This window comes from Oncorhynchus nerka, linkage group LG14, assembly GCF_034236695.1.
Source record: "Oncorhynchus nerka isolate Pitt River linkage group LG14, Oner_Uvic_2.0, whole genome shotgun sequence".
NCBI lineage: Eukaryota > Metazoa > Chordata > Actinopteri > Salmoniformes > Salmonidae > Oncorhynchus > Oncorhynchus nerka.
Genome location: NC_088409.1, coordinates 38,150,599 through 38,294,777, shown reverse-complemented (window position 1 = coordinate 38,294,777; position 144,179 = coordinate 38,150,599). Strand labels below are relative to the sequence as shown.

At 43.3% G+C, this 144,179-nt stretch overlaps 5 protein-coding genes and 1 long non-coding RNA gene across 17 annotated transcripts in view; 3 read left to right on the top strand and 3 right to left on the bottom strand.

Moving 5' to 3' along the window:
* Window positions 1-20,181, bottom strand: part of LOC115140990 (atrial natriuretic peptide receptor 1-like) — a 66,962-nt gene extending 46,781 nt beyond the window's left edge. Inside the window, exons 1-2 of one of the 2 annotated variants that reach the window (XM_029679544.2) lie at window positions 19,234-20,181; window positions 17,419-18,233 (exon numbers count right to left, since the gene is read on the bottom strand). In XM_029679544.2, coding sequence (XP_029535404.1) covers window positions 17,419-18,184 — 766 coding nt within the window. In that variant the 5' untranslated portion in view covers window positions 18,185-18,233; window positions 19,234-20,181. The remainder of the gene's footprint in view (window positions 1-17,418; window positions 18,234-19,233) is intronic. The other variant, XM_029679545.2, reaches the window with a different exon arrangement.
* A 25,043-nt stretch (window positions 20,182-45,224) lies between these two features.
* LOC115140988 (cyclic AMP-responsive element-binding protein 3-like protein 4) lies at window positions 45,225-50,613 on the bottom strand. Of its 2 annotated transcripts, none has more exons than XM_029679540.2 (10): window positions 50,517-50,613; window positions 48,689-48,844; window positions 48,257-48,521; window positions 48,010-48,152; window positions 47,493-47,582; window positions 47,181-47,287; window positions 46,856-46,924; window positions 46,670-46,754; window positions 46,491-46,587; window positions 45,225-46,399 (listed from the first exon to the last, which is right to left on the bottom strand). In XM_029679540.2, the coding sequence occupies exons 2-10, from the start codon at window positions 48,839-48,841 to the stop codon at window positions 46,074-46,076; spliced, it is 1,335 nt and encodes a 444-aa protein (XP_029535400.1). In that variant the 5' UTR covers window positions 48,842-48,844; window positions 50,517-50,613; the 3' UTR covers window positions 45,225-46,073. The 2 variants fall into 2 exon arrangements, with proteins under 2 accessions (XP_029535400.1, XP_029535399.1); XM_029679539.2 differs by lacking the exon at window positions 50,517-50,613 and adding an exon at window positions 49,579-49,909.
* A 37-nt stretch (window positions 50,614-50,650) lies between these two features.
* On the top strand, window positions 50,651-65,787 carry LOC115140989 (zinc transporter ZIP1). Of its 3 annotated transcripts, none has more exons than XM_029679542.2 (4): window positions 50,651-50,739; window positions 61,965-62,256; window positions 63,812-63,942; window positions 64,278-65,787. In XM_029679542.2, the coding sequence occupies exons 2-4, from the start codon at window positions 62,067-62,069 to the stop codon at window positions 64,971-64,973; spliced, it is 1,017 nt and encodes a 338-aa protein (XP_029535402.1). In that variant the 5' UTR covers window positions 50,651-50,739; window positions 61,965-62,066; the 3' UTR covers window positions 64,974-65,787. The 3 variants fall into 3 exon arrangements, with proteins under 3 accessions (XP_029535402.1, XP_064856122.1, XP_029535401.1); XM_065000050.1 differs by lacking the exon at window positions 50,651-50,739 and adding an exon at window positions 60,042-60,140; XM_029679541.2 differs by lacking the exon at window positions 50,651-50,739 and adding an exon at window positions 61,376-61,526.
* On the bottom strand, window positions 61,429-63,815 carry LOC135559646 (uncharacterized). The gene is made up of 2 exons (XR_010458457.1): window positions 63,636-63,815; window positions 61,429-63,491 (listed from the first exon to the last, which is right to left on the bottom strand). It is a non-coding gene; the product is annotated as an uncharacterized LOC135559646 (long non-coding RNA).
* A 478-nt stretch (window positions 65,788-66,265) lies between the features above and the next one.
* On the top strand, window positions 66,266-86,825 carry LOC115140986 (CREB-regulated transcription coactivator 2). Its single transcript, XM_029679536.2, is given in 15 exon segments — window positions 66,266-66,517; window positions 69,549-69,650; window positions 69,856-69,969; window positions 70,187-70,248; window positions 71,341-71,409; window positions 71,820-71,920; window positions 72,115-72,141; window positions 72,281-72,410; window positions 73,247-73,485; window positions 75,423-75,901; window positions 76,600-77,160; window positions 79,880-79,954; window positions 80,086-80,287; window positions 80,562-80,645; window positions 80,648-86,825. Coding segments are annotated over 15 exon segments (2,532 nt in total). The 5' UTR covers window positions 66,266-66,343; the 3' UTR covers window positions 80,761-86,825.
* Window positions 86,826-86,934: 109 nt separating this feature from the next.
* Window positions 86,935-138,175, top strand: LOC115140985 (DENN domain-containing protein 4B-like). 8 transcript variants are annotated; one of them, XM_029679533.2, is made up of 27 exons: window positions 86,935-87,331; window positions 113,018-113,332; window positions 113,837-114,089; window positions 114,207-114,276; window positions 114,489-114,658; window positions 120,111-120,352; window positions 120,499-120,565; window positions 121,291-121,349; window positions 121,547-121,691; window positions 121,817-121,992; window positions 122,117-122,217; window positions 122,501-122,716; window positions 122,891-123,036; window positions 123,238-123,374; window positions 124,113-124,227; window positions 124,717-125,052; window positions 125,168-125,312; window positions 125,447-125,599; window positions 129,197-129,434; window positions 129,551-129,833; window positions 129,993-130,273; window positions 131,028-131,190; window positions 131,290-131,529; window positions 131,638-131,737; window positions 131,823-131,988; window positions 134,782-134,840; window positions 134,948-138,175. In XM_029679533.2, exons 2-27 carry the CDS (start codon window positions 113,034-113,036, stop codon window positions 135,091-135,093), a joined length of 4,506 nt encoding a protein of 1,501 aa, XP_029535393.1. In that variant the 5' UTR covers window positions 86,935-87,331; window positions 113,018-113,033; the 3' UTR covers window positions 135,094-138,175. The 8 variants fall into 8 exon arrangements, with proteins under 8 accessions (XP_029535393.1, XP_029535391.1, XP_029535392.1 ...); XM_029679531.2 differs by having other exon boundaries at window positions 86,936-87,331; window positions 113,015-113,332; XM_029679532.2 differs by lacking the exon at window positions 86,935-87,331 and adding an exon at window positions 103,203-103,554 and having other exon boundaries at window positions 113,015-113,332.
* Window positions 138,176-144,179: the final 6,004 nt, after the last annotated feature.

Genomic DNA, 144,179 nt, shown 5'->3' with positions numbered 1-144,179 from the left:
GTGAATATATTTTATATGACATACTTGATTTTTTATTAACTAGTAAATAATAGCCTACAGTAAAGTGTGTTTAAATTAACATGTTTCCATACATGTTTCATTTTAAAACATTTATCGTACAAAGGAGTTGTTTAATCTAACTGCTTAACTATTTATCTGTACATGGAATTGTATGTTTTTTCAAATCTTTACAGGAAAATGCCACAGGCACTATCTGATGTGTGGAGACATTTCACTGCAGCTAATGTAGAAAGAAAAGCTGTGTACATTTGCACATATTGTGCCAAATCATATGTGAAGAATGCAACAAAGACGCAGAATCATCTGGCCAGGTGCATAAAGTTTCCTCAGCGCTCACAATAAGCAACCTCTGACAAAAGTCCCTCTACTTCTATTTGAGGTGAATATGATGAATCAGACACCTTATCGATAGCAACAGCTCATGGTCCTCCTGGAATCAGAAGTTTTTTTTACTCAATTGAGGAACTTAAGAGAAATGCTGATGAATGTCTTGCTCAAGCTGTGTATGTAACTGGTTCACCTCTGATTCTCACAGGCAATGTGTATTGGAAGAGATTTCTGAATGTTCTTCGCCCAGCATTCACCCCTCCTCCCAGACGTGCTTTAGCTACTAATTTGCTGGATGCAGAGTTCAACAGAGTTTAAGTGAAGGTCAAGCAAATCATAGAGAAAGCAGACTGTATTGCAGTCATCTATGATGGTTGAATGTTTGTGGGCAAGGAATAATTAACTACATCATCTCCACCACTCAACCAGTATTCTACAAGAGCACAGACACAAGGGACAACAGACACATCGGTCTCTACATTGCAGATGAGCTGAAGGCAGTCATCAATGACCTTGGACCACAGAAGGTATTTGCACTGGTGACAGACAATGCTGCGAACATGAAGGCTGCTTGGTCTAAAGTGGAGGAGTCCTACCCTCACATCACACCCATTGGCTGTGCTGCTCAGGCATTGAGTCTGCCCCTCAAGGACATCAGGCACTGAAAACAATGGATACACTCTACAAGAGAGCCAAGGAAATGGTTAGGTATGTGAAGGGTCATCAAGTTATAGCAGCAATCCACCTCACCAAGCAAAGTGAAAAGAATAAGAGCACCACATTGAAGCTGCCCAGCAACACCCATTGGGGTGGTGTTGTCATCATGTTTGACAGTCTCCTGGAGGGGAAGGAGTCTCTCCAAGAAATGGCCATATCACAGTCTGCCGATATGGACAGCCCCATCAAGTGGATCCTCCTGGATGATGTATTTTGGGAGAGAGTGGTAAGCAGCCTGAAACTCCTGAAACCTATAGCAGTAGCCATTGCACGGATTGAAGGAGACAACGCCATCTTATCGGATGTTCAGACTCTGCCCTGCCCACTTCACTGTTGCTCCAAGCAGAGGAAACATCTGTTCTGAAATACATCATAAAGCGTGAAGACTTCTGCCTGAAGCCCAGTATGCTGGCAAGAACATGGTGTCATCAATACCGTGTCTCGCCACCTTGGCATGGATGAGGGCAAGGTTCTTGGCAGTCTGGCAAAGTAGACTTCCAAGCAAGGGCTTTGGGATGGATATGCAATATGGCAGTAGTGCCAACATATCTCAACAGCCACCTGGTGGAAGGGACTTTGTGGATCTGAGGCTCTTTCCTCTGTTGCTTCCATCGTCCTCCAAATCCCACTAACATCAGCCACCTCAGAGCCCAACTGGTCCTTGTTTAGGAACACACACACTAAAGTACACAACAGGCTGACCAATACAAGGGAACATTTGAGCAAATTTGAGGCATTTTGAGCCGTCCTCAACAAGGTTGGAAAGTGACAGTGAAGATGAGGCCTCAGAGTCCTATGTTCAAGAGGTGGACATTAAGGGAGAAAACTTGGAAGCCTGAGAGGAAGACAGCCAAAGCTTTAGCTTCTAGACTATCACTTTCCAGCTGTATGTTGAAAACATTTTTGGGAGATGCGATGGATCATTGGGATTCATTCAATATTCCCTTTTGTTGTTCCGTGAAATCATCCCATGTGAAGAGTCAACTCATTTAAATAAAGTTCCATTCGTAATTAAATCGTTTTTTTTTTTCTATTGGAAGGATTTAATAATTTGCAATTATGTCTACTTATGATAAGGTAAAAGGTTTATGCTTCTTTCTCCATACATGGTAAATATATCCAATGCAAAAAACATCTACATTGAAATGGTATTAATTTTCATACATTTCAGTTACTTCCCATATATTCCCGTTAATTCCCACAGAAAGTTTCCACCTCTGAATATTCCCCAAAATGTGCAACCCTACACATGACGTCTAGACAAACAGACAAACAAATAGACAAACAGACAGACCAACACCTAATAGGCACTTCAAATCATACTTTCTTCAAAGACGCACCAACTTCAGGTTTGTAAAGTCCATCAAGTAAAGAATCATTAAAAAAAAAATGGTTTATGTACCACGGATGTCATATTATACCAATAAGCTCACTGGTCACCATAGCAGCACCCACTCATAGCACGCGCTCCAGCAGGTATATCTCATTGGTCACCCCCAAAGCCAATTCCTCCTTTGGTCGTCTTTCCTTCCAGTTCTCTGCTGCCAATGACTGGAACGAACTGCAAAAATCTCTGAAGCTGGAGACTCATATCTCCCTCACTAGCTTTAAGCACCAGCTGTCAGAGCAGCTCACAGATCACTGCACCTGTACATAGCCCATCTGCAAACAGCCCATCTATCTACCTACCTCATCCCCATACTGTATTTATTTATCTTGCTCCTTTGCACCCCAGTATCTCTACTTGCACATTCATCTTCTGCACATCTACCATTCCAGTGTTTATTTGCTATATTGTAATTACTTCACCATCATGGCCTATTTATTGCCTTAACTCCCTTATCTTACCTCATTTGCACTCACTGTATATAGACTTTTTGTTTTCTTTTGTTCTACTGTATTATTGACTATCCATGTGTAATTCTGTGTTGTTGTATGTGTCGAATTGCTATGCTTTATCTTGAACAGGTCGCAGTTGCAAATGACAACTTGTTCTCAACTAGCCTACCTGGTTAAATAAAGGTGAAATTCAATTTTAAAAAATATAAAATAATAATGAGTCACCAGGCCTTTATGGAGATACAGAATCATCAGAAAGTATTCACACCCCTTTGCTTTTTACAAATTCTGTTGTGTTACAGCCTGAATTGAACCTTTATTAAATGTAGATTTTGTGTCACACACTATACCACATAATGTCAAAGTAGAATTTTGTTTGTAAAAACAAATGTCTTGTGTCAATAAGTATTCAACCCCTTTGTCATGGCAAGCCTAAATAAGGTCAGGAGTCAAAATAACAAACCGCATAATACGTTGCATGGACTCATTCCGTGTTCAATAGTGGTTAACACGATTTAACTACCCCATCTCTATACCCCACACATACAGATAATTGTACGGTCCTTCAATCGAGTAATGAATTTCAAGCACAGATTAAACCACAAACACCAAGGAGGTTTTCAATGCCTCGCAAAGAAGGGCACCGATTGGTAGAAGATGAAAGAAACGGAAGCTGAACATCCCTGTGAGCATGGTGAAGTTATTATTTAGGCTTTGAATGGTGTATCAATACACCCAGTCATTACAAAGATACAGGTGTCCTTCCTAACTCAGAGGACAAAAACCTATGGTGACTTTAAAACAGTTACAGAGTTGAATGGTTGTGATTCGAGAAAACTGAGGATGGATCAACAACACTGGAGTTACTCCACAATACTAACCTAAATGACAGAGTGAAAAGAAGGATGCCTGTACAGAATAAAAAATATTCCAAAACATGCATCCTGTTTGCAACAAGGCACTTAAGTAATACTGCAAAACATGTTTAGGGCAAATCTAACACAACACATCACTGACTACCACTATTCATATTTTCAAGCATGTTATGGGTATGTTTGTCATCTGCAAGGACTAGGAAGTTTTTTTAGGATAAAAAGAAACGGAATACAGCTATAAGCACAGGTAAAATCCTAGAGGAAAACTGGTTCAAGATGCTTACCAACAGACACAGGGAGACAAATTCACCTTTCAGCAGGACAATAACCTAAAACACAAGGCCAAATCTACACTAGAATTGCTTACCAAGGTGACATTGATGTTTCCTGAGTGGCCTGGTTACAGTTTCAACTTAAATTGTCTGGAAAATCTATGGCAAGAAAATGGCTGTCTAGCAAAGATCAACAATCAACTTGACAGAGCTTGAAAAATAAAATCAAGAAAAATCCAGGTATGCAAAGCTCTTAGAGGCTTACCCAAAAAGACTTCAACAAAGTATTGACTCAGGGGTGTGAATACTTACAGTACCAGTCCAAATGTACTCATTCAAGGGTTTTCTATATTTTTACTATTTTCTACATTGTAGAATAATAATGAAGACATCAAAACTATGAAATAACACATGGAATCATGTAGTAACCAAAAAAGGGTTTTGAGATTCTTCAAAGAAGCCACCCGTTGCCTTGATGACAGCTTTGCACACTCTTGGCATTCTCTCAACCAGCTTCACGAGGAATGCTTTTCCAACAGTCTTGAAGGAGTTCCCACATATGCTGAGCACTTGTTGGCTGCTTTTCCTTCACTCTGAAACTCATCCCAAACCATCTCAATTGGGTGAGGTCGGGTGATTGTGGAATCCAGGTCATTTGATGCAGCACTCCATCACTCTCCTTGGTCAAATAGCCCTTACACAGCCTGGAGCTGTGTTGGGTCATTGTCCTGTTGAAAAACAAATTATAGTCCCACTAAGTGCAAACCAGATGGGATGATGTATCGCTGCAGAATGCTGTGGTAACCATGCTGATTAAGTGTGCCTTGAATACTAAATAAATCACAGACAGTGTCACCAACAAAGCACCCCCACACCATCACACCTCCTCTTCCATGCTTGACGGTGGGAACCACACATGCAGAGATAATCCGTTCACCTACTCTGCATCTCACAAAGACACGGCAGTTGGAACCAAAAATCTAAAATTTGCACTCATCAGACCAAAGGACAGATTTCGCCCAAGAAAGTCTCTTCTTGCAATTCGACCATGAAGGCCTGATTCACGCAGTCTCCTCTGAACAGTTGATGTTGAGATGTGTCTGTTACTTGAACTCTGTGAGGTGCAATTTGAGGTGCAGTTAATTGCCGATTTCTGGGGTGCAGTTAACTCTAATGAACTTATCCTCCGCAGCAAATTAAAATTTTCAATAAGTTTGCTTAAATTTAAAAAAAATGTGTTCACTTTGTCATTATGGGGTATTGTGTGTAGATGGGTGAGAGAAAAAATATATTGAATCCATTATAAATTCAGGCTTTAACACAACAAAATGTGAAATAAATCAAGGGGTATGAATACTTTCTGAAGGTACTGTAAATAGGGCTAATGAGAGAAAGGAGGGGGGACACTCAATGTTAGTCCGCAGGCTAATTGTGCTGGGGTATAGTAGTGCCTGTGGCGGTGTGTCAGAGACAGTGATCTGAAACAGGGCTTTATTAGCTCTTTGATCAGCTCTGCTCCCAGCCAGAGGCTAACTACCTCGGTCAGACCCTTCATTAGCCTGGGTAATTACTGCAGGCTGCCAAGTACCTGGCACTGCCACGGCAGCACACATTAAGTGTGTGTGGATGTCAAAGCGTGTTCAGCATTCTCTGTGCGCCATTGTGTTAGTTTTGCCTGGTCCAAAAACAACCCTTAAGCCCTATACTCCATAAGCAGGTTGTGCTGCTGTGATCCTGTGTGGCCTGTTCTAGTACAGGTAGGTCTAGGCTGTTCTAGTCTAGTCTATTCTAACGTGTCAATGTAATAGTGTATTGTGTTCTGGGCTGGTCTAGTCTGATGGGTTATTGTGTTATGGTCTATTTAGGGTCTTATCTAGTTTATTGTGGTCTGGTCTGGCACCATGTGGCTTGGAAGAGTGGCACAGGAAGTCTCCAGGGACGTGATGACATTCCTGTAGCACGGACTTCCTGTCCTGGCGGCTCTATTGTTTCAGGGTTAAATGGCCCTGGTCAGGAAGTGAGCAGTGGAACCAAACCAACAAACCTAAGGAGACTAAAATGGATCTCCCGGGTCGCCCTGGGCTCAGGAGACTTATAAGTAGAAGGAGGGTCTGAGTGCCCTCCTCCTGGTGAGACTCCATCCATATCTGGATCCCCTACAAACAATGGCGCCACCAGTTGTTTGGTGCCACACTCAACTTGTAGTGGCACCAAGATATATAACATTTGGTGTAAGACAAGCTGTTGACACCCTTGATTTTCTTATGAATGCTGACCCAATGTGCAACATGAGTGGATGGAAACAAACCAGGATGGCATCACGGCTAGAGGAGTGTAGAGCGGTACAAGGGGGCAAAGCACAGGCCTGACCCCTGATCCCGGCACCAGGCGGAGCAAACACTGTGACTTTACATACCTTTCATGCCTGATAAGTGCACAGTCACACACACACTTCCACTATCATCTTCAGGCGGTCTGACATTTACTTTGAACTTCGAACCTCAGAAGAGCTGATGATGTAGTGGTTTCACTGTGGATAGCCCAGCTGATACCATAACGATAGGGTGAGAGAGCAAGAGTGAGGCGGAGATAGCGAATAGAATGTGTGTCACACATCACCACACCATCCTGTCTGATTTGTTTACCTTCACACAAGGTTAGCAGAAGGTGACATTGAGAGATAAGGAATAAGAACAGTTCTTACTTTTTCTATTTATTTCTCTCCCTCCACCTTCATTTTTTTTTCTTAACTTAATTCAGAGTCCACAGCCGCAGAGTAGCGACAGGCTGATGGACCATTATTATATATTTACACGTTTTAAAATGTTTTATTTAATAACTTAATTGGCTGTTATCGAGTCACGGATGTATGTTCGCCACGTTGAATTCTGTATCCCTCTTTACTCTGTCTCTCACTACCCCACACAACTTCTTCCTTTCCTATAAATTGGTAAGTGATAACATAATCAATCCCTCTGTGTCAGTGTAATCTCCCAAAACATTCCAGAGAAACAAAGACACTTGATTAAGTCTTTGAATTACTGTGATGTAGGACCTGTCAACTTCCTCCTGAACACACAGACAATTCCGCAGTCAAGTGACAGAGACAGCAGACTTCCATGGTTCTTGATTAAACATTACATTATCTTGTTGCATTACAATTACAAATTGCGATATGCAAACAGTGGAAGTGAATCCCAATTAATATTGTTATGCGGGATATTACTTAGAAACATTGCTGCTAGGCATACCTATTGGGATCTTTGGATGATAGCAAGAAGACCAGTGTATGGGGACCCGAAGCTGGCAAAATAAATGAGAATGATGTAACAGTATGTACCAGTATGTCACTGTGTACTTCACTCCAAACAACCCCTCTATGTGTCCATGCAGTCACCATCTCACTGGGAAAAAACTGGTTGAATCAAATCAAATCAAATGTATTTACATAGCCCTTCGTACATCAGCTGATATCTCAAAGTGCTGTACAGAAACCCAGCCTAAAACCCCAACGTTGTTTTTCATTTCAACAAACAACTTAGAAGTATTTCGGGAATGTTTGTCTTTTTTCACCCAATCTTTTCCCTCCCTGGAAACTAATGGTCCCCACCAATGGTAGAGAAGTCTGTAGATTTGTCCCCAGCATGGAATTACTAGCCATGACTAAACTACAATTCAGTGTCTAGTTTAGAGCTGTGCTCTCTTATCTAAACACCAAAAGGGTTCTTTGGCCGTCCCCGTAGGATAACCTTTTCTTGGTTCCATATAGAAACCTTTCTGGATTCAAAAATATTCTACAAGGAACCAAAAGGGTTCTTCAAAAGGTTATTCTATGGGGACAACAGAAGAACTGTCACGACTTCCGCCGAAGTCGGTGTCTCTTCTTGTTCGGGCGGCGCTCGGCGTCGCTGGTCTACTAGCCATCGCCGATCCACTTCTCTTTTTCCTTTGGTTTGGTCTTTGTTTTCACACACCTGTTTCCATTTCACAATTATTTGTTCCTGTATTTAAACCCTCTGTTTCCCCCACGGTGTTGTGCGGGATTATTACATGTTCAGTTAGGCTTAGTTTGATGGCTGGTTTTTTGACGGGTGCTGTGTTCACCCGTGCGTTACCGTTTTGGTCAAGTGTAATTGTTACCTTGTGCCTTGTTGAGTAAAGTACGTTGCTCACTCAGTCTGCTCTCCTGCGTCTGACTTCATGCACCAGCTACACTCACCATCTGACAAGAACCCTTTTAGGTTCTAGATAGCACCTTTTTTTCTAAGAGTGAAAATCCAACATCATACAGAAAACATCCAATTATACAATGTCTAACTATAAAAAGCTTTGTTAAATGTTAAATTGGCATAGGAGTGTGTTCAAAGCTGAACCATTACGGCAGAAGCAGCCTCCGTCCCTCCCGGGACTCCAGACTCCACCTGTGATGAACAGCAGGCCTAAACTCACCAAGATAACTAAACGTGTGTGTTGACTCATCTGTGTGTATTCATGCAAACCAACAAATCTAAAAACCAACCAAAACCATCATCACTACGATCTCCCCCAGGCTCTAAGGCCTACATGTCTGGCTCCCCTCCTTCTCCTTGCCTCTCCAGGATTCCAGAATATACATTTTTAACTGAAGCCAGATGGACGGGGCCGGGGGGGCTAAGGGGGAGAAAAGGGAAAGGCAAGGCCTTGTGGGTAGTTAGGTTCAGCATGGGCACCTTCTGCCTCGGCAACCATAGCGTTAGGAGGAGGTGAGATGGAAGCTCCAGGGTCTTGCGTCACCCCTTTTGAGAAGTCCAAGCTATGGGGTGAAGGAGTCATGTCGAGGCAAGGGTGATGTCAACAACCCTCTTAACACTGTGTTAACAAGCTCAACTGCCAAAACTCTCTCGCTCATCAACACTTTCTACAAAGATCTGCCACCATGAAAGGTAATTGAAAAATCCCCCCTCCCTTTCACAGGTAGTGTGATGTTCTTGGAACTGTGTATAGACATTTCAAATCAAATCAAAGTTTATTTGTCACGTGCGCTGAATACAACAGGTGTAGACCTTACAGTGAAATGCTTACTTACAGGCTCTAACCAATAGTGCAAAAAGGTAAAAAAGGTATTATGTGAACAATAGGTAGGTAAAGAAATGAAACAACAGTAAAAAGACAGGCTATATAGAGTAGCGAGGCTATAGAAGTAGAGAGGCTACATACAGACACCGGTTAGTCAGGCTGATTGAGGTAGTATGTACATGTAGATATGGTTAAAGTGACTATGCATATATGATGAACAGAGAGTAGCAGTAGCGAAAAAAATACATTTCTTTATAGACAGGAAATCCCATTGGGATGAATTGAGTGCTCCTATCTCGTCAAGCAATTGGATGCTGTATAATTCCTCAACTAATGATTAACAAGCCATGCTTTGCTTTTGGATACGCAGTGCATAGTTTTGCTACTCGCATACTGTACTCTCACTAACCTATAGAAGTTATGTAATCACTGGGCATGTGGGTGTGTGTAGTGAAAAGGAAAATAACTCAGCCTTTCTTTGATTCGGCTTTCTTTGGAAGTGATTATCTTTACTGTATGGCTTTGACAGTAGATAGAGTTTCTCATCAATAAGATGAATGGGACTGATACTGAACCACCCGTGGAGCTACACCGTCCTTGATTAAAACAGCCTGTTCCAAAATAGAACTGATTAGCATACCAAGGTGGGGGTGAGGAGAGCAAAGAGAAGGGCAAGGTAGAGGTGTGGCAGAGAGGGGGTGGCAAGGGGAGAGCTGTGTCCACATGGGGTCCATCATTTAGTGATACATTTCACCTTTGCTCAAATATATTTGCTAATATCAAAGTCCAAATGAAAAGTCACTTTCACACTTTTTCTATGTCACCCCAGAAACTCTAAATTCAGGTCAGGACTGTGTTGATAAACACCCCACTCACATGATTCCATGGCTTGTGTAACTAAACGAGAATCTTTCATAATACCAGGTATTGTGCAAAAAGGTTACAACATTGATAAATGTATGGTTGTGTTCTGTCCAACCATTTCAGCAAAGTAGATAAAAAATTCAGACTTTGCCAAATGTTTTTGGCTGTTGCTCTTTTTTAGCGTAGTCAATTGGGTTGGTTGATAATGGTGGCAGACACACACACACACACACACACACACACACACACACACACACACAATGCGGGGAAGATTACTACTCCAGATGTTAAAAACAGCTAACCAAACAGAGCTGTCCTGAAATAAACTGTGCTCCTTCCACACACAGCATTCATTTATCGATTAGTCTATGTAGGCCAACCTCCTCAGAGGAGAACTACTCCTACTGGAGCGTATGTGAAATGGCGTTCAATTAGTGATGTGGAGCAATAGGTAACAATGCCTCCTGGGTGACAGTTGTCGATGTGTTCATAGAGTCCCTGGTTTGAGGAGATGGACGGAAGCAACACTGTTACACTACCATCACAGAGACAGAGCTTTGTTACTCCCAGAAACACAATTTCTGACAGGAAACAACATTAACAAGCCTACTCCCTAAGTTTGTTTTACTCACTGCTTTAGCACACTCTGCTAACCCGGATGTCTTAGCCGTGTCTGAATCCTTGAATCTGTCAAAAGACAGAACTGCCAAAGGGGGCGGTGTTGCAATCTACTGCAAAGATAGCATGCAGAGTTCTGTATTACTATCTAAGTCTGTACCCAAACAATTCGAGCTTCTACCTCTAAAGATTCACCTTTCCAGAAACAAGACCTCCCTCTGCCCCCAGCTGTGCCCTAGATACCATATGTGAATTGATTGCCCCCCCATCTATCTTCTGAGCCCGTACTACTAGGTGACCTAAACTGGGACATGCTTAACACCCCGGCCATCCTACAATCCAAGCTTGATGCCCTCAATCTCACACAAATTATCAATGAACCTACCAGGTACAACTCCAAATCCTTAAACACGGGCACCCTCATAGATGTCATCCTAACTAAGTCGCCCTCCAAATACACCTCTGCTGTTTTCAATCAAGATCTCAGCGATCACTACCTCATTGCCTGCATCCATAATGGGTCTGCGACCAAACAACCACCCCTCATCACTGTCAAACGCTCCCTAAAACCCTTCTGCAAGCAGGCCTTTCTAATTGACCTGGCCTGGGTATCCTGGAATGACACTGACCTCATCACGTCAGTAGATGATGCCTGGCTATTCTTTAAAAGTGCCTTCCTCACCATCGTAAATAAGCATGCCCCATTCAAAAAAATGTAGAACTAGGAATAGATATAGTCCTTGGTTCACTCCAGACCTGTCTGCCCTTGACCAGCACAAAAACATCCTGATGCATTAGCATCGATCAGCCCCCGTGATATGCAACTTTTCAGGTAATATGGAACAAATATACACAGGAAGTTAGGAAAGCTAAGGCTAGCTTTTTCAAACAGAAATTTGCATCCTGTAGTACCAACTCAAAAAAGTTCTGGGATACTTGTAAAGTCCTCCCAGCTGCCCACTGCTCTCAGGCTAGAAAACACTGTCACCACTGATAAATCCACTATAATTGAGAATTTCAATAAGCATTTCTCTACGGCTGGCCATGCTTTCCAATTGGCTACCCCTAACCCGGTCAACTGCCCGGCACCTTCCACAGCAACCCGCCAAAGCCCCCACCATTTCTCCTTTACCAAAATCCAGATAGCTGATGTTCTGAAAGAGCTGCAAAATCTGGACCCCTACAAATCAGCCGGGCTAGACAATCTGGACCCTCTCTTTCTAAAACTATCTGCCGAAATTGTTGCAACCCCTATTACTAGCCTGTTCAACCTCTGTTTCGTATCATTTGAGATTCCCAAAGATTGGAAATCTGCCACGGTCATCCCCCTCTTCAAAGGGGGAGGCACTCTAGACCCAAACTGCTACAGACCTATATCTATCCTACACTGTCTTTCTAAGGCCTTTGAAAGCCAAGTTAACAAACAGATTACCGACCATTTCGAATCCCACCGTACCTTCTCCGCTATGCAATCTGGTTTCAGAGCTGGTCATGGGTGCACCTCAGCCACGCTCAAGGTCCTAAATGATATCTTAATAGCCATCGATAAGAAACAATACTGTGCAGCAGTATTCATCGACCCGGCCAAGGCTTCATACTCTGTCTATCACCACATTCTTATTGGCAGACTCAACAGCCTTGGTTTCTCAAATGATTACCTCGCCTGGTTTACCAACTACTTACTGTATCTGATAGAGTTCAGTGTGTCAATTCGGAGGGCCTGTTGTCCGGACCTCTGGCAGTCTCTATGGGGGTAATACAGGGTTCAATCCTCGGGCCGACTCTCTTCTCTGTATACATCAATGATGTTGCTCTTGCTGGTGGTGATCCTCTGATACACCTCTACGCAGACGACACACACCATTCTGTATACTTCTGGATACTGTGTTAACTAACCTCCAGACGAGCTTCAATGCCATACAACTCTCCTTCCATGGCCTCCAACTGCTCTTAAACGCAAGTAAAACTAAATGCATGCTATTCAAACGATCACTGCCCGCACCTGCTCGCCCGTCGAGCATCACTACTCTGGACGGCTCTGACTTAGAATACGTGGACAACTACAAATACCTAGGTGTTTGGTTAGACTGTAAACTCTCCTTCCAGACTCAAATTAAGCATCTCCAATCCAAAATTAAATCTAGAATTGGCTTCCTATATCGCAACAAAGCATCCTTCACTCATGCTGCCAAACATATCCTCGTAAAACTGACCATCCTACCGATCCTCGACTTCGGTGATGTCATCTATAAAATTGCCTCCAACACTCTACTCAACAAACTGGATGCAGTCTATCACAGTGCCATCCGTCTTGTCACCAAAGCCCCATACACTACCCACCATTGCGACATGTACGCTCTCGTTGGTTGGCCCTTGCTTCATACTCGTCGCCAAACCCACTGGCTACAGGTTATCTACAAGTCTCTGCTAGGTAAAGCCCCACCTTATCTCAGCTCACTGGTCACCATAGTAGCACCCACTCGTAGCACGCGCTCCAGCAGGTATATCTCATTGGTCACCCGCAAAGCCAATTCCTCCTTTGGTCGTCTTTCCTTCCAGTTCTCTGCTACCAATGACTGGAACGAACTGCAAAAATCTCTGAAGCTGGAGACTCATATCTCCCTCACTAGCTTTATTAAGCACCAGCTGTCAGAGCAGCTCACTGCACCTGTACATAGCCCATCTGTAAACAGCCCATCTACCTACCTTATCCCCATACTGTATTTATTTATCTTGCTCCTTTGCACCCCAGTATCTCTACTTGCACATTCATCTTCTGCACGTCTACCATTCCAGTGTTTTAATTGCTATATTGTAATTACTTCGCCACCATGGCCTATTTATTGCCTTAACTCCCTTATCTTACCTCATTTGCACTCACTGTATATAGACTCTTTGTTTTCTTTTGTTCTACTGTATTATTGACTATGTTTTGTTCATTCCATGTGTAACTCTGGGTTGTTGTATGTGTCGAATTGCTATGATTTATCTTGGCCAGGTCGCAGTTGCAAATGAGAACTTGTTCTCAACTAGCCTACCTGGTGAAATAACAGGTTAATGTTAAGGAATTAACACCAAAATAATTTAAAAGAAGTGCAGTCGACTGTGCAAATCCACTCATAAAATATGCATGACCAGTGGACTGGAGGAAATCCTTCACAAGATTCAACTCTTCCTTTCTGTATAAGATTATCTCATAAAAACATCATGATTAATTATTATATTGGTTGTTATGGTTATAATTATTGCATCTGGTAAATGCTGTGCTCATGAAAGGACTCTTGGGGGAAACAAATGGCTGATTTTCTGTTGTTGTTGTTGACTAAATCTTTTTGACATTTCAGAAAATGGCCCCTTATTAAATTTCACACACCATGTACACCCACCCAGTCCACTGGGCTTAGCTCTTCTACAAGTTATATGATGAGTTACCAACGTTGTGTTATTTAAACCCCTAAACTTGATCAATATTAAATACACCACCATCTCCATCCTGCTCCCTGCAGTGTAGCAGTGGTGGGTTGGTAAGGATCCTATTTTGAAAGGAGCTGGAAGAGGGGGTCAAAGTGCTCAATCAACTAAAGGGCATTTGTAGTGTTCCTATAAAATCTGTTTTATTTCTTGACTAATTCTGTTGAGTGTTTCCCAAATTTATTTTTCTCAGTTTTGTTTTCCCTATTTTTAGGTTTTCGCTCTCAAAATCAGTTTTTTATTATACAAAATCAACAAAACTGGATGTTCTAAGTCAAGGATGGGCAACTTTGATAGGGCTGGGGGCCACAAATATCTGAACTGATCATGAGGGGCCACAGGTTGCTCACGGATCTGCACACCCACATCCATGCTTAACAATTATAAATAGCTGGCAGCTAAACTAATTTAACAATCTAAAATAATTTTAGCTGACATGGGCTAATTGACTGGCTATCGGCGACTGACAAAACAAGAGAAAAACGGCTGATCCACAACCATATTTAGAAATTGCACCTTGTATATTATAGTATTTTAACTCAAGTAAGTTGAGACCTCGACTGAGTTCAAAAAAATATACAATGTTTTTTACATGAGAGACCACACTTTCTGTCTTTTTCTCCTGGATTATTGTTAAGGCACCTGAAGCAAGAATGAAACCAGTCCAAAACAATCCAAGCCATGTTATTTTACATTAAAAGGGGCAATTGAGAGAAGCAACTGTTGGTGAGACAATTAATGCACCCAAACAACAGACTGAGGTCCTTGCAGCACGTAAACCGTCTCTGGCGTCATTTCCTCATCATAATTGTGTGAGTATTTATTTATTGGTCCCTGGGGATGGCGGCAGGGGGTGGTGAGGTGGGGGGACATATTGTGAAAGGCTTCCTCTCTCTTGATGAGTGCTGAGGAAAAGGTCACATTACTGCTGGTGAGTGTGACAGATGTGTGTCTATGTGTTACGGTGGGCTGGGTAGGTTGTTACATTATCTTTTCGCACCACACACACATTATTTTTTTGCACATTGAGTACTCCTGCACCTCACTCTCTCCAACCATAGCATGAGATGAGTGTTGGTGTTGTTGTGGTATTACTTGTCTCTGAGCTGTGAAAATAGTTTCCACACGCGGAGAAAAGCAATGCATGAACTCTGAATATAAAGCAGGTCTGTCTGATCCTCAAACCATCTGCTGTTCTGAAACAAACAGACAACCACCACAACAACATGGAAATTAGCTGCTGATTGTGTGCTCTGACAGAACAGAGTTTACAATCAGGAAGTATTCTTGTACTCTCATATACTGTGTAGGCTAACCCAAATGTTCCACTTGCTACTTTATGACTTAGTCTATTCTTCTTTGAGTCAGTCATATTTCCACTATAACTCTTCCATGGGTATTCTTCTAAATGGAGTTGTACAAATGGCTGTTTCAAGCATACAAGATTTTCTGATAAATACCGTGGGAGTTTAGTTTATTTTGATTCCTAACTGGGCCATGGCGGAGGTTATATTCAGGAAACGGCCTTTTTACTCAGATATTAATTATATTTTACACTGGTCCCAATCTAATGAACCATTGCATCCCTTATGATGGCTTTTTCCCAGGCAGGTGTATGAGCAATAAAAAAACATGTCTACGAAGGTCTTTGGGTTAAACATTTCCTGACTGTTAATGCCAAACAGACACTTTACAGTGGCAATCAGTAGTTAAAACAATAAAGTCATCTCCGGTCCCTGTTTCGGTAAAAAGCTAAGGGATGGGGCTGGAGAAATATAACCACTCTCAAATTCATAGACAGAGCTATGGATGCAAGGACTGACCATCCATGATATCAAAATAATAGATTTAAGCATGTTTTGAGGCTATATCGTTCATATTTACTTTGCTTATATATGAGGCATTTATAAGTAATATTCTTCAAGTATCAATGAGTACATATAATTAATTTATAAGTTCAAACATGGATGTAGCAACTGCAGATTGCCCCTTTAACCTAAATACATAAAACAACTCAGAAATTCTGCGCACACAGGTCAACTGCACTCCATCAAAATGCATGGCTTTACAATTAGCTCTGATCCCATGTCCTTTTTCAAATTAGTGTGGCCATTCTACCAGATCTCAGTCAGACAACCTTAACTAAAAGCCCTAATCAATCACACCCAGTTGACTGTGAATTTGAAATAAACCAAAGACAACAGTATTCTGGCGCTCCATAAAGTACACATTTGGATCCATGTAACCAAAACAACAAAGTTCACAGTGTGAAAACAAAAAGAAACATCTTAAGTCACACATGCTTTCTTGTTGAACAGAAATTCCAGGACATGGATTACCAGTTTTTGAACAAATCCCTAATTTGACTAAGTCCATAATTTGCTCACCTCTGGTTAAATATGATGAACTGCAGACCAACAAAAAGCAAAGGGCCAGGGTAATTAGCCCAATGACGGAGTCTGTTTAGCAGGAAATACCTACAGATCTGATATGTTGACTGCAGCTCCCTTATAAGGTCGGACAGCTCTTGACCTCTGTTAATAAATGTCTTCTCTGGAGACGTTTTTATACCCGTGTGGGAACGGGAGAGGGAAGCTCATAGGGAACCAATCGAGAGGCTTATCTATCTATTTGTTGACTCACTTGACTTTGCAAAGAAAGTGATAGATTGGAGTAGCAATGGATTATATTTGCATTGTACTCACTGTGCCCATTTCCTCAAAGGCAGCAGAAGGGTAAACTGAACCAAAATACAGTGGAATTTCTTTTAATTTTTTAAATAAAAAATATTTCAAAATATATATTTTTATTTTTTCATTCAGTGGACAAAATTTGAGGGGTCCATAAAACTGCTGCAACATCTAATGACGCCGATCTTATTATCTCTGTCTGTCCTGAGGACAGGCCATTTGCAGCAGTGAGTTGTCTGATCTGCACAGCATCGATTGAGCTCATAATTCTTGCTCAGGCTGCCGGTGCATTCATGCCCTGCAGCAATGATCAAAAGCTAATATCCACGCTTAACAAGACATGCTGCTACGAATCATTCAGAGGGCAAGAGACAACAAATATCATAGGTAATAAGTGAGACACACACGCAATCGTAAATGTGAAAACAAGCACATACAGCTTTTTGTACAGCTGTGTCAACAAATTCAAAGAAATCTATGTCATGAGGGCTTCGGCTGAATAAATAACATGCTCCAAGAAGGTTCTTTTTAGGCTGTTCTTAGGCTGACAAGCCTAACCATAATGAAACAAGTTCCACTGTGCCAACCCACTGAACATTAACGGATTTGCTCTCACAATATGTAGAATACAAAGCTGTGAATAATGTGTAGTGAACGTAGGGGACTCACCTCGGCCATCTTGCTTGATGTTGTGGAGCAGGTCAGAGTAGTTGACAGGTCCAGTGTTCTCCTCAAACACCAGGTCCACCGAGGTGATGTTGTTCAAGTGCAGCTCTGTGTAGAGGCCCTCCACAGCGAAGTAGCACGGCCGGTCATCCTTCTTGTTATCACTGAACATGAGCAGCACCTGCTCCTTCCACTCAAAGTGCTTGCAGATATGGAGGCCGAACTTGCCCAGCTTTTTGTGTGTGGGGCCCGTGTTGGTGATGGACGGGTACATGTTGATGCCGTTGAAGCCCACGGCTGGGGCGCCCGCCGTTACCATGGGGATGTCCCAGTGGGTGGTGAAGAGGCCCACTGGGGAGGAAGTGTAGTCGCAGCCCGGCCCAATGAAAGCCCAAGGGTCGTGGGCGAACTTGAGGTCAACAGCCATGAGTGGGGCGATGGACTCAGAGCAGATGCCTTCTTCGTTCTCGCTGTTCTCAAACACGTAACCCAGGTGGTGGCCGCGGAGGAGAGCTGGGTCAGCGTTGATGGTGTTGATGGCTCGGTCCAGAGCCGGACCCACACGGGGCCAGGCCCAGGGGTAGGCAGTGTTTCTCTGTGGTAGGATGATGGCCAGCGTGATGTTCCGGTGCTGCCGATGGTCCCGGTGCTCTCTGGGGCGTCGGTGTGAATCACGGTGCCGGGAGGACATGCCAGACTGGACCCACTGGAGACAGGCACCCAGCAGCAGAAGAAGAACCAGCAACAGTTTCTCTCCCTGCATCCTCATCCTGTTAGGCTGCTGAATAATGTCCTTGTGAATTATTTATCCTGTAGAGCTAAAGAGGGAGACATAGGGAAACATTTGTACACACACAGACACACACACACAGTTTGGAGTCTCTGCATATCTGTTCAACTCTGTTCAAAGAGCTGTTTTGCTTCGTCACAACTGAATTCCCTCAAACTATTTTTCTTCATGTCACGTTTGAGTGGCCTTTGCACTGCCATGTTATAGAACATCTGTGAGAGGGTGACTCCCTTATACCAGACTGGAGTTACTGAGTTACTGGGCAGTTCTGATCCCTCAAATCAGATATATACTCAGGAGTTGAGAATATAAACGGAATAATTAACCATGCATCAAAGAATGTCAACATGTGTGACAAAATACTTGTCACAGCTTCCTTTAGTAAGTTATAGTGAAGGTGAACTTTCTTAGACAATTACATGGTTGTTAATTGCCTCTATCAAACTGGTAGACCCTTGAGCTTGCACCTGACAGGATATGCATTGATTTAACTGTTAAACTGCACTCGTTGAAATTTGTTTAGCATCAAAGCCTGGTACACCACCAAATACCCGAAACAATTTAGCAATAATCGAAGTTGCCTTGCATGCCATTTTCACATGCATGTAGGCTAGATAGAACAGTGTTCAATCTGAGGGCAATTACTTTGATTCATTTGAAGCTATAGGCTACATCTTGTTTATAAAGTATTTTATCAAAAACAATTGAGTAATAGGGCGCATAGGGTTATGATAAACTGATGTCTGAAATCAATAAAGGCTTTTTCTAGGAGATAACACATATTTAAAACTACTAAATGTATACATAGCAAAACCTAAAACGTTATAAGGACGGTATGCCTGGTTTTGTAAAGCTATTAGCTTTATATTAAGCCTAAGTATTTGTTCTCACATCATAGCCTAAACTCAAAAGTCATTTTGGAAAACGTGGTGCACTGTCTGGCTGTAGCCGATATAATTTAACATGGATTCAAATTTGTTGCGGCTACAAAAACATATTTGACATCTGCCTAAATACAATACAATTACCTTAAATGGAGTTTTCTCCCTCCATGTCAAACTCTGGTTTATTACGACGTCTTGGCACATGTGACTGTCAGTGACTGAGGTGAAATATCAGCTGCGAGGCTCGAGTTGTGTGGGCAGAGGTACTACGCGTGGTTCACGAAAGCCGGGGATATCGACCAAAAAAAACGTCAATTGTGTTTTTCCTTTTAGTTGCGCCCAAAGAAATAAGAAACAAATCAAATTGGAAAATCAACCGAATGAATGTACAGCCACAGTCAGTCATTTGAGAGGTACTAGCTCCCACCTCTTATTACCAAAGAAAACAGACTGGACAAAGTTGACGTTGGCTTTCCCGGTTCAATTATTTTAGGCTAAACCATGACAGTCGGTTATTTGCTGTGTCAGACAAAGTAGCCTATCTCTGCAGAAAATGTGCCTGTGGTTTCATAGTTGTAGCATGAGAAGGTGTAATTTTTTGCCTGAATTAGAAAATAGTCCAAGGAAAGGCTAGCAAAGTACCAGCAACTGCTCAGCACCTTTAGCTGTGTTGCAGGTTTCCAACTCAGGGAAGCTGATTCTATGCCTGCGTGGGTCAGCTGTTGAACTCCAGGGACAGGAAATCCCACCGCATCAGGTAGAGAAAGCGAGATGACATAAGTATTGTGCCGTCACACACCAGGAAAATCCTCTACAGCCACGGGTCAAAGAAACACGCGCACACACACTCTGCTTCCCTTCGTCTGGTCTGAGGGTGTGTTCGGCTCCTCACACAGCTGTAGATCCCCTATTGTTTGTGTGTGTATGTCTGGTTTCATGACTGTATTCCTTGTCTGTCTATTTCAGTGTTGCGCTGGATAGCCTGAGGCAGCCTTGGCCAGTCCGAGTAGAGACTGACTGCCTGACGCTGGAACTGTGCTTGTATGAAAGTGTGTGTGTTCATCTCGTGGCGCTGTCTTACTCCGGCACAGGGGTAGGCTTTCGTTTCCACTGGAGCGGGAGGGAGGGAGGAGAGAGATAATGCGAGAGAGGAGGAGTGGATCTATTATACAAATATTTCGATTCAATTAGCTTTATTGGCATGACGTAACAATATACATATTGCCAATTCCATACAAATATTTCTTATCAAGCAATTAGCACAGTGGTAAATAATTCTACCATAGAGGATCTGTTATTTAAAAGCATGTCCAACAGTCTATGTTGAGAGAAATTATACCAGTTGTTGAGTGCATGCATCTTTCTCATAAAATATCGGGGTTGAACATGTATATCAGGTTACACACACACAGTGCGTTTACATGCACAGTAATAATTATAGATTAAACTGATTATGGCAGTAGGCAGATTATGCAATAATCATGTAAAAAAACATACTCTGTTTATCTTCATCGGCGTAAAGTCAAAATCGAAGTAAGCATACGCCAACTAAAACACCAGCAATCTTTCGAATTAGGCAGATCTAAACACCGGCGTTCCAGCTGTGCATTTGATCTGTGGATGTGCTAGCACTAGTCTAGAGAGCCTACCTCTTTGAAGTGAGTTCCGAACAACTGAATGTATGCGTTTAGTAGTTTTAACAAACAAACTTTTTTATGTCCGAACTCAGAATCAAATATGCATCCCAAAAATACCACAGTCGCTGTTGTAGAACGTTTATTTTGATTGCCGATTTTCTGCGTTTATCAGAGTGCCATCAAGCCTGATTACAGATGTGTCCATGTAAACAGGATTATTAGGGAGAATCGTTCTTCTTGCAATACATATAGGTTAACTAACATAACATTTTAGTCGAACTGTTATATTAATCTGACTATCCACAATAATGTCATTATTGTGTGCAGGTAACCATACTCATGATGTGAGCGAATATATTTTCTGAGACCAACTGTTTGTGACATGTGAAGGCCATGATCAGGGCCGCCTGACTACTGCATTTGGGTCCACGGGGCAACGACCTCCAGGGGCCCACTGAGGGGGTCAGGAAATCAGCTAACTTCCTGCATTTCAACACATATTGCCATGGTGCAGAGAGAAAAAATGTAGTTTCAAAGCACATTTCCTGCAATTCTACACTGTTGCCACAGGCCAGGGGGAAAATGTGCTGTTTTACAGCTCATCTCATGCTTTTATTTACATTTTGCCATGAGGCTGAGACAAAATGTTGCAGTTTTAAAGCTAATTTCCTGCAATGCTACACATCTTTCTATCATGTGCTATCTGGGGGCCCCTGACCCTGGAGGTACGTGCTCTGCATCCCCGTTTGGTAAAAAATGAAAAGGCCAAAACAAAATGCACACAGCAGGAACTCAAAATCCAAAAACACCTCACGGCCATCTAAAAAACATTTTAAATGAAGTACTTAATAAAATAGACTAGTATTATACAGCATATACAGAACTCACATTTCATTCATTCATTCTGAGCAGCACATCTGTCCAGTGAGGAGACATCAGTTGAACGGTTTTAAACTAGGCAGTATTTTAGTCCCTGATCTCTGGAGGCATGAGACAGCAGGCACAAACTGTGCTGTATGAGTGCCCAATCTCTTCGTGGTCAAACTGCCACTGAGCTGATTCCCTTACCGCGGGATCATTACAGCTAATAGATTTAAAACGGAAACACTGTCTCTCCGCCTCAGATAGCCTAGTGGTTAAAAGCATTGGGCCAGTCGCTGGTTCCAATCCCCGAGCCAGCAAGGTGGGAAAATGTTGTTCTGTCCTTGAGCAAGGCAGTTAACAACTACTCCCTGGGTGCTGATGACGTGGATGTCCATTAAGGAATCCCCTCGCACCTCTCTGATTCAGAGGGGTTGGGTTAAATGCAGAAGACACATTTCGGTTGAAAGCATTCAGTTGTGCAACTGACTACCTATCCCCCTTTCCCTATTTTGTGCATGTCGTCATAACTCTCACTCGTGTAAAATGTATGATTGTCATATCTTTTCAAAAATATTTTCCACCCATCTTCATTGTGTCAAGACAAAAGTGTTGCTTGGTGACTGACTGACAACCTACTGCCATTTCTTCATCATCAGGCATATGTAATAGCAGAGAGACATTTCTTGAGACCTGGTGTGGGCAGATAACATTTACTGCCTTCCGATATTCAATTTAAAATCAAGCTAGGACCCCGTACATTATAGCTGTGTAGGTGAAGCAAAATGCCGTTTTGAGTGTAAAATGCATTCTGTACATTTCCATGTGAAAGCCATTAACATTGTGGCCGCTCTAATCCTGCCTCTGTTCCCTGAAGAGCTGTTGAATCCTGCAGTCTTTTCCTCACCCCATTGTCTTCCTTCCCCCTCACATTTTTGTGTTATTCTTTCCTCAGCTTATCTTTCCTCTCTTCTATGCCCTCTTATCCAACAGCAGTTTACAGATCAATAAACTCAACAAATCCCTTTGACAAACAAACAAATAATTCTAGGAGAAAAACCAGAAAGGGAGACGCCCCACGTAAATCACATTTGCCAATGAACTGTCTTTCAACCAAGAGGTTTATCTCCCTTGTGGCCAAGATGACACCAGTGCTGTGCCATGTCGGTTTTCCTCGCCTCTGCCCTGCTCACTTATAGACATGCAGAGACAGAGCACATGTAAAATGCAGAGAAAGTACAACTTAACAGGATGCAACAGTTGTAACCTATAAACACACACTTCTCTCCTTTCTATATTTCCCTTTATTTCTCCATATCTATATCTAACACACTCATTATCGAATTCTCCCCCAGAATCACTGTCCCTTTTTCTTCCATCCCTAAATGACTCTCCAAGGCTGTGGTTTGAGAACACATCCCCAATTACAGTGCCTTCAGAAAGTATTCATAACCTCTGAAATATTCCACATTGTGTTATAGCCTGAATTCTAAATTGATAAATAGATTTAGTTTCCCCATCTACATACAATACCCCATAATCACATGACAAAGTGAAAACATGTTTTTAGAAATGTTTGCAAATGTATTGAAAATGAAATACAGAAATATCTAATTTACAAAAGTATTCACACCGAGTCAATACATGTTAGAATCATGTTTGGCAGCGATTACAGCTGTGAGTCTTTCTAGGTAAGTCTCTAAGAGCTTTGCACATCTGGATTGTACAATATTTGCACATTATTATTACAAAAATTATTCAAGGTCTGCCAAGTTGGTTGTTGATCATTGCTAGACAGCCATTTTCAAGTTTTGTCATAGATTATCAAGCCGATTCAAGTCCAAACTGTAACTAGGCCTCTCATGAACAGTCAATGTTGTCTTGGTAAGCAACTCCAGTGTATATTTGGCCTTGTGTTTTAGGTTATTATCCTGCTGAAAGATTCATTTGTCTCCCAATGACTGTTGGAAAGCATACTGAACTAGGTTATCCTATATGATTTTGCCTGTGCGTAGCGCTTTTCCATGTATTTTTATTCTATTACTTTAGTGCCTTGTTGCAAACAGGTATCACGACTCCCACCGAAGGTGGCTCCTCTTCCTGTTCGGGCGGAGCTCGGCGGTTGTCATCACCGGTCTACTAGCTGCCACCGATCCCTTTTCCCTTTTCTGTTGGTTATGTCTTATTGGTTACACCTGTTTCTTGTTTAGGTTTTTAGTTGGGCTATTTAAGCCGGTAAGGCCCGCCTGCTCTTTGTCTGCGGGCTTATTTTTCCCCTGTTGTTTGTGTGTGGTAGTGCGTTTCAGTTTAGTTTTTTCTCCAGACTGGTTAGGTCCTGTTTTTGGGCCGGTCGTTTATGTGTGCCCTGTATTGGCGTGTACTAATTTCTCTATGCCGGAAATTAAAGCATTGTTCTGTACCTTCTGGCTCCTGCGCCAATCTCCGCACCCACTACGCCTAAGTGCGTCACAACAGGAAGCATGTTTTTGTTTTTAGTTTTTATTATTCCTTCTTTTTACTCTTGTCATTTAGGTTAGTATTGTGGAGTAACTACAATGTTGTTGAGCCATCCTCAGTTTTCTATCACAACCATGAAACTCATGTCACCATTAGCCTCATGGTGAAATCCCTGAGCAATTTCTTTCCTCTCCGGCAACTGAGTTAGGAAGGATGCCTGTCTATCTTTCTAGTGACTGGGTGTATTAATACACCATCCAAAGTGTAATTAATAACTTCACCATGCTCAAAGGGATATTCAATGTGTGCTTTTAAAATGTATACTCATCTACCAATAGGTGCCCTTTTTTGCAAGGCATTGGAAAACCTACCTGGTCTTTGTGGTTGAATCTGTGTTTGAAATCCACTGCTCGACTGAGGGACCTTACAGATAATTGTGTGTCTGGGTACAGAGATGAGGTAGTCAATCAAAAATAATGTTAAACACTAATATTGCACACAGTGTGAGTCCATGCAATTTGTGACTTGTGAAGCACATTTTTACTCCTAAACGTATTTAGGCTTGACATAACAAAGAGGTTGAATACTTATTGACTCAAGACATTTCAGCTATATATTTATATTAATTAAAACATTTAAAATCTAAAAACATATACTGAACAAAAATATAAACGCAGCATGTAAGGAGTCGGTCCCATGTTTCATGGGACCGACTGAAATAAAAGATACCAGAAATGTTCCATATGCACAAAAAGCTTATTTCTCTCAAATTTTGTGCACAAATTTGTTTACATCCCTGTTAGTGAACATTTCTCCTTTGCCAAGATAATCCATCCACATGACAGGTGTGGCATATCAAGAAGCGGATTAAACAGCCTGATCGTTACACAGGTGCACCTTGTGCTGGGGACAATAAAAGGCCACTAAAATGTGCAGTTTTGTCAGTCAATACAATGCCACAGATGTCTCAAGTTGAGGGAGTGTGCAATTGGTATGCTGACTGCACAAAGTTAAATGTTAATTTCTCTACCATAAGCCACCTCCAACGTCATTTTAGAGAACTTGGAACTATGTCCAACCGGCCTCACAACCACATACCACGTGTGACCACGCCAGCTCAGGACCTTCAAATGTGGCTTCTTCACCTACGGGATCGACTGAGACCAGCCACCCGGACAGCTGATGAAACTGAGGAGTATTTCTGTCTGTGGTACAGCCCTTTTGTGGGGAAAAACTCATTCTGATTGGCTGGGACTGGCTCCCAAATGGGTGGGCCTATGTATGTTGCATATTGCATATATATTTTTGTTCAGTATAATTCCACTTTGACATTATGGGTTATTGTGTCTAGGCCAGTGACAAACAATCTATATTTAATCCATTTTAATTTCAGGCTGTAACACAAAATGTGGAAAAAGTCAAGGGGTGTGAATACTTTCTGAAGGCACTGTATTTTGTGCTAGCATAGATTAGCAGATGCTGCTATATACCCTTTTCACTTGCTTGATCACTGAATATTTCATATTTAACTATGACCTTCAGATCAAAGCCAAACGGTAACAAGAAAACCTTTTCTTGTTCCACTACAGACGAGGGAAATCATGGAGAGCTCTGGCATTGTGCCACCATAGCATTGAACATTATTTCCTCTGTCTCTGTTAGCACATTTCCATCCACAGTTTTAAGAGTAAAGTCATATCGTACAACAACAAAAAATCACAACAGCTTAGATGGAAACAGGAAGTTTCAGTACAATTTTATAAATGCCGACAGAATTTGTTCGTTTGATATGGTGGGATCATTTTGTGTCTGTAAAATTAAGTATGCGAGAAATAGCGGTAGAATTGCCATTATTCGCAAATATTGATATAATAACCATCATATTGAAGCAAACTTAGAGTCATTCAATATGGCGGTTGGTCCATGACTCAGGAAACTATACCATTTATTATGCTAAAGATTAAATAAGTTATGATGAACTTCATAGGGTTGTGAAAGTGGATGATGATGAGCTTGATGCTCCTTTCCAATAAATATCAAGGGTCTTGACATGATGAACAATGCTTGACTGCCATTTAACAAATAAAACCATTCTTGCTCTTATCCATAATAATCTCAACATGTAGACTAGCCTACCTGACTGTATCTGCAAGCTGTTGGCTAGAGTGCACGTGCCAAAACCAGAGTAGACCAATTTTGACCTATCTGTTCCTGCCTTATATTTCCTTCCTCAGTTTTGCTAAAACAGACAAATCCGTGCAAGGAAGGGGTTAGTGGTGGGGAGGGATGTCCATTAGTGGGTTAACAAAGTGTGAAAGTCTGTCATGTCAGCTTCCTCTCTGGTGCCCTCTAGCCCTGCACCTCTCTGCTTATCAGGGAAAGTGGAGGAGGAGTACCCAAGAACAGATTACTGCACCACACCTCAGGGCTCCATGCTAAGCAAATCTAAGTGCGGCTTTGGTCATTTTTCCATGTACTGTAGTTTCCAGTATTGGGCTATTGTAGGATAAATAGGAGTACCCAATACAGCCAAGATATATATGGTATATACAGTTGAAGTAGGAAGCTTACATACACCTCAGCCAACTACATTTAAACTCAGTTTTTCACAATTCCTGACATTTAATCTTAGTAAAAATTCCCTGTTTTAGGTCAGTTAGGATCACCACTTTTTTTTAAAGAATGTGAAATGTCAGAATAATAGTTGAGAGAATTGTTTATTTCAGCTTTTATTTCTTTCATCACATTCCCAGTGGCTAAAGACGTTTACATACACTCAATTAGCATTTGGTAGCATAGCCTTTAAATTGTTTAACTTGGGTCAAACGTTTTGGGTAGCCTTCCACAAGCTTCCCACAATAAGTTGGGTGAATTTTGCCCATTCCACCTGACAGGCCTGGTGTAACTGAGTCAGGTTTGTAGGCCTCCTTGCTCGCACAAAATTTTTCAGTTCTGACCACAAATTTTCGATAGGATTGAGGTCAGGGCATTGTGATGGCCACTCCAATACCTTGACTTTGCTGTCCTTAAGCCATTTTGCCAGAACTTTGGAAGTATGCTTGATGTCATTGTCCATTTGGAATACCCATTTGTGACCAAGCTTTAACTTCCGACTGTCTTGAGATGTTTCTTCAATATATCCACATCATTTCCCTACCTTATGATGTCATCTATTTTGTGAAGTGCACCAGATCCTCATGCAGCAAAGCACCCCCACAACATGATGCTGCCACTCTCGTGCTTCACGGTTGGGATGGTGTTCTTCGGCTTGCAATTCTCCCCCTTTTTCCTCCAAACATAACGATGGTCATTATGGCCAAACAGTTCTATTTTTGTTTCATCAGACCAGAGGACATTTCTCCAAAAAGTACGATCTTTGTCCCCATGTGCAGTTGCAAACCATAGTCTGTCTTTTTTATGGTGGTTTTGGAGCAGTGGCTTCTTCCTTGCTGAGTGGCCTTTCAGGTTATGTCGATATAGGACTCATTTTACTGTGGATATAGATACTTTTGTACATGTTTCCTGCAGCATCTTCACAAGGTCCTTTGCTGTTTTTCTGGGATTGATTTGCACTTTTCGCACCAAAGTACGTTCATATCTAGGAGACAGAACGCGTCTCCTTCCTGAGCGGTATGACGGCTGCGTGGTCCCATGGTGTTTATACTTGCATACTATTGTTTGTACAGATGAACGTGGTACCTTCAGGCGTTTGGGGGAAAAAAAAACAAATTCTGAGGTCTTGGCTGATTTCTTTTGATTTTCCCATGATGTCAAGCAAAGAGGCACTGAGTTTGAAGGTAGGCCTTAAAATACATCCACAGGTACACCTCCAATTGACTCAAATTATGTCAATTAGCCTATCAGAAGCTTCTAAAGCCATGACATCCTTTTCTGGATTGTTCCAAACTGGTTAAAGGCACAGTCAACTTAGTGTATGTAAACTTCTGACCCACTGGAATTGTGATACAGTGAATTATAAGTGAAATAGTCTGTCTGTAAACAATTGCTGGAAAAATTGTGTCATGCACAAAGTAGATGTCCTAACCGACTTGCCAAAATTATAGTTTGTTAACAAGAAATTTGTGGAGTGGTTGAAAAACAAGTTTTAATGACTCCAACATAAGTGTATGAAAACGTACGACTTCAACTGTATGTAATTAATTTGATCTACATCAATGACCATATCACATTCACCGGGCTGCCAGTAGAAGACTAAACATTTAATTTTACAATAGTTATGTGTGGCCGTTTTCCAGAAGATCACCACAAAAGAAGCTCATATAAGGTGCATTTTGTGCAGCATGAACAGATCACTTGGTTGGCAAAATGAACATGGCACTGGGACAGCAGTATACCCCAAATTAGGTTTCTGTTACGTCTCACTGTTGTTCCCATGGGATGCCGACTGGGAGGGAAGAAGAGAGTTCTTGAGTGAAAGAACGACTCAGTTCACTCCATCTGTCAGCAGATTATGTGCAAAATTCACATTCTATACCTTCCCCATCGGCTCAGGGCAAGATGCTCATCAGTGTCCCTGAACGTCAACAAAACATATTAATGCTTGCTGTTGAGCGAATTTGACATTCTCTCATCTTCTTTCTGTGCTTCATAATTTTAGATGTTTCTATGAGAATATACATTTGACACTATACTCAATAACACGAGTAACTCTTGTATTAGATTGGAAAGAAATCCTACTTTTTGAAATAAAAAGACAAGTCAGTTTTCTAAGTTTAAAAACGAGTTTAGGGTCACAAAGCCAGCACTCACTAAAAATAAATAGTAGAATAATCAACTATGTTAAAATGTTTTACTTGAACCAAAGCATGAATTTTTAATTCCATTACAGAATGTGAGACCTAACCTGGTGGAAACGGCGATGTAGGCTAGTATGTACCAGAGGAAAAGTCACGGCTCCATGATGATAGCAGACAGCCATGTTCAAAAGCTTGGGATGAGATGTCAGGTTGTTTTTTTGTTGAAAAGGATCAGATCTTTTTTTATTTACAGGCTGACACAATTACTGTATAAATTGTATAATTAAGGATGAAGACCGTCATGAAAATAAAATAGCTGCCATAACCGTAAAGAAACAACAGCTGACTGAAGACGGGACGGCCGGACATTCATGCGGTTGAGTCAGTTTCCGCAGTAACATGGACCCTTTGCAACATGAAACTTTGTTGGTCATTGCTGAAATCAACATGGTGTTGTAGCGAACAAGTCTAGTTGCCTAGGTAACACCCCCTCCCTGCAGCAGCACAGCACATACAGTCAGTCAGTAGCGGACAAGATAATGTGTGTATTAAATATATATTTTGCTATTCACCATTATAATTTTGACCACGGTCATTTGGCTGACCAATAACCGTCATCCAAAATTCCATGACAGTCACAGCCCTAGGCATGCATATATATACAATGGGGAGAACAAGTATTTGATACACTGCCGATTTTGCAGGTTTTCCTACTTACAAAGCATGTAGGTCTGTCATTTTTATCATAGGTACACTTCAACTGTGAGAGACTGAATTTAAAACAAAAATCCACAAAATCACATTGTATGATTTTTAAGTAATTAATTTGCATTTTATAAGTATTTGATCACCTACCATCAAAGTAAGAATTCCGGCTCTCACAGACCTGTTGGACTTCTTAAAGAAAAACTTCCTGTTCTCCACTCATTACCTGTATTAACTGCACCTGTTTGAACTCATTACCTATATAAAAGACACCTGTCCACACACTCAATCAAACAGACTCCAACCTCTCCACAATGGCCAAGACCAGAGAGCTGTGTAAGGACATCAGGGATAAAATTGTAGACCTGCACAAGGCTGCGATGGGCTACAGGACAATAGGCAAGCAGCTTGGTGAGAAGGCAACAACTGTTGGCGCAATTATTAGAAAATGGAAGAAGTTCAAGATGACGGTCAATCACCCTCGGTCTGGGGCTCCATGCAAGATCTCACCTCGTGGGGCATCAATGATCATGAGGAAGGTGAGGGATCAGCCCAGAACTACAAGGCAGGACCTGGTCAATGACCTAAAGAGAGCTGGGACCACAGTCTCAAAGAAAACCATTAGTAACACACTACGCCGTCATCCTACCATGCCTTTCTAAGGTCTTCGAAAGCCAAGTCAACAAACAGATTTACCGACCATTTCGAATCTCACCATACCTTCTCTGCTATGTAATCTGGTTTCAGAGCTGGTCATGGGTGCACCTCAGCCACGCTCAAGGTCCTAAACGATATCTTAATCGCCATCGATAAGAAACATTACTGTGCAGCCGTATTCATTGATCTGGCCAAGGCTTTCAACTCTGTCAATCACCACATCCTCATCGGCAGACTCGACAGCCTTGGTTTCTCAAATGATTGCCTCGCCTGGTTCACCAACTACTTCTCTGATAGAGTTCAGTGTGTCAAATCGGAGGGTCTGCTGTCCGGACCTCTGGCAGTCTCTTCTCTGTATACATCAATGAGGTCGCTCTTGCTGCTGGTGAGTCTCTGATCCACCTCTACACAGACGACACCATTCTGTATACTTCCGGCCCTTCTTTGGACACTGTGTTAACAACCCTCCAGGCAAGCTTCAATGCCATACAACTCTCCTTCCGTGGCCTCCAATTGCTCTTAAATACAAGTAAAACTAAATACATGCTCTTCAACCGATCGCTACCTGCACCTACCCGCCTGTCCAACATCACTAGTCTGGACGGCTCTGACTTAGAATACGTGGACAACTACAAATATTTAGGTGTCTGGTTAGACTGTAAACTCTCCTTCCAGACCCATATCAAACATCTCAAATCCAAAGTTAAATCTAGAATTGGCTTCCTATTTCGCAACAAAGCATCCTTCACTCATGCTGCCAAACATACCCTTGTAAAACTGACCATCCTACCAATCCTCGACTTTGGCGATGGCATTTACAAAATAGCCTCCAATACCCTACTCAACAAATTGGATGCAGTCTATCACAGTGCAATCCGTTTTGTCACCAAAGCCCCATATACTACCCACCACTGCAACCTGTACGCTCTCATTGGCTGGCCCTCGCTTCATACTCGTCGCCAAACCCACTGGCTCCATGTCATCTACAAGACCCTGCTAGGTAAAGTCCCCCCTTATCTCAGCTCGCTGGTCACCATTGCATCTCCCACCTGTAGCACACGCTCCAGCAGGTATATCTCTCTAGTCACCCGCAAAACCAACACTTATCTCCCTCACTAGCTTAAAGCACCAACTGTCAGAGCAGCTCACAGATTACTGCACCTGTACATAGCCCACCTATAATTTAGCCCAAACAACTACCTCTTTCAATACTGTATTTAATTAATTTATTTATTTTATCCCTGCTGCAGTGTGTGCAAACCTGGTCAAGAACTACAGGAAACGTATGATCTCTGTAATTTCAAACAGAGGTTTCTGTACCAAATATTAAGTTCTGCTTTTCTGATGTATCAAATACTTATGTCATGCAATAAAATGCTAATTAATTACTTAAAAATCATACAATGTGATTTTCTGGATTTTTGTTTTAGATTCCGTCTCTCACAGTTGAAGTGTACCTATGATAAAATTACAGACCTCTACATGCTTTGTAAGTAGGAAAACCTGCAAAATCGTCAGTGTATCAAATACTTGTTCTCCCCACTGTAAATATTTGATACATCAGAAAAGCAGAACCTAATATTTGGTACAGAAACCTTTGTTTGCAATTACTGCCTTGTTCAGGGGCAGAAAGACGATGTTTTACCTTGTCAGCTCTAGGATTCGATCTAGCAACCTTTCAGTAACTGGCCCAACACTCTGACCACTAGGCTACCTGCCCAATTAGCAGGAGGGATGGGGGCAACATCTTGCCCTACCCGGTGCTCAAGTTCAGAACGGCTGTCTGTCAAAACCAATATAGAGCTGTGAAGCGCAGAGCCAGAGCTCTGATTTCACGTATAGCATGATACTGTACAGCGTTCCAATTTAGAAGCTTATTAGTGTCCAAATCTGCCATTTTCAAACTGCATACAGGTACGAGTGGACGAATACTGCAAATAAACAACCCATTGAAATGCTAACCATAGTCAAGGTCCGAGAGTAAAACACCAGCATCACTTTTGTTATTTTGACACAAAAGTAGTCTATCCAGCTATGTTTTTTCTCGGAATGGTTGGAACCCTCAGAAGGATGCAAAAGTTTAAACCTCTGCCGTCTGAGGACAAGTACTCCAATACCACAGTTGCAACATTCCATTTGAAGAGGATGTGGTTAGTCAGCTGGAGTATCAACAATAACTACGGCATGTTTTTTCAGCTTAATTGTTCAAGAAAAAGTTTAAATATTGAAAAAGCTCTGTTCAATGTGTGGGGCAGAATAAATCCTTGAGTTTAATGGCTTACGAAAGCACTGAAACAGATACTTTAAAGATTTCATACCAATAGCATAGTATTTTGTGCACTCATATCAAACAAAATAGATGATATACTATCAGCCATGGCTGGATCTCTGTCTAGCCAGAGAAAAGCTCAATAAGCCAGCCTTGGGTTTAATTGCTGGGTGCTAGCAGCTTACTGCCTCCCCCTCCCTTCACAGCTCCTCTAACTGATTATGACATTTTGCAGTTCTTCTGTCAAAGGACTCCGTAATTGGGTTCATTGATTAAAGCCCCGTTATTACTGACAACACCACCGCTGTATGTAATAGTCCAGATAGCATAAACAGAGACGTCTGGTCTCCACTGGCTGCTCAGTATCTTCAGACACAACTGACATGATCTATCCATTGTTGACAGCCAGCTCAGTGAGAAACTGTACACTGGAGCACCATCAATTGGGAGGGACCATAGAAATAAGATTTTCCAATTAAACATTTTTGAAATCAAATTTTTTGACATACAATAAGCCAAGTGAAAATAGTTCAATTTCTGTTAACAAGACTTGATATGAAATTAAACATAGGAAGCCACACCTTGTGTTCCTAGTATCAGGTTTGTCTAAAAACAAAACAAGCCCTTAAACTGGGCGCGGGTAGGAGACGGTACAAAAATAAAATATAAATCCCCATCCCTCCTCAGAAGGGGATCATGCAACACAGTCGAATGACAAACTGAATAAAGCCCTTTACCACAATCACTCTTTAGCGTCCATGCCCTCTTTAGCGTCTGTGCCCTCTTTATAGCGTCCATGCCCTCTTTATAGCGTCCATGCCCTCTTTAGCGTCCGTGCCCTCTTTAGCGTCCGTGCCCTCTTTAGCGTCCGTGCCCTCTTTAGTGTCCGTGCCCTCTTTAGCGTCCATGCCCTCTTTAGCGTCCATGCCCTCTTTAGCTTCCATGCCCTCTTTAGCGTCCATGCCCTCTTTATAGTGTCCATGCCCTCTTTAGCGTCCATGCCCTCTTTAGCTTCCATGCCCTCTTTAGCGTCCATGCCCTCTTTATAGTGTCCATGCCCTCTTTAGCGTCCATGCCCTCTTTATAGTGTCCATGCCCTCTTTAGCGTCCATGCCCTCTTTAGCGTCCATGCCCTCTTTAGCGTCCATGCCCTCCATTTCTACATCACCATCAACATCATCCACCTCCAATTCCAACTCCGGCATCTTCTCATAAGCCTTCTCAGAAGGCTTCACTGTCACTCCATCCCACGTGGATGTCTCCACCACCAGATCTGACCAGAGAGGACAGAACAGGTAAATGTGCGTGGGGAAGAAAGTTCAATCACTAATAAAAGTGCTGCAAATGCCTCGTGTTCAGGTGAGTTGACTTACGGCTAGCGTCTCCATCCAGACCCAGAATCTTCATGTAGCCGCCATGAGACAGCAACCTCACCAGGGTCTGAGCAGTGAGGCACACCATGTCCTGGATAGAGCAAATAATATGTCAGTATCTTGGTATAATGTGGAGAACACACTGAAAATGTATTGTTTGATACCTTAGTATTACAAATTAGGCCACGATTACTGTCTTGCAGACTACCGTTTAGACCAGCAAAAAAAACAGAAATCAAACAATAATTCAAGATTGCATTCAGAAAGTGCAGGTTTACACTCTTACAAGATAGGATAAGAGACGGGCTGGCGGGTATCATAGTGCTGAGCCAGTAACCGAAAGGTTGCTGGTTTGAATCCCAGAGCCGACTAGGTGAAACATCTGTGGATGTGCCCCTGAGCAAGGCACTCAACCCTAATTGCTCCTGTTAAATCGCTCTGGATAAGATGACAAAAAATGTAAATGTAATGGAGAGGCCGGCAGGTTGCTCCAGGTTCATGACAGTGAATACACGGCAGTGTCCATTCTCACCGGGGTCTGCGATCCCAGCTGAACCAGGCAAGAAAAGCCCTGATGACAGCATCTCCAGGCTCCGCCTGAAGGTCACATTGAGGGCTAGTGGCTGTCTGCTGGGGTTGTTCATGACTGCAGAGTGACCCTGGACAGAGAGAGAGAAACTGATAATTTTCACCATGGAAAAACAGACTAAGCTGGCAGGCAGCATCTTGTGCCAGTACGCATATATATAGTACGCATAAGGCCATTTCTTTGGCCTTGTAAAGTGCAGTTTGGTTGGGTAATGAATGACACCCAGAGACTCTTGAGTGCGTATTCAACTGCTGAGCAAATCAAAACCTCTCCTCCAAATGAAGCTTGTCAGGAGCAGGCCCACTACATGAGGTCCAGGAAATCCACATTTTATGCCCACACTGAAGTCTAATGAGGACACTCTTCAGGTTCAACACGCAAACTCTCCAACGAAGACAACCAGTTTGCTAAAATAGGGTCAGGACAGACATACAACATAAAATCGATAAATTGAGTGTATGCAGACAGCTGTGCATGGGGCTCACCAGTAAGTCCAACATCCAGGGGGTAAGGGGTTCAAACCCTGGGAAGCGGGTCCTCAGGTCAATGACGTTGGTGATTTTGATGACCAGTGACAAGATGGATGGCTAGAAGAGAGAGAGAAAAGGTTTTAAAACTACTGTCTGATGGCAGTTCCAATGTGCTAGTTTAATTGGTGTCATCCTGGATACTGGTTCAAAATGGGTTAAGAAACACGGGTCTATGAAGCACACAGCTGGAGTGAAGTAACACATCGGGCACCACTAAACTATGGAGTAGGCTGCCACCAAGTGTCTGAAATCAAACTGCCATAAACACACAACTTCTTGAGCACTTGAAATCCACAACAGTTCTTGCCCGTAAACATTGCAGACACATGCCAGATCTTACAACAATTAGGTATTTGTAATGGGAAATTATAGTAAATATTTTCCTGTATTTGAGTTACTGTGGATATGGATTGATGGATAATAAACATTTATTTAAATAAGCAAGCCAGTTATGAACAAATTCTTAACACAATTACAGCCTACCAAATGGCCTCCTGCGGGGACAGGAGCTGGGATAAAAAATATAAGACAAAACACATCACGACAAGAGAGACAACACTACATAAAGAGAGACCTAAGACAACATAGCATGGTAGCAACAACACGGTAGAAGCACAACACGGCAGAAGCACAAAACAGGGTAAATATTATTGGGCAGACAACAGCACAAAGGGCAAGAAGGCAGACTACAAATACATCACACAAAGCAGCCACAACTGTCAGTAAGAGCGTCCATGATTGAGTCTTTGAATGAAGCGATTGAGATAAAAAAAAACTGTCCAGTTTAAGTGTTTGTTGCAGCTCGTTCCAGTCGCTAGCTGCAGCGAACTGAACATTTGAGCGATACAGGGACGTGTGTGCTTTGGGGACCTTTAACAGAATGTGACTGGCAGAACGGGAGTTGTATGTGGAGGATGAGGACTGCAGTAGATTGTATGTGGAGGATGAGGGCTGCAGTAGATTGTATCTGTGGGGAGATGCAGACAGAAGCATTCTCTTGGGGAAGGGAAAAAGGAGTTAACCATGAATGTTTAAGTACCATATTTAATGAAGCCGTTTGGCGCCTGTTACTCTATCATTATCTGATGTAACTATGTACTGATGATCTTACCTTCGACCTGTATCAAATGTCTGCCAAGTGTTGAATGTTGTGCATTTAGTTTTTACTGACAGTAGTTAGGCTTCCATCCAATTGGCAACAGATGTTCATGTGAATATTCTAAAATCTGCATACAAACTAAATCCATTTTCTCAGCAGAGATGTGTTTCCATCCAAAACCCTCACTCTGACCAAAAAAATATCAGAACTAGGCTTGGATTTACTATCTTCTACTACCACTTTACTTTTCTTTCTAAAAAATTATCTGCTGAAATTGTTGCAACCCCTATTTACTAGCCTGTTCAACCTCTCTTTCGTATCGTCTGAGAAGATTGGAAAGCTGCCGCGGTCATCCCCCTCTTCAAAGGGGGAGACACTCTAGACCCAAACTGTTATAGACCTATATCTATCCTACCCAGCCTTTCTACGGTCTTCGAAAGCCAAGTCAACAAACAGATACCGACCATTTCGAATCCCACCGTACCTTCTCCGCTATGCAATCTGGTTTCAGAGCTGGGCATGGGTGCACCTCAGCCACGCTTAAAGTCCTAAACGATATCATAACCGCCATCGATAAGAGACAATACTGTGCAGCCGTATTCATCGACCTGGCCAAGGCTTTCGACTCTGTCAATCACCACATTCTTATTGGCAGACAACAGTGTTGAGGATGATTGCCTCGCCTGGTGTCTTGTTTTGCACGCTTTGTACAAAATAATAAAATGCAGTACTACAGGATATTTCTTAACGTAGCTCTTTATTAGCTAGCTATAACTTCCATGTTCACGTATCTCCAACCATGATCAACTGACCATGACCTAACCATCTGGGTGGTCTTAACCAATCATAGCATACGGCGGTAAAATGCATCCAATTATAATTCAGTATGTTGACACATGAATATTACATCCCCCTTCTTTTAAAACAAAATGTTTACATATTCTAAGCGTTTCTTTTGAATACATGCTCTGCAGTTTGAACTCAAGGTAAGTAACCATTTATATTGCACACTACACCAACTGAATCAACATAGACTCTGAAACAATGATCCAACATACTGTTACGTTCGAACAAGGGATTCTGAAGCAACTCAGCTTTCACAGAAGAAATGACATCTTAACATTTCAAACAAATACAATAGCAAAGCATTTCAAGTGAACTTTCTATAACAATTTACAGTCTGGAACTCTTAGGGCAGCGATCCACCTACACCCTTTGACATTTCACAGGTCTGGGACAGACCTGGGCTTGACCTCTCTTCCTGACCTTCTGCGATATGATGCTGAGCATGCTTCTGTGTCAGTCAACAGCTCTTGTGGTGTTGCAGGTAAGTATGGTGTATGTTGTGCTGTGTGTAGTCCACCACGTTCTCTTTCAGGGGAACAGTTCATCTCATCAGTGTATTGTTTTTTTATGTTCAGTAGATGACTACGATTTTGGCGGTACACCGCTCCTTCTGCGGTGCGGACGTGATATGAACGTTCAGTGTCAGCTGGCTGGATGACGACTGCTGGCTTCCAGAGGCCATGCTCCTGGATTCTAACTGACTCTCCGTCGATCAGTGGTGGCAGTGGTCTAGCTGACCTGTCGTAGTATCGCTTTTGTTGCTGTTGTCTCGGTGCACATTTTTCATGCATTTCCTTGTAGCTGCTGGTTAGTGCTGGGAAGGATTGAGCGAAGTCTACGGCTCATCAACAGCTGGGCTGGTGATTTGAAGATGTCAACTGGAGTGTTGCGGTATTCAAGGAGACTGGTGTAGGGGTCTCTCTTGTCTGCTTTTGCTTTGTCCATGAGTGATTTAGCAATTTATCAGCAAGGCCATTACTTTGACATTAATGTGGGCTTGTGGTGACATGTGTAAACTCCCATGCTTTTGTGAAGGATTCAAACTCATTTGATTTGTAACAGGGCCCATTGTCAGATATTAAAGTCTCAACAATACCATGCCTGGCAAAGGCTGCTTTCAGCTTGTGTATCACAGCAGCAGATGTGGTGCTGTGAAGCTTGTCGAGTTCGAAGTATCTGCTGTAGTGGTCCACTGTTACAATGTAGTCCTCGTTGTTCCAGGTGAACAGAACGGTTGCCACGACCTGCCAAGGTCTGTCTGGGATACAGTGATGTAACATTGGCTCTTTGGTGTTTGAGGGGCGTCGTTCAAGACATATGGCGCATTTACCAACAATGTCCTCTATTTGTTTGCACATGCCGGGCCAAAACAAAATGTACCGTGCTCTCCGTTTGCACTTTTCCATGCCCGTGTGTCCAGCATGGATCTTTGTCAAAATTTCTTCTCTGAGACTGGTAGGAATAATGATTTTCTCTCCTTTGAAAATTATTCCGTTGATCTGTGATAGTTCATCACGATGGTTCCAGAATTCTGAGACGCTCTGAGGGCATTTTCTCCTCTCCTCAGGCCATCCATCCTGTATGACTTTACTCACATGTGCGAGTTGTGAGTCATTTTCTGTTTCTGCTTGGATCTCCTTCAGTTTTGTGTCACTAACTGGTAAGTTGCTGTACACAGTGTGCACTTGCATGTCCATGCCTTCACTGAGGCTGCTGTCCTTATAGGTAAGAAACTTCCTGGAGAGTGTCTTCGTACACTTCGTCGAGCTTGGTTAGTGTTCATCTTATTTAATAATAATCAAAACTGACCACTGAATAACAAAAACAACAAAGAAACAACCGAACCAGTTCTGTCTGGTGCAGACACACAAAGACTGAAAATAATCACCCACAAAACACAAAGGAAAACAGGCTACCTAAATATGGTTCTCAATCAGGGACAACGATTGACAGCTGCCTCTGATTTCAGGCCAAACACAGAAATAGAAAATCATAGAAAAACTAACTTAGACAACCTCCCAACTCACGCCCTGACCATACAAAAACAAAAGACAAAACAAAGGAACTAAGGTCAGAACGTGACACTCTCACTGTTCAAATAAACCTACCATTAAAATTATAGACTGATCATTTCTTTGTCAGTGGGCAAACGCACAAAATCAGCAGGGGATCAAATACTTTTTCCCTCACTGTACATCAATGATGTCTCTCTCGCTGCTGGTGATTTTCTGATCCACCTCTATGGAGACGACACCATTCGGTATACATCTGGCCCATCTTTGGACACAGTCTTAACTAACCTCCAGACGAGCTTCAATGCCATACAACTCTTCTTCCGTGGCCTCCAACTGCTCTTAAATGCAAGTAAAACTAAGTGCATGCTCTTCAACCGATCACTGCCCCCACCTACACGCCCGTCCAGCATCACGACTTAGAATATGTGGACAACTACAAATACCTAGGTGTATGGCTAGACTGTAAACTCTCCTTGCAGACTCACATTTAGCATCTCCAATCCAAAATTAAATCTAGAATCGGCTTCCTATTTCGCAACAAAGCATCCTTCACTCATGCAGCCAAACATACCCTCGTGAAACTGACCATCCTGCCGATCCTCGACTTCGGTGATGTCCTCTATAAAATAGCCTCCAAAACTCTACTCAACAAATTGGAGGCAGTTTATCACGGTGCCATCCGTTTTGTCAGCAAAGCCTCATACTCGTCACCAAACCCACTGGCTCCAGGTAATCTACATGTCTCTGCTAGGTAAAGCCCCGCCTTATTTCAGCTCACTGGTCACCATAGCAGCACCCACCCATAGCACGCGCTCCAGCAGGTATATCTCACTGTTCACCCCAAAAGCCAATTCTTCCTTTGGCCGCCTCTCCTTCCAGTTCTCTGCTGCCAATGATTGGAACGAACTGCAAAAATCTCTAAAGCTGTAGACTCCTACCTCCCTCACTAGCTTTAAGCACCAACTGTCAGAGCAGCTCACTGCACATAGTTCATCTGTAATTAGCCCATCCAATCTACTTCATTCCCATACTGTATTTATTTATTTATCTTGCTCTTTTGCACCCCAGTACCTCTACTTGCACATTCATTTTTACCTTTATTTAACTAGGCAAGTAAGAACATATTCTTATTTTCAATGATGGCCTAGGAACAGTGGGTTAACTGCCTGTTCAGGGGCAGAACAACAGATTTGTACCTTGTCCGCTTGGGGGTTTGAACTTGCAACCTTCCGGTTACTAGTCCAACGCTCTAACCATTAGGCTACCCTGCCTTACCTCTCTTATCCTACCTCATTTGCACATGCTGTATATAGATTTTTCTACTGCATTTTTGATTGTATGTTTGTTTTATTCCATGTGTAACTCTTGTGTTGTTGTATGTGTCGAACTGCTTTGCTTTATCTGGGCCAGGTCGCAGTTGCAAATGAGAACTTGTTCTCAACTAGCCTACCTGGTTAAATAAAGGTGAGAAAAAAAAATCTCCCCTCGACACACCATCTGATTCAAACAGAACATCCAGTTCCACCATCTTCTCACTTGTGTTTTCCTGTTGACAGCGGCTTCTTCTTCTTTGGATTTTGATGGCAGACTACATCCTATAAGGTGTACAGAAAGTACATGGGGGAATATAAATATATCTAAATAACACACAAAGAATAATTGGGCTAGGGGGTACAATATCACATTACACAAGGACCTGATGGGACATACATACACTTATAATTCTAACAGATTTTTTTGTTAGTAGTGTTTAATTGTCTTAAAATACAGTTCAATTTATTTTTGTAAGGTAAGAAAATGTGGTGTTTTGTTTGTAAATGTACATTTGCGAGTAGAAATTTGGCCAAAAGAATAATGAAATTAATTACATAAAATTGTTTCAACTTATTTCTATCGTAGGTAAACAATCCAAGCAGTACATCTCTCCACAATAGTGTAAAATCTTCATAAATGTGTTCAATTATAAATCTAATGATGTCTTGCCACAGTTTCCTTACATGAATACAATGCCAAAAAGATGCAACACCGTTTCTGGATGGTCATTACAAAAGGTACAATTGGAGATTATGTTTTTCTTAAACTTCTTCATATAGTGGTTGGCAAGATAATATTTATGAATAATTTTAAACGAAACTTCTTTCATTTTGTTAACGAGTAGGTATGTGTATGGCATCATCCAAACTTTTTCCAACAGATACTATCAACAAAACCGTTCCAATAAGGCATGACATAAGGTCAACATCCTGCTGACACAAGATTCGTATCACTCTGTTGTTGAATGGACCAAAAGAGAAACAAATACTAGTTGGCTCACCAATAAGATATTTATTATTTCGGAACCAATATTCTAAAAACAAATAATTATTTTTATACAATATATCCCGATTATTCCATATATAATATCTGTGTGGAGAAAAATGATGCTTATAAATTTAGGACCATGACAAGAAAACCTGCCGATGAAAAGCAGAGAGTTTCACTGGAACTTTGTCAATATTATAATTGCAAACCAACATGAAGTTAAGGCCACCAAAAGTAGAGAAGACATGATGAGGAATAAAATTCCACATAGAAGTGGGTCTTCTTAGGAATTGTTCTTTCCAATTGAACTTAAAAGTATTATTTAAGGTGGTAAAGTCCAGAAAATTCATTCCACCATACTCATAAGTGTTCATTACAACAGTTTAACAGTTTTCCTAATGTATTGGGTACGGTTTCTCCACAGAAAGTTGAAAAGCATCTGCTCTATCTCTTTGCTGATTTTACCATCAAGAGATAAAGATAGAGCGCCATATGTTAGCCTAGAGATACTTTAATGCTCGTCGAAATGGGTAGACCAAGGCGCAGCGTGATTTGGGTTCATCATAATTTATTAGAATGTGAACCAGCAACAAAAACAATAAAGAGGATAAAACAAACAAACGAATGTACAGCCTTGTAGGGCTCAAAAGCAACAATGGGAAATGGCTACCTAAATATGATCCCCAATCAGAGACAATAAACAGCTGCCTCTGATTGGGAACCATATCAGGCCACCATAGAAATACAATTCCCCTAGATAACCCACCCTAAATCACACCCGACCCAACCAACATAGAGAATAAACCGCTATCTATGGTCAGAGTGTGACAGATACCTTCAGCCTTAGTTATTAGGACTCTTCCTTTTAAAGTTAAGTCACTCTGTAGCCATTGATTTAGCTTCTGGGGGTTTTTAATAAGAGGGTTAAAATTTAGTAAGCCTCTAGACTTCTGATCCTTAGTAATGGTTATGTCTAAATATGTAAGTTCTTCTTTCACTGGAATACCATAATATGAAGGTGTCACAATCTTTGACAGCCATGAGTTCACGTGTATTCATGTTAAGATATAAACCAGACGCTTTGGAAAAGGATAGTATCACATTGATCGATATGGGAATTTCGTTAGCGTCTTTCAGAAAAAGTGTAGTATTGCCAGCCAGCTGGCTTTTAATCATTTCTTTACCAGCTATGGAAATACCTTGTACAGGACTATTAGTTAAAGAATTTGTAAGAAGTTGGGTGATTAATAAAAACAGATACGGAGAGATAGGACAACCTTGCCTAATTCCTTTCTTTAACTCAAATCTTTTTCACACTCTCTCTCCAGATGAAATCTCGCGTCTTGTGACGGCCGGCCGCCCAACAACCTGCCCGCTTGACCCTATCCCCTCCTCTCTTCTCCAGACCATTTCCGGAGACCTTCTCCCTTACCTTACCTCACCTCGCTCATCAACTCATCCCTGACTGCTGGCTACGTCCCTTCCGTCTTCAAGAGAGCGAGAGTTGCACCCCTTCTGAAAAAACCTACACTCGATCCCTCCGATGTCAACAACTACAGACCAGTATCCCTTCTTTCTTTTCTCTCCAAAACTCTTGAACGTGCCGTCCTTGGCCAGCTCTCCCGCTATCTCTCTCAGAATGACCTTCTTGATCCAAATCAGTCAGGTTTCAAGACTAGTCATTCAACTGAGACTGCTCTTCTCTGTATCACGGAGGCGCTCCGCACTGCTAAAGCTAACTCTCTCTCCTCTGCTCTCATCCTTCTAGACCTATCGGCTGCCTTCGATACTGTGAACCATCAGATCCTCCTCTCCACCCTCTCCGAGTTGGGCATCTCCGGCGCGGCCCACGCTTGGATTGCGTCCTACCTGACAGGTCGCTCCTACCAGGTGGCGTGGCGAGAATCTGTCTCCTCACCACGCGCTCTCACCACTGGCGTCCCCCAGGGCTCTGTTCTAGGCCCTCTCCTATTCTCGCTATACACCAAGTCACTTGGCTCTGTCATAACCTCACATGGTCTCTCCTATCATTGCTATGCAGACGACACACAATTAATATTCTCCTTTCCCCCTTCTGATGACCAGGTGGCGAATCGCATCTCTGAATGTCTGGCAGACATATCAGTGTGGATGACGGATCACCACCTCAAGCTGAACCTCGGCAAGACGGAGCTGCTCTCCCTCCCGGGGAAAGACTGCCCGTTCCATGATCTCGCCATCACGGTTGACAACTCCATTGTGTCCTCCTCCCAGAGCGCTAAGAACCTTGGCGTGATCCTGGACAACACCCTGTCGTTCTCAACTAACATCAAGGCGGTGGCCCGTTCCTGTAGGTTCATGCTCTACAACATCCGCAGAGTACGACCCTGCCTCACACAGGAAGCGGCGCAGGTCCTAATCCAGGCACTTGTCATCTCCCGTCTGGATTACTGCAACTCGCTGTTGGCTGGGCTCCCTGCCTGTGCCATTAAACCCCTACAACTCATCCAGAACGCAGCAGCCCGTCTGGTGTTCAACCTTCCCAAGTTCTCTCACGTCACCCCGCTCCTCCGTTCCCTCCACTGGCTTCCAGTTGAAGCTCGCATCCGCTACAAGACCATGGTGCTTGCCTACGGAGCTGTGAGGGGAACGGCACCTCAGTACCTCCAGGCTCTGATCAGGCCCTACACCCAAACAAGGGCACTGCGTTCATCCACCTCTGGCCTGCTCGCCTCCCTACCACTGAGGAAGTACAGTTCCCGCTCAGCCCAGTCAAAACTGTTCGCTGCTCTGGCCCCCCAATGGTGGAACAAACTCCCTCACGACGCCAGGACAGCGGAGTCAATCACCACCTTCCGGAGACACCTGAAACCCCACGAAGTACAGTTCCCGCTCAGCCCAGTCAAAACTGTTCGCTGCTCTGGCCCCCCAATGGTGGAACAAACTCCCTCACGACGCCAGGACAGCGGAGTCAATCACCACCTTCCGGAGACACCTGAAACCCCACCTCTTTAAGGAATACCTAGGATAGGATAAAGTAATCCTTCTAACCCCCTTAAAAGATTTAGATGCACTATTGTAAAGTGGCTGTTCCACTGGATGTCATAAGGTGAACGCACCAATTTGTAAGTCGCTCTGGATAAGAGCGTCTGCTAAATGACTTAAATGTAAATGTAATGTAATGTAGGTGCCATGTTTCCGTTTGACAGAGCTGTTACCATTTCTATAGAGTCTTAATAGCCGTACAGAAATAATCCCCAAAGACAAATTTCTCAAGGGAGTGGAAGAGGAACTGATGGTCTACTGTGTCAAATGCTTTATAAAAATCAAAAAATAATATGAAGCTATCCTCAGTTATTAGGTCTGAGTAGTCAAGTGTGTCTAATACTAGGCTGATTTTGTTAGAAATATGACTGTTCTTCATAAAGCCAGACCGTGTTTCATCAATGATTGCATCCAGGACTTATTTAATTATTTTTGCAAGTAGTAAGGCTTATATCTTAAAGTCATTATTGAGAAGTCAAATTGGACGCCAGTTATCGATGAGCAGCATTTCTTTTTTAGGCTTAGGTATCAGTGTTATTAACCTCTGGCTCGTTGTAGGAGGGAGAACATTGTTTTTAATACTCGTTAAAAAGACTTCAAGTAGGAAGGGAGCTACTTGTTCAGAAAATAATTTGTCAAATTCTGATGTAATTCCATCAACATCTGGGGATTTATTGTTCTTTCTATGTTTGAAAGCTCCAGTCTTTTTCAAGCCTTTGATAACCACGGTGTTTGCGCCTACCATTTTCTCAATGGTGTCAGACCTGGAGTTGATGAGTAAGGAGAGGGTAGCCACAATGTCAGAGTCCATGTTTTTTTTTTTTGGAGGGTGGAGGTTTGCACGGAGTAACCGGTAAAGAGGGGAACTCGTCATCTTCAACAGCATTCAAAAGCATGAGATTATCCTTAGGGCAAGCATAGTTATGGCAGTTGTCAATACATTTTTTAATGGATTTCTTCAATGCTCTGAATACTCAAACTTCAGGTAGACTATATAATTACGATAAAGCAAAACCAGTATTGTTCCCATTTAATAAATATAAAAAGTAAAGTAAAGCACATAAAATAGGACACCAGCAACCACTAAAATTAGGATAGCAAGTTCTGTGAAGAGTATACATTTGGACCACAATTCCATGCTTAAGATAAGGACATGTTTGGATTGTACACACTGTTTACCTCTTAACTGAATGAGGGCCAAAGGACATTTTTAAGTGCATGGAAAAGACATGACAGTTTGCTTACAGTGCCAAATGAGTCTCTCAGCATTCAGTTATGGGAGCTGCAAACTACATTAAGCACAGATGCCAGTCAGAAACTAGCTAGGCAGTTTCACAAACAGTTTGTACACGAGTAGTTAGTTAGTCCAAAACATAATCCATCGGTGTAGGCTCACTTTCAAGGAGTGTGTGTGTGGTGTACACTAAGACTTGCTTAAAGAATGCTTAGCCAAAACAATATATTCATATCTGTGGTGTTTTTGAGGCTACAATCTAACAACCTTCATCCTTCCCACAGGATGTACTAACTAACTCCTCGGAGTTCAAAGTTAGAAATGTACTGAAATCTTTATCATACAAACATTAAGTGATGCTTAAATAGAAAAATCAAAACAGTCAAAAATGTTTAACCCATTTTGAGGACCATTCCACCGAATCCCAGATTAAACTTTGTTTGCACCACAGCACCAAAAAAGAGTAAGGCAATGGTTAGGCATTGAAGGCACCCAAAGGGGTCTTGTTGAAAACCAATGTGGTAATGGGGCAGCATATTGGACTTGTCCTTTGTTCATAATGAATTCAAGGAGCTTTGAAGAGCTCTATAAAGCAAATGGAATGTAGTCAAACTAGTTCATCAACAATGTCTACATCTCATCAGTGTGGGCTGGTTTGGTGGGGTCAAGGCTTGCACTCCCTTTTCCTGTTGCTGACACCAGGGCCAGAGGTTCAGTCTGCCCTTCATCCAGAGTCGAGCTGTTCCCTGGTTGGCTCTCCTCCAGGGCCACATCCTCAATGTCAGTGATTTTGGGACTTTCTATTGGTTGCTTTAGTATGATGGAAGCAACCGGGGGATCTGATTGGCTGAGGTCACGGGAAACGGGTAGGGAATCGGGCTGAATGATACGGTTGTCCACATCCTCAGCAGCTTGCAAGGATGAAGCAGGATCTGTGAGGATGCTTCTGGAGATAACTGAAATGGTAAAGAAGAGGGAAGGCTATTTAACTTTCAACGCTTTCAGAAGAAAAATGATCCATTATTAATTCCTAAATGGATAACTAACCTCCTTTTGGTGTATAGTCCTCTTCTATGGATGAGGAGCCCCAGTTGAAGGGGCTGTAACTTGGGAAGATGATGAGGCCCAGAGAGAAGAGGATAATCTGATGGGAAACAACAGACACACGTTCAATTCACTTTTTTTTAAGATCACCCTGAAAGTACACAAAGGCATGGAGGTCTCACCATGACGCAGGTGCTGGTCTGTGCTGCTTTAGTGACCGTCTGCTTGATCAGCGACTGTAGTCTGCGCAGCTGAGCCAGGAGAGACCTGTGCATGGAGATATTATAAAAACACCAGAACTAACAAGACACAAACATCTTCATTGGGCATCATCAGTGCAAAAAGGTGATGTTAGCCAATTAACTTACATGTTGTGTTTCTCCAGCTGTTCCACGGTCCTCTGCAGCTCTTTGTTTTGCACTGAGCAAGCTGCTGCCCTGAGACACAGAAAATACCTAGGGTCACTGACAGAAAAGTATTCCTACTGTCCGACTGTGTCACACCATTGGGGAGAGTCAACAGAATAGAACAGAAGGACCCATTGTCAGGACTTCCTACTGCACATGCCTCACTGTTGTAACACAAATGAAAATGCTAAGGAAATGCAAGTGACTTGTTTATAGAGGTTATCCACCATGTGACTACAAAGTGGGTCCACTTTTCATGGAGCCTAATTGAAGCCTCAGGCCTCACCTGCTCTCAAGCCCATCCACATAGTCCTTCTTCCTGCGACGGCTGTCTTGGGCTGACTGTTTGTTGCGTATTTTGCGTCTCACTTTTTTCAGTATCCGTTCCTCAGCCTAGAAGGGAATTCAGTCCAGTACATTTAGATGCAATTAAACTCAGAGATAAACAATTTCAGTCAATTTCAGTCAAATCATATAAAATATACAGCAAAGTCATTTGTTATGTCAAAGTTGTTATGCAAAAGTAATGTAAACCAAGTGCAAGCAGGGAAGTAATGGATTGGGGTAGTGTACCATCTACTGTGCGTGTGTGTCTGACCTTGGTGAGGGGCAGGTTGTTGGGCAGAGATATCCCCTCTTGGTTCAGCAGTTTCTGCTCCTCCTCAGTCAGTGTGAGGTCAGGGTAAAGCTGATCAGGAGAAGAGGATATTGTGTTTATAATCCTCACCGCCATAATCCCATAGAGAGACACTTGAACAACCACCGGGGTCTCAGACTAACAATCCCCCTCCCCCACTATCTTCTTATTGTGCCTATTTATCCATTCATTAGGGACTGGGGCCTATGGATTTCACCACATCTTTACAATACATTTGCAGGCCTCCTGTATAAATCAGCGGGAAAGATTGTCACTATGTAATTACATCTAATTAGATGGTAAAAACATTCCCTATTCATTTGGGATTGAGCCCTGCAGCTTTGTCCTAATGAATACGGTGGGATCTTCACAACAGATGCCATTGAATATGGACTTATCTTGGCATAAGACCACTTTTGTGGTGTGAAAATATCAAAAACTCTTATTTTGGAGTCAACTTGCCCCTTTTAAGTCTCACCAGTGGGCTGTCTGGACTGGTGGGGCCTGAGGTGGTACCAGAGTGGGTAGAAAGATGACCATGGTCAAATCTACCAGCGGATACTAGGGGTAACTCGTTGACGATACAGGACTCCGAGATCAACATCTGAGAACTCCAATCATCTGTAGCAGAAGACATAGGAAAAGAGAGTAAACTCCCACCCAACACACATGGACTCACACACACAGATGTGTGTGCGCTAGCGTACACACACACACACACTCACCCAGTTCTATGGAAATGACATCAACACTATGCTGCTCTGGCTCCGTCTTGATGTTGGCCAGGGTGCTGATGTCATAGACCACCTGATAGATAGTTGTGGGGACCTGAGAGGGGTCCACCATGGCAGTTAGGGGGCTCTTGGAGCAGGGTTCCTCAGAGATGCCACTGTCGCTCTCTGAGGAGGTCTCCACTGGGTCTCTGGTAGGGAAGACGTCATTTGGATTGATGGCATAAAGCACATCCTCTGACTCGCTGTCGTTTAGACCCTGTAACATATGGAGAGGAATTAGGTAATACTTTAAGCAAATGGGTATAATACATTATTACATGTTAATAATGTTTTAATAAATAAAGTTGAGTAAATATTGCCCCAGGTCTTTACAACTTGGCTCACTATATTGTACAACTAGTCATAATGGGAAACCATCCTTACACTTTGGGGGTCTACCGTGCATTCATCCAGGGGTTTTTCAGAGCCAGCATAGATAACATCAGAGCAAGAAAATGGCCCTTCCAGTCCCCAACTCTCCTCTGTCATACTGTCCTCTTTGTGACAGAAAAACAGCTCTCCATTCTCTATATCCATGTCCTAGAAGAAACAAAACAGCAGTTAGAAGTATTACAAAATATTGATCAATTCAGTTCACTTTTGTGTACTTCTCTTATTGCACTGTCAATCTTACAACTCTTTGTTATTAAAGTGTTTGAAACTCATATCTATGTTGTTGTAAGTGGAGATTTATAAAGCATGAAGAAGGTGTGGCAACTGCTCAGAGAGCTGTTTAAAGGGTGGAGCTATATCTATTATTACTGTTTGATCAGTGGGAGTCCTTTCGCAAGAGGATATCAGCATCCTGGTGTGCACGCACGCACAAACACACACAGTTGTATTAAAAACTGATAGGCTTTCTCAATAGCAATTGTACCCCCTCATAAAATCTGTTACCCTTTTTTGGCCTCATATTTAATATGTAGGCCTACTAGTTAGGCTAGCAGAAATGATAATATCACGTGACCCACACCAGTAGTCTTTAATAAACTATAGTCTGTCTATACGTATATTTTCTATATCGTAGGCTATTGCCTGAATATTTCAGCCAAGTGTTCAGATAATGATCTCACGCTATTAAATGACGGAACTTAAATAAAGTTTATCCATTAAAATTCAACATTGGCAAACGAATGCCTTCTTGGTTCGTATTAGATGTTGAGTTTGACACGACACCTCGGTCATGTATAGGATTCCGTTCCCTGTCAAGCAGGATAAACAAGTGTTACATTGTACTCTCCAACTATAGCTTCACGACACCACAAACAACTTACTTGTCTGCTGCTGTTTTCAGAAGCGATGATTCTTCCGAATATAGTATATATATAGGTCTACTTCAAGAGCATTAGAACAATAGAAGGCCCAACGTGAGTAGAAAAATGCAGACGAGTAGTGTTTAAAGATCAACCAGTGTAAAACGCATTTCTCCCAAAAATCCAGCTGGCAATTCTCATGTCAATCATCCCGGAGGGCGAATAACCATACTGACACGGCGGATGTGCGTCGCCTGTACGCAACAGTTGGCTCTAAAATCACTAACTAATAGAGTATGTGGATTTCTCTCTGTGTCTTACTTATTCCATAATGCAAAAACATGTCCCTTTCATAAATCAGTACATTTACACCAACCTTGTACAGTTCATAAACGTAAAAAACAAACGAAGTCCCTCCCACTTTACCCCTTTGATTCGGCAGGGCAATTTATGTGTGAATACTTCGTGGGCACAATGTAGCAGTGAATTAGATATTGTACTGGACATACTGGAAAAGAACAGTTACAGTATCGTATTGAACTCAAAAGACCTTGACTTTTGCCAACATTCTCTATTGAGACGTTTTTGCAGTAGGAAAGTCAGAGCAAAATCAAAGGATCATGGCAAAATCTAAAAGTGTGTCACACCATCTGGAGTTCTGACTTTAAACAGGTTATGGATATCTCAAAGCAGTGTTTATGGTTTGTAATACATGGCTGGCACATCAATGATGGCTGGAAGAGCCTGGTCGGTTGGTGTTCCTTGCAAAAATGGATAGCAGGGTGGTGAGTCAATCTTTGTATGTGTTCACTGCTCTCTTTGCACTTATCTATTTACAATAGACACTTATCTTTTTGTCTCACCATTCTTTGTAGTTGATTGACTGATCAAGAATGGAAAAGGCAGCCAAATGTTGCGATCTTGAATGTAACTTTGTGAAATTGTATCATTCCCTTTACCCTGTAGGTGGCGTTAGTCTGTCCTGCTGATGGATGGTGGGGAGACCATTGTGGTGCAAGGGCTGTGGGTGGCTCCTAGTGTGAGTGGCCAGGGGATTACTGGTGCCATCCAGAGATATGTGACAGTGTATTCCTGCAGTCACTTTCCACAGGTCACTTGCCCGAAGACTGTGCCGACCCCACACCTGAAAAACTGTATAGATGTCACCTGTTGGCCAAAGAGGTAGGCCTACATAGCTTGCATGCCAGTGTGGTTTGTATTGAGCATGGACGTGCACAACTGTAGTCCTTGATGGCCACAGTTCTGAGGCCCAGTCATTTGACATATAACATTCTCTAGTTGTGTAATTTACAATTATACACTACCATTCAAAAGTTTAGGGTCACTTAGAAATGTCCTTGTTTTTGAAAGAAAAGCATATTTTTTGTCCATTAAAATAACATCAAATTGATCAGAAATACAGTGTAGACATTGTTAATGTTGCAAATGACTATTGTAACAGGAAACAGCAGCTTTTTTTATGGAATATCTACATAGGTGTATAGAGGCCCATTATCAGCAACCATCACTCCTGTGTTCTAATTTGAACTTGTACTTTTAAAAATCCAACTCTCTAAAAACAAGTCCCTCACCGTTGCCACCTGCTATAGACCACCCTCTGCCCCCAGCTGTGCTCTGGACACCATATGTGAACTGATTGCCCCCCATCTATCTTCAGAGCTCGTGCTGCTAGGTGACCTAAACTGGAACATGCTTAACACCCCAGCCATCCTACAATCTAAGCATGATGCCTTCAATCTCACACAAATTATCAATGAACCTACCAGGTACCACCCCAAAGCCGTTAACACTGGAACCCTCATAGATATCATCCTAACCATCTTGCCCTCTAAATACACCTTTGCTGTTTTCAACCAAGATCTCAGCGATCACTGCCTCATTGCCTGCATCCGTAATGGGTCAGCGGTCAAGCGACCTCCACTCATCACTGTCAAGCGCTCCCTGAAACACTTCAGCGAGCAGGCCTTTCTAATCGACCTGGCCCGGGTATCCTGGAAGGATATTGACCTCATCCCGTCAGTAGAGGATGCCTGGTTATTTTTTTAAATGCCTTACTCAACATCTTAAATAAGCATGCCCCATTCAAGAAATTTAGAACCAGGAACAGATATAGCCCTTGGTTCTCTCCAGACCTGACTGCCCTTAACCAACACAAAAACATCCTATGGCGTTCTGCATTAGCATCGAACAGCCCCCGTGATATGCAACTTTTCAGGGAAGTTAGAAACCAATATACACAGGCAGTTAGAAAAGCCAAGGCTAGCTTTTTCAAGCAGAAATTTGCTTCCTGCAACACAAACTCAAAAAAGTTCTGGGACACTGTAAAGTCCATGGAGAATAAAAACACCTCCTCCCAGCTGCCCACTGCACTGAGGATAGGAAACTCTGTCACCACCGATAAATCCACTATAATTGAGAATTACAATAAGCATTTTTCTACGGCTGGCCATGCTTTCCACCTGGCTACCCCTACCCCGGTCAACTGCACTGTACTCTCTTCTCTGTATGTATACATCAATGATGTCGCTCTTGCTGCTGGTGAGTCACTGATCCACCTCTACGCAGACGACACCATTCTGTATACTTCTGGCCCTTCTTTAGATATTGTGTTAACAACCCTCCAGACGAGCTTCAATTTTTAAATTTTACCTTTATTTAACTAGTTAAAAGTCAGTTAAAAACAAACTCTTATTTTCAATGACGGCCTAGGGACAGTGGGTTAACTGCCTGTTCAGGGGTTGAACGACAGATTTGTACCTTGTCAGCACAGGGGTTTGAACTTGCAACCTTGTGGTTACTAGTCCAACGCTCTAACCAATAGGCTACCCTGCCGCCCCATTCAATGCCATAAAACTCTCCTTCCGTGGCCTCCAACTGCTCTTAATGCAAGTAAAACTAAATGCATGCTTTTCAACCAATCGCTGCCCGCACCCACCTGCCCGTCTAGCATTACTACTCTGGACGGTTCTGACTTAGAAAATGTGGACAACTACAAATACCTAGGTGTCTGGTTAGACTGTAAACTCTCCTTCCAGACTCGCTTCAAACATCTCCAATCCAAAGTTAAATCTAGAATTGGCTTCCTATTTCGCAACAAAGCATCCTTCACTCATGCTGCCAAACATACCCTCGTAAAACTGACCATCCTACCGATCCTCGACTTCGGCGATGTCATTTACAAAATAGCCTCCAATACCCTACTCAATAAATGGGATGCAGTCTGTCACAGTGCCATCCGTTTTGTCACCAAAGCCCCATATACTACCCACCACTGCAACCTGTACGCTCTCATTGGTTGGCCCTCGCTTCATACTCGTCGCCAAACCCACTGGCTCCATGTCATCCACAAGACCCTGCTAGGTAAAGTCCCCCCTTATCTCAGCTCGCTGGTCACCATGGCAGCACCCACCTGTAGCACGCGCTCCAGCAGGTTTATCTCTCTGGTCACCCCCAAAACCAATTCTTCCTTTGGCCGCCTTTCCTTCCAGTTCTCTCTGGGACAATGACTGGAACAAACTACAAAAATCTCTGAAACTGGAAACACTTATCTCCCTCACTAGCTTTAAGCACCAGCTGTCAGAGCAGCTCACAGATTACTGCACCTGTACATAGCCCATCTATAATTTAGACCAAACAACTACCTTTTCCCCTACTGTATCTACTTTTCACATTCTTCCACTGCAAATCTACCATTCCAGTGTTTTACTTGCTATATTGTATTTACTTTGCCACCATTGCCTTTTTTTGCCTTTACCTCCCTTATCTCACCTCATTTGCTCACATCGTATATAGACTTATTTTTCTACTGTATTATTGACCGTATGTTTGTTTTACTCCATGTGTAACTCTGTGTTGTTGTATGTGTCGAACTGCTTTGCTTTATCTTGGCCAGGTCGCAATTGTAAATGAGAACTTGTTCTCAACTTGCCTACCTGGTTAAATAAAGGTGAAATATATATTTTTTTTAAATGGCACATTGTGTTAGGTAATCCAAGTTTATCATTTTAAAAGGCTAATTGATCATTAGAAAACCCTTTTGTAATTATGTTAGCACAGCTGAAAACTGTTGTTCTGATTAAAGAAGCAATAAAACTGTCATTCTTTCGACTAGTTGAGTATCTGTAGCATCAGCATTTGTGGGTTCGATTAAAGTCTCAAAATGGCCAGAGACAAAGCACTTTCTTCTGAAACTCGTCAGTCTATTATTTTTCTAAGAAATGAAGGCTGGCTCTAAACTGGCTCTAACCAGAATAGAAAGAGGAGTGGGAAGCCCCAGTGCACAACTGAGCAAGAGGACAAGTACATTAGAGTGTCTAGTTTGAGAAACAGATGCCTCACAAGTCCTCAACTGGCAGCTTTATTAAATAGTACCCGCAAAACACCAGTCTCAATGTCAACAGTGAAGAGGCCAATAAAAATAAAATATTAAGATGGGCAAAAGAACACAGACACTGGACAGAGGAACTCTGTCTAGAAGGCCAGCATCCCCAAAGTGAAATATACCTGCTGGAGCGCGTTCTATGGGTGGGTGCTGCTATGGTGACCAGTGAGCTGAGAAAAGGCGAGGCTTTACCAAGCAAAGACTTATAGATGACCTGGCGCCAGTGGGTTTGCAACAAATATGAAGCAAGGGCCAGCCAACGAAAGCATACAGGTCGCAGAGGTGGGTAGTATATGGGGCTTTGGTGACAAAACGGATGGCACTGTGATAGCAAATTGGATGTAGTCTATGTAGAGTGTTGGAGGCTATTTTGTAAATTACATCGCCGAAGTCAAGGATCGGTAGGATAGTCAGTTTTCGAGGGTATGTGTGGCAGCATGAGTGAAGGACCCATTGTTGCAAAATAGGAAGCCGATTCTAGATTTAATTTTGGATTGGAGATGCTTAATTTTGGATTGGAGATGTGAGTCTGGAAGGAGAGTTTACAGTCTAACCAGACACCTAGGTATTTGTAGTTGTCCACATTTTATAAGTCAGAACTATCCAGAGTAGTAATGCTAGACGGGCAGGAGGGTGCGGGCAGCGATTGGTTGAGAACAGTTGGAGGCCATGGAAGGAGAGTTGTATGGCATTGAAGCTCGTCTGGAGGTTAGTTAACACAGTGTCAAAAGAAGGGCTAGAAGTATACAGAATGGTGTCATCTGCGTAGAGTTGGATCAGAGAATCACCAGTAGCAAGAACAACATCATTGATGTATACAAAGAAGAGAGTCTGCCCGATAATTGAACCCTGTGGCACCCCCATAGAGACTTCCAGAGGTCCGGACAACAGGCACTCAGATTTGACACACTGAACTCTCAGAGAAGTAGTTGGTGAACCAGGCGAGGCAGTCATTTGAGAAACCAAGGCTGTTGAGTCTGCCGATAAGAATGCAGTGATTGACAGTGTCAAAAGCCTTGGCCCGGCCGATGAAGACGGCTGCACTGTATTGTCTTTTATCGATGGCGGTTATGATATAATTTAGGATCTTGAGCGTGGCTGAGGTGCACCCATGACCAGCTCGGAAACGAGATTGCATTGCGGAGAAGGCATGGTGGGATTCGAAATGGTCGGTGATCTGTTTGTTAACTTGGCTTTTGAAGACTTTAGAAAAGGCAGGGTAGGATAGATATAGGTCTATAACAGTTTGGGTCTAGAGTGTCAGACACTGCAAGGACATCAGGGTTGGCGGAGTGTGCTAAAGCAGTGAATAAAACAAACTTCGGGAGGAGGCTTCTGATGTTAACATGCACGAAACCAAGGCTTTTACAGAAGTCATCAAATGAAAGTGCCTGGGGAATAGGAGTGGAACTGGGGGCTACAGGGCCTGGGTTAACCACTACATCACCAGAGGAACAGAGGAGGAGTATGATGAGGGTATGGCTAAAGGCTATAAGAACTAGTCGTCTAGTACGTTGGGGACAGAGAATAAAAGGAGCAGATTTCTGGCGGTGTTAGAATATATTCGGGGCATAATGTACAGACAATGGTATGGTAGGATGTGAGTACAGTGGAGGTAAACCTAGGCGTTGAGTGGTGATGGGAGAGGTTTCGCCTCTGGAGGCACCAGTTAAGCTAGGTGAGGTCTCCACATGTGTTTGGGGTTGGACAAAAGAGCTATCTAAGGCATTTTGAGTGGGACTGAGGGCTCTACAGTGAAATAAAACAATCAGAACTAGCCAAAACAGCCGAGTGATCATAGGGGCAAAAGAGAAGTAATAGGTGAGCCAGGGTGCCGTTCTGTAGTCACTTACTACGCTAGGTGAGCAGGGGACACAGCGTTCAGAAAAGCTAGGGGGCCGGGGCTTGTAGATGGTTCTTCCGGAACATCGTAACAGAATAGCGGAGGTATTGTATCCCTAGAATTAGCTGCTATATGGGCCTAGCTCGAGGCTAGCTCAAGGCTAGATGGTGCTTGCTTCGGGACAGAGGTGTTAGCTAACAGTAGCCACTCGTTTGCAGCTAGCTAGCTGCGATGATCCGGTGTAATGATCCAGAGCGGCAGGAATCCGGTGTTGTGGTAGAGAGAAGCAGTCCATATGTTCTGGGTTGATATCGCGCTGTGCAGACTGACAGGTGTTGTCCGAGCTAAGGCTGACTGAAGACTGCTAGCCATGGCTAACAAGGACTAGTAGCTAGTTAGTTGGCTAGCTCCTGATGGAAGTTCCAGTTATAAGGAATAAAAAATAGCAGAGCCGTACCACATTGAGTGAGGCGGGTTGCAAGAAAGTATATTTAGTTCGTAGATAGAAAGTGAGATTAAGATATATACGAAATAGACCGGCTATTTACACAGGATAAGATACGGGATAAAACAAAGACAAACATCCTACTGCTACGCCATCTTGGATCCGGTGTGTCGGATTGTGTTGTTGAGCATTCATGTACATATAATAACACCGTAAATTCAAAAGCTGTATCTTCATACTGAATTCCAAACCAGGCCTTTAGCCAAAATGTCAGACAATATGTTTAATATATTAATGTCCTTCATACTGTATTTCGTGGTTTATTCGTATTATGGAAAATATAAATTGGATAGGATATCCTGTATACTATGGCAAAATAGGACAGTTATGGCTTCAGGGGCAGAACGACAGATTTGTGCCTTGTCAGGTAGGGGGGTTTGAACTTGCAAGCTTCCAGTTACTAGTCCAACACTCTAACCACTAGGCTACCCATGGAACTCTGTTTTTCTTTTTTTTATACAAGGCAAGGTTTGCCTCTTTATGATCTCACATGATCTCACCTCATAAGAACTGGGTTGTGGCATCAGCAATTTCTGCCTCAATAAATACATAAAGAAATTGTGTTGGTGATCTTTTGAAAAACACAGAACAATATACTATGCAATCAAGATATTTTTATTCTATACAGGAAGTAATAAAATACATTACCCAGTGAGCAAAATTGCTTTGAAAATACTTTTCGATACGTTGACATCACGTGCATTTCAGGTGCCGAATGAAAGGTTAGAAGACGTCTTATACGGACATCAAAAATACGTCTGTAATGGATGTCAAAAAGACAATTTACAGACGTGAAAAATATGTATTTTTCTGTCATTGATTCTATGGACAAATTTCAACTGCACATACATTCTCAATTAAGTAAGCATTCTATCACAAGAATATAGGAAAGACTGCAACTGAAGTATTTGATCACCTACCAACCAGTAGTTCTGCTTTTCTGATGTATCAAATACTTATGTCATGCAATAAAATTCAAATGAATTACTTAAAAATCATACAATGTGATTTTCTGGATTTTTGTTTTAGATTTTGTCTATCACAGTTGACCTATGATAAAAAATTACAGACCTCTACATGCTTTGTAAGTAGGAAAACCTGCAAAATCGGCAGTGTATCAAATACTTGTTCTCCCCACTGTATGAGTGTCTGCTGAATGACCAAAAAAAAAAAAACGTGGATTGATGGCAGCCTTGTGAGGAAACTGAAAGAGAGAGATGCTGCTTTAACACGGCAAGGTGACCGGGCACAATTGTATGGTTAAACAGTATAAATATGATCAATACAGATAGATTAAGATGACAATACACTAGTATAGGGACAAAGTGGAGGGGCAATTCAGCGGGTCTGACAAAAGACGTATCTGGCAGGGGCTTCTAACATCCATGGATTTCAAAAAGAAAGCCAATTACGTCACAGACACCAACGCCGCTCTACCGGATGAGCTGTTTTGTTGCCTTACAACCTGGAATTAAAATGTATTTTTTGGAGGTTTGTATCATTTGATTTACCCAACATGCCTACCACTTTTAAGATGCAAAATATGTTTTATTGTGAAACAAACAAGAAATAAGACAAAAAAACTGTCAACTTGAAAGTGCATATCTATTCATCCCCCCAAAGTCAATAATTTGTAGAGCCACCTTTTGCAGCAATTACAACAGTTTCCCAGTCCCTGCTGATGAAAAACATCCCCACCTGCTGCCACCGCCATGATTCACGGTGGGGATGGTGTTCTCCGAATGATGAGAGGTGTTGGGTTTGCGCCAGACATAGCGTTTTCCTTGATGGCCCAAAAGCTCAATTTTAGTCTCATCTACCTTCTTCCATTTATTTAACTAGGCAAGTCAGTTAAGAACAAACTCTTATTTTTAATGACAGCCTAGGAACAGTGGGTTAACTACCTTGTTCAGGAGCAGAACAACAGATTTTTACCTTGTCAGCTCCTTCCGGTTACTAGTCCAACGCTCTAACCACTAGGCTACCTGCCGGCTACTTTCCATTTGGTTGGGGAGTCTCCCACATGCCTTTTGGCGAACACCAAAGGTGTTTGCTTATTTTTTTCCTTAAGCAATGGCTTTTTTTCTGGCCACTCTTCTATAAAGCCCAGCTCTGTGAAGTGTACAGCTTAAAGTGGTCCTATGGACAGATACTCCAATCTCCGCTGTGGAGCTTTGCAGCTCCTTCAGGGTTATCTTTGGTCTTTTTTTGCCTCTGATTAACGCCCTCCTTGCCTGGTCCGTGAGTTTTGGTGGGCGGCCCTCTCTTGGCAGGTATGTTTTGGTGCCATATTCTTTCCATTTTTTAATAATGGATTTAATGGTGCTCTGTGGGATGTTCAAAGTTTCGGATATTTTTTATAACCCAACCCTGATCAGTACTTCACAACTTTGTTCCTGACCTGTTTGGAGAGCTCCTTGATCTTAATGGTACCGCTTGCTTGTTTGTGCCTCTTGCTTAGTGGTGTTACAGACTCTGGGGCCTTTCAGAACAGGTGTATATCTACTGAGTTCAATGCAAATAGTCCGGGTAACCATTTGGTTACCTGTTCAGGAGTCTTATGGCTTGGGGGTTTAAACTGTTGAGAACCTTTTTGTCCTAGACTTGGCACTCCGGTACCTCTTGCCATGCGGTAGTAGAGAGAACAGTCTATGACTGGGGTGGCTGGGATCTTTGACAATTTTTAGGGCCTTCCTCTGACACCGCCTGGTGTAGAGGTCCTGGATGGCAGGCAGCTTTTCCCCAGTGATGTACTGGGCCGTACGCACTACCCTCTGAAGTGCCTTGCGGTCGGAGGCCGAGCAATTGCCGTACCAGGCAGTGATGCAACCGGTCAGGATGCTCTCGATGTTGCAGAACCTTTTGAGGATCTCAGGACCCATGCCAAATCTTTTTAGTTTCTTAGTTTCATGAGGAGGAATAGGCTTTGTCGTGCCCTCTTCACGACTTGGTGTGTTTGGACAAATCTAGTTTGTTGTTGATGTGGACACCAAGGAATTTGAAGCTCTCAACCTGCTCCACTACAGCCCCGTCGATTGAGAATGGGGACGTGCTCGGTGCTCTTTTTCCTGTAGTCCACAATCATCTCCTTAGTCTTGGTTATGTTGAGGGATAGGTTGTTATTCTGGCACCACCCGGCCAGGTCTCTGACCTCATCCCTATAGGCTGTCTTGTCGTTGTCGGTGATCAGGCCTACCACTGTTGTGTCATCAGCAAACTTAATGATGGTGTTGGAGTTGTGCCTGGCCATGCAGTCGTGGGTGAACAGGGAGTACAGGACGCGAATTTGCACTCACCCCTGGGGAGCTCCAGTGTTGAGGATCAGCGGGGAAGATGTGTTGCTACCTACCCTCACCACATGGGGGCGGTCTGTCAGGAAGTCCAGGATCCAGTTGCAGAGGGAGGTGTTTAGTCCCAGGTTCCTTAGCTTTGTGATGAGCTTTGAATAAGGTCCACCTGTGTGCAATCTAACTAATTATGTGACTTCTGAAGGTAATTGGTTGCACCAGATCTTATTTAGGGGCTTCATAGCAAAGTGGGTGAATACATATGCATGCACCACTTTTCCGTAAAAACATTTTTTAAACAAGTTATTTTTTCGTTTCACTTCACCAATGTGGACTATTTTGTGTATGTCCATTATGTGAAATCCAAATTTAAATCCATTTAAATTACAGGATGTAATGCAACAAAATAGGAAAAACGGCAACGGGATGGATACGTTTGCAAGGCACTGTAAACGCCTTTTTCTCACACTTCGAGTGTTAACGACTCTGATCTGCCAAGGAGAGCCCCAAGGAGGCTACGTGCTTAGGTCTCCACAGAGGACATATGTAAGTCATTCAAACGTGTTAACCCTCGCAAGGCTGCCGGCCCAGACGGCATCCCGAGCCGCAACCTCAGAGCTGATGTGTTTTCAGACATTTTCACCTCTCTAGCTTAGGCCGTTATCCCCTCCTGCTTTAAAATGTCCACTATCATCCCAATCCGTAGTACTCACGCTTTGAGAGGCTAGTCAAAGACCATATCACCTCCTCCGTCCCTGACACACTCGACCCTGCACCACAGCCTGGTATGGCTACTTCACAGTCGCTGACCTCAAGGCTCTACCGAGGGTGGTACGCTCGGCCAGTATGTTTAACAAGTTTAAACATCACAATAGAGTATGGCAGTTTAGCACAGTACGGTATGGCCCGGTACAGGACAGTCACGTTTTATTCAATAGAGTACAGGTAGAGTAGATTAGAGTAAAGCAGGGTACAATACAGAGCACTATTAAAAAATGTTTTTGTTTTTAAAGACCTCAACGTCTGTAAATGCTTGGTTGGGAAGTGTAGGCCTATACTCGTTCACTACAGTACTTCCCACAAATCTAAAAGCAGGATCAGTGGAATTTTGGGATAGTAGAAAGAGATTCCAAAATTTTTCTTAGGCTACTCGTCATGTTTCATGGTCATGGCTGTCATCCCATTTCTGACACCAGTGTAGCAAACAACAAACTCGGTTCTTGGTCCTATCGGACCAATCATAGAACTCTGTATGTAGCCAAATCAATGCCAGCCTGGACCAGATCAAATCTAAACCGATCATAGCCGTCTGTTGACGTTGAAATCAAGGCCAGTCCGGACCGCAACAAAAAATATAAATACCACAGGACCAGAAAAAACTACGTCCTTTATTACATTGCCTGACGGTAAATGCTTAGCTAGTATGTAGCCTACTAGGTTAGGGAACGCATGCGATTGTCATATTTAGCACATTTACTGGAATGATACAAAGTCTAGAGATGGCACATGATGTCCCCTCAATCCTTCATCTGTTGCAATTGTGTGCGATTTAATAAGTGATACAATGTACATAATCTATTGTATCAAAAGTCCACGAATGAATTAAACCGCGATAGTTCGAAGTTGCTTCGAAACAACTGATAAATGACCTGTTTAGCGGACCCCCAATCTTGAGATGAACTATCGACAGCTAAAACGCAGATCTGACTCGAGATCAGATTTCACTGAGCGTTGATGAATCCGGGATATGCCCCTCCCTCGAGGTCGTCCCAGCCTCATTCTGATCAGTTGAATCATCACTTCCCGTACAGAGTGCATTTTTTTGGCATAGCAGTAATGTAATTTTGCTGCCTTTTTCCCACTTGTTATTAAGTCTGTGCCAATACAAGCTGCTCACCAAGGCTGTCCTTTTATGAGAGAATACGACAGAAGGTAGTACATTATTTATGCTTGCTATTTGTAATGCGAGAGACGCCATATGCAGAAAGCTATACGTTTAGTCATATTGTTTAAAACTTTTTATGGACTAGCGATCGTTTTTAACTTTCTAAACGGCTGTACAGGATATTATAACAGTCCCGGTAAAGCAATTCAATATTATCTGATGTTAGATCAGTCACATGCTTTCTATGCCACCCCTTTCCTTCACAAACTGTATGTTTTCTATCCTTTCACATACTGTATCTGGGAATTCATGTTATTTGTTTGCCAAGATCCCAGAGCAGATGCTACAATGTGACATTGTCACAGAAGTCTCTCACCCTAAACCATGGGCACTATGAAAATGTATGCAATAAATGTCAAACTGCGTTTATTTGTCTTGACTTGATTTGAATGTAGGCAAATGTTACTCAAACTTCTCTGATGCAGGTGGTCTACCCCTCCCCATTCGACTGTAAGCCAATGGAGGGCGTCTGAGAGCTACTCTTTGCTGTTTCACTCAGGAGTGAAAGAGAAGCAGGGAGTGCAGAGATGGCTCTCAGAAAAGGATCTTCTGTTGCCCTCTCCGGGTGGCCATCTGAAGTGCAGATGAACCCAGTTTATGTCCCTGGCCTGGAGGTAAAGCTGGGAGCACTGGTTGTTCTTTTCTCCATCACACTGGTCTGTGGCTTCGCCCCTTTGTGCTTAGTCAGGGGGGCAGGGAGGTGCCATGTAGACCCAGGTAAGTGGTACTTTAGATCAGAATGAATTTTGAGAATGTGATTTAAAGGTAAAACCATTTGCATTAAATACAAATTTGACAGTACCCCTTTTGAATTTAATAGAACCTGCCTTACATTTTTTTTCCCATTGTAGAAGTGCTCAGAAAGTTACTTTTTGGACCTGAATGGCAAAATAGTCAAGAGATAAAAAGTACTCAGTTGACCTATTTTGCATACACACCATCCCATGAGACATCCATCTCTTCATCACTGGAAAATATAAAAACAGTTGAGATTTACATATTTAAAAGCTTATGAACATGTTTTTTTAACATTTTGTTTCTCCCTTAAATGTCAATTACACACAATGTTGACTTGGATGGGAATATCAGTAGTTTTATATTATACTGTCAATCCTCCATAGGAAACCTTTTGAAATATAGATCATAGAATAGACATGACCATTTAAATTGACATTCGACAATGGGTGGACCAGCAGAAATGTTTGTTAGTAATTAGAAGTACAAATGTCATTTAAATTAAAATGCCAATGGCGTACCAGCTAAATTGCAGAGGTCTGAAGGGATAGGTCCATTCTATGAAATATATTTCTATGATTGAAATGACACCCACCCTGTATTCAAGAGCATGTTGCGTCTCAACCGATGACGGGCACAACACACAAACCTCAGATGTAAAAATATGGTCTAAGCTACAACATACAGTACCAGTCAAAAGTTTGGACACACCTACTCATTCCAGGGTTTTATTTTAATTAAAAAATGTTCTACATTGTAGAAAAATAATGAAGACATCAAAACTATGAAATAACACATGGCATCATGTAGTAACCAAAAAAGTGTTAAACAGATCAAAATGTATTTTATGTATGTGAACATGAAGATTATTTTTTAAATAATTGATGTTAAGGTCAATTTTTTTTCAAATTAAAAACATTTTTCAATAAATGATTAAGTAGTTTGATAACCCTGTTTTGTAAGCTTTTAAATGGCATCAAACTGAACCGTTTACTTTTTCCAGTGATGAAGACATTTTGAGCACTTATCTCCTGAATGTTTTGGGATTGAGGTCACTTTCTGACCACTTCTTCCATGGGAAAACATGTAGGAAAGTTTTGTTTAAATCAAAAGGGATGCTGTCAAAAAGTGATTGAATTCAAACGGATTTATCCGAAAAGAGGTCCTGGGTGTAAACTTACTTGTTGACTCCTATGTGTTCCTTCCTTTCACAAACCCTACACGAAACAGAAAGACCCCCAAATCCATGTAAAGACAGTAGCATGTAAGTGGGTTCAACTTCCATGCACATCCGATAACGTTGCACAGGGCTGAATAATAAAGTGCAGGTAAATTAGTAAAAGGAAGACATACCTACTCACTTTTGTGTAATCTGTTGTCAAAATGTAGTCTGTCAAATCTGTATATTTTTTTCCATGGAGACCAGATGAAGACCAACAGGTTAAAACATTGACCGTACTTGTTGTAGAGCCTTTCAATAGACTTGCATGACTGGCTGATACATTTGTGGCTGAGTTGAGTCTATTGTATTCCACAGAAACGCGTCACAAGGTAGTGAGCTTGGTGAGCTGCTTCGCTGGAGGAGTGTTCTTTGCTACTTGCCTTCTGGACCTGGTGCCTGACTACCTATCTGGGATCAATGAAGCATTTAGTAGCCTGGGCATCACAGTAAGAATTTGGGGAAGTCCCCATTAGCGGTATCTTTTTTTGGTTTCTGCCCTTCCGGTTAGTCATTTCACATCTGATTAGTATTTAGGAAGCACAGCGTTATCTTGGTCTGCCCTGTATTACTTGATGTCAGAATTACATTTTTAATCTTTGTCAAATTTGAATGCTGAGAAAAATATAGATGAATGACTTTGTGTAGACTCATTTTTTTTAATAGATTTTTTAAATGTTACACTTGTCAGCTTAATCTGACTGATTAGTCTATCTTTGCGGTAGTTAGTTCTTCCAAGTAACTTATAGTGTGTGTTATCCTCTTGTCTATCTACCCCTTCCAGCTTCAGTTCCCTCTACCTGAGTTTATCATAGCCATGGGATTCTTCTTGGTCCTGGTGCTGGAGCAAATAGTCTTGGCCCTCAGAGACCGATCGGCGGGCCACTCTGAAGAAAGACGCGCACTATTGGTGGACTCCAGCGTCCAATCACATGACAGAGATGGCCGGAGACACTCCCACCACTCCCATGGTAGGGAGGAATTAGGGGGAGAGGATGCCCACTTCCATGTGGACTTTAACTCCACCTCGGCCATCCGGGCCTTCATTCTAGTATTTTCCTTATCTCTGCACTCAGTGTTCGAGGGCCTGGCTGTGGGGTTACAGGAGGACAGTCAAGAGGTGATGGAGATCTGTGTTGCTCTACTCCTCCACAAGAGCATCATCTCTTTCAGTCTAGCCCTAAAGCTGGCCCAGGGCAAGTTGCGGCGGGCAGCCGTGGTAGGTTGCCTCCTGCTCTTTGCCCTCATGTCCCCAATGGGCATTGGGCTGGGCATTGCCCTCACCGAGACCAAGTCATCCCCCCAGCACCAGCTGGCCAGGTCCACCTTAGAAGGCCTTGCGTCTGGCACCTTTATGTATATCACCTTCATGGAGATCCTGCCCCATGAGCTAAGCTCCCCGCAGAACCGCATCCCCAAGGTGGCCATGATTCTCACTGGGTTCGCAGTGGTCACTGGGATGCTGTTCATCAAAATGTAAATATTCTGTAGATCAATTCTTTGGGTCTGATTCGATCAAAAACAAATTTCCTCTTGCGCCGTGAGAATGCAATTTGGACTGATAAGCATTAAACAATGTTTACAGCATGAGACCAAAATATACTCAAGCGTGTCATTAATTCAAACAAGTTTTCTTAAGGTGCAGGGTGAATGCTGGTTTGCCTTACACTGGAAACTTGATTCTTTTAGTTTTAATATGTAGATGAATGTTATTCATTCAGATTTAAAAAAGGATATATGCTAATCCTGCCATGCTTTGAAATTAACATCATATAACGTTTTCTATTTTAGATATGAGAATTTGAATGTATCTATTTTTTATATAAACAATGACATGCTTCACAAGCTTTCTGTATACCGTGATGTCAAAATGACCTGATTTTAAAAAAGGTAATATGAGCATTATAAAACTCCTGGTTTGATATTATAGCATACCTAATGTTTTGCTGACTGTGAAATCTGACTAGCTGTGTCCTGAATTGTACACACATTTGTTTGTTCAGTATTATGACTGCCTAGCCCCTAAAAAAACATAAGAGCATATACAGCTGGCTACTACTTTAAATGCTTAAAAAGATACATGGAGTGGTTGCTCTTTGTCAGAGCCTTACATTGAGATCTAAATAGGCCCTTATTTCACTGCCATGTGGTGAGAGCTTTGAATTAGTCCTCTATTCTCTTGTAAAACTTGAGTTTGAATAATTGAAATGGCTGCTCTTGTTTTTATGTTCACTTTTATATCAGCACTTGTTTATCTGTACCTGGTTTACTGATTTAAAAGTAATCTGAAATTATTTAACATGTTTCCTAGTTCTTTTTCACCTGGAGAGCAATAGGATTAGTGATGAGTATGATAGTGATCAGACAACCAGTCTGGCAGTGTATTTTCCTACTGAATAATCTGGTTTATATGCAGCCTTTTTATTTTGAGAAAACCAACCAATACAATAGTTGTATTTTGGAACAATTTAACGTTTTAAAAAAAAATCAATATCCATTACACAGTACTGTAATTTCTGTGTTGACCTAGCCTTACATAAAAAATAAAAAATAAACTACATGCCCCAGATTGGTTTGGGCGCTCACTTTCTCCTCCCCCCCACCAAGTCAGATGGTTTCGACTAGCTAGTTACCACAGCTACAAAGTCCAAATTGTCTGTCGTACAAATTCATGAAAACAAAAATAACTTTTTGGTCTTCATTTATGGTTAACTGTGTTGATGTTATGTTTAAAATCACATTTTAAGAAGATAAATTGTAGAAATAGGCGGCCCGTATCACTTTGTGGCTATAGTAACTAACCTTAGTGACAAGCCAGATCATCCCACTGCGTGAAGTCGTTCGGCAAATATGTCTGCTACGGATGTAGGCGGTTGTGGACCCGGAGCAGGACCCAGTTCGGGTGCTGGGTCCGGGGCATCAAACCCTCGAAAATTTAGCGAGAAAATAGCTCTACATACCCAACGTCAGGCTGAAGAGACTGCTGCTTTTCAGGAGGTTATGATGGATATCACCTCTACCAGGGTAAGTCGGAGGGGGAGGCAGGAGAGGAAAGCTGGAGTAAGTACAGGCCCGGGGCTTGTCAGGAGGGTAAACAAAAAATACGAAAATGATAAACCAATAGAAGTTTAGCGAAATAACTCTAGGCAAGAATGAACGTTATCCACGATTTTCCTTTATCTGTTGGAGTTTGAATGTCTTTCTAGTTATTTCACCTATCTAACGTTAACTACGATGTTGATCGCTATCTTATCTAACTTGTCAAAAGTGTAATGCGAACCAGCTAGTTAGTTAACTAAAGTTAGGGCTAGCTAACTAGTTTATTTACGCTAAGTTATCCATATGTGGCTAAGTAGTATTTCAAATTCAGTAGCTAATGTTAACTAGTTCGTTACGTTACTTAACGTTGGCTTGCTAACTACTTAGCAAGCTAATGTTAACGAGACATTGTAACGTTAGTTATAACTAACTGTTTTAATACATCTTCAAACCTGCTGAACTGTGTGACTGGTTGATAATGTTAGTTAACAGCCATGTTTTGGCTTAACGTTAGTTTTTCAGTGTTTAGCGAACTAGTTGGCCAGACAGACGGTGCATCAAGTGAAGTGGCACATAGTGGTTGCTGTCAACCACCACAGCAGAACAGATTGCAAACTCTTGGCATAACTGCAACCCACTCCATTATTTTTCAACCGAGTTTAACATTCACAAAATGGTATGTTTATAGGAACTCCACGGCTGTATTAAGTACGCCGATTCTGTTCCAAAACGGTTAGCAACGTTAACCGTTTACTCCAAATATACATTTTTGTTCAACGAAAACTAGTTTCTATTGGACAAATTCAGGTAGGTCCCGCCCCGTTTTTCATCGTTTGCGCTGTTCGTGTACGTTTGATTCTTTAACGTGTTTCCGTTGCAAGACATAATAAATACACCCCAGGGTTCATTCTAAGGATCTGTCAATTTGAAGTGAATAAAGTTTGAACTGCTTTTCAAACAGATACTAATTAATCATTTGGTTATTAATGAATTCAACATATATTTGTTTGAACATTCAATCTTTTAGAAGCATGATAATGGCCAGAATATCCCCCCTCTATGAATATCCTATATATTTTGAGGTGACTGTGATACAGACTGAGTGGGAGGAATAGAAAGGAGAAGAGTGGGCAAATCAAATTCAGTGATGACTCACCCTCCTAAATTGCATTGTTGGGCAGCACATTCAAGGGCTCAAGTCTTACACTGACTCATCCAAACCCCTCATACCACCCCACTTTCTTCATTCATGGTAATTCCCCTTTGCCATCTCAACCACTGTTGTTTCTGGGAATTCCTTTGAGTCCTGTCCTTTACAACCTCCCCATCTAATATACTTTTTGTCAGGGTGGTCAGCCTAATAGCAAGGCAGGCATGCGGTTACTGGTAAATGGAGACGGAGCATGCTGTGAAACTGATGTGCTATGTGTGTGCGAGAGAGAAGGCACAAACTATGGAGTAGAGTAATGCAGAATTACGCTGAGACTTCACTTTAAAATGTATGCCAAACAAAAACCATTGATTTAAAAGTTTAACAAACCATACAATTCTATGCACAATGACTACTTTGAACAATTTTCACAGTAAATAAAAAAACGTTTTATTTTAAAAACTGTACAGGCGCAAAGTTTCGTAACAGAATTATGGTAAATTCTCACTCAGTTTTATTTGTTTCCAGACTTTGGACCCCCATCCTGTAAATGTGCTTTTGTAAAATGTTCAGTGGAAATTGTTAAAAGTCAGTGTAAATCCGTTACCATGGATTTACCCACTTTCATTCATTCATTGTATTTATGAATCAATTTGGTTGTACAACCTGTATATGTGTGGAGAATTCATATTGTCATCAGTGTAAGGAATACTGAAAGCGCTAGCTACTTAAATCGTCTTCGCCTGCAAAAGAGAAAGGGGATTTAAAGATGGAATCTGCAGTAGGGGAAACAGCGCCACCTTCCGCCCCATGGCCATTGTTATTGCTTTTGTTTTGTTGACGAAGTGAAGGTGAGGAGCGTCACCCATAGAAAAAATTGTATCACATATTCTGCTGTTCTATCGCCTGTGCAGTGATGTCAGAGGGGAAAGAAACTGTGTTAACTTCTTTGTTGTTGTAATATCACAGTTTCACAATGAAGGATTCAAGCTTTAAGGCTTTTGGACATTTTTAGATGGGTTCGTAAAATATGACACAGTCGGCCTATCTTATTTGTATGCTGGAACAGTAGTGGTTCATATGAATCCATTTCAGAAGGGAACTTTGTAAGGGCAGATTTAATCTTAAGTCTTATGAAGACCTTGTCTCATTCTTCTGCTGTCATAATATTTTACACTGACAATGTCACATTTGGGAGGTACACAAAGCAGTATTTTCTCACTGTCACCTCACTGGAAATGTTTTGTCCTACTTGGAATGTATTAGGCAACTCCTGGGTGTTATTAGCAATATCCAATATACTGGTGGGGATATTGTTGCTTTGTGACTGTTTTCAAAGTTCTTATTTTTCTTAGAAATAATAATTTAACAGCTTTTCCTCAATACTTGTGGTTTTCCCTGTGAATGATTTGTCTTTTTATTTTTTTATTTTTTTACAATGATGAACTCACTGCCGTCTGTTTTAAAGGTTGAGAGACTGCATGAAAGATGTCAGAGGCAGGACAGCACATTTTATAAAATGTCAAGCTTTTACTCAAAAGAACAAGGTCTGAAAAGACACCAAGATGTTTGGCTGTCATTAATAAAAATGGCCAGATAGTGTCTTGCTAAAAGAACCGGCCAGCTCATTTCAATTATTCTATCGTGACATAGGACAACCACAGCTTTGCAGCTGATAAAGCACACTACAACAAACTCTTGAGGATCTTGTTACCCACTTGATTATCTCAATCCACTGATGTGGTTTCTGTCTCTGTGTAGGCTATGCAGCAATCCAGCAGTGAAGTATGTCAAGGGCACAAGTATTACAGTTTGTCTTACAAAATACATTATTCGTAAAGTCTTCATCTCCTCTTTGTTCTCCAGATCCAGGCTCAGAAAGTGCGTCTGGCTAGAACCCAGGGCCCCTACTATGGGGGCTCCCTACCCAACGTTAATCAGATCGGCAGGAACCCAGGCGACTTTCAGGTGAGAGAGGTTCACCTTTTTGTATCCTCAGTGTGTGTGTGTGGGTCCACATTAATATATAGCCTAAAAATCGATCCATACAATCACTTGACGCCAATTTAAACACCATGGCGTCTCTCCCTCTTCTCTTGCACCCCTCTTTATCCTCTCTCCCTTTGTTTCTCTGTTCTCCTACTTGTCTCCATCATCGGTCCCCCTCTCTTAGGGTTTGTTCCACTCTAACCTGGACTCCAGTCGCTCCACACGGCACCACGGCCTGGTAGAGCGGGTCCAGAGGGACAGACGCTTCATCTCCCCAGGGCGTCCCTACAGGAAACAAGTATCCTTCACAATACCTCTGAGACCAGAACATCTTCAGACCTTGTTGCACAATCTAGGAGCTAATCCAGAGTTTTGCTGGACTGCTTTGATGATATATTATTTTGTCATTTTCTGTGTTGTGCTGACCAAATCCCTTGTTGTTAATCTCTGATTGTGGATGAGAAGAGTAAAAAGTGTAACAATTTAGTTGTCGCCTTAACTTGTGTGCTCCTCAGGTGGACAGCTCTCCGTACAACTCAGCCTATCTGTCCCCGCCTCCGGACACCAGTTGGAGAAGGTAATGATCTGGAGTGGACCCCAATCTGCAGAGACATGGGTGTCCTCAGGGAGCCTGTTTTATTTTTTATGTATTGTGCTTAGTTGTTTTTCTCTGCAGCATTATAGCTTGGTCTCAGGTAACAATGCATGCTAACGCGATTGGGACTGACTAACAAGACACCTGATTTTAGCTTTCCTTCATAGCCTTGAATTTAGTTGCTTTTCAGAACTTTGTTTTATTTTCTACACTTTCCTCCCTTTTTTCTGGCATCCGAATACACTTACACTCTTTTTTTCCTTCAAGTTTTGGAAAGAAACTCGCACCTCTTCCCTTCTTGCCAATCCTCTTTTTTCTTTCTTTTTCTTTTCTTTCTTTCTCTGCTAAATGGAAAAGGACAAACTCTTTGAGAAAGGGAAACTGGCTTTGACATGGAATTATACGACTCTTACACACCTCCCAACAGTTCAGTTTTATCTTATTCTCTGAAAAAATAAAGGCATGTCGAGATGACTTATAAAGCAGCGTTGATGCATGAATGAAATGAAGGCCGCTCTAAACCAGCGTTTCTCATCCCTGCTTGCTTGGATGCTGCGCTTTGGGAAATAGCCTCCATCAATCAGGTGAATGGAGGGAGCTGCTCCTGAAGTTTGTTTGTGGTGGATTTGGCACAAGTCTGTCCGATTCTTTCCAGATCAGCACTGGGGCTGGAAACACTGATAAACATCTTTGTAAATTCAACTGACGTGAACCGATCGCTGCGAGACCCCAGTTTAGCAGAGAATTTAACAGCCTCTTTCATAATAGCCAGTCTTACATGAGCACACACGCATGAGCGCAAGCTCACTCTTGTGAAAGCATACATTTGTGCAGATGAGCATGCAGTAACACACACCCACAAATGCACTCAATTCACTCAATATTCTCTGTATCCAAAAAACAGCATCTATGGATGGGCCATGTGTTCTGTAGAATGTCAGTATCCCTCTCTTCCTCCCTCTATCTCTGCGCCTCCTATGCTCGCCGTTCGTCCCAAGCCTTCACTCTCTTTTATTTCTCTCTTTTAATCCTTCTCTGGAGAATAACGGCCATTTTTGTTGTTGATCACAAAAGGAACTGTTCGGGCAACTTCCCAGGAGACAAAAGCCAGTTGTTTCGCCTCCCCACCATGGCACTCAACAGGTGAATCCCACCATATCCATCTATCTTCTCTTCTCCCCTTCAACATAGGGCATCAACTCACTGTCCTGGGGCAGACATTAATAGACGATTGTGCCAGTGCAAGATATGACCATTCAAAGATCTTCCAAGAGCTTGTATATTGAATGAGTTTTTCCTTTTTATATTGAATGAATTTATATTTAAGCCTGAGTTCCAATATATCATGGATGGAGTTAGTTTGTGGCTGAGCAGAAACAAAAGTAAGGTAGTGATGTCATGATGTGGTTACCGGAGGACTTTTCTAATGAGTCATGGGTTGACTTGAATAGTTGGTTTCTGTTTGGTGAATGTGTATGTGGGTTGATGTGGCAATGGAAGGAGACCCCCTGGATATATCTTTCTCCTCTCCTGATGCCTTTTTCTATATGCAGGACCAACTCAGACTCTGCCCTCCACACCAGTGTGATGAACCCCCCTGCAGGAGACCCCTTCAACGCTGGACACACACTCACCCTTCAGGGCAGACTCACTGGTGAGGACTCACTAAAGACTAAACCAACAGCATATGTGTTTAGTTAACACATCGGAGTGGAGTTGGGGGTTTGCCACTGAGATAAGTGTCTGCTAAATTACCATATTGTTATAATTGTTTAAGTGTGATTGTGCCTTAAGCCCATTCCCAGTTTGCCTCGGTACTCTGACTTGTATCTCTCTGTGCTCCTCTAGGTCAGAGTGAAGGAGAGGGGAGAAGAAGTGAGTCTAACAGTCACAGTCGCTGTACACTAACAATTCTGTCCTACTTTAAACACACCACAAATAATCTTGACAATGGAAAATAAATCCTTATGACTTGGAGACATTGATTTGTGATCATGTTGTTTGTCATCCACAGTGTTTCCGTACCCAGTTCCCCCCATTGAGGAGAACATTCTGGATCAGGGCAAACTGCTTAAGCCCTGGGACACCAAGAAGTTGCCCCTGTTGTCTTCTCGACCCAAGTCCTGTGAAGTTCCCGGTATCAAGTAAGTCAATCCTTCTGAAACACATCCAAGTCATTTCTACAGATTTTCTCACAGGAGAGAATAACTTATGTGAAAATGTCTGTGGCTCTAGAAGTTTGCACACAATTATCTACAGAATTCTGTTTGTGCAGACACACAGTTATTAAAAACCTGCGATGTTGTGTGTTCATTTAGACCTAATGTAATTTGTTGTTGCTGCTTACATTAATGTGAAGCAGCAATATATGGAGGAGAGTCTGATAGGAGACATAGTATTGTACTATGGCTAGCGTGTGCCCTCAGGTATGACATATGAATGCATGGCTGATTTTCTGTTGAACACTTTCTGCTGATGTAAAAGCCTCAAGCTCAAGCTCCATTTTGTTTTCCATTGAAACATCCATTTGAAATATCTTCCTCTGTTCGTCTATCCTCCTCTTCTACGTCATGTCTAGCATGACTTTCGTTGCGCATTCTTTTATCTTTCTCTCATAGCTGGGGTTTAGATTGGAACGTGTGTGTAGTGGACATTATATTTTTTCCTCATTCGCTTGCGCTCTATCTCTCCATTTTTTTTTTTTTATTTCTCGTTCTCTCTCTGTAATTTATTATCTCGCTCGCTTTCTCCCTCTTGGTCTATTCTGTTATTTTTCTCTGTTGTTCTCTCTCTCTCTCTGTCTGTGTGTGTGTGTGCGTGTGTATGGAGGCTGCTGTTGGGTGTGGATCAGTTTAGCACTGGGACACTGAGGTCATCCTGTCTATAAATCACACGCCCCAGTGTCTAATTCTTGACGAATGTGAGACACCACTGTGGTTTCTCTTGTCTATCTAAATAGTTTCTCCATCTCCTCCTCCAGTATCTTCCCCTCCCCTGACCAGCAGTCCAGCACCCCCCATGCTCCCTCAGCCCTGAACACGGGGGGCTCCCTGCCCGACCTCTCCAGCCTGCACTTCCCGTCACCGCTGCCCACCCCGCTGGACCCAGACGAGCCGGGCTACCCTTCGTCCCTGAGTGGGGGCAGCAGCACGGGCAACCTAGCCTCCACCCTGACCCAGCTGGGCATCAATGCCAGCAACGCCTTCTGCCACTCGCCAGGTACAGGGAGGTACTATGGGACAGAGGCTGAAGCTTGTGTGTGTGTGTGTGCCATGTTGATCTTCAGCACTTCTCTCTTGCGTGTATGTTAGTGTGTGCGCTCATGCAGGCATGCTAGGAACAATACAACCCTTTCCGTCACACTAGTTAAAATGTCTAAGTTGTGACTCAAACGGAGGAAGCTAGTGGGTGTTGGTGCAAGAGGGATACAGGCCAATATTCATTTAGGTGGGCGCGTGCATGTAAGATGTATTTAGAAAGTGGAGGTAAAGTGCAGGGCTGTGCATTCTGAAAAAGTAGCTGCCCTCGGGCCCTATAAAATCCCTGATGCGGACAGAATCAGAGAATCCAGACAAAACGGAATTCAACAATATAAAAAAATGTATTGAACTTAGTAGGGAGTCAACTAAATGTATTGAACATTTATTAATTAGCCCAGGTTTATCATAAGACATGAACAGAATGCATCAGTGATTTGTATTTCCTGCAAATTTCTGAAGAGGCAATGAGAATTCCCCCATCTGTGTATGTGTGGTGCGCGCAGTTACCACTTTGTGTAGCTATTACCGTTGATGCTAATGAAACAGTCTTCTGGGAGATGGAAAAGCTTTCCCAAAAACCTACATTAAATGTTAACAACAAAGCCTATGCCTACCTGGCAGAATATCATGATTATTTGCATCAGTCCAGTGGTTGTTTGTTTTGCAAACTATCATAACAAAAACACAGCTGAACCGCCTCTTGCTAGCTGTGCATTGGAATTAAAGGGTAACTACACCCCAAAATCTAAATTTCAAAAACAATTCCCAGACCTCAAAAGTGGTCTCCTAATGTGGTTTAAGCATTGTTGTGGACTTAAAATCCTATTTAGTTGTTTTTCAATTCAAGTGTCATTTAGAGTATGAAAGCCTGAAAAAATCCCGCAGAAACAGAGACCTGTAAAACTCAGCGGAATGTGTCAAATTAACTAACCGCAATCAGGAAAGAAATTAAACAGATTTTATATGGCCCTACTGACCTTATCTGTGTTGAGGTGATTTGGCTGACCACACACAGGTAATGTTAACTTCAGTCTAGAGGCAAGGCCTAGGGTGCATGTCAATAGTCTGAGGTGGCTTGCTCTTCTCGTCTCTTGAGAAAACAGTATGGTGAATGCTTACCAGATATTTGCTGGTATTATTCTAGTTCTTTCACATCAGTGCAAATTAAGGATAGGAGATGATGAAAGGAAACCTAGTTTGACTCTTGAGATGCACCCTGCAGATCAGGGCCTCTTTAGGGGACTGAGCTAGCGTTGTACCTCCTGATATGATCGCCAGGATACAAACTGTTTGCAGTTTGTCATATTAAATGTTAAAACAATGAAATGTTGCAATACATTTTCATTGAATTTTAGATGTTTGTAGTCTTTTACACTGAACAAAAATATAAATGCAAAATGCAACAATTTCAAAGATTTTAGTTATTTGAAATGTAAGGAAACCAGACAATTGAAATAAATTCCTAATCAATGGATTTCACATGACTGGAAATACAGATATGCTTCTGTTCCTCACAGATAAAGTACCTTAAAACAAGGTAGGGGCGTGGAACAGAAAACCCAGTCAGTATCCGGTGTGACCACCATTTCCCACATCTCCTTTGCATAGAGTTGATCAGGCTGTTGATTGTGGCCTGTACTATTTTTGTCCCACTCCTTTTCAATGGCAAACAAATTTGTGCGCAAATTTGAGAGCTTTTTGTGCAAATGGAATTTTTTGGCTAAGGTTTATTTCAGCTCATGAAACTTGGGACCAACACTTTACATGTTGCGTTTATTTTTTTGTTCAGTCTATGTACTCATTACCACAACTTTTTACACCAGCACTGAAAATGTGTGTATTATTTTATGTAGCTCTATATTCAAATCTGTTTATCGGTCTTGTTTATTTGAACAGGTCTCCTGCTATCTCTTCAGGGGACTCTCAGTAACCCCTCCCTGCAGTCCTCGCTAAGCAACCCCAACATCCAATCATCTCTCAGCAGCCACTCCTTCCCCAACTCCCTCAGCTCCACCTCCTTGCACTCGTCGCTTAGCAACCCGTCCCTGCAGTCCTCCCTTAGCTCCTCCCCCTCCCTCCAGTCTTCCCTGAGCAACCAATCCCTGCACTCCTCCCTCAGCAACTCCTCCCTGAGTGGCCAGTCCCTCCACACCGCATCCAGTAACCCTAGTTACAATAGCGGGGTGGGAGGGTCCGGCTCGTGCTCCTCTTATTCGCCACTGCTAACTAGCCAGGGGCAGTCGCCTCTCAGCACGTTGCCACGGAGACGAGCTCAGCTCTCCCCTCTGATCCTACCCATGGGAGGGGAGTCTCGCCGACACCACTCCAAACAGTTCTCCCCCACCATCTCTCCTAACTTGTCCTCCATAACACAGGTAATGTCTACCTACGTTCTCCTTTTACCATGATTTAATCACAGGCCAGAATAAGCACTGCCCTGGGGTTGGGCGGTATCCAGATGTTCATACCTTCATGCCGTTCCTGTGCTGCACACACAACACAAATAGTAGACGTCAGGGATCTTGATCCAGGAGGGGATTTGTCTCTGCTGTAACCAAGAAGATTGATCTTGCAAGCTAGCCACTTAGTTAGCCTAAAGAACCTGACTAGACGTTAATTACTTCTCTCTCTGGTTGGAACTGTGCTATGCCAGAATGTGGACGCCACAGAGATATGCGAGATATGGCTCGGATAACGTACATCTATCCAGGAATAGGAGATGGCGCTGTACTCCTAATTATGATGAATCGAGTAGATTGAAATACTGCTAGTTTTTAACTAAACTGCCCTTTTCGTCAGCATGCAAGGGTAGTTGATGCTGCTATATTTATTAACCCACAGTACAAGTTGACTGTAGGTATTAAAAAATATATATATTCAAATTGATGAAAAAAAATTGCCCAATTGTTTTGACGGTATTGAAAATCATACTATGAGTATTTCAAAATACCCTGGTGTATATATAATTTATACTGTAAACCGCCCAAGCCTACACGGCACCATAACATTGGCCGACCTGCATGCCGATTGAGTTCGTATTCCATTTCCAATCAATGTGTTTATCTCCTCCCAGGGTGTCCCTCTGGACACCAGCAAACTCCCCATGGACCAGAGGCTCCCTCCCTACCCCTTCAGCCAACCCCAGCAGCAGCTTCATCAGCCAGGTCCTCCAGCATCCCATCAGCCCCAGCAGGCCTCTCAGGTAGGACAACAGCTCTCCCAGCCGTCCGTCGTACTGCAACAACAAAATCAACAACAGCATCAACACCATCAGCTGCATTTGCAACACCAGCTGCACCAGCAGCAATGTGCCCAGTCTCAGCAGGCCCTCCAGCAGCTGCACCTGCAGAACCTGCGCAATGCCCAGAACCAGCAGATGCAGCACCTGCAGCAGCACCATAGGGTGTCGGTCAAAATTGAGAAGCAGGGTGAGCAGGGCCAGAACTCTCAGTGCCTGCAGACGCAAGACCCGCAGTCAACCCAGCAGCAGCAACAACAACAGCAACAACAACAACAACAACAACAGGACCAGCAAGACCAACTGCAGCAGATGGAGCAGCAAAGGCAGCAGGGAAGTCTTCCCCAGCTGCAGCACATCAGCCACTCCCTGGCCACAGACCTGGGCCTCTACAACGTGAGTGGAGTCAGTGCTAGCCCATACACACAACACACTGCCGCCAATTGGCCCAATAAAGCCACAATTTCCTCTATGTCCTCCTACTATCGGTCCGTCACAGTTAACCTACCTCGCCTCTCTGGGGCAGAGGGGCATGACGGCCACCGTGGCTTGATGTTTTTATAAACACATGGTGTTTAAAGCAAGCGCAATGTTGTAGACGTTGGTTATGATAGAAACTGAGGTCAACTAGAATGATCCGGATGATGTAATCATCTGTACAGTTATTATCAAGACAATAACCAGTGACAGCCTGATGGCTTCTGGTTACACCAGGACATATTTTTTTAAAGAGTTTACTCTGTCATCTAGCTAGAATTAGCTCACTATTTTGTATTGCATATTTGTGTAATCAGTTAATTTATTTATACATTTGGCCATGCAAATTGATCACTGTTCAGCCTCTTAGTGTGTGACATCCTCAAGTATCAAATAGTATAATATCATCTCTTTACACTTGACACATTACTCTGCTGTCATGTGATATACAGTACCAGTCAAAAGTTTGGACACCTACTCATTCCAGGGTTTTTCTTTATTTTTACTATTTTCTACATTGTAGCATAATAGTGAATACATCAAAACCATGAAATAACACACATGGAATCATGTAGTAACCAAAAAAGTGTTAAACAGATCAAAATATATTTTATATTTGAGATTCTTCAAAGTAGCCACTCTTTGTCTTGATTACAGCTTTACACACTCTCTCAACTAGCTTCATGAGGTAGTCACCTGGAATGAATTTCAATTTGTTAAAAGTTCATTTGTGGAATTTCTTTCCTTAATGCGTTTGAGCCAATCACTTTTGTTGACAAGGTAGGGGTGGTATACAGAAGCTAGCCCTATTTGGTAAAAGACCAAGTCCAGCTCAAATAAGCAAAGAGAAACGACAGTCCATCATTACTTTAAGACATGAAGGTCAGTCAATCCAGAACTTTGAAAGTTTCTTGAAGTGCAGTAGCAAAAACCATCAAGCGCTATGATGACACTGGCTCTCATGAGGACTGCCACAGGAAAGGACGACCCAGAGTTACCTCTGCTGCAGAGGATAAGTTCATTAGAGTTAACTGCACCTCAGAAATCGGTAATTAACTGCACCTCAGATTGCACCTCAAAGAGTTCAAGTAACAGACACATCTCAACATCAACTGTAAAGAGGAGACTGTGTGAATCAGGCCATCATGGTCGAATTTCTGCAAAGAAACCTCTACTAAAGGACACCAATAAGAAGAGACTTGCTTGGGCCAAGAAACATGAGCAAAGGACATTAGACCGGTAGAAATCTGTCCTTTGGTCTGATGAGTCCAAATTTGAGAATTTTGGTTCCAACTGCCGTGTCTTTGTGAGACGCAGAGTAGGTGAATGGATGATCTCTGCATGTGTGGTTCCCACCGTGAAGTATGGAGGTGTGGGGGTGCTTCAAGGCACACTTAACCAGCATAGCTACCACCGCATTCTGCAGCAATATGCCATCCCATCTGATTTGCGCTTAGGGAAAGGGGGATACCTAGTCAGTTGTACAACTGAATGCATTCAACTGAAATGTATCTAACGCATTTAACCCAACCCCTCTGAATCTGAGAGGTGTGGGAGGCTGCCATAATCGACATCTACTTCTTCGGTGCCCGGGGAACAGTGGGTTAACTGTCTTGCTCGGGCAGAACGACAGATTTTTACCTTGTCAGCTCGGGCTTAGTGGGACAATCATTTGTTTTTCAACAGGACAATGACCCAACACACCTCCAGGCTGTATAAGGGCTATTTGACCAAGAAGGAGAGTGATTGAGTGCTACTTCAGATGACCTGGCCTCCACAATCACCCAACCTCAACCCAAATGAGATGGTTTGGAATGAGTTGGACTATAGAGTGAAGGAAAAGCAGCCAACAAGTTCTCAGCATATGTGGGAACTCCTTCCAGACTGTTGGAAAAGCATTCCAGGTAACTACCTCATGAAGCTGGTTGAAAGAATACAAAGCTGTCAAGGCAGAGTGGCTACTTTGAAGAATCTCAAATATATTTTGATTTGTTTAACACTTTTTTTTTAGTTACTACATGATTCCATATGTGTTATTTCATAGTTTTGATGTCTTCACTATTATCTACAATGCAGAAAATAGTAAAGAAAATAGAGAAAAACCCTTGAATGAGTAGGTGTCCAAACTTTTGACTGGTACTGTATTTAAAACAGAACTTAGGCTATTCAAGAGGCCATCTTGTTATAACTGTGGCTCAATAATTTCCTACTTGATGCTTCACATTTCCTGGACCTGTATAGCTTCTCAATACATTTCCAATGCTCACTCAAGTCTCAACTTGGTTCCATAACTTGCCACTGGAGATTGTTTCACAACATCCTTCTGACTTTGAACATGCTCACAATTTGCGGTGTGCGGTGTGTGAAACTTGAGAGGGAACGCTGATGTCATGCCCAAGTGAGGTGAAATGGATCCTGGGCCCTGTTGTTGAATGTCTCTATTAATAGTAGTCCAGAGAGCTGACTGTCTTAGTGTGCTGAAGGGCTGTGACATTGGGACCACAGTGAAATTGGCCTGTAGCATCAATGAAGCCCCACTTCACTGCTACAGTCATGTTGTAGGTGATGTCACTCAACATAACTTGGTATGACGTATTGTTCTGTCTTTACACTAAAGTACCTGTGTTTTGTGTTGTAGGACACATTACTGTTAAACTCTCTGTTGGATGATCCCTACCTGGGCCTGCAGATCGCCTCCAGACAGAACCAGCAGGTATACCATTTCTGCAGACACTATTTCTCTCAGGCTCATATTTGTATTGACTACTGCACCTCTGCTTTCATTGCTGAGTTCTGTTGTACTGTATTTGTCTGCCTGAGTTCACATTTGGTGTTTTGTCTCAGTTCAACATGGAGACTCCGGGAGACAGCCTGTCGTTCAACCACGGTGGCTTGGGCTGTGGGAGTGGTAGAAAAGGCCAGGAGGAATCCTACCACCCCAACCATGGCTTCCTGGAGCTCCACGACTCAGGGGATAGGCAGCACTTTAACAACCAGAACTTTGGGGGAGAGGGATGCCACAACGTCCCTAACATCATCCTCACAGGTGAGATCTGGGCTACCACTTCAGCTATTACTCCCCTGTAGGAGAGAAATGCTTTCCAAGTACATAATTATAACTACAACTAACACTAACCCTGAGTGGCTCAGTTGGTAGAATATGGCACTTACAATGTAAAGGGTTGTGGATTTGGTTCCCGCTGGGGCCACCCATTCGAAAACGTATGCACTCATGACTGAAAGTCCCTTTGGATAAAAGCGTCTGCTAAATGGCACATTTATTATTATTTATTACTAGCCCTCTTTTCTTTCTTCACCAGGAGACAGTTCGTTGGGCCTTTCCAAGGAGATCGCCAGCGCCCTGTCCCACGTGCCAGGGTTTGAGATGGACTCATTTGCTCTGGACAACCCCTCAGGATGGACCCCCTGGCCCTTGAAGGGCTGGGCATGCTGGACGGGGACTTCATGCTGACCGACCCCGCCGTGGAAGACTCCTTCCGCTCCGACCGCCTCAAGTGACCCTCCCCCAGGAGTGGATACGGAGGAGTGAGGAGGGAAGGGGGTTGGAACGACCCCAGACTGAAGTGGAACAGGTGGGGTTGAGCCCTGCTTTGTTTCCCCCTTCTTGGCGATTGACCCAACCACAGCATCTGCAAATAAAAGGTCAGGTGGGAGGTTTTGGACAGTCTAGTGCAGGGATCTCTGACTGGTCACGGAGAGAAACTGGGAAGCAGGCTGTTGTTCTACCACAGCACTAATACACCTGTCAATCTTAAATCTGGATCTTGATTATTTGAATCGGGTGTGTTAGTGCTGGGCTTGAATAGAATTCTACATGCTCTCCAGGACCAGAGTTGGAGGCACCTGGTCTAGTGGGGACGTCTCCACATGCTTTTTGTGAGGTGATGTGGTGGTGGGGAAGGTTGGAGGACAGGACTGACATGTCAGTGGTGGAGCAAGTTCGTTTATGGTTCTTTCCGCTACATCCAGGCAGTTATCGAAAATGCACTTGTGATGCTTAAGAGAAAAAAAGAAAATATGGGCATTAGCTTGTACGAGTCTTATCTGCATGTAAACAAATGCACTTCGGATAATGCATAAACGCAGGGATCACGCATGAGGTCAGTTACACTTGAAAATGCCGTCTTAAAAAACATACCATATGCATTCTCTGAGACAGGACTTTCCCGACTGGTCTTTCGGCTTTGTCTGTCTGTGTTCCATCATTCCAACGCCAGTATGGGGAGGCTGGAATATCGGCCATGTTCGCCATCTTTCTACTGCAAGAACACACAGTAGATCTGGGTTATTTTCTGGATTACATCAACCCAACCAGAGACTGTTCAACCAATAGTTGCCAATTGACATGTCATTAAGTGTTTCCATTTGATGTAAGTTTGGTGAAGGTAATTCAATGGCGGGCCTTGCTAGCTATAGTTCAGATATGGTTCAGTCTTTCAACGGACAAGAGAAGAGTTTTTGTTTTTGGAGAGGTGACTTTCTCAGTCCCTTGGGACAAGTTGGCACTTATTCATTTTAGTGTCTGGACGGCATATCCGTCTGTAAGATTATCACTGTGTCTGTGTTCAAGACCCAGATAAATTGACCTTTCTCATTTAACGTCTGTTAACTTGAATCGTCTTGATGGTTCCTAATTGAAAAAAATGTACTAAATCAATCGTCTAAGGATATTGTCCTCATATTGAACCAAGTAGTCCACAGAATCCATTATCCAACTCTCCTGTCTATAAAAAAACAACACAGAAAATAACACATTTCATTGCACCTGTCTGGTGTGTGACAAAATATTTTTGTATTTTTTTAAACATTTTTATATGTCCCAACATGACTGCTGTTGCCATTCTGCCAGCCTGCTTCTATACCATTGAGCTTCTCAGTAAGTTTAAGCTGAGGACCTTTTGCTATGTACCACCCCTGTGTGCCTGCTATCTTCCCCTCAGATCTTAGACCTACCCCCTTCTGCACATTTCCTTTAAAGCAACTAGGGACTGTTTGTTTTTAAATGTGCTATTGACAAAGTGTCTGCCTTCCATCAAGAGAATTGGCATTGTTGATATGAAAAAGGCAGAGGAAAAGGAAAAGCCCTCAATACATTTCAATTACATGAATTGGAGTTGTATGTTTTATCATTGAGTAATTGGGAAACGGCAAGGCCAAAACCAAGTAGACTAATGCATAGCAACATTTTTGCCATAGTATATATTTTAACTGCTACTACTATCCTAAGGCCTTGGAGCTTTAGTGTCCGTTTTAGTCAGGTAATCCTAGCCACTGTGATTGACACCTCTAACCCCTCCCACCTGCTGCACCTGTCTTGCCAGAGCCAGATTATAGTAACATATTTTTATGTAACAAAGTAGTTATTACTATGAAGTTTTATTTTTTAATTAAAGGTGGTCTGCCTTTGTATATAAATGGATAAATAATTGAGAGTATATTTAAGAAGAGAAGCCTTTTGGTTGCGCAACACCCTGAAACCGGTTGCATGATTTGAAAAGCATCAGGTTCTGAAAAATGTAGTCCATTTGCTATGCAAAGTGTTCTTGTGCATGTCTCTCGTGTGACTGTCTGGGAGTTGCCAAATACATTTTTTTATTTAGTACATTTGCAAGTAGTACATTTGCATCATACTATTGTAGTGAAAATACATTTTTTTTAAACTAATTTTTGGGGGCTTTTTTATTGGTTTTTAAATGGTCATATTTTGCTTTGGTGACAATGTTTGATATTGGTGTCTGAAGACTACTGTAAGTTTAACATTGTGTGGCAGCAACAGGAAGTTAGTGCTTGAGATAATATCGTTAAACTTTCATAATGACAAAGGTTATGGAAATCAGCCCTTTTTTCCAGTGTGGACTGAAAGAGGCCATGTTTGACAGACTTAATAAACACAAGCATTGCAATTTGGATATAGAAAGCTGTATGCAACTGTTAAATCATAGATTGGTGGTAACATCCATCCTAAAATTAAGTAGTGCTGTTCTGAAGTTGTGCTAACATAGAGTTTAACCCCCTTATTGACAGATATTGAAGTACCTCTAATTACCGGTGTGCTTTATTTCAACCATATCGCTTTTACACTGATCATATGAGCCAAATGCAAATATTTTTTGACAGGAGTGGTGGTTGAAGTGGTTTGACTATCAAACCTATGGTAAAACCCATTCACGACTGCCCCCTATCCAACAGTAATAGTGTGGGTTTGCAAAGTCTCCTTTTACCACTGTGAGCCAATGTTGTGCCTCGATGTAAACTCAGCAAAAAAAGAAACGTCCTCACTGTCAACTGCGTTTATTTTCAGGAAACTTAACATGTGTAAATATTTGTATAAACATAACATTCAACAACTGAGACATAAACTGAACAAGTTCCACAGATATGTGACTAACAGAAATTGAATAATATGTCCCTGAACAAAGGGGGAGAGGGGGAGGGTAAAATCAAAAGTAACAGTCAGTATCTGGTGTGGCCACCAGCTGCATTAAGTACTGCAGTGCATCTCCTCCTCAAGGATTGCACCAGGTTTCCGAGTTCTTGCTGTGAGATTTCTGGGGGGAATGGCCCTAGCCCTCACCCTCCAATCCAACAGGTCCCCAGACATGCTCAATAGGATTGAGATCTGGGCTCTTTGCTGGTCATGGCAGAACACTGACATTCCTTTCCTGCAGGAAATCACTCACAGAATGAGCAGTATGGCTGGTGGCATTGTCATGCTGGAGGGTCATGTCAGGATGAGCCTGCAGGAAGGGTACCACATGAGAGAGGAGGATGTCTTCCCTGTAAGGTACAGGGTTGAGATTGCCTGCAATGACAACAAGCTCAGTCTGATGATGCTGTGACCATGACGGACCCCCCCACCCCCCACAAATCTGTCCAGCTCCAGAGTACAGACCTCGTTGTAACGCTCATTCTTTCAACGATAAACGCGAATGAGACAAAACCGCGACTCGTCAGTGAAGAGCACTTTTTTGCCAGTCCTGTCTGGTCCAGCGACGGTGGGTTTGTGCCCGTAGGTGACGTTGTTGCCGGTGATGTCTGGTGAGGACCTGCCTTACAACAGGCCTACAAGCCCTCAGTCCAGCCTCTCTCAGCCTATTGCGGACAGTCTGAGCACTGATGGAGGGATGATGAGTTCCTGGTGTAACTCGGGCAGTTGTTGTTGCCATCCTGTACCTATCCTGCATGTGTGTTGTTTGGCTGTACCGATCTTGTGCAGGTGTTGTTACACGTGGTCTGCCACTGCGAGGACGATCAGCTGTCCGTCCTGTCTCCCTGTAGCGCTGTCTTAGGCTTCTCATAATACGGACATTGCAATTTATTGCCCTGGCCACATCTGCAGTTCTCATGCCTCCTTGTAGCATGCCTAAGGCACGTTCACGGAGATGAGCAGGGACCCTGGGCATCTTTCTTTTTAATTGCCTACCGTCTGTAAGCTGTTAGTGTCTTAACGACCGTTCCATAGGTGCATGTTCAGTAATTGTTTATGGTTCATTGAACAACATAGGAAACAGTGTTTAAACCCTTTACAATGAAGATCTGTGAAGTTATTTAGATTGCTTCGAATTATCTTTGAAGACGGTGTACTGAAAAAAAGGACGTTTCTTTTTTTGCTGAGTTTATATCTTGCTTCTTACTAGGCTGGTGGTGTTGGTAAGACCACAAGTCATTTTGAAGAGTCATAATCATGCATTTCCAATTTAGCCATTTAATGAGGAGGTATAACAAATATCAAGTTAGCGTGAAAATCATATTTGAAAGTGTTAGAAGTTTTTCTGCATTGCTTAGTCCTGTGTTCCCTATTTTCTGTGGCAGGTTTCCTGTATTTTCAGATTTAGTTTAGTTCTGCACTGTGGACCATTCCCAACCAAAACTGAAAAGATTATTTTGAAATTATATTTGAATTGATAGGCTATATAATGTAGATTTGAATGAGTCCTTTTTTAAGTGGACTGTAGGGTAGAGTGGATGAAATGTCTTGTCTGTTTAGAAGGAATCATGTAAGTGTGGCTAGTATATTTTAGATTGGGTCTGAAGGGTATTCTGATGAAGTACCAGTTAGTTTCAGGGTCAGCGCTGGCAGTTGACTCGAGAGGTGTGAGAACAGACTTGAAATGCAGAGAAAGTAATTTTATTGTTTTCACTGTTATTCTGCACTTTGTCATTTAAAAACCCAAGAGCACGCCCGCCATTGGTTGTCTTGCTTGATTAGTCCATGGTGATGCATGTTTGCTCTACCAGTTGTTTGATTTAGAATCTGTGACAATGTTACGCAATGCCTCCGAGAGATATCACTTTGCCAATATAGTTGGCTTGTTGAAAAAATTTCTAAAGGCAATTATTTAAATGTTTTTTATTTTACTTTTATTTAACTAGGCAAGTCAGTTAAGAACAAATTATTATTTACAATGACGGCCTGCCCCGGCCAAAGCCTAACCCGGACGACGCTGGGCCAATTGTGTACGGCCCTATGGGACTCCCCATCACGGCTGGTTATGATACAGCCTGGAATCGAACCAGGGTCTGTAGTGACACCTCTAGCACTGTGATGCAGTGCCGTAGACCACAATTATCATGTGTATCCTAAAGTTTGAATGTGTACACTGCAGTTTTTAGTTACTGAGGAAAGGAGAAATATGTGCTCTTATGTTTTCCCCCTCAGTATTAGTTAGTTATACCAAGTTAATTTGTCTAGTCTTGGCAATTCTTCACAGCTGCAATTTGATGTTTCAGCTGTCAAGCTTATAGAGAGCAATAGTAATGTGTTTTTTTTGTAGGCACTAATGGAGCTAGGCTTACTCCACCATGTCTTGCTGGCCAAAGCCTATGGATAAATTATTTTGGAGTTTGTTTTGATAAATACAAAAAACAAGGCCTGTGTGATCTTACGTTTTGTTCTATGAGATCATCTTCATCACCTAAAGTACATTTTTTGTGAATTTTGAAGCATTTATGTAATCAAAATAACCACAAAGGGTTCATAATTCATAAAGGTCATGTTAACAGACACATATCTCATCGAACAAAGCATATACAATCATCAAAGGATGTGTTAATTAACCTCAGACCTTATTTGCGGCGTTTAGCCCCAAACCTCATTAATTTCCACTATAGGAACGGCTGAACGAACCTGAGGTTTCATTTCCGATTTTTAGGACTACATGGAGGCTCTGCGCTCACAACTTCATAGATCTCTCAGCATTATGCAATAACATTGTAGTTGAAGACCATGCACGGCAATAACATTGCCAGTAGGGGTTGCTGTTGAACAGTGAAGTTATGTGTGATAGGGATCAGTCAGATGGCCATGTTAATTGCTGTTATTGTTCAGTGTATTTTACGGTTGTAATAAAAACATTTTTGCTTTATGTTTAGGGTCAAAACCATATGTATTTTGCGTTTTCAGAGGAATACATTTAAATGTTTATTTTAAGTGTTTAATTTGTAATATCCAGGGAACCCATGTATGTTGTAAATACTGTTCCTAAACCACTGTGCATCTTAAACCTAACAAGAAAATTTGTACCTTAACATTATTTTACAAAAAATAAAAAATCCTGTCAAAGGCTGGTTTTATATTGTATTATTATCCGCGTTGTCATAACAGATTCACTGGTCTCCAGTAGAGTGACAGCTGTAAACAAAACCCAACAGCTGCATGCACGCGGGGGTGTCCACCAATTGTTTTTACCCTCGCAATTTCCTTTAGTTTTATACATTAATATTGCCACAGCAAACATGTTTTTAAATGCACAACAATAGACGGCAGGGTGTTGAACAAATTAATAACTAGTTTGTATGTATTAGTAAAATAGTAGCGCACTACCAAGGCGCAATGTTCTGAGAACTCTTTCAGTCTGTAGCACTGGAAGTACGAGAGTGTTTTAGTTTCCCATCTCGACCGAAGGAGCTGTTTGCAGCTAACCTCACAACTAGCAAGAAGCGGGCTTATACGAGAGACATCTGCACGGGCTCTAATTAGAAACCGACTCATGGACGCTAAACGCTAAATATGTCCTAAACAGGATGATATCCAAAGTGAGCAATCGGAACTGCCAGCAAGGATTACAAGGTAAATTATATTGCTAGTTAAATAGTGGTAGTAGCGTTAGTGTCCCCACAATATTTTGTTTGTTAGCTAGCTAGGAAGCTAAGTAACGTCAGCTAGCTAATGCTTGTCTCTGCTCTGGGTTAATGTCACACAATTCAGGTATGGTGACAACTCAAATCCCCCCTGGAGTTTTTTAAATTCGAAACCCACAGTAATAGTTGTTAGCCAAAATACCAAAGTATCTGTGGCCGTAGTGCTGCGCTAACCGGCTAATGTGCGAAACGATAAAACAGTGTGGTGTGTGTAACGTTAGGCTATTTCTCATGCTGGCCCGTGTCGTGATCCAGTGAGTGGTACCAAGCACTGACCAAAATGTATATGGTACAAGCGATTTTAAAGCAATTAAAGGTTGGTAGTAATACTACATCGCCCGGTGCTCCCTGCCCCTAGTCCAAAATGTTATTGATCAAGGATATTTGACGTTGTACTGCGCGTGCATCATGTTTTGCATTGGAACGCATTTCTCTGCATTTGCCATCTCATATACTGTGTTGTCCATTCATGGTACTTTGTGGATTTAGAAAATGCATTGTGCATTTATCGTGTTTCTGCTTGAGTATTAAGCATACCTACATCCTGCAAATGCTTCATTTTCCACAACGATATGGGATTAACAAATCGTGTATCGTAGTTTCGTGGGCCCCTCAAGGTCCGAGCAATATTTATTCAGAATATTGACCAGAAAAAAATTGACTTCAAATATTGACGGAGTTGACGACAGACATTCAAGACAGGCATATTTGTCTAAAAAAAAAGATACATACATTTGTAAAATATAGAAAATTATTCATTTGAAAATACCCTATTAAAAACACCCATTCTGTCTGATCTTTCAGCGTTCTGATGGAGTTGACATTAGACAAGTTTTTTACGGAGTTGAATAATACGTTTTTCGTCTTTTCAAGTGGTATACACAGACCGTATCAATTTTGTTTTTCCACAGTTATTTTATGATTCTAAAACCTAACTAAATGTAGCATATTAGAATAAAAAATACTTATATCAGGCAGATGCAGTTGACAGATTATGGTTGATAACTTTACAGACAATGAGTGGTCTTGTTGCACTACATGTAATGAGGACATGAATAAGGGGTCCTTATGCTGACCCTGCTCATTCCTGATTTAATTTAGAATTTTAGAGAAATCTGGCGAAGTTGACCAAACCCCGGGACACATCTTTTAGGAATAACAGTTTTGAGAGAGCTATTCTTTAAAGTCAGAGGGATATTGCAAGAAACTACATAAGAAAATTTTTCAGTTAATGTCCACTATTGGCAGTTTAAATTTATATTTTGTAACACTTTTTGGACCTTTTGAAATTGGAATCCTATGCACCGGACAAGGGCATTTCTAGGCATAGAGCCGAAATGGAAATTAGTATTAATGAAAGTATTTTGAAACTAATCTTTTCCCAGGTGTCGCAACGTTCTAAGGCACTGCATCTCAGTGCAAGAGACAGTACCTGGTTCGAATCCAGGCTGCGTCACATCCAGCTGTGATTGGGAGTCCCATAGGGTGGTGCACAATTGGCCCAGCGTCGTCCTGGTTTGGCCGGGATAGACTGTCATTGTAAATAAGAATTTGTTTTTAACTGACTTGCCTAGTTAAATAAAGGATGAATAAATATTATGATCCCCCCCCAAAATGTAAATTTTAATCTCAAATAAATATATAAATAAAGCTTCCTTGCCCGGACCAGAATATCTGAGCTATCCTTGCGGGGGTGTGTGCTATGCCAGGATTTCTTTTGGCTAAATATGCAGGTTTAAATATATATACTTCTGTGTATTGATTTTAAGAAAGGCATTGGTGTTTATGGTTAGGTACAGTCGTCCAACGATTGTGCTTTTTTCGCAAATGCGCTTTTGTTAAATCATCCCCCAACGTTGCATCGATTATATGCAACGCAGGATATGCTAGATAAACGAGTAATATCATCAACCATGTGTAGTTAAAACTAGTGATTTATGATTGATTGTTTGTTTTTTTACAAGATAAGTTTAATGCTAGCTAGCAACTTACCTTGGCTTCTACTGCATTCGAGTAACAGGCAGGCTCATCGTGGAGTGCAATGAGAGGCAGGTGGTTAGAGCGTTGGACTAGTTAACTGTAAGGTTGCAAGATTGAATCCCCCGAGCTGACAAGGTGAAAATCTGTCGTTCTGCCCCTGAACAAGGCAGTTAACCCACCGTTCCTAGGCCGTCATTGAAAATAAGAATGTGTTCTTAACTGACTTGCCTAGTTAAATAAAGGTATAAAAAAAATAAAAAAATAAAATCGGCGCACAAAAATACCGATTTCCGATTGTTAGGAAAACTTTAAATCGGCCCCAATTAATCGGCCATTCCGATTAATCGGTCGACCTCTACTCTCAATGCGCAACGTTACTATTTTGACAGCGTCATGCATCTTGCCTCACATCTGTCATTGATTTGATTTATCTTATCATTTTGGCAATACGGTTGTTTGGATATTCTTCCCCATTTACAATGTTTCAAACAAATGTTTCATGTTTCAGCATATGGAATAAAATCATTTGCCAGTAGCAATTTTTGTGCTGATATTGAATAGGGACCAATAATAGAGCTGTTTAAAGTTCATAGGTGATGTTTAGGGTCAAATATCTGTTGGCAGGGAGAATTGTAGGCTAAACACATAAACATGATTTTTGGAATGCTCATGCGATGTTATCTTCTACAACAGTTAGCCTGAACATCTTCCTAATATTGAGTTGCAACCCCCTGCTTTTGCCCTCAGGACAGCCTCAATTCGTCGGGGCATAGACTCTACAAGGTGTCAAGCGTGCCACAGGAATGCTGACCCATTTTGACTCCATTACGTCCCACAGTTGTGTCAAGTTGGCTGGATGTCCTTTGGGTGGAGAACCATTCTTGATACACACAGGAACTGTTGAGTGTGAAAAACCCAGCATCGTTGCAGTTCTTGACACAAACGGTGCGCCTGGCACCTACTACCATATCCTGTTCAAAGGCACTTAAATATTTTGTCTTGCCCATTCACCGTCTGAATGGCACACATACACAATCCATGTCTCAAGGCTTAAAAATCCTTCTTTAAACTGTCTCCTCCCCTTCATCTACACTGATTGAAGTGGGTTTAACAAGTGACATCAACAAGGGATCATAGACTGACCTGGTGAATCCAGGTGAAAGCTATGTCATGGAATGTTTTGTATAGTGTTGGTTTCATGACATGGCCTCGCTATCTGTTCCTGATGTTTAAACATTTCTGTGTTACAAACCCCTGTTGTTAAAATAACAATTTGCACATGTCAATTGAGCTTAACATCGACATGCTGTCAGTAATCCTCAGCATGTATTCTTGCCCATTCATTCCTTACAGATGACTCAATTCCAGACAAAATATAATAAATATGATTTCAACTTGACACACCTAGATTTTCATGTAGGGGAAAATAAGCTGTAGGTTTGTGGGCCTACTTTGGTGTGGTGTACTGAGCTCGCACAGAGAAGCACTCATGCTGCCTAACATACCCTCGTAAAACTGACTATCCTACTGATCCTTGACTTCAGCGATGTCATTTACAGAATAGCCTCCAACACTCTACTCAGCAAACTGGATGTAGTCTATCACAGTGCCATCCGTTTTATCACCAAAGACCCATATACTACCCACCACTGCTACCTCTATGCTCTCGTTGGCTGGCCCTCACTACATATCCATCGCCAAACCCGCTGGCTCCAGGTCATCTATAAGTCTTTGCTAGGTAAAGCCCCGCCTTATTTCAGCTCACTGATCACCATAGCAACACCCACCCGTAGCACGTGCTCCAGCAGGTATATTGTACTGGTTACCCCCAAAGCCAACACTTACTTTGGCCGCCTTTCCTTACAGTTTTCTGCTGCCAATGACTGGAACGAATTGCAAAAATCACTGAAACTGGCGACTTATATCTCCCTCTCTAACTTTAAGCATCAGCTGTCAGAGCAGCTTACCAATCACTGTACCTGTACACAGCCAATCTGTAAATAGCACACTCAACTACCTCATCCCCATATTGTTATTTATTTTATTGTTCTTTTGCACCCCAGTAACTCTACTTGCACATCATCTGCACATCTATCACTCCAGTGTTAATGCTAAATTGTAATTATTTTGTCTCTATGGCCTATTTATTGCCTTTCCTCCCTACTCTTCTACATTTGCACACACTGTACATAGATTTTTCTATTGTTATTGACTGTATGTTTTTTTATGTGTAACTCTGTTGTTTTTGTCGCTCTGCTTTGCTTTAATGAGAAATTGTTCCCAACTGGCCTACCTGGTTAAATACAAAAATAGCACAGTTAGTCTAAATGTATCTGTAGATGTTGTGGGTACAGGTTTGGACAGATGGTTTAGATGATTCATTTCTTTACACTAATTTCTAAAATGAAGAGAAGCTGTTCTAAGTAGAGGAACTGAGCCTACAGCTAGCTACCTGACATGAAATGAGTAATATAATATTACAACTGCTATTCGCTGCTGGCAGTCCTACTTAGCTACTCCTCTGCATAGAGGAGATTGTTGATTGTTCCATATCCTCACCACTTAACACTAGTGGAAAATTAGTGACTAGTTAGGTTAGCCATGCACAACTAAAAGTCCACTGACTGTTTCCACTTATCATCACAACCCATAAAGGCATAGAGGCAACTTTCTCAAAGCCCCTCATGCATCTAAAGCACTCAATGTAGCCTTGTAGTTCAATTTGGGACATAGTTTCCGGAGGGTACTATGTCCTCATTTAGGCTTACTTATCAGCTTTTGCTAACTATACCTCTCTCTGGCTATCCAGTGTTCTTTCACAGCCGCCTCTTCCTCATGTCAGTAGACAATAGTCTGTCTGCATGATACCTGAGATTGCGATCACACTTGGGACCTGTCACCTCTTGTTAGGGGTTTGCTACAGCTGGGGAACGTTTCTTGAAGAAAGGAACCTCAAAGCAACACATTGTCAGTGTTTATAACTCTCTGAGCACTAGGGTTGGGAGTCAATTACATTTAAATTCAGTCAAACTCAAATTCCAGAATTGAAGGTTGCTATTTACTTTGAATTGTGATTTCTCAATAGAAGCCGAATGCTCAAGGTATAGTCTGATCAGTAGTGTTAGAGCCTTCCGTAAAGAATGTTTATCTGAAATCATGTCTAGTCTCCCAACCGTCTGCCTCACTCAGACTATCTCCTCAGTGTAAACACTAAAGGTGGAATGCTATCTCCAGGACTCCCAGTTCCCTTTTCACATCATATCTCATTGCCGAGGTAGACTATGCTTTGTGCATGTATGTTTCTGCTTAACCTTTCACACTAGTGCTACATTTACATAAGCCTGTAAGTTAATGCAAAATATAATGGTCCATGTTGAATGTCATAACAATGAAATGGAAACGGAATGTTTAGAAGGAGGAACCAGGGTTTGTCTTGAGACATCTTCAGTTGGCTAATACAGGGAGGGTGTCAGTATGATGTCATCGTACCAGCCAGCAGTTATATACCATTTAATCTCAATAGTGAAATTTGGCCTCATTCCTCACCAACTTTATCAAACCACTGACCTTTGCTTTATGACCCAGTGTCGCACAGATTCTCCCTCGCCCTCCGTTTGGAAAATCTGACCATAATTCTATCCTCCTGATTCCTGCTTACAAGCTCAAATTAAAGCAGGAAGGACCAGTTACTCACTCAACCCGTAAGTGGTCCGATGTCGCGGATGCTACGCTACAGGACTGTTTTGCTAGCACAGATTGGAATATCTTCTGGGATTCATCCAATAGCATGGAGTATACCACCTCAGTCATCGGCTTCATCAATAAGTGCCTCGATGACGGCGTCCATACAGTGACCGTACTTATATTTCCCAACCAGAAGCCATGGATTACAGGCAACATCTGCACCGAGCTAAAGGCTAGAGCTGCCACTTTCAATGAGCAGGACAATAATCCGGATGCTTATAAGAAATCCCGCTATGACCCCAAATGAACCATCAAACAGGTAAAGCATCAATACAGGACAAAGATTGAATCCTACTACCCCGACTCTGACGCTCATCGGATGTGACAGGGCTTGAAAACTATTATGGACTGCAAAGGGAAACCAAGCCGCGAGCTGCCCAGTGACGCAAGCCTACCAGATGAGCTAAATGCCTTTTATGCTTGCTTCGAGGCAAGCAACACTGAAGCATGCATGAGAGCACCAGATGTTCCAGACGACTGTGTGATCACACTCGCTGTAGCCGATGTGAGCACGATCTTTAAACATGCCAACATTCACAAGGCCGCAGGGTCAGACGGATTACCAGGCCGTGAACTCTGAGCATGCACGGACCAACTGCCAACTGTCTTCACTGACATTTTCAACCTCCCCTGACCAAGTCTGTAATACCTACATGTTTCAAACAGACCACCATAGTCCCTGTGCCCAAGAAAGCAAAGGTAACTCACGTCAGTAGCCATGAAGTGCTTTGAAAGGTTGGTCATGGCTCACATCAACACCATCATGCCGGAATCCCTAGACCCACTCGAATTTGCATACCGCCCCAACAGATCCACAGATGATGCAATCTCTATTGCACTCCACACTGCCCTTTCCCACCTTGACAAAAGGAACACCTATGTGAGAATGCTGTTCATTGATTACAGCTCAGCGTTCAACACCATAGTGCCCTCAAAGCTCATCACTAAGCTAAGGACCCTGGGATTAAACCCCTCCCTCTGGATCCTGAACTTCCTGACGGGCTGCCCACAGGTGGTAAGGGTAGGTTACACCACATCTGCCACGCTGATCCTCAACACTGGGGCCCCTCAGGGGTGCGTGCTTAGTCTCCTCCTGTACTCCCTGTTCACCCACGACTGCATGGCCAAGCATCATTCAAACACCACCATTAAGTTTGCTGACGACAATAGTGGTAGGCCTGACAGCCTATATGGAGGAGGTCAGACACCTGGCAGTGTGGTAACAGGACAACAACCTCTCTCTCAATATGAGCAAGACAAAGGAGCTGATCCTGGACTATAGGAATACGAGGGCCGAACACGCCCCCATTCACATCGATTGGACTGGAGTGGAGCGGGTAGAGAGCTTCAGGTTCCTTGGTATCCACATCACCAACAAACTATCATGGTCCAAACACACCAAGACGGTTGTGAAGAGGGCACACCAACACCTTTTCCCCCTCAGGAGACTGAAAAGATTTGGCATGGGTCCTCAGATCCTCAAAAGGTTTTACAGCTGCACCATCGAGAGCATCCTGACCGGTTGCATCACCTTCTAGTATGGCAACTGCTTGCCACACAGGACCTGTATACTAGACGTGTCAGAGGAAGGCCCAAATAATTGTCAGACTACAGTCATAGACCAAATCATAGACTGTCCTCTCTGCTACTGCATGGCAAGCGGTACCAGAGCGCCAAGTCTTGGACCAAAAGGCTCCTTAACAGCTCCTACCCCCAAGCCATAAGACTGCTGAAGAACTAATCAAATGGCCACCCAGACTGTCTACACTTTGTTTTTACACTGCTGCTACTCTGTTTATTAACTATTCATAGTCACTTTACAAATGACTTTGAGTAACCTGTACCCCCAGTCATTGACTCGGTACCAGTACCCCCTTTATATAGCCTCATTATTATGTACATTTCTTGTTACTTTTTGATTGTTTTTATTTATTTTTACTTTATTTTGTAAATATTTTAACCAACAATGTAGTTCAAGAAATAAGAGTTAAGGGCTTGTAAGTACCATGCATGTGGTGCATTTCACCGTAATGTGACAAATACAATTTGGTTCAGAGGAAAGGCTAGAGAGTCCTTCCCAAATGTGTATGGCCCTCCCCCGTCATCATAAGAGAAGAGGAATGAGGTCTTACATTCATGGGTTGAAAGTGCTTAGGCAGCTGGCAATCTGAGGAAGTGGCACGTCATCCAACTAGTGAATATCGGATTAGGAAGTGGGTGTAGTGTTGGGAGAATATGATGTGAATAGATTTGTGGGATGATGCAGGTTGGGTCTACTTTTCCTGGTGGAGCCCAGGTGCACTGTGATCACTGATAATGCAGATGGAAAGCAAACAGACTTTGATATTCCTCACTCCACAATGAAGTCCGGTTGGGAGGCCATTGAAACTCATTACATTACATTTAAGTCATTTAGCAGACGCTCTTATCCAGAGCGACTTACAAATTGGTGCATTCACCTTATGACATCCAGTGGAGCCGCCACTTTACAATAGTGCATCTAAATCTTTTAAGGGGGGTGAGAAGGATTACTTTATCCTATCCTAGGTATTCCTTAAAGAGGTGGGGTTTCAGGTGTCTCCGGAAGGTGGTGATTGACTCCGCTGTCCTGGCGTCGTGAGGGAGTTTGTTCCACCATTGGGGGGCCAGAGCAGCGAACAGTTTTGACTGGGCTGAGCGGGAACTGTACTTCCTCAGTGGTAGGGAGGCGAGCAGGCCAGAGGTGGATGAACGCAGTGCCCTTGTTTGGGTGTAGGGCCTGATCAGAGCCTGGAGGTACTGAGGTGCCGTTCCCCTCACAGCTCCGTAGGCAAGCACCATGGTCTTGTAGCGGATGCGAGCTTCAACTGGAAGCCAGTGGAGAGAGGAGGAGCGGGGTGACGTGAGAGAACTTGGGAAGGTTGAACACCAGACGGGCTGCGGCGTTCTGGATGAGTTGTAGGGTTTAATGGCACAGGCAGGGAGCCCAGCCAACAGCGAGTTGCAGTAATCCAGACGGGAGATGACAAGTGCCTGGATTAGGACCTGCGCCGCTTCCTGTGTGAGGCAGGGTCGTACTCTGCGGATGTTGTAGAGCATGAACCTACAGGAACGGGCCACCGCCTTGATGTTAGTTGAGAACGACAGGGTGTTGTCCAGGATCACGCCAAGGTTCTTAGCGCTCTGGGAGGAGGACACAGTGGAGTTGTCAACCGTGATGGCGAGATCATGGAACGGGCAGTCCTTCCCGGGAGGAAGAGCAGCTCCGTCTTGCCGAGGTTCAGCTTGAGGTGGTGATCCGTCATCCACACTGATATGTCTGCCAGACATGCAGAGATGCGATTCGCCACCTGGTCATCAGAAGGGGGAAAGGAGAAGATTAATTGTGTGTCGTCTGCATAGCAATGATAGGAGAGACCATGTGAGGTTATGACAGAGCCAAGTGACTTGGTGTATAGCGAGAATAGGAGAGGGCCTAGAACAGAGCCCTGGGGGACACCAGTGGTGAGAGCACGTGGTGAGGAGACGGATTCTCGCCACGCCACCTGGTAGGAGCGACCTGTCAGGTAGGACGCAATCCAAGCGTGGGCCGCGCCGGAGATGCCCAACTCGGAGAGGGTGGAGAGGAGGATCTGATGGTTCACAGTATCGAAGGCAGCCGATAGGTCTAGAAGGATGAGAGCAGTTAGCTTTAGCAGTGCGGAGCGCCTCCGTGATACAGAGAAGAGCAGTCTCAGTTGAATGACTAGTCTTGAAACCTGACTGATTTGGATCAAGAAGGTCATTCTGAGAGAGATAGCGGGAGAGCTGGCCAAGGACGGCACGTTCAAGGGTTTTGGAGAGAAAAGAAAGAAGGGATACTGGTCTGTAGTTGTTGACATCGGAGGGATCGAGTGTAGGTTTTTTCAGAAGGGGTGCAACTCTCGCTCTCTTGAAGACGGAAGGGACGTAGCCAGCGGTCAGGGATGAGTTGATGAGCGAGGTGAGGTAAGGGAGAAGGTCTCCGGAAATGGTCTGGAGAAGAGAGGAGGGGATAGGGTCAAGCGGGCAGGTTGTTGGGCGGCTGGCCGTCACAAGACGCGAGATTTCATCTGGAGAGAGAGGGGAGAAAGAGGTCAGAGCACAGGGTAGGGCAGTGTGAGCAGAACCAGCGGTGTCGTTTGACTTAGCAAACGAGGATCGGATGTCGTCGACCTTCTTTTCAAAATGGTTGACGAAGTCCTCTGCAGAGAGGGAGGAGGGGGGGGAGGGGGATTCAGGAGGGAGGAGAAGGTGGCAAAGAGACTTGGAGGGGAGTTGCAATGAGGTTAGTGGAAGAACAGCATCTAGTAAAGATGAGGTCGAGCGTATTGCCTGCCTTGTGAGTAGGGGGGGAAGGTGAGAGGGAGAGGTCAAAAGAGGAGAGGAGTGGAAAGAAGGAGGCAGAGAGGAATGAGTCAAAGGTAGACATGGGGAGGTTAAAGTCGCCCAGAACTGTGAGAGGTGAGCCGTCCTCAGGAAAGGAGCTTATCAAGGCATCAAGCTCATTGATGAACTCTCCGAGGGAACCTGGAGGGCGATAAATGATAAGGATGTTAAGCTTGAAAGGGCTGGTAACTGTGACAGCATGGAATTCAAAGGAGGCGATAGACAGATTGGTAAGGGGAGAAAGAGAGAATGACCACTTGGGAGAGATGAGGATCCCGGTGCCACCACCCCGCTGACCAGAAGCTCTCGGGGTGTGCGAGAACACGTGGGCGGACGAAGAGAGAGCAGTAGGAGTAGCAGTGTTATCTGTGGTGATCCATGTTTCCGTCAGTGCCAAGAAGTCGAGGGACTGGAGGGAGGCATAGGCTGAGATGAACTCTGCCTTGTTGGCTGCAGATCTGCAGTTCCAGAGGCTACCGGAGACCTGGAACTCCACGTGGGTCGTGCGCGCTGGGACCACCAGATTAGGGTGGCCGCGGTGTGGAGCGTTTGTATGGTCTGTGCAGAGAGGAGAGAACCGGGATAGACAGACACATAGTTGACAGGCTACAGAAGAGGCTACGCTAATGCAAAGGAGATTGGAATGACAAGTGGACTACACGTCTCGAATGTTCAGAAAGTTGAGCTTACGTAGCAAGAATCTTATTGACTAAAATGATTAAAAATGATACAGTACTGCTGAAGTAGGCTAGCTGGCAGTGGCTGCGTTGTTGACTTTGTAGGCTAGCTGGCAGTGGCTGCGTTGTTGATTCGGGGGCTAGCTGGCTAGCTAGCAGTGTTGATTACGTTACGTTGCGTTAAAAGAACGACAATAGCTGGCTAGGTAACCTAGAAAATCGCTCTAGACTACACAATTATCTTTGATACAGAGACGGCTATGTAGCTAGCTACGATCAAACAAATCAAACCGTTGTACTGTAATGAAATGAAATGAAAATGTGATACTACCTGTGGAGCGAGGCGGAATGCGACCGGGTTGTTGAGTTCTAATCGGTAGACGTTGGCTAGCTGTTGGCTAGCTAGCAGTGTCTCCTACGTTAAGGACGACAAATAGCTGGCTGCGTTGTTGATTCAGGGGCTAGCTGGCTAGCTAGCTAGCAGTGTTGATTACGTTGCGTTAAAAGAACGACAATAGCTGGCTAGGTAACCTAGAAAATCGCTCTAGACTACACAATTATCTACACAATTATCTTTGATACAGAGACGGCTATGTAGCTAGCTATGTAGACGGTGGGCGTTAGCTAGCTGGCTAGCTGCTGGGCAGATACGTTAGGACGACGAAATACGATAATTACGCAATTATCTTTGATACAAAGACGGCTATGTAGCTAGCTAAGAAGAAATTGCTAAGATTAGACAAATCAAACCGTTGTACTATAATGAAATGTAATGAAAAGTTATACTACCTGCAGACCGAAGTGCAGACCGAAGTGCGGATGCGACTTCTTCGCTCCAACCCGGAAGTTGTGTAACCCCTCTGTCAGCCTAAATCTGTGTATCGTTGTCAGCCTCTCTAAACGGGTTACTCCTAAAAGCAAACCTGATGCTGTTGTAGAAACAGGCTTAGTAACAGTCAGCCAGTCTGTCACCTGTCCAAGAATCTGTCCTTTGTACTGCTGTAACAGCCGCATTATACACTGTGCTATAGGGCCTTGTTCACAATGCTTAGCCTCGTATTGCTACTGTTGGGTTGTCTGCACTCACATACACTATGATTCGTTTTGAGAACAGCTCTATAGCCTACAGCCCCATTTGGTAAATGGCCAGTGTCAAGATTATGTATCCATCTGTGATGGATGTCTCCTCTTTTCACTTGCATCCTGTATCTTTTCCTCACTAGCTATGGCTAACGCAGTGTAAATTACTGTTCTCAAAACAGCATCACTTAAGCCTCATACCATGTGTAATATGTAGGCCTACTGTATGCTGCATTATGCAACACAGAGGAGAAATTATGTAAAGTTTTAGTAGAGAAATGCATGAATATCAGTTATAGCCACATTTTATAGTCCACCTCGTTCAACGTCAAGGAATATATTTGCCCACTGCAATGTAATGATCATCCCACTTGTGCTGGCTAAATCAAACCTGGCAACTGCTCAAAATAAACCTCTCTCTCTACACTTCCTTTCTCTCCTTTTCTCTTTCTGTCTATCATTCTCTCTGCCTCTTCCCTGTCATCTATCCCTTCAATCCTGTCTTCCTCTGTTGCTTTTACTTTCTGTCAGCCCTAGCTGACTTTGCAACCTTCAGTGTGTCACCTACCTACACACACACACAGACACACACACACACTTTGTCTATCCGGCAGGGTAGCCTAGTGGTTAGAGCGTTGGACTAGTAACTGAAAGGTTGCAAGTTCGAATCCCCGAGCCGACAAGGTACATCTGTCGTTCTGCCCCTGAACAGGCAGTTAACCCACTGTTCCTAGGCCGTCATTGAAAATAAGAATTTGTTCTTAACTGACTTGCCTAGTAAAATAAAGGTTAAATAAAATTAAAATAAAAAATACCCCTTGTCGTACACACACAAATCCAGTTCCCTTGCTACAGTCTGTAGTTCATCCCTCCTTCCTCTACCTTTCTTTCTCTTTCTGAACTCCATCTCTGCCAGATAAAGGCGAAGTCTGTCCCTCTGTCCTATATCCACTAAACTAGCATAAACACTTTAGCCACATTACCATAGGGGTTAGGCCAAAGCCCAGTGCTCCACAACAAGGAATATATGGGCATTCGATCTTGGTAGAACAATCACAGTAATTGGCAATTGCCCCCACCAAAATCTCTAACATTGTCTAGTACCCTACCAACTGGTAAATGTGGATGGATACATCTTGGTTCTAGCATTTAAAAATAAAAAAATTACGGACACTTTTATTTTGATGGATAGTATCCAAGTTCGAGATAATGAGATCGTTGCTTGGTGCATCATATTGTACACTTAAGCCAGCATTGACTGAAGAGCCTTTCATGATGCTCTCATCCTCGCCCAGAAGGCAGTCTTGGATATTTATAACTTTATCTTAATCTCCTTCAAGTGTCTGTCATTATTTTTTTGCTTGCTTCTCATTTCAACAGTTAGGTCTCGTGTCTTTTCCCATGTTGTCTGCCAGTTTGGCAATAGGCTAATCCTTTACATTTTGACAGTTTTCCAGAAATCCTGGGAAGCTGCTGTATGTTGAAGTGCAAGTCAGTTATCACACCAATACCTGGAGACGTTTGAATTTGAATTCTAATACTTCAGCAGCAACAGAGAGAGAGAAGAGTGCTGCTGAAGCCGTTTGAAGCGAGAGGCTTCAGAGAGGGGCAGAACCGACTCTCTGAGCAGGCTTTAAATAGAAGCGTCATTTGAAATAACCATTTCTCAGGAGTGCTGACAGTAAGAGACAGTGCCAGCCACGTGGCTCAATGGACGCTGCCGGAGTGAAATTAACAGCGCTGGTAGCATGAACCCTGGTGTTAGGGCCACCGAGGCCTAGGAATCTGTTTGGCTCTCTGACTTTGGGTGAACCAACCAGAACTGTTATTAGAATCTTCTGTGGTCTTGAGAGTGGTGTGTCTTCCTTGCCCTGAGGTATTACCAGGGTGAATTCAGACACCCTGGACAATGTTGCGTTGTGACGTGGTCAGGGAACCATGCAGCCTGAGAGGCTCTCTGTGTTGGTTTTGTTCTTGACCCCTTTTAGTTTGTTATGGCCTAGGAAAGCGAGTAGGGGGGAGTGACTAACAGAGGAAAACCTTTTGTTTGAATTGAGACTAAGTAGGCCTAGTCGTGTTTTTTTTTTTGGAGTAAGCGAAATGACTAACCTTTCCCACTGTGGTTGCCTGTATCAAGTTTCCTGAATTGAATTGTGGATGGCATTTAGATTGATCAAAGCATTATCAAGGATCAACTCTGGAAGTTATCCACATCGAAGACACTCTTGCTCCCAGATCCTTAAGTTCTGCCAGTCTGTGTTGCAACATCAGCGAGACAATGTTTAAGAACTACTTTGAAAATCCCAGAGTCAAATATTGAACAACACATGGTGCGTGCTGTTTACTATTGACTTGCTGAATACAGGGTGATGAATTAAGAATTAAACACAGTATCCACATGAAGCTTATTAGGTAGGCTTAGGCCTAATCTGTATCAACCTTATACCTGTACCTCAGGTATACCATGGCTCAGTTAGAATATCTCAGCCAGGACATGTTTAGGTTGGATTGTTGACCTAGTTTGTCTACTATCCCCAGCCCGCTATTTATGAATCCCCTCCCCCTTGCCGAGTCATGACTCATGTGTCATCTAGAGAGGTGTCATTAAGTGTTTCTCAACCCCTGGACTGGCACTGGCCCATGAGATGTCACTCGTACATCCGATGATCTAACACCAATTTTAGTCTACCCTCTAGTGCTAGTTTTAGTTAAGTACCACTGACTCCAAGAAGGAGGAGCATAGCTTGTCGAATCCTGATCACTGCCAAAAACACTGGTGTAGGTCATGCCTTCTCTTTGGTGGTCTAATGGGCCAAGATCACCTTCATAACAACATGCTGATTGGACAGAGAAGGATTTGTCCCCCCCCACCACCCTACAATATTTAATCATCATACCCTTCAAGTTAACTTCACACTAATGGAAGGGTCCCCAATCGTGTTGTTCCACTATCGCTCTTCTAGGTCTACACTTTTTTTCTCCAAGGAGCTCTGTTAAGTCAGAGTTGTGGTCTTTGGTAAACAGTGTGTGATAATGGCTTTTTCACACTGTCAACACTTTGGATAATGCTATTTATTGGGGTGAGCTTGTGAAATGAACATTGTGGTAAAGTACTCCCCTCTGGGCCTCACTCTGTTCATGGTGTGTGTGTGTAGGCTATGCACGCGTGTGTGTGAATGTATGTCCCCTCTTAACGTCATCATGTGCTTGCCCCGTGCACACAAAAGGGGCATTGTGGGGCGGCCGGGCCTCCATTTTAGAATGGTATTGTGGCGATGCCCCTGAGTTGGCGTGGGCATGGCTGTACCAGCTACCAGGCATCTCTCCCTGTCGCTGACTTCCAGCATCATCTCGCTGGGAAGAGCGACCCTGAATACCTCCTCTGTCACTAGCTGTGGCTCTGGTTGAAGGCCAGCTATGGGCAGCAGCATTCTGACAAGAGCAAAGGCACTGCCTCTGGACAGCATTCATCGCTAACAACTTTATCTTAAGCATTGTTTTGACAGGCAAATCAATCAAATTGATTTCAATCAATCCAATTTATTTATGAAGCCCTTCTTACATCAGCTGATGTCACAAAGTGCTGTACAGAAACCCAGCCTAAAACCCCAAACAGCAAGCAATGCAGGTGTAGAAGCACGGTGGCTAGGAAAAACTCACCAAATCAGCTGGCAAGCGTATTTTGAGGAAGAATGTATGGCATTAAGTTGCAAGATACAAGTGTTCATAACATCTGTTAGCACTGTACATTCTGCTGTATTTCAAATACATTTTGTGAGTGCTGTGGTGAGTATTGGAAATTATCTGGAAGTTTTTTTTTAAAGATCTCCACTCTTTTGTGCTGTCAAAATGTTCCCCTAGGTATTACATAACACAAAGGAAAAATCTGTTCTTTCGAGGGTGTTATTGACAAAGCTATGAAGAAATGTTGACGTGTGAAATGATGCGTGTAGCACCTCTTCACACACATCATTTCACACATTCTCAAACATGTCAGGAGTTTGAGAACCTGCTGTATAGGAAGAGTGAGTGTCAGTCTGCCAGTTCAGGGGCAGGATTTCTAGCTGCCAAGCCTGAACAGAGCTCTCCTTGTCCGTTTGGGGTGTCCTTATCAGGAGCTCACACCTGTAGAGATGTGGGGGTGCGGGTTGAGTGTTGTCACTGCACAGGCTCAGAAATAACTCTTCTCAATCAGTTGGAGGCAAAGCTACACTGTAATTCACATACACAGTGAGCTATAACTAACTGCTTTATTTGACTGATATGGGGATTTAACCTATGTAAGGTAGAGTAAATTTCTCCTTTCCTAGAAAATGTTCATTGAAATGACTCATTCCTCAGTAGCTTGCATTAGAGGTTTATAATCTTTTGGAAATATATATTCAGGCCTTCCAGCCCGGCTTGTTCTCAATAATAGCAGGTGAATTAAAAGAAGAACCAAACTCATGACCTGTTTTAAATATCTTGTGGCTCTTTTTATTTCCTGCTTGTTTGAAACTACTTTTCTGGGGAGGTTGAGGTATGATGTGAGTCGCTGGAAGGCTTTCAGTTGCAGTTTTGTTTCTGAGCATTAGCTAGCCTATTTTGACAAATTGTTTAAGCCACTGTTTCTCAATGATTTCTTGCTGAACTCTCAGGTTGCACACAAGACTTTGTTTTTGTATGTTTATTTATTCAAATCAAATGTATTTATAAAGCCCTTTGTACATCAGCTGATATCTCAAAGTGCTGTACAGAAGTCCAGCCTAAAACCCCAAACAGCAAGCAATGCAGGTGTAGAAGCACGGTGGCTAGGAAAACTCCCTAGAAAGGCCAAAACCTAGGAAGAAACCTAGAGAGGAACCAGGCTATGAGGTGTGGCCAGTCCTCTTCTGGCTGTGCCGGGTGGAGATTATAACAGAACATGGCCAAGATGTTCAAGTATTGTATCACCTCACTGAATAATAATATAAGTCAATTATTATAATATCTGGAAAAGCAGCCAGAGGGAGAGGCTGGCTGATCTGTTCAAGATGCAATACAGACCCGAATTCATGTGCTCAACTTGTTTTAATCTTATGTCATCTGTGTACGCCTGTGGATGTTTTTCAAGAGTTATGACTCAGTCTGACATTAGTTCAACCAAGCAGGGATGCACAACTCTAGTCCTTGACGGCCGCACTTGTTATCAGTCAGGGAGGAAAGAACTAGCAGAATGACAGACCGAACCCCTGCCCTAAAACAACCCATCTTCTTCAGTAGTAGGCCATGGTCTAATACTTCACATTGATGTCAGCTCGTATGATCATGGTGGTGGTCCACTGCTTCAAGGCTGAAGTGTACTGTCAGACATGTCATAAGTCTGGGGAATAAGACCTTTACTTCTCTCTTGTTGCTTGTCTAAATATGGCGTATTCAATTCTATATCTATGATGCACTGGGTTTCATACGAATGGGACTTCAAAAGCCTCTTGTCAGGATGTGGGCGCTCTAGTTCCAGAGCTCGCTCTCTCTCTCGCTCAAACCACTGACAGTTTTAATGAATTCATTTCTTATTTCAATATGTTTGTCAATATAAATAACTTGCAGTCGCAGGGATTGTGACTAATATTAAGACATGTTTTCATTGGGGCAATCCAGTACTCAAAAGGGGTTTTCCAGTGTGTGTGTGTACATTCGCAAGCGTGTGTGTGAGGGATAGAAAGTGAACGTTACCATGCACGTAGGGTATTATGAAAAAGGGAACCAGCAATTATTAGCCTACATCAGCAATTTCTGAAAAACCCCGAGGTTCAGTGTACTTGACAAGCTCCCAGCAGGGCAACACCCTTTTATTATAGTACCATTGTAGGCCTTAGGGCCTAACAGATCCGTTATACTGGTGTGTTTGTTTTGCATCAAATACTGCACTGAAATATTTATTTTCATAAGACATTAATAATACTCAAAAGCTCAAACTTTTGGGACAGTTACACATTTGTTTTATTGTTTTGGCTCTGTACTCCAGCACATATGATTTGAAATGATACAATGACTATGGAGTTAAAGTGCAGACTGTCCGCTTTAATTTGAGGGTATTTTAATACATATCGGGTGAACTGTTTATGAATTTGATGACATTTTGATTCTACCATTATTACAGATATTCCTGGATGAATCGTGAATAATGATGAGTGAGAAAGTTAGAGATGCACACATCATACCCCGAAGACATGCTAACCTCTCAACATTACAATAACGGGAGGTCAGCATTATGGGGGGGAAGGTATTATATATGTGCGTCTAACTTGCTCACTCATCGTTGTTCACAATTCATTCAGGATTATCTGTAGTCATGCTAGAATCCTCATATAATGCACATATAAGTGAATTTGTCCCAATACTTTTGGTCCCCTAAAATGGGGGAACTATTGTACAAAAACAGTTCTAAACGGTTCACCGATATGGATGAAAATACCCGCAAATTAAAGCTGACAGTCTGCACTTTAACCTCAAAGTTATTGTATTTGTTGTATAATTTAAAATCCAAAGTGCTGAAGTACAGAGCCAAAACAACAAAAAATTGTCATTTTGGAGCTCACTGTATATTATTACCTCCTGTAGCCTGTCATAATTTCCCCCTGGACAAGTGTCACCGTGCTCCAGTGTCACAAGGAAGCTACTGATGAACTCTTGGAATATAACAGGAAACAGGCTGCCAGTGGCCACTTCCTGTTTGCCAGTCATCCTTTGTAGCCCAACCTCCATCGATTTCCTCTACTCTCACTTTTTCAAGGCCCTTTTAGTAATTCTCTCACACTCTAGGCATGCATATGTACTCTTACGCGTTAGATGTGCTAAATACTAGTGATTAGAGGTCGACCGATTTAATTAGGGCCGATTTCAAGTTTTCATAACAATTGGTAATCGGCATTTCTGGACACCGATTATGGCCGATTACATTGCACTCCACGAGGAGACTCCGTGGCAGGCTGACCACCTGTTATACGAGTGCAGCAAGGAGCCGAGGTAAGGTGCTAGTTAGTTTTTTTAAACTGATCTTTTATAAAAAACTATCTTAACATAATCACTAGTTAACTACACATGGTTGATGATTTTACTAGTTTATCTAGCTTGTCCTGCTTTGCATATAATCAATGCGGTGCCTGTTCATTTATCATTGAATCACAAACTACTTCGCCAAACGGGTGATTTAACAAGCGCATTCGCGAAAAAAGCACTGTCGTTGCACCAATGTGTACCTAACCATAAACATCAATGCCTTTCTTAAAATCAATACACAAATATATATTTTTAAACCTGCATATTTAGTTAATATTGCCTGCTAACATGAATTTCTTTTAACTAGGGAAATTGTGTCGCTACTCTTGCGTTCCGTGCAAGCAGAGTCAGGGTATATGCAGCAGTTTGGGCTGCCTGGCTCGTTGCGAAGTGTGCGAAGACCATTTCTTCCTAACAATGACCGTAATTAATTTGCCAGACTTGTACATAATTATGACATAACATTGAAGGTTGTGCAATGTAACAGCAATATTTAGACTTAGGGATGCCACCTGTTAGATAAAATACAGAATGGTTCCGTATTTTTGTTTTCGAAATGATAGTTTCCGGATTTTACCATATTAATTCATACGACCTAAGGATCATATTTCTGTGTTATTATATTATAATTAAGTCTGTGATTTGATAGAGCAGTCTGACTGAGTGGTGGTAGGCAGCAGTAGGCTCGTAAGCATTCATTCAAACAGCACTTTCCTGCATTTGCCAGAAGCTCTTCTCTGTGCTTCAAGCATTGCGCTGTTTATGACTTCAAGCCTATCAACTCCCGAGAATAGGCTGGCAATACTAAAGTACCTATTAGAACATCCAATAGTCAAAGGTATATGAAATACAAATGGTATAGAGAGCAATAGTCCTAATAATAACTACAACCTAAAACTTCTTACCTAGGAATATTGAAGACTCATGTTAAAAGGAACCACCAGCTTTCATATGTTCTGAGCAAGGAACTTAAACATTAGCTTTTTTACATGGCACATATTGCACTTTTACTTTCTTCTCCAACACTTTGGTTTTGCATTATTTAAACCAAATTGAACATGTTTCATAATTTTTTTTAGACTAAATTGATTTTATTGATGTATTATATTAAGTTAAAATAAGTATTAATTCAGTATTGTTGTAATTGTCATTATTACAAATATATATATACAGTGGGGCAAAAAAGTATTTAGTCAGCCACCAATTGTGCAAGTTCTCCCACTCAAAAAGATGAGGCCTGTAATTTTTATCATAGGTACACTTCAACTATGACAGACAAAATTAGAAAAAAATTAATCCAGAAAATCACATTGTAGGATTTTTAATGAATTTATTTGCAAATTATGGTGGAAAATAAGTATTTGGTCACCTACAAACAAGCAAGATTTCTGGCTCTCACAGACCTGTAACTTCTTCTTTAAGAGGCTCCTCTGTCCTCCACTCGTTACCTGTATTAATGGCACCTGTTTGAACTTGTTGTCAGTATAAAATACACCTGTCCACAACCTCAAACAGTCACACACCAAACTCCACTATGGCCAAGACTAAAGCGCTGTCAAAGGACACCAGAAACAAAATTGTAGACCTGCACCAGGCTGGGAAGACTGAATCTGCAATGGGTAAGCAGCTTGGTTTGAAGAAATCAGCTGTGGTAGCAATTATTAGGAAATGGAAGACATACAAGACCACTGATAATCTCCCTCGATATGGGGCTCCACGCAAGATCTCACCCCGTGGGGTCAAAATGATCACAAGAACGGCAAGCAAAAATCCCAGAACCACACGGGGGGACCTAGTGAATGACCTGCAGAGAGCTGGGACCAAAGTAACAAAGCCTACCATCAGTAACACACTACGCCGCCAGGGGACTCAAATCCTGCAGTGCCAGACTTGTCCCCCTGCTTAAGCCAGTACATGTCCAGGCCCGTCTGAATCAAATCAAATGTATTTATATAGCCCTTCGTACATCAGCTGATATCTCAAAGTGCTATACAGAAACCCAGCCTAAAATCCCAAACAGCAAGCAATGCAGGTGTTGAAGCACGGTGGCTAGGAAAAACTCCCTAGAAAGGCCAAAACCTAGGAAGAAACCTTTAGAGGAACCAGGCTATGTGGGGTGGCCAGTCCTCTTCTGGCTGTGCCGGGTGGAGATTATAACAGAACATGGCCAAGTTGTTCAAATGTTCATAAATGACCAGCATGGTCAAATAATAATAATCACAGGCAGAACAGTTTAAACTGGAGCAGCAGCACAGCCAGGTGGACTGGGGACAGCAAGGAGTCATCATGTCAGGTAGTCCTGAGGCATGGTCCTAGGGCTCAGGTCCTCCGAGAGAGAGAAAGAAAGAGAGAATTAGAGAGAGCATACTTAAATTCACACAAGACACCAGATAGGACAGAAGTACTCCAGATATAACAAACTGACCCTAGCCCCCGACACATAAACTACTGCAGCATAAATACTGGAGCCTGAGACAGGAGGGGTCAGGAGACACTGTTGCCCCGTCCGATGACACCCCCGGACAGGGCCAAACAGGAAGGATATAACCCCACCCACTTTGCCAAAGCACAGCCCCCACACCACTAGAGGGATATCTTCAACCACCAACTTACCATCCTGAGACAAGGCCGAGTATAGCCCACAAAGATCTCTGCCACGGCACAACCCAAGGGAAGGGCGCCAACCCAGACAGGAAGATCACATCAGTGACTCAACCCACTCAAGTGACGCACCCCTCCTAGGGACGGTATGAAAGAGCCCTAGTAAGCCAGTGACTCAGCCACTGTAATAGGGTTAGAGGCAGAGAATCCCTGAAGTTTGCTAGAGAGCATTTGGATGATCCAGAAGAAGATTGGGAGAATGTCATATGGTCAGATGAAACCAAAATAGAACTTTTTGGTGAAAACTCAACTCGTCGTGTTTGGAGAACAAAGAATGCTGAGTTGCATCCAAATAACACCATACCTACTGTGAAGCATGGGGGTGGAAACATCATGCTTTGGGGCTGTTTTTCTGCAAAGGGACCAGGACGACTGATCCGTGTAAAGGAAAGAATGAATGGGGCCATGTATCGTGAGATTTTGAGTGAAAACCTCCTTCCATCAGCAAGGGCATTGAAGATGAAATGTGGCTGGGTCTTTCAGCATGACAATGATCCCAACACACACCGCCCGGGCAACGAAGGAGTGGCTTCGTAAGAAGTATTTGAAGGTCCTTGAGTGGCCTAGCCAGTCTCCAGATCTCAACCCCATAGAAAATCTTTGTAGGGAGTTGAAAGTCCGTGTTGCCCAGCAACAGCCCCAAAACATCACTGCTCTAGAGGAGATCTGCATGGAGGAATGGGCCAAAATACCAGCAACAGTATGTGAAAACCTTGTGAAGACTTACAGAAAACGTTTGACCTCTGTCATTGCCAACAAAGGGTATATAACAAAGTATTGAGATAAACGTTTGTTATTGACCAAATACTTATTTTCCACCATAATTGGCAAATAAATTCATTAAAAATCCTACAATGTGATTTTTCTGGATTTTTTTTTTCTTCTCATTTTGTCTGTCATAGTTGAAGTGTACCTATGATGAAAATTACAGGCCTCTCATCTTTTTAAGTGGGAGAACTTGCACAATTGGTGGCTGACTAATTACTTTTTTGCCCCACTGTATATATATATATATAAAGAAATAAAACTTGGCTGATTTAATCGGTTTCGGCATTTTTTGTCCTCCATTAATCGGTATCGGCGTAGAAAAATCATAATCGGTCGACCTCTACTAGTGATGCACCAATATGACAATTTTGGCCGATTACCAATATCCAATATTTTTCTTACAAAAAAATCCGATATCGATAACCGATATAAAAATGTTTAGCAGCCTTTTAAGCATTCTAGTACAGTTAAATAGTTAACACACACACACATGGATGCAGCGGTTTAAGGCACTGCATCTCAGTGCAAGAGGCGTCACTACAGTCCCTGGGTCGAATCTAGGCTGTATATACACAATTTGGCCGGGGTAGGCTGTCATTGTAAATAATACTTTGTTCTTAACTGACTTGCCTAGTTAAATAAAGGTTACACACACACACTGACCAAAAAGTTCATTTATTGGCATGTACGTATGTCCCCATTACCAGTAAAACATCATTGAAACCTATTTATTTCACTTACTTGCTGTGCTATTTCGTTGTTCAGTCGCTTCATTCTCAACCAGGATTTCTATGGAACTCGTTTGGGTCTTTGCGTGTAAAAAAAAATATACGATTTAATGTGTCAAATAGGTTTGTTGACCAATGCAGACCATTAATATGACTGCACGTCACATAATAATTTAACGTATATTTTTTACGTAGTTATTACACTATCATTTCATATGTCACAACGATTCATCGATACATATGCTATGATGCTGGTAAAGTTGTCTCACCTACAGTGCTGGTCATAAAGAAAAGCTAGCTAGCTCATGGATGCAAACAATGTTCTTCCCCTAAAGCATAGCAAAACGACATGTGTTTCAGTAGCAATAGTTAGCTAGCTAACTATATAGCTAGGTGTCATCATCTAAAATAACCCTAATTTATAAGACAGTTCTTATTTGATTAATGGTGGTCGGACAATAGTGGACTTTGCGGCTAGCCTTCAAAATAAAAGTGTGGCATAATTATACTATGTATTCATTTGTATAACTGTCAATGACATACTTTTATTTTGAAGGCAAACTGCAAATTCCAGTTGTGCCTAAATCCTTACTATGGCTAGCTTCACAACACATAAACCGGTCTGGTCGAGCCTCACTAGTCAGATAACGTTATAAGCAGCCAGCTCGCTTTATCTTTGGGCAACAGGGTTAAGTAGCTGTCTAGCTATTTATTTTAATGAACTGAAGTTAAATTCCAATTGGCTAACAACAAGTGGCAACCTAGCTAATACTTACTCACAAGGATTCCTAAATCATTGCTAAGAATAATGAAAATGACTTCAGTTTCCTGCACTGTCCTGTCTTCCTAGCAGTGACTTATCGACTCATCCACTCTGTATAAATGCTCTCTAGACAGTAATGCTCCCTCTGAAATGATTGGAGAAGGAATCCACAATTTTTGTTTCTAATGATTCGCTGAATCGCTTTTAGTTTTTTGATTAGCTTTTAAATAGATTTGACGTATTTGTTGGCGTTTGGTTTGGTTTATCTTACTAGCGATGTTGGCTAGCTAGCTTTGAATGCCGCAACACTACAGAAGTAAATAGGACTGCAAATAGCAGAGATGGCTTGCAGTAAGTGAAGATTGTCCACTACTCTGACAGTCACACAATGTATGGTGAGCCAGTGGCAGGATTGGCATCTACAAAGGGTTAGGGTAGGGATAGACTTATCTACGAAGTCCAAAGCACAGAGAGGAAGTTGGGAATGGAGAGGCGCGCTCTGTGCTGCTAGGCTGACCATCCAAAGTGCAAGCCTGATCCCATCCACGACTTATTAACTTTCTTGATTTGCCAACTGTATCACATTTATTGTTTTGTTTTCCTGTTGTATTTCCTGATGCATATGAAATCCAACTTTTAGTTGCCATGTATACTGAAATAAACAAACTCAACTAATGGGTGGGGAGAAGATGAGTGGTAATTGGTTGGATCTCCCATCTCAGCAGAATTTAGCAGCTTATTGTTGACCCTCAGACTACCTGTCAGACGGGTCATATCTTACATTTACATTTAAGTCATTTAGCAGACGCTCTTATCCAGAGCGACTTACAAATTGGTGCGTTCACCTTAAGACATCCAGTGGAACAGCCACTTTACAATAGTGCATCTAAATCTTTTAAGGGGGGGTGAGAAGGATTACTTTATCCTATCCTAGGTATTCCTGAAAGAGGTGGGGTTTCAGGTGTCTCCGGAAGGTGGTGATTGACTCCGCTGTCCTGGCGTTGTGAGGGAGTTTGTTCCACCATTGGGGGGCCAGAGCAGCGAACAGTTTTGACTGGGCTGCGCGGGAACTGTACTTCCTCAGTGGTAGGGAGGCGAGCAGGCCAGAGGTGGATGAACGCAGTGCCCTTGTTTGGGTGTAGGGCCTGATCAGAGCCTGGAGGTACTGAGGTGCCGTTCCCCTCACAGCTCCGTAGGCAAGCACCATGGTCTTGTAGCGGATGCGAGCTTCAACTGGAAGCCAGTGGAGAGAGCGGAGGAGCGGGGTGACGTGAGAGAACTTGGGAAGGTTGAACACCAGACGGGCAGCGGCGTTCTGGATGAGTTGTAGGGGTTTAATGGCACAGGCAGGGAGCCCAGCCAACAGCGAGTTGCAGTAATCCAGACGAGAGATGACAAGTGCCTGGATTAGGACCTGCGCTGCTTCCTGTGTGAGGCAGGGTCGTACTCTGCGGATGTTGTAGAGCATGAACCTACAAGAACGGGCCATCTGTATGAAATGCAAATGACTCAAGGCCTTTGAGTCAAAAATAAATATTTGTGTGGGACTGTGCGGCATCCACGTGCAGTGATATTGTTATCACTCTCCTGGTTGTTTATCTATTGCCAATGATGAGAACCAAATATTGTCAGTCTGAGTAATACGGTTTTGTTTCTATAAGATTGTCGGAAGGAAGAAATCCATTCATCATCAACTGCTCAGCCAGATGTATGTTTACATAAGCAAGATCGCACAATCTCAATTTGGTTCCCCCTCCGTCTACTTCTCGCTCTCTTTTTCTCCCCCTCTCCCTCCCTCTCCACAGCAGTTGGCAGACAGGAGGCATGACGGAGGAGAAATGCCCCCAGCTAGTGGACTACTTTGTGGTGGCAGGGCTGGCTCCGGGGGGCTCGGCCCCACTGGACGAAGAGGGCCAGCAGAGAGGGGGCCGGGTGGTGGAGCCGGTCATAGACCTGGCGGTGATCGCCCGGGGCTTGGGGGAGGAGGTGCCTGAGGGCTTCACCTGCATCGAGAAGACCCAGGGGGGCCACCCGGCCGAGCTGAGCACCGGACTCATCAACAACCCCCACATGTACCTGTGTTACCGCCGTGGGCATGACAAGCCACCCATCCTCGACCTCGGGTGAGACACTCGAGCAGTGATGAAAAAAAATGATAATTCTATTCTAATGTGTGCTGGAGTCAGACATTAGCCACAGCATCAATTTAAAGCTATGCATGGTGCTTGGAGTTCACATACTGTAGCTAATGCATAACAATGCTTTGAGCTTGCATTATGCAATTATCGACATACTGCATGCTGTAACCATGTACGTGTGACCACGAAGGTTTTATTGTATGCTATTGCTATGTAGCCCTGAACCGCCATAATCATTAAATTAAGCATGTCTGGCCAAGCCATGCATGACTGCAAAATGTAATTGTATACATACCCATAGATTCTTTAATGGAAAGAGCTATGCACGTCACATGATACATTAATTCTGGACAAAGTGTGGGATGTCTTCTAAACATGAAAAGAAAAGCTTTCCTTGAATGAGTGATAGAAATTGGTTTCTGTTAACTGTATAACTAGTGACATTGACTGACTCATTGTCCTGACTCTGCCCCCTCCCCCGGTCCCCAGGGTGCTGTACGAGGGCAAAGAGGTGGTGAAGCAGGGCTGGTATGTGATCGAGACTACCCCCTACAGCCGCTCAGCCAGCCTGAGCTCCGGGGGGCCCGCCACCCACCGCACCTTCCTGACTTACCGCCGGGCCCCAGAGTCCCAGGCCCTCCACACCCTGGGGGTCACAGACATCTCCCTCCTGCTGCCCAGTAAGGGGGAGGTGGCCCCCCACACCTTCTGCCGGGTGGAGAAGAACCTCAACACTGGCATAGTGGGTTTGAAGCGCTCTGTTTTTCTACTGTTTTTTAAATTTATTTTTTAACTTAATTCTTCATCTTTCTCCCTCTATCCCTCTCTCTCACTGTGCTTTGTTGTTTTGGCTCCACAGTGGGGTCCAGCCTTATACCTGTGCTACAAGAGAGCTGTAGCCAAAGCCAATGCCCTAGTCTATGAAGCAGGTGAGTGTAGACTGTTCCATTATGACGGTATCACAGCACTCATTCTGCTGCGTCGCCATATGTGACGTATTAAACAGAGGCCTATTGACCTACTTCTCACAATTAAATACATTTAGAAGCAGAAAGATCTATCAAAAATGAAAGTCTCTCTGTAGTCACTAATCAAAATGTTACTTTTATTAACCGTCTGTCTCTGTGTGTGTGTTTCCCAGGTCTGATCAGTCGGTATCCTGAAGCGGACGTGGAGTCATTCCCCCTGCCAGAGTCTGTGCCTATGTTCTGTCTGCCCATGGGTGTGACGGTGGAGAGCTGGCCCCTCAACACAAAGTACCAGCTCCCTGTCTTCTCTACCTTCGTCCTCACTAGCGCCTGTGGCGACAAGGTGGGTCCGCCTACCTGCCTTCTTCTCACACACACTCTCCAACACTCTTAACACTGCGCAGTGGCTTAGCTATTGAGTCCATTGGGTTATGTGTTAAACTGTATAGGAATTTTGATAATATCAGGTGAATGTATAATCTATTGTAGCTCGTTGCAAGTCACCGGTTCAGTCAATTTCAACAAATGACAATAACTTAAGATGTCATTATTTGTCAGACATTGAAATACTTCACTCCATCCATGATGCCTGCAGTAACAGTGACAATCATAATGGTAATAGTAATGTTTCCTAATTCATATTAAATCCAGACAACAAGCAAAAATAATTCTAATAAAAGCCCAGTTTATTCCAAAATATCAATCATATCATCCTAGTAGGATGTGCCCAGGATGAACCTGACCCCTTTCTTCAACTGTTTCCAGAACCTCCTCAGACCTATTTCAAGCCAAATCACCCCTGTACTCTTTCCCTGCACCATCATCTCCATCACCAGCCTCTTCCGCTTTCCTTTCTCTGTTCCCTATCCTTCCTTTTCTGCTCTTTCCTCTCAGCCTTGCTCTCAAGCCGTGTTTTCTTATCCCCTGCCTTGTCCTGTCACCTGGGGGACCTGGCCATTCTTTTTCTGAGATAGATAACAAGTATTGTTTAACTGCAATAACAACAGAATACTAGTATAGCTACTAATTATTGTTTAGTTGTACTACTGCTACTACTGGATTCGTTCTAAAATGGTTACGTTGAAGAGATGATAGTTTACTAAACAGAAGGATAGTATAGTAGAAACAACATTATAGTGCTGAAAGAAACTCAGCAAAAAAAGAAACGTCCTCTCACTGTCAACTGTATTTACTTTCAGAAAACTTAACATGTAAATATTTGTATGAACATAAGATTCAACAACTGAGACATGAACTGAACAAGTTCCACAGACATGTGACTAACAGAAATGGAATAATGTGTCCCTGAACAAAGGGGTGGTCAAAATCAAAAGTTACAGTCAGTATCTGGTGTGGCCACCAGCTGCATTAAGTACTGCAGTGCATCTCCTCCTCATGGACTGCACCAGATTTGCCCGTTCTTGCTGTGAGATGTTACCCCACTCTTCCACCTAGGCACCTGCAAGGGAATGGCCCTAGCCCACACCCTCCGATCCAACAGGTCCCAGACGTGCTCAATGGGATTGAGATCCGGGCTCTTCACTGGCCATGGCAGAACACTGACATTCCTGTCTTGCAGGAAATCACACACAGAATGAGCAGTATGGCTGGTGGCGTTGTCATGCTGGAGGGTCATGTCAGAATGAGCCTGCAGGAAGGGTACCACTTGAGTGAGGAGGATGTCTTCCCTGTAACTCACAGCGTTGAGATTGCCTGCAATGACAACAAGCTCAGTCCAATGACGGACCCTCCACCTCCAAATCGATCCCACTCCAGAGTACAGGCCTCCGTGTAACGCTCATTCCTTCAACGATAAATACGAATCCGACCATCACCCCTGGTGAGACAAAACCGCGACTCGTCAGTGAAGAGCACTTTTTGCCAGTCCTGTTTGGTCCAGTGACGGTGGGTTTGTGCCCATAGGCGACGTTGTTGCCGGTGATGTCTGGTGAGGACCTGTTTTACAACAGGCCTTCAGTCCAACCTCTCTCAGCCTATTGCGGACAGTCTGAGCACTGATGGAGTGTTTGTGCGTTCCTGGTGTAACTCTGGAAGTTGTTGTTGCCATCCTGTACTTGTCCCGCAGGTGTGATGTTCGGCTGTATCGATCCTGTGCAGGTGTTGTTACACGTGGTCTGCCATTGCGAGGTCGATCAGCTGTCCGTCCTGTCTCCCTGTAGCGCTGTCTTAGGCATCTCACAGTATGGACATTGCAATTTATTGCCCTGGCCACATCGGCAGTCCTCATGCCTCCTTGCAGCATACTTAAGGCACATTCACGCAGATGAGCAGGGACCCTGGGTGTCTTTCTTTGGTGTTTTTCAGAGTCAGTAGAAAGGCCTCTTTAGTGTCCTAAGTTTTCATAACTGTGACCTTAATTGCCTACCGTCTGTAAGCGTCTTAACGACCGTTCCACAGGTGCATGTTCATTAATTGTTTAAGGTTCATTGAACAAGCATGGGAAACAGTGTTTAAACCCTTTACAATGAAGTTCTGTGAAGTTATTTGGATTTTTATTAATTATTTTTGAAGACAGGGTCCTGAAAAAGGGACATTTATTTTTTTGCTGAGTTTAGTCACTAAAGCTCACCTTTGATTGACCACCCTTTGTTTTTCCATCTTTCTCTGGACAAATCCTGGACTCGCCAAGCCATGTCCTCTAGCAATCCCTCCATCTTGGCTAGGTATCTACCTTCTACTTCCAGTTTTCTGTCTCCATAGGATCTCCCTCTTTCTGATCTCTCTCCTCTTGTCCTCTAACCACTCCCTCTCTCTCTTGAACAATCTGTCACATTTCTGTTCAAAAAGGCTTAGGTCCTGTTTTTTCCTCATGTGATCACCCTCTGCCTTCTGAGGGTGCTCTACTGTTTGGGAGTCAGTGCAGATTTCACTGTTTGGGAATCAGTGGGCGTCAGTGCAGGTTCCACTGTTTGGGAGTCAGTAGGCGTCAGTGCAGGTTCCACTGTTTGGGAGTCAGTGGGCGTCAGTGCAGGTTCCACTGTTTGGGAATCAGTGGGCGTCAGTGCAGGTTCCACTGTTTGGGAGTCAGTAGGCGTCAGTGCAGGTTCCACTGTTTGGGAGTCAGTAGGCGTCAGTGCAGGTTCCACTGTTTGGGAGTCAGTAGGCGTCAGTGCAGGTTCCACTGTTTGGGAGTCAGTAGGCGTCAGTGCAGGTTCCACTGTTTGGGAGTCAGTAGGCGTCAGTGCAGGTTCCACTGTTTGGGAGTCAGTAGGCGTCAGTGCAGGTTCCACTGTTTGGGAGTCAGTAGGCGTCAGTGCAGGTTTCACTGTTTGGGAGTCAGTAGGCGTCAGTGCAGGTTCCACTGTTTGGGAGTCAGTAGGCGTCAGTGCAGGTTTCACTGTTTGGGAGTCTGTGCCATCTCTCTCCTTTGTATGGATCTGTTAAGACAAAATTAAACTACTATAAGCCTATTTGGAAATTTAGCCGAGACCGCTTTTTGCCTTAACTTGAAACGGAGCAGAAAAGCGAATCAGAAAATGCCCGTGTTTACCGAAGTTGGGCAGTGGTGTCTGGTCCTGGAATGACCTTTCTGATGGCAGACAATTTTCTTGTCGTCCTGAAAAAATAAAAGATTTCCATATAATCATGCAAACAAGACCATTAGATTGATCAAGAATGGTTAGCATATGGCAATAGGCTGTAGTGTTTTGGCAATATTTGATTTTAATTGTTTTTTAAATTCATAGTTATTGGCCTTCTTGAGCGGATAGACGCACTGCGTTAGCGATTCATTACATTCCCCTCTGCCTTCTGTGGGTGTTCCACTGTTTGGGTCACAGAGTCAGTGCAAATGGAACAACACTTAGCCTATATGGAGAGTATAGCCAAGACCACTCTCACATTTGCCTTCACTTGAAACAGATCTGAAAAAATGGAAATGCCAGTGCCATAATGAATGTATGGGCTGATTTACCGAAGATGGGCAGTGATGTCTGGTCCTGGATCTGCCTCTTTCATGGCAGACAGTTTTCTCGTCTTCCTGAAAAAAGAAAAGGTTTCAATTATTATTATGACAAGAACATGACATGGATCAAGAATGATTTGCATATGGCATCAGATTAAGAAATCTAAGATTAGGCTATCGTGTTAAAACAACATTTTCATATGATTTTTAAAAAAACGTACAGATCTTCCCCTTCTTCGAGGGACACACTCACTACGTCCATGATTCATTATGTCCTTTTCTGCCTTCTGAGGGTGTTTCACTGTTTGGGTCACAGAGTCAGTGCCTTCTCTCCTTTGTATGGACAAAATTAAACAACTCTCAGCCAAGACCACTCTCAAATTTGCTTTCATTTGAAACAGAACTGAAAAAGTTTATTACAGAACGTCTGTGTTACTAATAAGTACAGTCTTATGTATTGGCTGGTTTACCAATGTAGGGCAGTGGCATCTAGCCCTGGATCGACCTCTCGCACGGCTGACAATTTTCTCTTCATCAGAAACTGCAGTTCTTCGGGACATGGACACACTTAGTTCTCGATTCATTGCTTTGTTGAACAGAGGGTCCAAAAAATGTGAAAATCAGCTTGAAAAAATCTGCAGAAATAGCAAGGTTGTCTCTTCAAAGGATTTTTCACAAACTGACGATTTTGGAATATGATGTTCCATTGATTTTGTTTGATATAGTAATCATCACTATGGTAACTCAGAACTCATCTGATTATGATTAGGGAATAGCATCATGAGTGATGACATCACAATCACAAGGTATATCTCACTGATCATCCCCAAAGCCAACACCTCGTTTGGCCGCCTTTCCTTCCAGTTCTCTGCTGCCAGTGCCTGAAACAAATTGCAAAAATCGATGAAGTTGGAGACTTTTATTTCCCTCACCAACTTTAAACATCTGAGCAGCTAACCGATCACTGCAGCTGTACATAGTCCATCTGTAAATAGCCCACCCAATCTACCTTCCTCATCCCCTTACTGTTTATTTAGTTTTCTGCTCTTTTGCACACCAGTATCTCTACTTGCACATCATCATCTGCTAAATTCTAATTATTCGCTCCTATTGCCTATTTATTGCCTACCTCCTCATGCCTTTTGCACACACTGTATATAGACTTTCTTTTCTCCACTGTGTCATTGACCTGTTAGTGTTATTGGCTTGTTTATTGTTTACTCCATGTGTAACTCTGTGTTGTTGTCTGTGTCACACTGCTTTGCTTTATCTTGGCCAGGTCGCAGTTGCAAATGAGAATTTGTTCTCAACTAGCCTACCTGGTTAAATAAAGGTGAAATACATTTTTTTTAAATGACACCCCAGTGAGGAGTATGTTGCTAATTCTATGGTTGCGACAACAAAAACGAATTCTAGAACCAAATGGGCTGAAGTACTTCTAATTCTACAAAATGCCATGACCTACAGTGGCTGACAAGGTTCACAAATACACACTCACAAAGACATGCATATCAAGTGTGATATATGAACATTGACAAGTTCTAATGTTGATAAATACCAACTATCTGTTGATTGAGTTGTGCGTAGTTATTTGCCAATGCAGCTATTCAATATCATGCTTGCCTACTTAAATTACAAGTTTTAAATTGGCCCACTATATAGACTTTGTCTGCGACAGCAGCAAGAAGCTATAAAAACAACAACAAAAACATTGAGATGCAAATGACTCCAGTATGAACTCGCTCACAGTTGAATAAAAATATATATATCTAGCATTTGCTAAATGCTAACTGTTCACACAGTTCAAAGCATCTAGCGTTAGCTGAATCCTTAGTTTTTAACATTCCCGTTTCTCCTCTTCCCGTCCCAGGTTTACGGTGCTGCCATCCAGTTCTACGAGGCGTTCCCACGGGAGAGCCTCTCGGAGCGGCAGAGCGTCCGTCTTGGCCTGGTGAGCGTGGTGGACCGGCGGCCTATCACCAACCGCACCCTGCAAGTGAAGAAGAGTGTGTGTGTTCTCTCCCACTGGCCCTTCTTCACCGTCTTCCAGAAGTTCCTCACCTTTGTCTACCGATACTCCATCTCCGGACCCCACGTGCTACCCCTCGAGAAGTCAGTGGTCCTTCATGGCAAATATCAGCAATGTGTCTTTATGAACCTAAACTGGCTGATCTAGTGGCTAACAAACCGTAGGTCTATTGGCTATTGATTCATGTTATGGTTGGTTGATTTATTAACAGGAACTCTGCTCTCTCCAGGCACATCTCCAGCTTCATGCACAACGTCCCGTTCCCTTCCCCTCAGCGGCCTCGCATCCTAGTGCAGGTAGGGACACCTGTCTTTAACTCAATTCACATTCTCTTATCTTTATTCCTTATTAACACATCAAAGCACTTGAAAGAATCAGAAAGGTGGAATGGAAAACCTTGCTAAGCATTGGTTTAGCTCAGGGCTATACAGAAGGCAGCATTAAAACTGCTAATTCAAGTAAGGCATGACTGTGATTATTAGTTGAGTCAGGTGTTTTAGTGCTAGTTTAGAACAAAAGCTTGCTTGCTCCGTGTGTGCTTGTATATGCCTGTGTGTGTGTGTTACAAGCGGAAACTCAGCTTCTATTTGAACTTGACACCAGTAGCATTGTGGTGTTTCTCACTAAAGATTTGACTTCCTCCCCCACAGGAAATGGGTGTTGAATTAATTGATGGTTTCACTGGTTAGTGTGTGCAGATGGACAGGGTAAAAATAACACCCAATCAAAGCAATCTATAATTTACTGTGGATTTAAAATAATTTCACATCACTGAATGATCCTTCCGGCACTAGAAAGTAGAGACAATTGTTTAAGTTGTTTGTGGTTTTCTCAAACTCAAATCGAGTCAAATGAGGCTTTTCAAACTTGATTCCTTATGGCTTGTTTCAAATCAACATATATCAATTTGGTGAATGGTGGTCTATGAAATTGAAGCATGGCTGAACTTTCTTCCTTAGACCTGTAGATTATTGTCCACCATGTTGGTTTGTTAATGAAAAATGTGTGTGTGTCATTTCAGCTCTCCCCCTATGACAACCTTCTCCTCTGTCAGCCTGTCTCCTCCCCCTTACTGCTCAGGTCAGTACAGTAAATATGCGGTCGAGTCGCAATAAACTATGTGGTGGAATGAGTTATTTTGCGCTAGGAGCTATCACTCCAACAATGGCTTAGTTTCCCCTGAGGGATTTCTAGTATCATATTGAAGTGAATCCATGAAAACAATAATGAATTGATAAATAGGCTGTTCTTTTCTGTCTGTTCTTTTCTGTCTGTAGTGGTGCTAGCTTTGTGAAGCTGCTGCAGAACCTGGGCCCTGAGAACGCCTGTGTCCTGCTGCTGGCCGTGCTGACGGAGCACAAACTACTGCTACACTCCCTCCGCCCCGACGTCCTCACCTCCGTCAGCGAGGCCCTGGTGTCTGTGAGTTACACACATACGCCAAACCTACACCCACGTATGCAATCACACACACACCGCCACACACACAAAGACATATACGTACACACACACTCATTCCAATCAAAGAATGCACTCTATCCCTCCAGATGACGTTCCCTCTGCGTTGGCACTGCCCGTACATCCCCCTGTGCCCGCTGCGGCTGGCAGACGTACTGTGTGCCCCCATGCCCTTCATCGTGGGCGTCCACTCCAGCTACTTTGACCTCTATGACCCCCCTACTGACGTGGTGTGTGTTGACCTGGACACCAACACCATCTTTCAGTGAGTACACTGACCTTGAAGGACCTGGACCAGGATGCAACTGATGGAAGAGGAAGCAACAAAACCAAACATACGCATGTTTGAAAGGATGAAATCCATAGTTTTGTTTTCTCTTCTCCTGCAGAGCAGAGGACAAGAAGCCATTGTCATGGCGATCGCTACCAAGGAAGCATGGCAAGATGCTGGTGAATACCCTCACCAACTTGATGAAGACTCTGGAGAAAAGTGGGTGATGGCTGGAGACTCCATGCATGACATGCATTCTCTTCTCATCTCCCTTCTGTCAATCATTTTACATCATCTAGTCTACTTATTCTGAAGCCCATCTAGGGACCGATACTGGAATATGAGTACAAGCTGAAACATATTGGTGCAATACATCTGACTCTTGATAATTCAATGTGCCAATCCTTTTTATCTTCATAATTTTATCTTTGTGCCTTTCTCCACCACTATCCCCATTTCCCTCACTTTTCCTCTCCCCCCTCCCCACATTCCCCTCCATCAGTCTACACCACTGGCCAGGAGGAGGCCACCCTGGAGTTCCTGCTGACGGACTATGACCTGATCTACGGGCGTCAGAAGCAGCTGGAGCTGGAGATCCAGGAGGCCTTCCTGCGCTTCATGAGCTGCTTGCTGAGGGGCTACCGTGCCTACCTGCTGCCCATCACCCAGGCCCCCTCAGACAGGACCACCGACTGCAGCTCCCTCTTCAACCTGCAGGGTCAGTGGGGGGGTGACTGCCTGTGTGTGTGACTCATAACTCACAAAACAATTTACACAAGTGTACACAAATATAATATAACTTTCTAGCTGAGTACGTGTGTGGGGGTGTTTTACCGCACCTACGAAGCTAGTGTTTTAATGTGTGAAGTTAACCACTCCCTGGCTCTTGCAGGCTTCCTGAAGTCTCGTGAACGCACTCACCAGAAGTTCTACACCCAGCTGACCAGGACCCAGATGTTCACTCAGTTCATCGAGGAGTGCTCATTCGTCAGTGACCGCCACGCCTGTCTGGAGTTCTTCGACGAGTGTGTCCAGAAGGTCAATATCACATCTTCTTGTTTTACAGGATGTTTAGTGATGCACCATATCTTATGGAAGCTTTTAGTGTGTTGATTCTAATACTGAAACCGGATGAGCCTTTTTGTATTTGCGCAGCTAATGGAAATGTGTGTGATCCATTCCTGCCCTCTATGTTGTCAATGTTTGTGTCTACCTGTGTATATATGTGGTGTGTGTAAGCAGTCGGATGTGGAGAAGCCTGAGGAGGTGCGTCTGATAGACCTGGACGAGGCCCACAGTGGGGAGCACACAGTCTTCATCATGCCCCCAGAGGAACCCCAGGAGCCAGACGGTTCAGAATGCCCCACTCACTACAGGTAACACAGGCGCTACATATAGCAGGGTCTTCATCATACCCCCAGAGGAACCCCAGGAGCCAGATGGTTCAGAGTGCCCCACTCACTACAAGTAACACAGGTGCTACATATAGCAGGGTCTTCATCATACCCCCAGAGGAACCCCAGGAGCCAGATGGTTCAGAGTGCCCCACTCACTACAAGTAACACAGGTGCTACATATAGCAGGGTCTGCCCCCAGAGGAACCCAGGAGCCAGACGGTTCAGATGTCACTCTGACTCACTACAAGTAACACAGGTGCTACATATAGCAGGGTCTTCATCATACCCCCAGAGGAACCCCAGGAGCCAGATGGTTCAGAGTGCCCCACTCACTACAAGTAACACAGGTGCTACATATAGCAGGGTCTTCATCATGCCCCCAGAGGAACCCCAGGAGCCAGACGGTTCAGAGTGCCCCACTCACTACAAGTAACACAGGTGCTACATATAGCAGGGTCTTCATCATACCCCCAGAGGAACCCCAGGAGCCAGATGGTTCAGAGTGCCCCACTCACTACAAGTAACACAGGTGCTACATATAGCAGGGTATGTGTTCACTAAGCTTCTCAGAGTAGGGCTGGGACTAGGATGAGTTTAGTCTTTTAAATGATAAAGAATAAGAGGGTTGATCTGATTCTAGATGAGCACAAATAAGGGCCCCGGCACTTTATACTGTCTGATGCTGTGACTAGTGACGGCGTGTTTGTCTGTTTACAGCTATGAGACGTTCCCTGTGCTCTGCATGGATCTGTTTGACCAGCCTCAGGACCAGCTACGTGTCCCTACCAAGGGGAGTGCCCCCAGCAGCCCTGCCCCGCGACGGACTAAACAGGTACAGACCCCAACCGCCGCACCAGAGCCCCAATGCAACCCCACTGAAAGCCAACAACCCCAGTGGATCCACTTTATCAAAACCACTAGGAACTATACAATAATAAGAGGCTGACTCACGCTGTTTAATTTCAATCTTTATTTTATTAAAAACATTACCCTGCCAGCAAATCAAAATGTATTAGCATCAATCAACTTGATCTGTTCAAGACTCCCCAGTTTATGATAACCCAGTTTTCCACAGCTAAAGAGGGAACATGCTTCACTGTTTTTCTGTGCCATTTGAATTTAATGAGCATTCATATTTCATTCTTCATTCAATATTTAAAAGCAGAAGCACAGTGGCGGCTGTGTATTTTGGGTGAATACCCCAAGCACCCTTCAGGGTTGTTAAGTTTGCCTTCTAGGACACATAAGAACCACATTATTACAGCTTTAGTAAATCTAGATTGGATGACCTAACTCCTCTGTATCCCACCCTCTCCTTTAGGAGATTAAGCTGGCACAGAAGCGGGCACAGATATACTCGGCAGTGCCCGACATGTGGTCCAAATGCCTGCTGGGCCACTGCTATGGGCTGTGGTTCATATACCTGCCCACCTTTGTGCGGGCGGAGAGTGCCAAGGTGCGTGCCTTGCAAACGGCATATGAGGTGCTCAAGCACATGGAGACCAGGAAGGTGGTACTACCGGATGAGGTGTGTTACAGGATCCTGATGCAGCTGTGTGGGCAGTACGGGCAGCCTGTGCTCGCTGTTAGGGTACTTCTGGAGATGAAGAAAGCTGGGATCACACCCAACACCATCACCTATGCATACTACAACAAGGTGAGACATTATTTACTTCAATTAAAAGTCGAACCCCGTCTGTGATCTCATCTGTAAGTGTTTGTATTTTTTTTCTCCATATTGACTCACCTCTGGCTCGGCCCGCTGTCCTCAGGCAGTGCTGGAGAGCAAGTGGCCCTCTACCAATCAGGGTGGCCGTCTACGCTGGGCCAAGTTGCGTAACGTTCTGATGGCCGTGGCGCAGTTCAGACAGCCAGTCAGACAATGGCAGAAAAGTGGTTCAGTAGGCTCGCGGACAGGTCAGGACATTATTATTATTATTTTTTACTATTGTTTGTAAACAAAATTTGTCATTGGTTTTAGTGGCCTTTTTAATGGATAAAAAAAAAACGTGTAAAAACAGAGGTGAAACATGTTTTGTCTTTTTAAAAAGATACAATGGACAGTAACCAACGATCCCGCCCACAATCTAACCTGATTCGTCAGTCCAGCTGGAGCGGCCTGAGTGAAAGCTCCAGCCACGAATCGCTGACGGGGTCTATGGTGAAGAGCAACAGCTTGAACAGCATGAGAGGCTCAACAGACAGTGAGTGATGGAAATCTATTATATAGAAATAGCACTGTCATTGGAATGTTATACACGGCTCAAAAAAATAAAGGGAACACTTAAACAACACAATGTAACTCCAAGTCAATCACACTTCTGTGAAATCAAACTGTCCACTTAGGAAGCAACACTGACTGACAATACATTTCACATGCTGTTGTGCAAATGGAATAGACAACAGGTGGAAATTATAGGCATTTAGCAAGACACCCCCAATAAAAGAGTGGTTCTGCAGGTGGTGACCAGACCACTTCTCAGTTCCTATGCTTCCTGGCTGATGTTTTGGTCACTTTTGAATGCTGGCGGTGCTTTCACTCTAGTGGTAGCATGAGACGGAGTCTACAACCCACACAAGTGGCTCAGGTAGTGCAGCTCATCCAGGATGGCACATCAATGCGAGGTGTGGCAAGAAGGTTTGCTGTGTCTGTCAGCGTAGTGTCCAGAGCATGGAGGCGCTACCAGGAGACAGGCCAGTACATCAGGAGACGTGGAGGAGGCCGTAGGAGGGCAACAACCCAGCAGCAGGACCGCTACCTCCGCCTTTGAGAGAGCCCTGCAAAATGACCTCCAGCAGGCCACAAATGTGCATGTGTCTGCTCAAACGGTCAGAAACAGACTCCATGAGGGTGGTATGAGGGTCTTACGTCCACAGGGGGGGGGGTTGTGCTTACAGCCCAACACCGTGCAGGACGTTTGGCATTTGCCAGAGAACACCAAGATTGGCAAATTTGCCACTGGCGCCCTGTGCTCTTCACAGATGAAAGCAGGTTCACACTGAGCACGTGACAGACATGACAGAGTCTGGAGACGCCGTGGAGAACGTTCTGCTGCCTCCTCCAGCATGACCGGTTTGGCGGTGGGTCAGTCATGGTGTGGGGTGGCATTTCTTTGGGGGGCCGCACAGCCCTCCATGTGCTCGCCAGAGGTAGCCTGACTACCATTAGGTACCGAGATGAGATCCTCAGACCCCTTGTGAGACCATATGCTGGTGCGGTTGGCCCTGGGTTCCTCCTAATGCAAGACAATGCTAGACCTCATGTGGCTGGAGTGTGTCAGCAGTTCCTGCAAGAGGAAGGCATTGATGCTATGGACTGGCCCGCCCGTTCTCCAGACCTGAATCCAAATGAGCACATCTGGGAAATCATGTCTCGCTCCATCCACCAACGCCACGTTGCACCACAGACTGTCCAGGAGTTGGTGGATGCTTTAGTCCAGGTCTGGGAGGAGATCCCTCAGGAGACCATCCGCCATCTCATCAGGAGCATGCCCAGGCATTGTAGGGAGGTCATACAGGCACGTGGAGGCCACACACACTACTGAGACACATTTTGACTTGTTTTAAGGACATTACATCAAAGTTGGATCAGCCTGTAGTGTGGTTTTCCACTTTAATTTTGAGTGTGACTCCAAATCCAGACCTCCATGGGTTGATAAATTTGATTTCCATTGATAATTTTTGTGTGGTTTTGTTGTCAGCACATTCAAATATGTAAAGAAAAAAGTATTTAATAAGAATATTTCATTCATTCAGATCTAGGATGTGTTATTTTAGTGTTCCCTTTATTTTTTTGAGCAGTGTATAATGGCATTGAGGAGTACACCAACTCAGTCACCAGCTTCATCAACGTCATCCCCACAGTGACCATATGTACATATCCCAGCCAGAAGCCATGGATTACAGGCAACATCTGCGCCGAGTTAATTGCAGCCTTTTTCAAGGAGCAGGACACTAATCCGGATGCTTATAAGAAATCCCCCTATGCCCTCAGACGAACCATCAAACAGGCAAAGCAACAATACAGGACAAAGATTGAATCCTACTACACCAGCTCTGACGCTCGTTGGATATGGCAGGGCTGGCAAACTATTACAAACTACAAAGGGAAACCCAGCCGCGAGCTACCCAGTGACGCGAGCCTACCAAATGGGCTAAATGCCTTTCATGCTCGCTTCAAAGCAAAAAACCCTGGAGCATGCATGAGAGCACCAGCTTTTCCGGACGACTGTGTGATAACACTCTCCGTAGCCAATGTGAGCAAGACCTTTAAACGGGTCAACATTCACAAGGCCTTTGGGCCATATGGATTACCAGGACGTGTACTCAAAGCATGCACGGACCAACTGGCAAGTGTCTTGATTGACATTTTCAACCTCTTCATGACTAAGTCTGTAATACCTACATGTTTCAAGCAGACCACCATAGTCCCTGTGCCCAAGAACACAAAGTTAACCTGCCTAAATGACTTCCGCCCCGTAGCACTGACGTCGGTAGCCATGAAGTACTTTGAAAGGCTGGTCATGGCTTACCATCAACACCATCATCCTGGAAACCTTAGACCCACTCAAATTTGCATACATACTGACCCATCCATTCCACAGACAATGCAATCTCAGTTTCACTCCACACTGCCATTTCCCACCTGGACAAAAGGAACACATATGTGAGAATGCTGTTCATTGACTACAGCTCAGCGTTCAACACCATAGTTCCCATAAAGCTCATGACTAAGCTAAGGACCCTGGGACTAAACACCTTCCTCTGCAACTGGATCCTGGACTTCCTGACAGGCCGCCCCCAGGTGGTAAGGGTAGGCAACAACACATCTGCCACGCTGATCCTCAACACGGGGGCCACTCAGGGGTGCATGCTTAGTCCCCTCCTGTACTCCCCTTTCACCCACAACTGCATGGCCAAGCACAAATCCAACACCATCATTAAGTTTGCTGATGACACAACAGTGGTGGTCCTGATCACCAACAGCGATGAAACAGCCTATAGGGAGAAGGTGAGAGACATGGCAGTGTGTGTGTGAGCAAGACAAAGGAGCTGATAGTGGACTACAGGAAAAGGAGGACATAACACTCCCCCGTTGACATCAACGGGGCTGTAGTGGAGCAGGTCTAGAGTTTCAAGTTCCTTGGTGTCCACACCACCAACAAACTATCATGGTCGAAACACACCAAGACAGTCGCGAAGAGGGCATGACACCTCCTTTTCCCCCTAAGCAAACAGTGTCAGAGGAAGGCCCAAAAAATGGTCAAAGACTCCAGTTACCCAAGTCATAGACTGTTCTCTCTGCTACCACATGGCAAGCAGTACCAGAGCACCAAGTCTAGGTCCAAAACATCCTTAACAGCTTCTACCCCCAAGCTATAAGACTGCTGAACAATTAATCAAATGGCCACTCGGACTATTTCCATTGACACCCCCACTCCCCCTTTGTTTTTACTGTCTATTCGCTGTTTATTATCTACGCATAGTCACTTTACCAGGACCTACATGTACAAATTACCTCGACTAACATGTACCCCCGCACATTGACTTGGCACCAGTACCCCCAATATATAGCCTCGTTATTGTTATTTTATTGTTACATATAATTTGTTACTTTATTTAGTAAATAATTTCTTAACTCTATTTCTTTAACTACATTGTTGGTTAAGGGCTTTCGAGTAAGCATTTCACTGTATTTTGTTGTATTTGGCGCATTGGATTTGGTTTAATGTAACATAACACTCTCATCAAACAGCTGTGTCTGTTTGGGAACCACCCTCCTAACAATTTCCACCCCACAGAGTCTAAGCTCTCAATGAAGGCGGTGCTCCGGAACCCAGGTGCCAATGGCTGCAGCGGTCCCGCCTCCCGTAAACCCCCCGTGGGGCCACGAGACACCTCCACCCCTTCTCCCTTTCCCCCTAGTGGTGTCGTGGTGCGCCGCGACCAGGTGTGCCTGTCCACCTTCTACAAAGACTGTGCCGAGATGGCCGACTCTGACCCTGACTGCAGCTGCCAGCCTGGGGAGAGAGATGGCAGGTGAGGGGGTGGAGAAGCTGGGACTGATATGTTCTGGTATGTTTTTGGATTACATGTTGAATATCGCTTTGATATACTATAAGAGTATATCTCCCATTCCTCTGTTCTCAATGTAGGCCACCTGGGCCTAGAGACACTGTGAGCCGCAAGGCCGTGGACGAGAACTACAACAATGTGTCACCACCGAGTCGGGGCAGCCTGACGGGGAAACTGCAGCAGCTGCTCACGCCTACTCGCCATCGAGTCTCAGGGCGGCGGGCCACCAGTGTAGACGCCCGGCGCTCGGGGGGAGAAAACGGGCCTGTGAGCCGGGTGTCGGAACAGAGACAGTCCCGAAAAGCCCAGGTGGCTGAGAGCCTACTGAAGGCTAAGGAGAGGCTCTACAATGCTACCTCTGAGGTGAGGGGACAACATGTGGGTGGTTGTAGCTTATAGTGTAACTACACTCTATTGGCCATCTGATTTAGTTTACTGTGGTAAAATGCATTTGTAGATGTAGGGAGAGTTATCAAACCTGTCAAAACATGCTTAATGTTCCACCATCCTTTTCCTCTGTAGAGTTCTCTGTCGGTGGGGAGTGACGTTGACCTCCCTGACACCACCAATTTGGCCTTTCCTCTCCGCAAGTCCTGGGACACCAACCAAGAAGGAGCGGGACTACAGGTGTTGATGTCGAGCTGCTCCTTGTGTCGGAGCTGTAACTCCCTGGTCTATGATGAGGAGATAATGGCCGGGTGGACGTCTGACGACTCCAACCTCAACTCCAGCTGTCCCTTCTGCTCGACCACCTTCGTCCCCCTTCTCAACGCTGAGATCTGTGACCTAGGACCTGTCAGCAGGTAGGACTACTCCTCTCATCATAACATCACCCTAACGTTTGTGTGTATCCCAAATGGCACCCTATTCCCTATATAGTGCCCTACTTTTGACCAGGGCCCGTAGAAGTCTAAATCCCTTCATTTTGACTCCTATTCTTATTCAATCTGTCTATTCAGGGCCATGTACAGTCCTCACCATATGTATTTGGAAAGTGAAGCTACAGTTTTACTGTCTAAATACAAAATGGTGAGGACAGTGTCATGTATGGTGAGGACTGTACATGACTGTGTCATGTATGGTGAGGACTGTGTCATGTATGGAGAGGACTGTGTAATGTATGGAGAGGACTGTGTAATGTATGGAGAGGACTGTGTAATGTATGGAGAGGACTGTGTAATGTATGGAGAGGACTGTGTAATTTATGGAGAGACTGTGTCATGTATGGTGAGGACTGTGTCATGTATGGTGAGGACTGTGTCATGTATGGTGAGGACTGTGTCATGTATGGAGAGGACTGTGTCATGTATGGAGAGGACTGTGTCATGTATGGAGAGGACTGTGTCATGTATGGAGAGGACTGTGTCATGTATGGAGAGGACTGTGTCATGTATGGAGAGGACTGTGTCATGTATGGAGAGGACTGTGTCATGTATGGAGAGGACTGTGTCATGTATGGAGAGGACTGTGTCATGTATGGAGAGGACTGTGTGATTCTTAAACTGAATGAACGTTAGACTTTTTTATCACCCAATCCTTTCATTTTGACTAACAAAGCACTCACCATAGCCTGGAACGTACCAACTGGAACACGGAGGAGGAGGTGGAGAGCGCAGCCAAGCCCCCTGGTGGCCAGGAGGTCATCCTGGGTCACAACGGTGTGAGTGAGGACTCCAGTTCTGAGACCAGCAGTTATTCTGAGAGCAGCAGCGCTACCATGGTACTCTACCAACACTGGTTTATTTATCATCTTTATCTGTTGGCTTCTGGGAAATATTCAGTCTTGCTATAACCACAGTTAATGTGTTATTGACTCCAGGGTTCATCGGTGGGCGAGTCTCCCCAGGTGACGGTGGCCTACCTGAGCCCATTGGTGCTGCGCAAGGAGCTTGAGAGCCTGCTGGAGAACGAGGGCGAGGCGGTGCTGGCACAGGGCCAGCTCCTGGACAGCCACTCCATCATCTTCTGGAACCTAGTGTGGTACTTCCATCGCCTGGGCCTGCCCAGCAACCTGCTGCAGCTGGTTCGCTCCTCACCGCTGGCCAACCAACTAGCACAGGTAACTCTGCTCCCAGGCTTCTCTTGGGGCCTAGTGATGAATTATTCGTATGTTACAATACATAATGTCCTCATTCTAATGTTGAGCTCCTGTCTTTGTGTATGTCAGACTTCAGAGAACTCAGCAGTGAGGGTGAGGCTGCTGTGGGACACACTGACCCCTGACACAGACCACTGGCCCCCCCTCTACATCCTGTGGAGGATACACAGTAAGATACACACGTTATTCACAAGGAAATACTCAGATGATACAGGTTAAGATCCTTTCATGAATTACATGTCTCTCTCTCTCAGGTGGCGTACCCATGCGGAACCACAGCTGGCGGAGGCACAACCACCCCTTCACTCTGGCCTTCCTGGAGGAAGTGCTGCGCTGGGTCGGCATGAACGAGATACACAAGGGAATCACCCTCTTCCTGGAAACCATTGCTAAGCAACCAGGCACGCCCAAGATACAAAGGTGAGTGCAGGAAATGGCCTCTGAAATTACATTTTTGTTTGTGTGAGTAATAGTGGCTTCAGAAATTATTCACACCCCTTGACTTTTTCCACGTTTTGTTGTTATACTCAGAATTTTAAATGGATTAAATTTCAATTTTTTTGTAACCACCCTACACACAATTCCCCATATTGTCAAAGTTTTTCGAAAATTCTACAAATTAATTAAAAATGAAAAGCTGGGCCTCCCGGGTGGCGCAGTGGTTAAGGGCTGTGCCATCAGACTCTGGGTTCGCGCCCAGGCTCTGTCGTAACCGGCCGCGACCGGGAGGTCCGTGGGGCGACGCACAATTGGCCTAGCGTCGCCCGGGTTAGGGAGGGGTTGGCCGGTAGGGATGTCCTTGTCTCATCGCGCACCAGCGACTCCTGTGGCGGGCCGGGCGCAGTGCGTGCTAACCAGGTTGCCAGGTGCACGGTGTTTCCTCCGACACATTGGTGCGGCTGGCTTCCGGGTTGGATGCGCGCTGTGTTAAGAAGCAGTGCGGCTTGGTTGGGTTGTGTATCGGAGGACGCATGACTTTCAACCTTCGTCTCTCCCGAGCCCGTACGGGTGTTGTAGCGATGAGACAAGATAGTAGCTACTAAAACAATTGGATACCACGAAATTGGGGAGAAAACAGGGTCAAATTTAAAATGAAATAATAATAATGAAAAGCTGAAATGTCTTCAGTCAATAAGTATTCAATCCCTTTGTTATGGCAAGCATAAATATACTGAACAAAAATATAAACACAACATGTAAAGTGTTGTCCCATGTTTCATGAGCTGAAATAAACCATCCCAGAAATGATCTATATGCACAAAAGCAAATTTCTCTAAAATGTTGTGCACAAATTTGTTTATATCCCTGTTAGTGAGCAATTCTCATTTGACAAGATATGCCACACCTGTCATGTGGATAGACTATCAAGAAGCTGATTAAACAGCATAATCACTACACAGGTGCACCTTGTGCCCAGGACAATGAAAGGCCACTCTAAAATGTGCTGTTGTCACACAACACAATGCCACAGATGTCTCAAGTTTTGAGAGAGGGTGCAATTGGTATGCTGACTGCAGGAATGTCCACTGTTGCCAGAGAATTGAATGTTAATTTCTCTACCATTAGCTGGCTCCAACATCGTTTTAGAGAATTTGGCAGTACGTCCAACCGGCCTCACAACCGCAGACCACATGTAACCACTCCTGCCCAGGACCTCCACATCTGACTTCTGAGGAGTATTTCTGTCTGTAATAAAGTCCTTTTGTCGGGAAAAACTCATTCTGATTGGCTGGGCCTGGCTCCCCAGTGGGTGGGCCTATCTATAGATTAGGGCCGAATTTATTTATTTCAATTGACTGATTTCCTTATATGAACTGTAAACTCAGTAAAATCATTGAAATTGTTGCATGTTGTGTTTATACAGGCTAATAAGTTCATGAGTAAAAATGTTGAATGAATAGTGTTTAACAGGATTTTTGGTACCTCATCTCTGTACCCCACACATACTGTAAGGTCCCTCAGTTGAGCAGTGAATTTTAAACACAGATTAAACAACAAAGACCAGGGAGGTTTTGCAAAGCCTCGCAAAGAAGGGCACCTATTGGTCGATGTGTAAAACATTTCAAATATGACATTGAATATCCTTGATGAAGTTAATAATTACACTTTGGAAGGTGTATCAGTAAACCCAGTCACTACAAAGATACAGGCGTCCTCTCTAACTCAGTTGTCAGAGAGAAAGGAAACCACTCAGGGATTTTCCCATGAGGCCAATGGTGACTTTAAAACAGTTTGAGTTTAATGGCTGTGATAGGAAAAAACAGAGAATGGATCAACAACATTGTAGTTACAGTGCAATATTAACCTAATTGACAGAGTGAAAAGAAGGAAGCTTGTACATAATAAAAATATTCCAAAACATGCATCTTATTTGCAACAGGGCATTAAAGTAATACTGCAAAAAATGTGGCAAAGCAATTCACTTTTGTATTGAATACAAAGTGTTATGTTTGGGGCAAATCCAATACAACACATTACTGAGTACCACTCTCCCTATTTTCAAGCATAGTGGGGGCTGCATCGTGATATGGGAATGATTGTAATCATTAAGGACTGGGGAGTTTTTCAGGATACAAAAGAAACGGAATGGAGCTAAGCACAGAGGAAAACCTGGTTGTCTGCTTTTCACCAGACACTGGGAGAGGAATTCACCTTTCAGCAGGATAATAACCTAAAACACAAGGCCAAATATACACTGGAGTTGTTTACCAAGAAGACAGTGAATGTTCTTGAGTTACAATTTTGACTTAAATCTACTTGAAAATCTATGGCAAGACCTGAAAATGGTTGTCTAGCAATGATCAGCAAACTTAACAGATCTTGAAGAATTTTGAAAATAATTAGCAAATGTTGCACAATCCAGGTGTGGAAAGCACTTTGAGATTTACCTAGAAAGACTCATAGCTGTAATCGCTGCCAAAAAGGCTTCTACAAAGTATTGACTCAGGGGTATGAATACTTATGAAAATGAGAATTCTGTATTTAATTTTCAAAATATTGGCAAACATTTCTAAACATGGTTTCAGTTTGTCATTATTGGGTATTGTGTGTAGATGGGTGAAAAAAATCCATTTAATCCATTTTGACTTCAGGCTGTAACACAACATAATGTGGAATAAGTCGAGGGGTATGAATACTCTACTTTGTCAAGGCAATGTTTTGGTTATGTGATTGCACAATTGTGATCGATAGTACTTTGTGTTGTGTGTCCAGGAGTCTGTACAGAGAGATGCTCTTCCTCACGCTGGCTGCCATGGGTAGAGATCACGTTGGTAAGCAGCCTTTTTAAGACACTTTAAACACAGTTGGAGTACTAGAACTTCAGTATAGTTTCAGACCAACCAGGCTTATTGCTTACAGCACTTTCTCTGTCTTTTAGCTGCGTTTGATAAGAAATACAAGGCTGCGTACCAACGGCTGAGTGGCTCCTTGGGGCGTGGGGAGCTCCGCAGGAAGCGAGCCCAGCCACCTAGCCCCAAGGCTGTGGACTGCAGACGGAGCTTCCTGCTGCCCCTCGAGTGCTGATACCACCTCCAGCCTGCAGCCTCCACCCACTCCAATCCAGATCCACCCCCATCGCTGCTGCCTCCGCTCCCTCGGAACACTGATACCCAGCTGCCAAGAAGAGTGGATGAGAAAAGCTAGATAGAAAACAACAGACAGAAAATTCTGCCTTCACCTTTCACTTTGGACTTATTTGCTGTGCTGCCCCTAGCACAGCCTGGCCACACTATAAAAGCCCCCCAACTGTGCAACTGTACCTCACTGTCCTTGTTTGTGTGAACCAGATATCTACATTTGACCTTCATTCATTTTCATTGTGCAACTGGACTTTGGACCGCTTCCTCAACAACTAAACACAACCCTCTCGGCCTATAGTTTAGCTACAGGGATTATTGGACCTGGTACTGTACATACAACCCAGCCCCCTTGGACTTTGCTCATTGCTCATATATACATGGTCTCTGCCTCACCAATATAACTCATACTGGTTTGTAGGTCATAAACCATGCATTTCATATGTATGCAATTTGTAAGGAATATTACCGACCTGCAATCTATGCATTCAATGTGAACATGTTCTATAACTTGCATTGCTTTGCTTTCAGACAGAAAGTCTCATAAGAGTGGGAGATGTCTAGTGATTCTTGATGTGATGGGAAGTGTCTATCATCAAACTGTAACACATACATTACATTGCGAGGGTACATGCCAATCACTCAGTCAGTCAAAACTTTTAGGCATTTCATGCCTCTCTTGCTATTTTTCACTCTCTGGAAAGAATTCTGTCAACCGGACATTGGTGGTAAAGTCTAACTTTGGGATGAGACTGCTTCAGCCAATCCAAATGAGGATGTTTACTCTGGTAGAGGGGGTTGTTGATTATTGACTTCGGGAGGAATATGTCAACTCTGGGAGAGAATAGTGTCAACTAAAAAAGGATGTTGACTGGGAAAGGATGATGTCAAACCTGGGAGAGGATGATGTCAACTCCGGAAAAGATGTCAACTCTGGGAGAGGATGATTTCAAACCTGGGAGAGGATGATGTCAACTCCGGAAAAGATGATGTCAACTCCGGAAAAGATGATGTCAACTCCGGAAAAGATGTCAACTCTGGGAAAGGATGATGTCAAACCTGGGAGAGGATTATGTCAACTCCGGAAAAGATGATGTCAACTCCGGAAAATATGTCAACTCTTGGAAAGGATGATGTCGACTGGGAAAGGATGTTGTTTCCTATTGATTTTAGGAGAAGAGGATGTTAACTCTGTTTTGGGAGCAGATGGTAGCAGTGTGGATCAGCAATGTAATGGTTTGATTGCTATCACTATGGTTTCCTTAGTGTGTGTGTTTTCCAGCTCATGGTGTGGAATGGAGCTATGGTCAAACTTTAGGTAAGGCAGGAAATAGCCTATGTAGAATCGCCAGAAAATGCTAACATCCAGTTTTCAGGGATACAGTATTTTCGGAAGTGTGAACTCTGCACAGGCATCTCTATGCCTGCAACATTATGTTAGGTAGGAAGTGGAGGGAGGGTGTGACTGGGAACAGACATTGACAGTCAAGGATACTCCACAAGTCACAACCAGGAAGGACTTTTCATACACGGACACACATACATATCGCAAACAAGATTTATCAGATGTATTGTGTTTTTAATTCCCTGTACTGTTCTTGTGAATTCGACGTGTGATTGGGGGTTCTCAGTTCAAGAACTGATGGTCAGTGATCGAGGTATTTGTACCAGAAAAGTGTCTGACAGAAGAAAAAAATAAAAACGTGTGGAAGGGGGGTTTATTATGGTATGTACGATGTCGTGTGTTTTCTCACGTTTTATGCTTATTTACCTCATCTCTCACCTCTTTTCACATGTTAAACAGGAGTGATTTGTCTGGGAGGATGGTCCACAAGGAATGACTGTGATGGATCTTTAGTCACACATCACCAATTTTTCATTTACCACACAGTTATTCACCACACATTTAGGCAGTATGTATACGGATTGTTGGCAGAGATTAAAGAACTTCAGAAGATCCACTTGAGTGGAAGGATTTAAAGAGAGGAAGGTACTTCACCGTGGAGCCCATACTTACCTACTAGCTTCTTGTTTCCATGTACAATACCTGTGAGGCCTTCCCCTCATATTTTAACCCTTTATTTGTTCAGCTTTGTATATGAAAGCATATCAATTGCACAACGGATTTTTCATTTTCTTTCAATTTCATGTCACACTGTTAAATGCCTCTGTTACCATCATACCTTGTTTTTGTTCTTGCAGTGTTATATAGCAGCGTCACGAGAGAATACCTTGTGTTCTGCCTAATTACAACTAGGGATGTGAAGTTGTATGGAGAACAATTTTCATATCTCATATTTTAGTCTTAACCTTAGGGTGAGATATTTCAGATAGCACTGATATCATTGTGTGATATTGTACCCATATATCATTAAAGTACAAGAGAGACATTGTTTGCACACAGCCATCCAGTCAACAGGGATATACAGACTGGAGCAAAGCATTGAGCATTCTCAACCAGTAGAGTGCAGTAGGGCATACAGAGTCCAGTTCTAGCCATTGGCAGTGGAATTGGGCTTGAACAGGCTAAGACAACCCTGGTCTTGGAATTGACATGTCTTTAGTAATAACATGGTGTGAACCTGTTTATTCAAATGACCGATCAGTGGTCATAACGTAAAGGAGACCCAAGACGGAATGCTGTTTAAAAGCTAAGACTGAGTTCTTGTTAGCGTCTCAAATTACACCCTATTTGGCTCTGGTCAAAAGTAGTGAACTGTATGGCTAGTAGCTTGATAAAATGGTGTATAATTTAAGATTTCCCAGCCCAGAGTTAGATAAAAAATAATGCAGGTAGATTTGTTCCCCAACGTAGGCAATATTACATTTATGGCTGCTATTTCAATGCATCTGACTGCAAGTGAATATAAGGGACATTTATATTGTCTGTTCTTTTATTGGTCAAGTGAGCAAAGAAATGAAGGAGATCTGTATTTAAAATATATTGTGTTTGCTGTTGTAATTTATATGGATGTGACTTCAGTTGTAAATGTCTTGTTTTATAGAAGAAAATACACAGATTCCCCAAAGCTCAGTTTTCTTGTGATTTAATGTACATTATGATTTTCTCTATGCCTAACAGTAGTATTAGAGCTGCTATAAATTACATCCTCAAATAGTATTCTCTGATCCATCTTTGAAAAGCTTTCAGGCTAGATAAAGCCGCAAATATTGTTTAATTGTGTGTATATTACAAAGATGTGTATGTATATATATATATATATATATTATACACACACACAGTGAGGGGAAAAAAGTATTTGATCCCCTGCTGATTTTGTATGTTTGTCCACTGACAAAGAAATGATCAGTCTATAATTTTAATGGTAGGTTTATTTGAACAGTGAGACAGAATAACAACAACAAAATCCAGAAAACCACATGTCAAAAATGTTATAAATTGATTTGCATTTTAATGAGGGAAATAAGTATTTGACCCCCTCTCAATCAGAAAGATTTATGGCTCCAAGGTGTCTTTTATACAAGTAACGATCTGAGATTAGGAGCACACTCTTAAAGGGAGTGCCCCTAATCTCAGTTTGTTACCTGTATAAAAGACACCTGTCCACAGAAGCAATCAATATTGCAATCAGATTCCAAAGAGCTCTCCAAGGATGTCAGGGACAAGATTGTAGACCTACACAAGGCTGGAATGGGCTACAAGACCATCGCCAAGCAGCTTGGTGACAACAGTTCGATTATTCGCAAATGGAGGAAACACAAAATAACTGTCAATCTCCCTCGGCCTGGGGCTCCATGCAAGATCTCACCTCGTGGAGATGCAATGATCATGAGAACGGTGAGGAATCAGCCCAGAACTACACAGGAGGATCTTGTCAATGATCTCAAGGCAGCTGGAACCATAGTCACCAAGAAAACAATTGGTAACGCACTACGCCGTGAAGGACTGAAATCCTGCAGCGCCCGCAAGGTCCCCCTGCTCAAGAAAGCACATATACATGCCCATCTGAAGTTTTCCAATGAACATCTGAATGATTCAGAGGACAACTGGGTGAAAGTGTTGTAGTCAGATGAGACCAAAATGGAGCTCTTTGGCATCAACTCAACACAACGTGTTTGGAAGAGGAATGCTGCCTTTGACCCCAAGAACTCCATCCCCACCGTCAAACATGGAGGTGGAAACATTATGCTTTGGGGGTGTTTTTCTGCTAAGGGGACAGGACAACTTCACCGCATCAAAGGGACGATGGACGGGGCCATGTACTGTCTAATCTTGGGTGAGAACCTCCTTCCCTCAGCCAGGACATTGAAAATGGGTCGTGGATGGGTATTCCAGCATGACAATAACCCAAAACACACGGCCAAGGCAACAGAGGAGTGGTTCAAGAAGAAGCACATTAAGGTCCTGGAGTGGCCTAGCCTTAATCCCATAGAGCTGAAGGTTTGAGTTGCTAAACATCAGCCTCAACCTTAATGACTTGGAGAAGATCTGCAAAGAGGAGTGGGACAAAATCCCGTCTGAGATGTGTGCAAACGTGGTGGCCAACTACAAGAAACGTCTGACCTCTGTGATTGCCAACAAGGGTTTTGCCACCAAGTACTAAGTCATGTTTTGCAGAGGGGTCAAATACTTATTTCCTTCATTAAAATGCAAAGAAATGTATTTTAACATGTGTTTTTCTGTTTTTTTCTTGTTGTTGTTATTCTGTCTCTCACTGTTCAAATAAACCTACCATTATAGACTGATCATTTCTTTGTCAGTGGGCAAATGTACAAAATCAGCAGAGGATCAAATACTTTTTTCCCTCACTGTGTATATATTAATAGTCAAAAGTTTGGACACACCTACTCATTTTATTTTTTACTATTTTCTACATTGTAGAATAATAGTGAAGACATCAGAATTATGGAATCATGTAGTAACCAAACAAGTGTTAGACCACTGCTCCACTCGTTTAAGGCACTGCATCTCAGTGGAAGAGGTGTCACTACAGTCCCTGGTTTTGATTCCAGGCTGTATCACATCTGGCAGTGATTGGGAGTCCCATAGGGCAGCACACCGGTTTGCTTTAAAATTGTATTTGTATGGAATGTCTTTCCTTAATGCGTTTGAGCCAATCAGTTGTGTTGTGACAAGGTAGGGATGGTATACAGAAGACACCCCTATTTGGTAAAATACCATATTACGGCAAGAACAGCTCAAATAAGCAATGAGAAATGACAGTCCATCATTACTTTAAGACATGAAGGCCAGTCAATCCAGAAAATGTCAAGACCTTTTGAAGTTTCTTGAAGTGCAGTCGCAAAACCCTTCAAGAGCTATGATGAAACTGGCTCTCATGGGGACTGCCACAGGATAGGAAAACACATAGTTACCTCTGCTGCAGAGGATAAGTTCATTAGAGTTAATAACTGCACCTCAGAAATGGCAGCCCAAAAAATAAGTGCTTCACAGAGTTCAAGTAACCGACACATCTCAACATCAACTGTTCAGAGGAGACTGTGTGAATCAGGCCATCATGGTCAATTCCTGCAAAGAAACCACTACTAAATGACAACGATAAGGAGACGAGACTGGCTTGGGCGAAGAAACACGAGCAATGGACATTAGACCGGTGGAAATCTGTCCTTTGGTCTGATGAGTCCAAATGTGAGATTTTTGGTTCCAACCGCTGTGTCTTTGTGAGACGCATAGTAGGTGAACGGATGATCTCTGCATGTGTGGTTCCCACCGTGAAGCATGGAGGAGGTGTGGGGGTGCTTTGCTGGTGACTGATTTATTTAGAATTCAAGGCACACTTAACCAGCATGGCTACCACCTCATTCTGCAGCGATACGCCATCCCATCTGGTTTGCGCTTAGTGGGACTATCATTTGTTTTTCATTTACATTTAAGTCATTTAGCAGACGCTCTTATCCAGAGCGACTTACAAATTGGTGCATTCACCTTATGACATCCAGTGGAACAGTAGTGCATCTAAATCTTTTAAGGGGGGGTGAGAGGGATTACTTTATCCTATCCTAGGTATTCCTTAAAGAGGTGGGGTTTCAGGTGTCTCCGGAAGGTGGTGATTGACTCCGCTGTCCTGGCGTCGTGAGGGAGTTTGTTCCACCATTGGGGGGCCAGAGCAGCGAACAGTTTTGACTGGGCTGAGCGGGAACTGTACTTCCTCAGTGGTAGGGAGGCGAGCAGGCCAGAGGTGGATGAACGCAGTGCCCTTGTTTGGGTGTAGGGCCTGATCAGAGCCTGGAGGTACTGAGGTGCCGTTCCCCTCACAGCTCCGTAGGCAACTCTCCTCACCTACACACTCTCCCCACCTACACACTCTCCCCACCTACACACTCTCCCTACCTACACACTCTCCCTACCTACACACTCTCCCCACCTACACACTCTCCTCACCTACACACTCTCCCCACCTACACACTCTCCTCACCTACACACTCTCCCCACCTACACACTCTCCCCACCTACACACTCTCCCCACCTACACACTCTCCTCACCTACACACTCTCCCCACCTACACACTCTCCCCACCTACACACTCTCCTCACCTACACACTCTCCCCACCTACACACTCTCCCCACCTACACACTCTCCCCACCTACACACTCTCCCTACCTACACACTCTCCCCACCTACACACTCTCCCCACCTACACACTCTCCCCACCTACACACTCTCGGTTGTCGGGGGTTTCAGGGATGGTTGTCGGGGGGACAGGGGATGGTTGTCAGGGGCTCAGGGGATGGTTGTCGGGGGGTTCAGGGATGGTTGTCAGGGGGTTCAGGGATGGTTGTCAGGGGCTCAGGGATGGTTGTCGAGAGCTCAGAGTTAGTGTGTCGGGGGCTCAGGGATGGTTGTCAGGTTTCGACAGGACAATGACCCAACACACCTCCAGGCTGTGTAAGGGCTATTTGACCAAGAAGGAGAGTGAAGGAAAAGCAGCCAACAAGTGCTCACCGTATGTGGGAACTATGTATAGTCAGTATGAGATCATCATATCCTGCATAAGGTTAGGTAGCGGTGTCATCGTACAGTAAAGCTCTGTCTGATCTACATTGTACAGTAGTTGTAAGAGCCCAGTGGGGTATACGTTCCAAACCAATTCATCTGGTCCAGTTGCCATGGACCTTTTTATTCCACAGTCAGTATAAGTCTGTACATGACACCTTTATTTCAAGAACAATATATCAAAGTGGTCCTTTTTCCCTGGCGGTTGGGCACGAAATGTGTTGGGGTTGTTTTGCCCCTGTTTTTTTGGTCTTCTTTATACGCCTCAGCTTGTTTATTTTCTGACGACGTACTATTCCATGAAATGGAATGTAGTTTCTGGTACATTGTGTAGTCAAGGACAAGTCTGCTGCAGGAAACAGTGTTTTTCTCAAATGTAAACAGGGAAAAGACAAAGGTGGGGAAGCAAATAATCTTCATCTTTATCTCTTCTCCTCTCCGTCTTATTTCCTCCATGACCACAAGCCTTGTAGAGAGGAATGGCGTAAAAATCTGAGCCGTATGCATGCAGTGAGAGGAGGTCTTGCCAGGCCAGCTCAGATTAGACCACTGTGATCGTCACTATGTGAAACCCTAAACCCCATTATGTGGCTAATAGGATAAAGCTTCGCTACTGCTGGGCGGACAATGAGCTACAAAGGGTTCTCAATACAGCCATGCTTACTGCACACTGTTTAACCACAGGCCTGGGAATAACTCTATTAGTCTCTCTATGCATACTATGGAGGATAAGATTCACATTTGCCATTTTCTCTTGGGTGAAATATCATAGGCTATAAGCTGATGTACCTGTAGAGTAAGATTACTGATTCACATCGTCTGATGCATTACAGGTTGAAGGTTCATGTCAGTTTGTTGAGTGTTGAGCATCCCTGTAATTTGAATGTTGAATCCTATGTAACTTCATTCTGAAGCGCTGAATTTCTTTAATTTGTGATAACATATACAGAAGTGTATGTGCTACAAAATATGAATTTGACCAATTTCAGTAATATATGAGGTTAGGTGTTTTGTTCTTAAACTAAGTGCATCATACAGAGGTTTATTGTCAATGAGGGATATTTGAGTGATGTTGCACAGTATAGCCTGATCGGCTTTACTACAAGTCTACAAAACATTATGTACACATTGACACCATATGATACTTGCAGTATGTAGATTTAAACATACTGGGCTCAGCAGATGAAGGTACATTTTTAGTTAGAACCGATTTAATGGTGGTGAGAAGAACCAGGGTGATTATGAGAAATCACAAAAGCTGCTGTTAGACAGGCAGCGCAATTCTGATATTTATTTTCCACTAATTGGTCTTTTGACCAATCAGATCAGCTCTGAAAAAGAGCTGATGTGAAAGATCTGATGTGATTGGTCAAAGACCATTTAGTGGGGGAAAAATATCAGAATTGGGCTGCCTAATGAGTTAGCTATGAAAATCACAAGGGGGGGGGGGGCTATGTCTATACCCTTTCAAAGAACCTGGAATGGGTAGACATGTTTTGTCTCTTTCTCTCTGACTCTGCATGTATATATCTCAGGACATTCCCAGTTGGACCAGACCCCTGATTATATATTTTTTTCATGTCCTCTAACCTTTCTATCTCCCTAGCAACTGTAATGGCCAGATTAGGAGAATGTATGATATGAGATGCTGATACAGCTGTAGTATAGTTTTAACGAGCCCATGGGGGACAGTTGATTGATGCTGTCCAGTATAATTGGCAAGCATGACCACCTTCACTCCCTTACCAGACTGTGTAAAACATTATATTTGGTGTTCAAGATGTGTTAAAAAAATAAATAAATGGGGACTACATTGTACGGTGAGTTTAATAAAGTTGTACTGTGGGTGGGGAGCATGGGAACATAAGCTTGATTATAGAGTAGGATGAGTGACCAGATGATCAGATCATTTTTGATGGTTTAATGATGGTGAGAACCAGGGGGATTAGGATAGGAACAGTCACTGAGCTACTTACTAATGAGCTAGTTAAGAAGATAACAAAAACTGTGTGTGTAGGTAGGATCTATGCCTCTTCCCTCAGATGGCTAAAAAAC

Bases quoted from the DNA above. Each gene is read 5' to 3' on its own strand.
- LOC115140985 (XM_065000045.1), top strand. From the start codon at position 106,177: ATGGCCGATTACATTGCACTCCACGAGGAGACTCCGTGGCAGGCTGAC. The intron at 114,277-114,488 runs GTGAGTGTAGAC...TGTGTTTCCCAG, and splicing joins TGCCCTAGTCTATGAAGCAG to GTCTGATCAGTCGGTATCCT. The intron at 131,738-131,822 runs GTAAGATACACA...TCTCTCTCTCAG, and splicing joins CATCCTGTGGAGGATACACA to GTGGCGTACCCATGCGGAAC.
- LOC115140988 (XM_029679540.2), bottom strand. From the start codon at position 48,841: ATGGATATAGAGAATGGAGAGCTGTTTTTCTGTCACAAAGAGGACAGT. The intron at 46,925-47,180 runs GTGAGGCCTGAG...TCTGTGTCTCAG, and splicing joins GTGGATGGGCTTGAGAGCAG to GGCAGCAGCTTGCTCAGTGC. The intron at 46,400-46,490 runs GTTAGTTATCCA...TTACCATTTCAG, and splicing joins GGACTATACACCAAAAGGAG to TTATCTCCAGAAGCATCCTC.
- LOC115140989 (XM_029679542.2), top strand. From the start codon at position 62,067: ATGGCTCTCAGAAAAGGATCTTCTGTTGCCCTCTCCGGGTGGCCATCT. The intron at 62,257-63,811 runs GTAAGTGGTACT...TGTATTCCACAG, and splicing joins GAGGTGCCATGTAGACCCAG to AAACGCGTCACAAGGTAGTG. The intron at 63,943-64,277 runs GTAAGAATTTGG...TACCCCTTCCAG, and splicing joins TTAGTAGCCTGGGCATCACA to CTTCAGTTCCCTCTACCTGA.